The 144,179-nt window shown below is 35.5% G+C and overlaps 1 protein-coding gene across 7 annotated transcripts; it reads right to left on the bottom strand.

Moving 5' to 3' along the window:
• Positions 1–37,596: 37,596 nt before the first annotated feature.
• On the bottom strand, positions 37,597–120,964 carry THOC2 (THO complex subunit 2). Of its 7 annotated transcripts, none has more exons than XM_051968612.1 (40): positions 120,786–120,964; positions 110,637–110,695; positions 108,369–108,460; positions 106,016–106,067; positions 99,618–99,688; positions 98,434–98,555; positions 97,784–97,917; positions 95,756–95,922; positions 94,758–94,850; positions 93,267–93,422; positions 91,967–92,139; positions 90,838–91,033; positions 87,672–87,713; positions 83,134–83,264; positions 80,430–80,531; positions 78,635–78,719; positions 77,280–77,373; positions 74,422–74,502; positions 73,823–73,919; positions 69,990–70,107; positions 64,414–64,593; positions 63,484–63,648; positions 62,816–63,091; positions 62,079–62,220; positions 61,738–61,895; positions 60,886–61,014; positions 59,769–59,900; positions 59,498–59,682; positions 58,773–58,957; positions 58,399–58,501; positions 57,165–57,598; positions 56,952–57,010; positions 55,403–55,555; positions 43,857–43,994; positions 43,461–43,533; positions 43,224–43,378; positions 41,012–41,786; positions 40,634–40,677; positions 39,629–40,100; positions 37,597–38,433 (listed from the first exon to the last, which is right to left on the bottom strand). In XM_051968612.1, the coding sequence occupies exons 1-37, from the start codon at positions 120,947–120,949 to the stop codon at positions 41,691–41,693; spliced, it is 4,992 nt and encodes a 1,663-aa protein (XP_051824572.1). In that variant the 5' UTR covers positions 120,950–120,964; the 3' UTR covers positions 37,597–38,433; positions 39,629–40,100; positions 40,634–40,677; positions 41,012–41,690. The 7 variants fall into 7 exon arrangements, with proteins under 7 accessions (XP_051824572.1, XP_051824574.1, XP_051824573.1 ...); XM_051968614.1 differs by having other exon boundaries at positions 39,629–39,771; XM_051968613.1 differs by lacking the exon at positions 40,634–40,677 and having other exon boundaries at positions 39,629–39,771.
• Between the last annotated feature and the right edge of the window lie 23,215 nt (positions 120,965–144,179).

Genomic DNA, 144,179 nt, shown 5'->3' with positions numbered 1-144,179 from the left:
AAGAACCCAAATGGGCAACAAAATCCAACCTCAGCACCCTTCCCTCCCTGTTCATGATCACAGCACTCATTTCCTTAATACTTAAGGTTTTCAAAATACCTTGCTTACCTTGTAAACTACTAGAAGATGCAGGGAAGAGAACAGGTAATGTGAGAATTTGTTTTGTTTGAATAAAATAGATGCGTTACAAGGTTTGCTTTTATTTTCGTTCCATGGAAAAGTAAGAGGGTTAAGAGGTGAAAATGCCAAAAAAAGAAAGAAGATAATAACATTTTTATAATAATAATAAATTAAAATAATAATTATTATCCATAATAACAAAATAATAAATAAATAAAAGATAATAATAAAATAATAAACATTTTTAAATGTGCACCAGAACAGGCTTGTTGTGCTTCAGTCTAAAAAGTGGCCATCTTCAGCAGTGTGGGTGTGGGAACCAAAAGTGTTGAGGACCATGGAGAAGGAATAGGACTATTTTTCATTTCCTTCTAGATCAAATATTTCTTCATCTTTTACATAAAGTACTGCAAAATCCTAGACCATTAGACATATCCAAAATTTTTTTAGGTCAGTCTTTTAAAATTTTTCCAAGGTTTTGAATTTTTGATGCAATGGTCCCTTGTAATAATGTGATATCAAAAAACCAATCTCATATTTTAATAAAATTCACATACAGAGGTGTGAACAGCAGCTTTGTTGTGAATTAATCTTGTTAAATTCTACTTGCGGCTATGTAAAATCTATTTGTCATGTGCAATTTAATCTTTAAAAAAAAGCATAATAAATAAGATAAAATAAGTGGCACTAGAGAGAACAGAAAGAAGGCCAGAAAGAATCACAGACCAGCAGGACAGCTTTGAAGCTGCAGATTTAATTTATTATATGTTTAAATATTATATTATATAATATTTAATTTATTATATGTATAAGCAAGCTCTACGTGAGAGACTTGCAGTTTCATTTACAATCCTCTTCTTCCATTTTACAATGTATGTAGAAGTGCTCATTTTAATTGGCTTTTGTTAGAAGAAGGAGGAGGAGGAGGAGGAGGAGGAGGAGGAGGAGGAAAAGAAGAAGAAGAAAAGAAGAAGAAGAAGAAGAAGAAGAAGAAGAAGAAGAAGAAGAAGAAGAAGAAGAAGAAGAGGAAGAGGAAGAAGAAAAAAAGATCATAACAATCCCGATCATAATATAAGATAAATCTTAAAACCTAGCACAGACTTTTAAGAACAGAGTCAAGAGCTGGGCAGGGTGGCACTCACTTGAAATCCCTGCAGCTCAGAAAACTAAGGGTGGTGGATCGCTGGAGCTCAGAAACTACAGAACGGCTAAATCTCCTCAGGTGTCTGCACTAAGCTCATGGGCATGGTGAGCCTCCCCTCCTCTAGAAGTGAAAGGCCACCATGCTGCCCAAGGAGGGTAGAATTGCCCCGGAGTCAAAACCAGCAAAGGTGACAACTTCTGCTCTGATCAGAGTGGAATCGGGCCCATAAGTAGCCTCTGCACCTCCAGCCTAGGTGAGATGGAAAAATTCCATCTTTTTTTTTTGAGTGTTAGAAAAGGTAAAGTTAAAGATAAGAGATAGGATGTTGCAGGGAAGGATTGTTGGAAAATTTTAAGCTCTATTTGAGGAAAGAGGAAGTTCAAAGACAGCTGGAACGGCAGCTTAGGGGCCCAATAACACTAATACTAACACTAATAAATGTCAAAGCTGCAATTCAAACCCGGGTTTCATAACTCCGAGAGTCGATTTTTCCCCCTGTTCAAACTATCTTCCCCCGACAGCTACCTCTCTAGCTTAGGACATGTATTGACAATGTCTCAAACCTGGGTTGTTCTAATGGTGTGAATATGTTGGACGTTGGTTCCTAAGGGGTGTGAATCAATTTCATTATTATTATCGCATATACGTCTCACATTTCTCAGGCTAGGAGAATCTGTTCAATTTCACCTTCTTAGCCCAAATGTCAAATAAAGCTATCCAGCGTTTTCATGGTCTTGGATGAGTTTTGGGTGATAGCATCAATTGCCTCCTCAAACTTTGTATATGTTTGGTCTGAACTAGTAACAACAGTAACTCTCAATTATAGTCTATGTGAAGCCTAATGACCATGGAGCAGTGTAACAGTAAGTAGAGATTCATTCTTGGAATCAAGAAGATCTGACTTTGAGTCCTACTTCTGAGGCATCTTAGCTGTATGATCCTAGGCAAGACACTTAAACTCTCAGCACTTCAAGCAACTATTTAAAACTATAAGTTACAGAACAGGTGTGGAAGGAAGGAAGGAAGGAAGAGAGGAAAGGGAGGGAAGGAGGGAGGGAAGGAAAGAAGGGAGGGAGGGAGGGAAGAGAGAAGCAAGGAAGGAAGGAAGGAGAGAGGGAGGGAAGACATTATTAAGCACCTACTATGTGCTAGGCACTTTGCTATGTGTTAGGGATATGAATACAAAAATCACAAGCCACTGCCCTTAAGGTGCTTTAAGCACTTGCCCTAGTCAAGTTGGAGAACAGAGTAAAAGAACATCATCAAATTTGGGTGCAGCTAAAATTAGAACTATGGATCACACTGATCAGATAACCAACTAACCCAGAGCACAAGTTTCAAAGCCCCACTGGGGCCTGGTCTTTGAAGTTTGAGTGAATAGTGCAGCAGCATGAAAAACAACCTGGAAAACTACTGAAGTGAAAGAGCATGGTCAGAATCCCTCATTTTACAGATGAGGAAACCAAGACTTAGAAAAGTGAAAGAACTCGCCCATAGTCATATAGCTATTATCAGAAGTGGGACTGGAAGTCTTTCTGACTTCAAGTTTAGCACTAGTGGAAATGTCAATGGGAAACCATCCAGTATATTCATCACATAGTTCTCTATAATCTCAAATGTAGGATCATTCTATACGGGGAATGGCATAGTGTTCTCCCCCATGTAGGTAATCAACTCAGGATAAAAACCATTTTGTGAGCTCTCTTTGCTGCTCTTTGAGATACCACAACCAAATCTGATTTTCATCTTGCTCTCACAGCCATTCCTGGAAAAAGTTACTAATCCTGAATTATCTGAAGAAATTTGGCCTTAGGTTCTCGGAGTAAGATTCAATTTCCAGGACTTTCCTGTAACGTGTTCAAACCAAGATCACCTGTTTCCCTTTGCCCATATCTAGAAAGCTATAAGGTTTACAAAGCATTTTGCTCCCAATCTCCTTTCGAGGTGGGGTGTACGAGAGTTACCGCTGTCATTTTGTGAGTAAGGTAACTGAGGTTCAGTGCAGGGAAGTAACTGCCCAAAGTCACAAAGCTAGTATTAGAAGCTGCAATTTGAACTCAGGCCTCTTGACTCCATGTTTAACATTCTTGCCACACTGATACAGGAGGCATTCATTTCAATTCCATAAGGATTTATCAGATATCAAATTTGTCCCAGACATTAATGTTGGAACTGGGGCTGCAAAGACAAAAACAAAAGGGTCCTGTCTTCAAAGAACTTATAGTTTGCTTGGGTGGAACAAAACAAAATAAAAAGAAGGAGGAGGGAGGGAGGGAGAGAGAGAGACACACAGACAGACAGACAGAGAAAGAGAGACAGAGACAGAGAGAGAGAGAGAGACAGAGAGACAGAGAGACAGAGAGAGAGAGACAGAGACAGAGACAGAGACAGAAACTGACAGCTGGAAGGGAATCAGGAAAACACATATAGAAGGTAGCTCCTAAGCTGTGCTTTGAAGGAAGCTTAGGATGTGAGTGACCACGACAGTTTCTTGGCTTCTGTCCAGTGGATTGTGAAAAACAAATTCTCTTAAGGGCCCTTCTTCTTGCCGAATCTGCACTGTGTAGCCTGAGATCTGCTATCAGGCTGCCAGTGAAACATCTGGGGCCTGAGCAAGGGGTCAGTACATCTAAACTGGCAGTGAGTGTGGAGCATCTGACCTCTGAGGCACAACTACACAGAAAGACGAATATGGGTGAAGGAAAAAGGCTCCTTTTCTTCTCAAGGTGGATAGTGAAGACCCTATCCTAGGACCAGAGGAAATGGGCTAGAGGAACCATTTCCTTTTTTTTTCCACGGCAGGGACAGGTGTCTGTACCTCATTTCCAGCACTTCTAAACCACCTGGCACAGAGCTATTCTATTCTTTTTCATTTGTGTCTAACTCATCGTGACTCCTTTGGGGGGATTTTCTTGGCAATGATACTGGAGTGCTCTGCCATTTCCTTCTCCAGCTTATTTTGCCGATGAGGAACTGAGGCAAACTGGGTGAAGGGACTGGCCAGGGTCACATGGCCAGTGAGTGTCCGAGGCCAGATCTGAACCCAGGGGGATGGCGCCTCCTGACTCCAGGCCGGGCACTGGATCCGCTTCATCACTCAGCTGCCCTGCGGCACGTAGTTAAGGGCTTGTTGACTTCCACCAGAAAACCCAACGCGTCTTATCCCCACACACAAACATGCACGTGTCCTGCCCGATCTTGGACTAGCCCACCCAGGTGACCAAGTTGCCCCCCCGCACGTGGGACGAGGCAGGCGGGGTCCGGACAGCGCAAGGAGACTCCGTGTGGGCCCGAGCCCCCAGCACGCCCAGTTTGGCAAACCGCGGGCAGAGGCGTGTGCAAAACGCGGTCCTGCCGAGTGCGCAGGCGCCGAGCTCGTGGGTTCGCGTAGTCCTCGCGCCGCGGCGGCCGTTCTCCCGCCCTCCCGCTGCAGGGAGTCCTCGTGCCTCTGCAGCTCGTGGGACTTGAGCTTGCCCATTGTGGCGGCCGTTCCTGGGAAGTGCCAATTGCTTGTCAAAATACGTTTTGTGTGGGCTTAATGTGTGCCTCGCGCTGCAGATTTAAAATTGGACCGTTAAAGAACTGTCCCGGACCCCATTGAACTGACCAGAGAAGCAGCCAGTGTCCCGGGGGCAGGGGGGCGGGGAAGGAGCAGCTCCACAGCCCTCCCGCAGGATGGAAGGCGAAGGAAACTAAGACGCGGGGGATTGGACAGGATGGAGGACCCAGAGCCCAGAGCTGGAGTCTAGGCCAGACCTAGGGGGACAGCCGGGGCCGCTGAATTCTAGGGTGCAAGCAGAGCAGGAAACGGCAAGGGGCCGGATTCTGAAGAACTGCTCGTGGCAACAGAGGGCTTTTCGTTTTTTCCTGGAGGTAACAAGAGTTTCCCTGCTGGAGAATGGGTTGAAGAAGAAATGGAGTGGTATATGTGGTGATGTGGACTGTGTGTGTGCTGGTATAGCCAAGAGTTCATCGTTTCCTATATCGATCTGCTTTATTTCCTTTCCGACTCATCTCCATCTTATCTTTTCATCTCACCCCCTCTCCCATCTCTGTATTCTTCTTCCTTTCTCTCTCTCCTGCTCCTCCTTCTCCATCTCCATTTCTCCCTCCTCCACGACTTCATATCTGCCACTAAACATATAGCAAACCTGAGCCCATTGACAGATAACTTGCAGTGCTAGAAAAAGGGCGGCACCTTTTGCCCTCGACCATTAATGGTCAAGGTCTAGCCTCTATGCAAAGAGCCACTTCGGGGCTTCTATTTATATATTTCTAGGGTGTGAAACAGCAAGCAGGAGGCTCACTGAAGGCTCCTCCTGAGCACGGTTACATTAACTTTTGGGAACTCTATACAAATGCCAGCAGAAGGAGCACTGGATTTTTCAGAGTACCAACTTCAAATATTGGTTCTGCTACTAACTAGCTATATAATTTTAGGGAAGCTATTTCCCTTCCCTGGCCTTATTTTTTATTTATTTTTTTTTTTGCTCTGTAAAATGCACCTCCTCGAAGTTTTTAGAAAATCATTCTGCAAACCTTAAAATATTATCAAAACGAGAGTCATTATTACTTTATTAACCTCGTGGTACAGTCTATGGCTTTTTCCCCCTTGAAAGAGATGAAAAATCCCTTTCAAAAGCCCTTACTTATATGATTTATCACCACAAATAAATATTTAATTCCTCAATAGGCTCAATTCACAGGCCCCATTTCACCTCCTCTCCTCCTAATTATAAAGAGAAGTAAATCTTCCTTGCTAAAGGATTACATTTCTAAGGTCACCCTTGAAGTCTTAAGTCAAAAGCATTCTCCCTTCAGCTCTTTCATGGGTAAAAGGTACCCATTTCTTCAGAACCTCAAGGAGGTGACACAGCCAATATTTCTTAAACTCACAGTTCTGTTATTATGGAACCAACTCAAATCTTGTCTTCATCTTTCTAGCATAATGAAAGATGCCATTTTGAATCACCTTTAAAAAAAAAAAAAAAAAAAAAAGGCTTTTTGGAGTAGCTAGGTGGTGCAGTAGGGTGGAGCACCAGCCCTGAGGTCAGGAGGACCTGAGTTCAAATGTGATCCTCAGACACTTAATACTTCCTAGCTGTGTGACCCTGGGCAAGTCACAACCCCAATTGCCCCGGGGGAGGGGGGGGAAGGCTTTTGGATACTGACATAATGAATAGAAAATTTATCTCTTAAGTCATGCATATAGGTTATATGGTCCTGGACAAGTCATAATCTCTCAGTGCCCCAATTCAATTCAATAAACATTTATTAAGCACTTACTATAATGCCAGAAAAACTGGAATCTTCATTGACAAATCTCACCAAAGAAACAAAAGAGAGAATAGATGGGAAATGTAAATATAGAAGAGTGGAGGACAATCTAGAAAAAGAGAAGTAAAAGAAAAAAAGCAAAAACCATAACATTAAAAGAAAATATGTTCTGTATACAAACAAAAAACACTTCTTTTACAGTTGCTTAGTAAATATTTATTAAGCACCTTGGTATGCCAAACGCAGTGCTAAGTGCTTAGGATATAAATACAAATGAAAATGATTTCTGTCCTCAAGAAGTTCCCAATCCAATGAGTGTACTTTTCTTTTCTTTTTTTTTTTAAATAGCTTTTTATTTACCAATTATATGTATGGGTAATTTTACAGCACTGACAACTGCCAAACCTTTTGTTCCAATATTTCCTCTCCTTCCCCCCACCCCCTCCCCCAGATGGCAGGATGACCAGTAGATGTTAAATATATTAAAGTATAAATTAGATACACAATAAGTATACATGACCAAACCATTATTTTGCTGTACAAAAAGAATCGGACTCTGAAACACTGTACAATTAGCCTGTGAAGGAAATCCAAAATGCAGGCAGGCAAAAATAGAGGGATTGGGAATTCAATGTAATGGTTCTTAGTCGTCTCCCAGAGTTCTTTCTCTGGGTGTAGCTGGTTCAGTTCATTACTGCTCCATTGGAACTGTTTTGGTTCATCAATGAGTGTCCTTTTTTCAAGTTCTCTTTATCTCTGTAGCATTGCTCTGTCCCAGCTCCCAAATGCACTGACAGGTCTAGTCCCCAGAACTTGTTGGTCACCTCTTCACTCAGATTCTAAATGTAATGCTGAGGGGTTGGAAGTGGTGTTTCTTTTTTTATTTTATTAAATTGTAATAATATTTTATTTTTCAATTACATGTAAAAACATTCATTTTTACAAGATTTGAGTTTCCATTTTTTTCTTCCTCCCTCCCCAATACAGCTAGTAATAGGCTATAAGGTTATATATGTTTTTATATATTTATATGATCATTTTTTAACATATTTTCATATTAGTCATGTTGAAAACACACTTTTCTTGAAGACAGACTGCACAGAGATAACCTATTTTGTCTCCCAGAAGAAGAAACATATATAATAAATTCCACACATTATTTTCAAAACTATCCTGCTTGTCAGCATTTCCTCCTGAACTCCATTCTGTTCTTTTTTATGCAATGTAGAAATGTTTTCATGACCTTTTGGGAGACATCACTTGCTAACCTTCTGCCTCCCTAAACTGTCCCCCTAATGAAAAGACAAAATTAAAAAAAAAAAAGAAACATAATCAAGTCAAATGAATTCAAATAGTAGCTATGTTCAAAAATGCATGTCTCTTTCTGCATTCTGAATCCCTCAACTTCCCATCAAGATATGGGTAACATGTTTTATCATAGGTCCTCTGGAGCCATGGTTGGTTGTTCCTTGCCTTGACGAGAGTGCTCAAATCTTTCAAAGATGTTTTTACTTCTGATGATGTCCTCGCATAAATGGTTCTCCTGGTTCTTCTCACTTTCCTCTGCATTGGTTCATTCTACCCAGAATTCTCCAAAAGCATGTCTCTTATCATTTCCTATAAGATAATAATATTCCATTACATTTGTAACAAGGACCAGCATATACACAGAATGCATCAATGTGCTAAGCTAAATTCCCCTCATGGACCCCTAAGAGTCCTGTTTCCGGGAGAGTTACGATTATGTAATAGAAGTATCATGGAGAAATGTTGAAACATGTGTAGACATTTAATAACCACCTGGTTCAGAAAAGCCTTTTTGCTTGGCTGGGCAGACAGAGCAAGAAAAGCCATAAAAAGAGCATGAGTAATAGAACCTTGGCCATTTTGTTCTTGCTTTGACTTCTACAGATATAGTAACCGGTGAGAAACAGTACTATGAATGGAAAGGCTTTAGGCTCTCCCCATCCAGGCAAGCATGTGACCAGAAAATATAAGTCTAGTTCTTTGCTTGACTCTGTTTGTTCTTTTTCACATTAGGTAAAGGGATTGGAAACTTCAACCTTGTGAGTTTTAAAAGATCAATAGAATTGTGTCTGGGTATCCAGTGTAGACTTTTCAGCCAACTCAGCATCTGTGCCCCCAAAAGCAAGAATGACCTTTAGGACCCAATCCAGTGGGAAGTAAGATGAGGATGCATCTGGCAGTTATACCACATTGACATGTTAACTTGCTGGAAATAATATTATATAGAAACTGTGCCATGAATGAGACCATTCTCCCCAAAGGAAATTCTTTGGGTGCAAGGTCTGGACCTTGTGTGCATTATTATGTGCATTTCTAAACTGAAAATGAGCAGTTTTAGACATTTTATACCAGTTTTTAATATCTTTGAGGTTAGGTGACTTTCAGTGATCCTCTGAGTTCTCATTTCAAGGAAATCTTTTAAGAACTGAACCAATTGAGTTCCCAGTTCCTTGAAATTCCCCGCTGCTGCCACCCCAAAGAATAGAAAGAAAGTTTGAATAGGAATGAAGTAGAATTCCTTTTTCCCAGATGGGCTCACTCTTGGTGGAATGTGGAATGGTTTTGTTTCACTGCCTTTATACCCCACAAGAAGCTTGTCAGATTCCCAGGACCTGAGCTTTGTGAATTCTGGGACAGTTGGCTCAGCAACTCAGCACATGGTGTTAATCAGGCCAAGGTCATAATATTCTCAATCCCAGTGTGAGCCAGTTAGCTTGGCTCTGCTCCATGGTCACAGATTGTATCCCAAACCCCACCCATAGGCTGTATCACAGATGCACATAGAACAACCTCCCCCCCCATCCTGATCATGATTTGTAATCTTGGTTCTGCTCACAGGCTGACCCCCCCCCCCCCAATGGTCATAAGCTGTATCTTTGACCCAACACAGAAAGTGCCCTCCCTTTCCTATGATAATCACAAACTGTATACTTGACCTCCCCCACAGACTATTCCCCCCAAAAAAACCCTAATATTTTTTCACTTAATAATATTTTAGTTTTTCAATTACATATAAAGACAGTTTTCAACACTCACTTTTGAAGGATTTTGAATTCCAAAACTTTTTTCTCCCTATCTTCCTTCCCTCCCTCCTCCCCAAGACAGCAAGTAATCTGATACAGGTTATATATGTGCAATCATTTTTAACATAATTCCATATTAGTCATGTTGGGAAAGAAAAATCGGAACAAAAGGGAAAAACCACAAGGGGAAAAATGGTCACAACGGTATGCTTCAATCTGTATTTAGTCTCCATAATTCTTTCTCTGGATGTGGATGGCATTTTCCTTCCCATGTCTATTGGAATTATCTAGGATCACTGTATCGCTGAGAAGAGCTAAATCTGTCATATGTGATCATCACACAATCTTGCTGTTGCCACGTACAGTGTTCTCCAGGTTCTGCTCACTTCACTCAGCATCAGTTCATGTAAGTCTTTGCAGGTTTTTCCAAAATCAGCTTACTTATGATTTCTTACAGAACAATAATATTCTATAATATTCATATACCATAATTTATTCAGCCTTTCTCCAACTGATGGGCATCCACTCATTTTCCAGTTTCTAGCCACTACAAAGAGGGCTTCCACAAACATTTTTGCACATGTGGTTCCCTTTCCCTCCTTTAAGATCTCTTTGGGGATACAGGTCCAGTAGACACTGCTAGATCAAAGAGTAAGCACAGTTTGATTCCCTTTGGGCAGAGTTCCAAACTGTTCTTCAGAATTAGGTCCAATCTTTATAAGCAAAAAAAGGCCAAAAAAGGTCATCATTAATGTCAAAATGAATAGAACTCTCAAGTGGAATGCCCAAGGGATCAAGGCTTGGCTCTGTAAAACTTACAATGACTTGGATGAAAGCAAAGATGGCACTGACAATTTTCAGATTTGCAGATAACCGCATTCAAAAATATTACAATATTCTGGAATAATGGCTTGAAAATAATCACATAATATTGAGTAGAGATGTGTCAAGTCTTACACTTGAGTCAAAAATCTTTTCTAAAGATGAAGAGGGCATGATTAGAAAGCACTTTATCTGAAAAAGATCAGAGGGCTTAGAAGTACAACATGGAAGCCAAAAAAACTGATACAAATATAAGCATCAATCAAATCACCCTAGCCCACATATAGTTAATGATGATATACTATACATCCTGATATCTAAACCAGGTGACTTCTAATTGAATCAAATCAATCAGTCATCTCAACTAAATCTGAAAAACCCTTGGCCAATTTAGATATCTTTGAAAGATGGATTGAAATGACTTTGTATAATCTGTGTTCTGATTGGTTGATGTCCTTTGCATCATCTATAAAGCAACCTAATTCAAAGGCTTCTGACATCTGGCTGCTTAGAGGTCAAAGCCTTCAGTCAAACCCTTGAGAATATATCATTTCAGTGGGAGGGACTTATTTTCCTTTGATCTCAACCAACTTCTCAAATTTCCGAAGACCAAAGACTTTTTCACTGGCATCTGAGCTGTGACCCTGGGACAGAAGCAGTTGGTGGGAAAGTCTGTTTGGGAGGTAAGGAGAGATTGCATGTAATAAGGCAAGGAAATAGCCATGGTAAGGAGATGCAGATTAAAGGATCTGCAAGAAACCAGGCAGAAAGCTGTGCTATAACACAGAAATCCTTTCTCTTCCTTCTCTGACTACCACTTCCTCACCATACTGAGGAAGGTCCTCCTTGTTCCTACCCTCTTGGTTTTTCCCCTCATCACTACCAGATTGACCCCCCCCCAACTGCAGTTAATTATGGAGGTATTGAGTTCCCAAGGATGTCTCCTTTTGTGGGTGAAGAGTTGGCTTGCTCTGGCAGAAAGCAGCATTCCTTGGTTACTAGGGTGCCAGTGAGATCATCAATGAGGTAGTTAGATTGAAGGAATTGAAGTTAAAGTGCTGTCATTTCTCCTAAAGAGCTAACGAATCATATTTAGAAAGTGACATAGACGCCAGTCTCCTCTCTAAGATCTGAACCCTCTTCCCAAGAACCCCAGTGTCAATCCAAGGAGATCCTGAACTTCAAAAATATTTATTTCAGTATGATTGTACACACTGGTAACCATTTTTGTCTAAATGGAGTTCTGGATTACCATCGATTATGACTTAAAACCTTAGATTTAAGATAGAAAGGACTTCCAAAACTTTCATTCTCTAGATGAGAAAATAAGTTTAGTGATGAATGACAGGAAAGTCTTTTTCAAATAAAATCTTTTATCTTGATAGATGGAGGGAATTGGACTTGGGTGGGTTTTTTCTAATTTAAAATTTGTCATCCTACTTTCATATTGCTTTCCTGGTGGCCTAGAACGGCAAACAGGATGTGCCGACCTCAGGTTCATCCCACCTCCTTATCCTGCGTCATGGGCTTTAGCTTCATTGAATCCCTTTCTGCCCTAATTTCCTAACATGTTCCTGTAGGGCAAATCCTAATCTGCTCAAAATCCTTCGCGTCCCCCCCCACACCTCCCCCCCCCCCCCCGGCCACTACAGGTATTGGCAAGATCAATAAACAAATAAAGATATTGGCAAAAGTAATAAAGGTATTGGCAAACTTGGCTCTCATTTTACCTGCTCTGATGAATTTTGCATTATTTATTCATGATTAATTTATGTTTCCAAATGTAACATCAATAAAAAAATATTCCCTAATGGCAACATCTTGAGATCTCCATAAAAAGAGCCTGAGTAGCTCCACGTTAAAGTTTGACCACACATGCTCCCTAAACTTGAGCTAATTTTCCCCTGAAACTACACACACATGCACACGCGTGCGCGCGCACACACACACACACACACACACAAGAATATGGCACAGACTTCTGAGGGGATATTTTGTATGAGTTGTTCTAATTATACCCCATCAATAAATATTCTTCTCATATTAATTATGTTTAGCTGACTAATTGATACCAACTCATAATCATGGGAGGAATTCTTTGGGACTTTGTGAGGTATAAAATTTAAAACTCACCTTATAATCCCTTAAGGCTATTCCTAGACTCTGAAAATTCAGCCCATTAGACTTGTGCTCTCTGTAGTAGTTTGAATACTTGGCAGTTTAGCTTGAGAAAGGACCTCAATATCCTGCCAGGTGATCTTCACGATCTTAAGACATTCAAGTGGAAGAGATTCAGTTTCGTGGCATGGCGTTGGTAGATTGCCCAGGTTTCACAGGCAGACAACAGTGAGATCAGCACCACGGCTCCCTAGACCTTCAGTTTGGTAGGCAGTCTAATAACTCCTCTTTCCCACAATTTCCTTTGGAACCTCCCTAACACTGAGTTAACTCTGGCATTGCATGCATCAATCTCATTATCAGTATGCACATTCTAGAAAGTACACTGCCAAGGTAAGCGAACTTTATCCACGGCATTCAAAACTTCATTTGCTGAATGGTTCTACATATGGATGATGTGGTTCTGGCTGGTAGAAAACCTGTTTTCTTGGTGTTCATTGTTAGGCCAAAATTAGCACAAGCAGCAGAGAATTGATTTATATTTTGATTTGCAAAGAACTTCAAATATGTTATCTCATTTTATCCTCACAACAATCCTGTGAAGACTGGCTGAGATGACATGAAAAGATAATGTTAAATGTTAAAGGGGATGTGGAAAAACTGGGACACTAATGGATTGTTGGTGGAGCTGTGAGGTGACCCAACCATTGTGGAGGGTAATCTGGAACTATGACCAAAGGGCTTTGACCCAGCAGTGCCATTAATGGGTCTGTGTCCCAAGGAAATCATAAAGGAGGAGAAAGGACCCCCCCCCCACCCTGTGTGCAAAAATGTTTATAGCGCCTCTTTTTGTGGTGGCAAGAAACTGGAAAAAGAGTGGAAGCCCATCAATTGGAGAATGAATAAGTTGTGGTATAGGAAGGTAATGGACTATTATTGTTCTATAAAAATGATGAACAAGCTTATTTACAGATTTAAAGATTTACATGAACTGATGCTGAGCGAAACAAGCAGAACCAGGAATACATTGTCCACAGTAACAGCAAGAATGTGTGATGATCTACTATGATAGAATTGACTCTTCTCAGTGGTTCATGGTCTAAAGCAATCCCAGTAGATTTTGGACAGAAAATTCCATCTGCTTCCAGAAAAAAAACTAGGGAGACTGAATGTAAATTAACACATCCTATGGTCACTTCTTTTTTCTGTTTTTTTTTTTTCTCTCCCATGTTTCCACCTTTTGCTCTGATTTTTCTCTCCCAACACAATTCATAAAACAATGTGTATTAAAGATAAATAAGCTAATTCAACATGTAAAGGACTGCTTGCCATCTGGGGGAGGGGGGGAGGGAGGGAGGGGAAAAATCGGTACAGAAGTGAATGCAAGGGATAATGCTATAAAAATTACCCTGGCATGAGTTCTATCAATAAATAGTTATTAAAAAAAAGATAAATAAGCTAAAAAAAAAAACAATCCTGTGAAGTAGGTGCTATTATTGTCCCCATTTTACCAAAAAGGAAACTGAGGCAAAGAGAGTAAGTTACTTAGACATCTAGTAAGAGTCTGAGGGGCGATTCAAATTCCCAACTCTTGGTCTAGAACTCTACCCACTATACAAACCTGCTGCCTCAAACTGGCCTAATTGAACAAGCCTTATTTGGGGGAGCACTAAAGAACTAGTCTGGCTAAGAAGCATGGAATAGGGAAGATTGAGAACTGATGGAGAAGGGGGGAGAGAAGAGCCCAAGTTTAATAGAAAGAGAGCATTGTGGGCATTTCCAAACCAAGTAATCCTATTACCAATTTCCTTGTCCCAGATCTCTATACAGGACCTTCTATGACTAAATAGAGGGGTTTTTTTTCTTTCAGAACAACAGTGACATTCTGTGGCCAGTGGAAGCTGAGCACATATCAGAAGGAACAATTGTCTTTATGCACAAGGTTAACACATAGAGAGAGATGGCTCTCCCAGTTACATTTTCTAGACACATCCCTCCCAGACATGAATACAGCAGCTCTTACCCTCAACTCTAGGACCATCATATCGTCCCAGGTTTGCAGCTCCAAGAAAACAGTATGGAAGGGAAAAGGCTTAGAAAATCATTTCTTTGTCAATCAAGTCATCTTGTTTATTTACAAGATTAACAATAAAGCTATTTGAATTTAACTAATTCTTTAAAAAAAAGTTTTATTTATATCTTGGGCTTTCACATCACAGCCATATATAGTCTTGTCCTCAAGGAATTCAGTCTCCTAAGGAGATGCAATACCCACAAATAAGTAGATAGGGAATTGGATTTGCAGTCAAAAAGACCTGGATTCAAATTCTGCCTCAAATATTTATTAGCTGTGTAATTTGGGCAAGATACTCCTCCTCTCATTGCCTTGGTTTTCTCATCTGTAAAATGAGACAATGGGAGTAAACGGCCTCTGAGGGCCCCTTCCAGCTCTAGATCAATGACTCTATGTGTAACTTTAGACAAGTTGATTCATCTATATGAGCCCAGGTCCCCATTTTATAAAATTACATTTAAGCTAGATGATCTCTGTAGTCTCAGCTCATAGGGAGCCACTGAAATTTATTGAATAGAGAGGCTACATGGTCAGATCTTCACTTTAGGAAAACCAATTTGGCGGCAGCCACTGAAGGTGAAAAGGATCAGAGCAAAGAGAAAAGGAAAGAAATGCAAAGAGCATAAATCGGGGCAATGACTGTGGGATTAGGGAGTAGGGGATATATAGGAGAGAGATTGTAAAGGTAAGAGTAACAAGATCTGGCAACAGATTGGACATGGGAGTGGGGATGAATGAGGACTTGAGAATGATACCGAATTTGTGAGTAGGGATGAGCAACGAGATGGTAGTGCTCTTTACAGCATCAGGGAAGTTCAGAAGAGGCTTTGGCAAGAAGGAGAGTTGATGACTTTTGTTTTGGTCACATTGAATTTGGAATCTAGTTCAAAAACCTCCAATCGGCAGAGTTAGATGATATAGATTGGTGCTCATGGGAAAAACTAAGCCTGGCTATCTAGATAGAGGACTCATCTACACGGAGGTAATCATTGAACCCATGAGGGCCAATGAGATCACCAAGAAAAGTAGGGAAGAAGGTAGAGCCCAAGACAGAGCCCTAGACTACACCTGGAATCCTGGAAAAATGAACACATCAAGAGACAAAAAGAGGTGCCAAGGATATGGATTATATTTCTGTCTTCTTCCCTGGTTCTTTTCTGTAAAATTCTAGGTCTCTACTGCTTGATAGCTATTATAGAGATAGAGATATGTAGATGGCATGTGTATATATGTATTCCCACTTCTCTTTAAGTTTTGTTAGTTAAGCTTTGAAGTTAAATTTTAACTTAGTTAAGCTTCAAAGTTAAGTTTTGAAGATTAGATTTCTAAGACTGCTGATAAATATGTTGTTTTTTAAAAGTCATTTCAGTCATGTCTGTGATCCCATCTGAGGTTTTCTTTTTTTTTAATAACTTTTTATTGATAGAACGCATGCCAGGGTAATTTTTTACAGCATTATCCCTTGCATTCACTTCTGTTCCGATTTTTCCCCTCCCTCCCTCCACCCCCTCCCCCAGATGGCAAGCAGTCCTTTACATGTTGAATAGGTTACAGTATATCCTAGATACAATATATGTGTGCAGAACCGAACAGTTCTCTTGTTGCACAGGGAGAATTGAATTCAGAAAATATAAATAACCCGGGAAGAAAAACAAAAATGCAAGCAGTTTATATTCATTTCCCAGTGTTCTTTCTCTGGGTGTAGCTGCTTCTGTACATCTTTGATCAATTAAGGCTCTCTTTATCGAAGAGATCCACTTCCACCAGAATACATCCTCAAACAGTATCGTTGTTGAGGTATATAATAATCTCCTGGTTCTGCTTATTTCACTCAGCATCAGTTCATGTAAGTCTCACCAGTCCTCTCTGTATTCATCCTGCTGGTCATTCCTTACAGAACAATGATATTCCATAACATTCATATACCACAATTTACCCAGCCATTTTCCAATTGATGGGCATCCATTCATTTTCCAGCTTCTAGCCACTACAAACAGGGCTGCCACAAACATTTTGGCACATACGGGTCCCTTCCCCTTCTTTAGTATCTCTTTGGGGTATAAGCCCAGTAGTAGCACTGCTGGATCAAAGGGTATGCACAGTTTGATAACTTTTTGAGCATAGTTCCAAATTGCTCTCCAGAATGGCTGGATGTGTTCACAATTCCCCCAACAATGTATCAGTGTCCCTGTTTTCCCACATCCCCTCCAACATTCCCCATTATCTTTCCCTGTCATTCTAGCCAATCTGACAGGTATGTAGTGGTATCTCAGAGTTGTCTTAATTTGCATTTCTCTGATTAATAATGATTTGGAGCATATTTTCATATGTCTATAAATAGTTTCAATTTCTTCGTCTGAGAATTGTCTGTTCATATCTTTTGACCATTTATCAATTGGAGAATGGTTTGATTTCTTATAGATTAGAGTCAATTCTCTATATATTTTGGAAATGAGGCCTTTGTCAGAACCTTTGATTGTAAAAATGTTTTCCCAGTTTATTGTTTCCCTTCTAATCTTGTCTGCACTTGTTTTGTTTGTACAAAAACTTTTCAATTTGATATAATCAAAATTTTCTATTTTGTGGTCAATAGTGATCTCTAGTTCTTCTTTGGTCATAAATTCCTCCCTCTTCCACAGGTCTGAGAGGTAAACTATCCTATGCTCTTCCAATTTATTTATAATCTCATTCTTTATGCCTAGGTCATGAACCCATTTTGACCTTATCTTGGTGTACGGTGTTAAGTGTGGGTCATCTGAGGTTTTCTTGACAAAGATATTAGAGGTGATTTGCCATTTTCTTCTCCACTTCATTTTATACATGAGGAACCTGAGGCAAACAGGATCAAGTGACTTGCCCAGGGTCACACAGATAGTAAATGTCTGAGGCCAGATTTGAACTAGGAAAGATGAGTCTCCCTGTTTCCAGGTCTAGCACTCTATCCACTGAGCCACCTAGCTGTCCCAGTAAATATATTAAGAGCTTATATTATCCTCCTCCAAGTATATATATGTCACTATATTATTTTAATCCAGGATCTGGAAATCTAAATTCCATTTTTGGATGTTCCCTTTTTAGCCTACTGTTGACTTCCCAATTCTACTCTAGTCCATTGCAGCCATTTCCTTTGGTCAATGGCAACAATAAAAACATTATCTGTGCCCCTGAAGCTCTCAGTTTCCTGCTTAAGACTTTGGGGCTATTTTGTGATGCTTTCTATAATCCTTGGAACAGGAACATTTGTGCCTACTTGAATCATTCAAAGAGGGTCATAGTTATCTGCTTTTACAAATCTCAGTTTCTTCTTTCTTAAAAATGCACCAAAGAGGCAGCTAGTTGGTACAGTGGATAGAGCACCAGCCCTGAATGTGACCCTGGGCGAGTCACTTAACCCCAATTGCCTCACCAAAAAATACACACACACACACACACACACACACACACACACACACACACATACATATATAATATATATAATATAATATAAATATATATTTATAATATATAAATAAAAATATATATATAATTTTAAAATGCCCCAAAGAGAACATTATTAATTATTATTATTATTATCAGGCTGACCAATAGTTCCTCACGCAATGGAAACCATTGAAATTCAGTATCATTCCAGAGAGGACAAGCAGTTTTTTCTTCCTCAGAGGGTTTAGCTCCCTCCCCCTCAGAGTCCAAGTTGCCATAAGAAGTTAGTGACAGAGCCCAAGACCAAAATGCTACTTTCCTGGCTCCAATTCTATATAAGGCCAGCCCCAATAAGAAGAATAAACAAGAATTACATTTCAAGATTCCTAAACATGGACCATACTGTAGCCTGACATGGGTTTCATTGTGTAGATAAGCTAGAAACAAAATGGAAACACATTTCATTTATCCAGTAATTTGATTTTCTAAATAGGTACTCTGCATTTTCATCTTATTAAACCATTTTTCTCCTCGATTGGGGTTGCTATAATTCTCTATGTGCCCCAGCATTATTACAATCCTGTCAAAATGGAAATATTTGCAGAAAGCCTGCAAGGGCCTTATCAAATAGAGCAAAAGTGATTAAGGAGAACAGAGGAAAAAAATAGAAGTTATATAGACTATTAAATAAAACCACTGAAGAGAAATCTAACTGTTGGTTTGAATCGCCAAAGCAGGATCTATGATTGGCTAGCTCATTCATTCAATTATCAACTCCCTCTATGATTAAATCATTTTAACCATTGCTCAAAATGGGGACTAACGCAACAAGGGGAGTCATATTCCCATGCGCCCAACATAATGCAATTGTGTACTTAATGCTGTTCATCTAATCGGTATATTTCTGCCCCACTATGATATCTTTATTTAAACTCATTGATGTCACAGATTGAAGGCACAAAAACTCATTTCCATAATTTTCAATAGCATATTATTATGGTTGTCAAAATGAAACCCAATTCATTGCATTTTTCAGAACTTTACAATAATACCAAACATTTACTTCCCAAACATTCAAATCCCTTCATCTCCCTGCCTTGCACTACCCCTCATTAAAATGAAAGGAATGGCCCCCAAGGTCTCTTCTGGCTCTAGATCACCCTTGGGTGAAATCCAGCAAGTCACTTCCCCTCAGTGAACCTCAGTTTCCTCCTCTGTAAAATGAGAGGGTAGTATTTGATGGCCTTTGAACTTCCTTTCAACTCTAAGTCTATAATTCTATAATTTCTGGAAACTTAACACTTGCAGAAGTGGGGAAACTGGAAAATATTTTGAACCTCTCCCATTTTAAAAATAAAAAAAAAGTTATCCACAAAACTGACTTATGTCAATTCTGACAATTAAGAAACTTTCTCCATGTCCTTCAGAGATGCAGAGAAACTTGGAGACGAAAGACCTGAAAACCTGAACAGGAAGTTCCCCTATGATATCACTGACAATCTTCATCCTGCTTCTGTTTGAAGACCTAAAGGTAAATGGAACTCATTACCCTACTAGGAAGATCATTCCACTTTAGGTCAGTTTTGAATGTAAGAGGCTCTTCTGTATTTTATATGTAGATGAAAACTCCTGCTCTGAGACCATTCTCATTCCAGACTACCTGAAAATAGGACTATGGACTTGGAATCAGAAAGACCTGATTTCAAATCCTACCTCAGACACTAGCTGTATGACCCTGGTCAAGTCACTTAATAAACCTGTGCCTCAATTTCTTCATCTTTAAAATGGGTATCATAATACTATCTACTTCACAGGGAGGATCAGATGAAATAATACATGTGAAATGCTTTGCAAATCTGAAAATGGAAAAAAAAAAGTGTTAGCTATTTATATTAAAAATAGGAGCACAGATATGCTCCTAATTTGAATGAATTAGTTATCTGAAAATCTTTGTCTACAGCAGAGAGCTTTTGGAGGTGATTGCTCACTTTTCAAAAAGACATTCCATTAAATATCAGTCTACATGTCCAGTTCCAGTCTATCTCCTGAAATCTAGACCCACATGTTAAACTGCCTATTGGAAATTTAAAATTGGATGCCCTTTATCAACATGGCGAAAAGAGAGCTCATTATCTTTCCCCAAGCCTTTCCTTTTTCCTAACCTCTAAATTTTTCTGGAGGGTCTCATCCTTCTTCCAGTCACTCAGGTTTAAATCTCATCCTCAAGTCTTTCTGCCACCACCCCCATAATCAGTGAGTTGCCAAGCCATGCTGAAATTTCTAGCACCTGTCTCCTTGTCTCCATCATATTTTGGGACCTTATTTCCTCTCATGTAGACTATCACAACAGCTTCTTAACTTAAATCTTTGCTTCCAGTCTATCTGTCCCCATATTGCCACCAAAATGACATCCCTAAAGCAAGGGTCTAACCATGACACTGCCCAGTTAAAATAGTCCCTGTAGCATAAAGGACAAATAGAAACTTCTCCATCTGGCTTTTAAAGCCCACACAATCCGGCCCTAGAAACCTTGATGAGTTTATTTCACATTTCTCCCTTCTATCCACTCTATGTTATAGCCAAACCCAGCCTACTTGCTACTCTTTAAACATGCATTGAGTCTCCTGCTTCTGTGTTACTTTTACACTGGCTGTACCCCATATCAGAGCCACTAGGTGGCACTACAATGGACAGAACACTGGGCTTGGAATCAGAAAGACTCATCTTCCTGAGTTTTACATCTGGCCTCAGATCATTACTAACTCTATGACCCTGGCCAAATCACTTCACCCTGGTTGCCTCAATTTCCTCATCTGTAAAATGAGCTGGAGAAAGAAATGGCAAATCACTTCAACCAAGAAAAATCCCCCAAAAGAGGTCATAAAAAGTTAAATATGACTGAAATGACTGAACAACAACAAAACACCCCATCTGTCTTTCCTCCCCTCTACCTTTACCTTTACTTTTACCTCTACTCTGGCTTCCTTCAGTGGTCAGCTCATGTTATACTTTCTCTAGGAAATCTCCTTTCCTGATTCTTCTAGTTGCTAGTAGTCTCTCTTTCCTCAAATTATCATACATATGTTTTCTTTCCATGTTTCACTCCCTTCTACTCCCCCATCAGTAAAATGAAAACTCCATGAGAACGGGGATAGTTTCTTTTCTGTGTTCACATTCCTTCCTAGCATGTTAACCCTCTGTTGGATTGGATTAGATCAGCAAGCATTTTAAGGAAGGCCCCATTTATCAGAATTCTTTTTTGGCACAAATGGGGTTGGGGGAGGATGGGATGCCTGAAGTGTGAGCTGAAGATGTACAAAGCTGTGGTAAAATCCCAAGTTGTCACATGGACCGTTGTAATGTTCTTTTTGGTTTTCTGGAGGTCTCGGAACCAGCCTTCCGTTTCACTTGAATAATCACCACGAGAATAGCCAGGTGTTAAAGTCCAAATCCTTTATTATCTTCTTCACAGTCTAGTTTCCTTGCCTGGGGCCCAGCTAGCTTTCTTGAGAGCCTTTCAGATTGGGCTCAGTCTCAGTGTGGGTAGTGCAAGAGGCCAGCCACCACGGTGCTGTGAGATGAAGTGAATTAATCTAGCTCTGAGTCTGAGGGCTTGTGCTTCAGCCTTCAGCCACCACGAAGGTAGATGATGGAATGAATCTGTCTCTGAGTCTCAGCTGGCTGTTATATACTCTATTATAATTACATTGTAGGTGTGAATCTTGTAAACTATATTAAGTAGTAAGTATATGTACTTAACTAGAGAACTATTTTAATCACCATGCTAAACTAGATAACCATTGTCTTATTAATTCCACTGAGTTAGCACCTTGTAAGAATCTTTGTTTCAAGTATAAGAGTTCTGGCCCATAACAGATCATCTTCCTCTTGGAACCAAATGCCAACAGAATGTGTTAAGTTCTGAGGAGACAAAGACAAAAAAACAGTTCTTGACCTCAAGGGGAAGTTTTACTTTTTATTTTTTTTTTATTTTATCAAGGAAGCCTAAGTAAAATATGAGTAAATGCAAGTTAATTTGGGGATGAGGATATTAGAAGAGATCTAAAGGCCTCATATAGGAGGTAGAATTTGAGCAGATCATTGAAGATAGTCAAAGAGATGGAAACGAGAAAGGATTACAATATAAATATGGCATCCAGCCTGTGCAAAGGTTTGGAGATGGGAGATGGAATGTCATGAGTGAGGAAAAGAAAGAAAACCAGTTATTTGGCTCTTCTATAGTGCACATGAAAGGGAGTAATATATCACGACCCTGGAAAAGAATATTGACACCAGATCCTGAAGGGTTTTAAGTGCCCAAAATAGGAATTTGTATTTGAACCTAGAGATAATAGGAAACCATTAGTTTATTAAGTAGGGGAATGACGTAGACCTGTGCTTTAGGAATATCAACAAAGGATATGGAACTGAAGCAAGTCTACTTGAGAATCAAAAAATTTCAAACTAAAAGACATCCCAAAGTTCATATAGTCCAACCGACCACTAAATAAGAATCTTCTCTATCACTTCCCTAGCACCTACTTTCCATCTTGCTATAGAGGACATCACCATCCTCCCAGTCTTTCAGGCTCACAACCTAGGAGTCGTCCTGAGTTCCTCACTATCTATGACCCCCCATATTTAATCTGTTGCCGAAGCCTGTTGATTTTACCTTTACAATATCTCAGATATGCTTCCCACACTTCTTACACTGATCTCACTTGAGTGCAGGCCCTTATCACCTCGTACCTGGACAATTATAATATCCTGCTGTGGGATCAACTTACCTCAAGTCTCTCCCCACTCTAATCCATTTTCCATTCAACCATCAAAGTGATTTTCCTAAAGTACAGGTCTGACCACGTCAGTCCCCTACTCAATAAACTCCAGTGGCTCCCTATTGCCTCCAAGAGCAAATACAAAATGTTCTATTTGGCATTCAAAGCCCTTCCTAACCCGCACCCTCCTACTTTTCCAGTTTTCTTCTACCTCAATCCTACACACACACACACACACACACACACACATACACACACACACACACACTTTTTGATGCCTTGGCACTGGCCTCTTTATCATTCCTTGCATAAGACACTCTGTCTTGGCTCCAGGCATTATTTACTTGGGCTGTTCCCCTACGTTTGGAATGCTCTACCTCCTCCATTCTCCCTCTTGACTTCTCTGGCTACTTTTAAGTACCAACTAAAATCCCATCATTTACTGGAAGCCTTTCCCAATCTCTCTTGATTCTAGGGCCTTGTATCTGTTAATTATTTCCTTTTTTATCCTATACGTTGTTTGCTCTGTACATATTTGTTTGCATGTCATCTCCCCCTTTAGAATGTAGGCTGTTTGGAAAGAGTCAACAGGTGACAATGGAAAGGAGAATAATTTTTGAGTCAAGGGATGTGTTCAGATCTCATCCTTGTTGATTACTACCTACATGACCTCCCTGGGCCTCAGTGTCCTTATCTGTAAAGTGAGGAAAATGAATTAGGATGCCTCAAAGGTCCCTTCGAGATCTAAAGCTATGATCCCCTGAAGGGGAACGAACCCACCATCCATCAGGACTTCCCATTTCACTAATTTTTAAGAAGGATTTTTAAGTTTTGTTTTCTCGCTTGCAGTTCTAGACAAGTGTGTGCTCGATGAAGCTGGAAACTTAGGACTCTTATGAGGCTTCTAAATTATCTGTTGACTTCAATTATCCCAGTCATTACTGGCCCCTGTTTTCACCACTAAATTAGCACTGGGTGTCATCAGGAAGCCTTGAAACTGGTGAGAGACTATTACCGTTGGATCTTGTAGACTGTTAATTACACTGGGCAAGTGATGCTGTGTCAGGCAAGTGGTAAAAACAATGCAGTTAGATACGTCTCTACAGCTAACCGCCCTTCTCACTGCCTCAGAGAGAAGACAAAGGATGCAAGCAAATCAAAATAAACCAATAGGGAATACAAACATTTCAGTAGCAGACAGCTCTTGACCAAGTCCCACTCCTTATCTATGGCCATCTTTAACAGTATGAAGGTCTACCTATGGCCCTGTTTGCAAGATGATTCAGATAGAATCAGGGTCTTTTAGAGGAACCCCCATTAAACTGGGAATTATGTCCTGAAGGGAAGTAGGTTTGGGAAGGTGGGATAGACCTAGATCCAACAGCAACAAGGAATATCAAGAAGTAAAGAAAGTAATTATGGGAAACTGGGAGCCAGATAACAGAATTAAAATGAGGGAGATGAGTGACGGGGGACCAGAGACAAGGAATCTCATACCCAAGCTTTAACAACAAATCTGACATCAAGGTTCAGGAAGCGGGCTCCATAATTCTAGTGGAAGCCAATTTGGATTCTCAAGAGTCTTCTCTGTTGTGGGCTCACCCTCCAAAACCTCTGGAATTTACCTAGTGATGCTGGAGCCTGAACTGATAGACCTGGAAGGAGGAAGTAGCTACTATAAATCGGGGAAAAAAGGAAACTGGAGTTCCAGAAAAGTTGGCTAAGCAAGACAGGGCTTAACAGATAATTTAGTCATCAGACAAGAGTTCCAGGATCACCCAAAGTCCAGATTCTAAGTCAGACACAAGCCCCTTAGAAGCCTCTAAAATGAGTTTTGATTCTAGAGATAGCAATCTTTATTCTCTGTCTAGTTTTATATTATATATAAAAAAAAATTTATATTATTTTATGTATATATCATATGTATATATATATATATATATATATATATATATGGGCCTGGCCTACAGATCTGAGATCTGTAAACAAATTATTTCTATAACATGAAGAGAACCTAGATCATGCTCTTGAGGATGAAGTAAGCCTGCCATTGCTTCCCTAGCCTGAACGGTTAGAGAGAGACTGGATCCATAGGCTGCCCCTTTTCCTGCATAATCCTCCTTGGAAAGCTCCAGAGTAACAGAAGGCAACATTCGGTGTCTAACTCATTAGAGAAGATAGCAATAGCTAAGGATTGAGACTACAGGCCAGGACGTCTGAGATTACCGAGGGTGCGGAACTAACAATTCATCCCCACAGGAGTGTTGGGACCAGGCTAACATTTAATATTCTATGGATGAGGGGAAAGGAAGTTATACAGTCAGACACCTATCGATGGAGTATATATGATACATATTTTGCACACAACCTCAACGTGTGATAATATGCTTTGCATATAGTTTATCGTTTGCAACCTTACTGATTTATGAATTATGTTTCTACCTCTGGCCTATGTGCCTGATCTACCACATGCAATTCTAATTGGAAATTTATCTACTATGTATCCAGGTAATTGCCTGTAATGACACTATTTGTAATTTAATTGATGTATACAAACAGATGTAACTCTGTGCCTGCTGGGATTTGAGGGAACAGAAAGTGTTTCCTAAGAAGAAAATGTAATGAGGGAGTTGTAATGCCAATAATGGATGGTTCCCATCTGACCTTATTTGCCCGTTTAAAAAAAAAAAAAAAGAGGCAACGAGTTAGTACTCATTAAAGCAAACCCTAGGATTTCAAAATCCCACAAGAATTATTCCAGGATTCAAGAATTGTGTCAGAAACTGTGGATTTGGGAAGGAGTGACCAAAATTACCTGATGGGGATCCAGATGGAAAGGGAGCCGAGTACAACATTTGGGAAAACTTTAGGTGTTTCAGGACTGCCGGGGCTGGACAGCGAAGCCAAAGCAGTGTAGTGTCATGTGACCTGGTCTATTGTGTAGGAAAGCTAAAGCTGCAGGCCAAATCCATCATGTTTGGGCTCCAAAGACCATAGAGGACAAGCTTTGAAAAGTCAGGGTCCGGAGGCAAGATGAATGTAACTCTAAAGAGTTTCAGAGATCTCTGTTTCAATAATAAATCCCAGTTTTGATCACCAGTTGCAGGAATGGTCTTCAGGGAACCAGTTCTTTCCCCACTGAAGCTGGTCACTTTCCACCAGTGAAACAATAATTTTCCCTCCCTTGAGGTGCTGGGGATTATGTTATAATCCTATTTGTGTAGGGCTAGATTGACCCGATCATCTCCTCCTTGTTCAATGACTTTACTGTTCTGTCTTAATGAAATACATTGCTAGTTGATTTGTATCATTTGCCAGGTTTGTGAGTAGAGTTTTGTACTGAGGAGCTAGAGTTAATGATTTGCAGAATCGATTGCCCCATACTGATCCTGAAAAAACAGCAAGGGATTCCAGAGTAAGGGGTGGTATGTTTTGTCGAATAGAATACTGAACTTGGACTTGTGAGGACCTGGGTCAAATCCTACCTTGTACTAGATGTGGCAAGTCACTTAACTTCTTGTGCCTCATTTTTTTTACATCTGTAAAATGAGAAGGTTGAACTTTATGGGATCCTCCAACAGCTCTCTTAGCTCTTAAACTTTAATCCTATAATCCACTGTTTCTAAAGGGACTTTTATTATATGTGTCGGTAGAGGGAAAGAAAAAATTTTTAGGAAAAACATTTTGTGAAGAAAGGGGAAAAACCTGCCATAGCTTACCTTTCCTATATCCCTTGGCTCCAAATGCCACCATCTTGAACTCACAAAGGATAAATAAATAAGAAACAGCCCACAATCATCTCAGGAGAAAGACTTCAAATTGCTGCTGAAACCAGGATGGAAGAAATAGCAGTCTTTCTTTAGAGTACCCATTCAGCACTTGGAGGGTTTGCTTATCCCGAAAATATAAATCAGATGTCAACTGAAATGGACATCTAGATACAGCCCAATTTGGATACACGTCCTCTGAAGCACTGAGCAAATTGAATTTTGGTCCGCTGGATTCTATTTAAAATGCACTAAGACAGAGTATGATTTAAACATAAAAGAAAAAGGGCGCTTTCACCTTATAAACTCTGCTTTTTTCCAGATGCAATAGGTACATGGAATATCTACACTCCTCAGTTTGAAAAGAGAAAAATGGAACCATGATTGGACCCCTAGGCAGAGGCAGAGTTCCATTAGTCATGTTCAGAAAGGAGGGCTGGAGATCTGGCTTCTGTCGCATCTCTAATGACTCTCCATCTCCAAACTTCCAGCTCTAAGAAGAGTGAAAGAACAGCGTGAAACATTCGGACTCCTATAAACAAAGCTTTTCCTCTTGAGCATGGAATGATAAGACTCTCTGCCTCAAGTCAGACAAAGCACCTAGATAAGCACGAATACGCAGAGAAGTTTTCCAGGCAAGTGGGCATGTATGATTACTATGAAAAGAAAATGTATGAGGCTCATAAGAACATAACTTTAGAGCTGGAAGGGCCTTTAGTGGTTATTATAAGGAAGACCTAGATTTGAATACCACCTCTGATCCTAGCTATGTGAGCCTGGAAAAGTCATTCTCCAGGACTCAGTTTCCTCATCTGCAAAATGAAGCTATTGACCTCAGTGAGATCCCTTCTATCCAAATCTATGCTCCTATGATCTAATCCAGCCCCTTTTTCACATTTGCAGAGCTAAGACTTAGTATATGTATAAAGCTACATAGAAAGAGACAGATACTTAGATTAAGGTAGATAAATCCACAGGTAAACGTATAAATAGATAGCTAAGATATACAGGTAGGTAGAAGAAGGTAAGTAGGTAGATAAAAAGAGATAATTTATTAAGAGCTATTTGCAGGGCAGCTAAGTAGCACTGTAGTGACTATTAGTTCAAATTAGATTTCAGACACTAGCCATGTGACCCTGGGAAAGTCACTTAACCCAGATAGTCTTAAAAAAAAAAGCTATCTTCCAGGCACTGGGCTAAGCATTAGAATACAAAAACGAACAAGCAAACATGATGGTTATTGACTTTAGTGAATTGGCAGTCCAATCAGTGAAAATGGCACATAAAAGGAACATGGATACTTGGGAGATGGTCAGGTAGTAAGATGTATGCCTGGATCAAGACAAGATAAAGCAAAAGCTTACCAAGAAAAGGGTGGTTGCAAGGGAGGAGTCCAAGGCTCCTGTGGAGAGGAGGTGATGATGGCCCAAGAGGAAAAGGCATAGCGTAGGGATGTTTGAGAAACTGGGAACGATAAGAAAATGGTCAATAGAAATTAATAGATCATAGAGAAGAATCTTTAGGGAAAGATAAGATTTTTTAAAATTATTAGAGAGAGAACAGTGTTGTGATAAGGTACAGCAAAAAAAGGTCAGTTTGGTTGGACACAGGTTTATATGGAGAAGAGTAATAGATAATTCTGGAAAAGTAAAATAGGACTAAGTTGGGAAGGGCTTTAAATGCCAAGTGTAAGATTTGATATTTGATTCTGGAAGTAAAAAAGAGCCACTGGAGTTTACTGAACCAGGTAAGTGATGCAGTCAGGCCTGAACTTTAGGAAAAATCACTTTGGTACCTGAAGAGAGGATGAATTGGTGTGAGAAGAGATGTCGGGCATAGGGAGCAAAGAGGAAGTTATTTTCACAGTCCCGCCAACAAGTGATGAGAACCTGAAGTCGGGGTAGTGGCTGTGTGAGTGGAGGGAAAGGGGGAGATGAGATGAGAAATGTCATGAAGGTAGAAATGCTAAGAGTTGAAAATTGATTGGAAATGTGGTTTGAGAGGTGAGAATAAGGTACCAAGGATGATGCTGAGATTGCTAAAAATGAGTCAGCGCTTTTCACAAAAATAAGGAAGTTCCGAAGTAGGGTAGGCTTGAGAGGGAAGCTGAGTTCTCTTTTGGTAAATTTGAGGTGCCTTTGGGACCTTTAATTTTAAAAATACAATAGGCAACTGGTGATGACTGATGGGAGCTCAGGGAAGATTAGAGAGAAAAGACAAAGACACTTAAACTTTTCAGAACTCAGTTTCATCACTAGTAAAATGAAGGGGTTCCTTTACATAGATCCTTTACATAGATATGACTGTATTTGCTTTCCCTACCCATTCCCCAACCCTCATTTCAAACTGCCATCCTCTAGATAACTTTAGCCAAGTCCCTTCACTCTTCTCTTCCTCCTCTAAAAAACATACAACAAAGCCAGCACCCTAAGATCAGGCCCTCATCTCCTCTTGCATGGTCATGGGATATAATTAATCATATTAGTCTAATTAGTCATCCTATCTAAAGTCTCTCCAAGGAATGAAAGTTTCTTAGCTTGCCAATTCACCGGTCTATGCATGTACTCTAAATCAGACGAGAAAAAATCTAAGCTTATATTTGAGTCTCCTCTTAGAGCAGTATCTCTCCTTTGTCTTGTCCCTTTCTCTGTAGTCTTCACTCTGACATTCTTAATTGCCATGTCTACATGTGTCTGAGTAAATACACAATTAGCAGCAATTAGTATCTACTTTCTAGACCCAATCAAATAGCTTTGGTTTGATATGTTGCATCTAAAAATATTTCACCAATTTTTAAAGAATTAAACATTTAAACCATGTTTCCAGGAGGTTATGAGAGATAAGATATATTAAAGAACTGTAATAATGGAAGCTTCATTTTAAGTGGAAGAGACTGTATTGGTGAGATTTCCATTAAAATGTAATATATATGTGTGTGTATGTATATATGTGTGTATGTATATGTGTGTGTATGTATATGTGTGTGTGTGTATATATATATAAAATATGTGATATATAGATTTGATCATTTAATAGTATTTAATGTAGTTATAGATGTGTTTATATTGACATATTTAATAATTCAATCACAATGTTTATATGTACACATATGATAATGTGGTTAATAATTTGATCATACAAGGTATAGTTATATGTGCACATATTTATAAGTTTATTATAAGTTATATTATATTATAAGTTAATAATACAGAAAGTGGTATATGTAGACATGCATATACAACATTTAATAATCCGATCACACACAATATATTTATGTGTATATGCTAATACACTTAATTTTATAACACATGATATACTATTATCAAACATGCATGGTGTAGTTAATAACATATATAGATGTGGAGTAATTTAATGATGCAATATCTACATATTTAGTTATTTTTATATGTATTTAATATATGGCTAAGTAGAACTTTTAGATGAATGGACTCAATTTCTAGGTGATGTGAATAAGCTAATGGATTTTCTGATCTTTACAATGGTGACTGTTGCCACTTTTTCCCCACTTCTTTGGTCATCACCATCTGTCGCTAATATAGGCCCTGGTCCTTATAGTCAATTAGATGTATAATTGGATCATCTATACAGAACAATATTTTTTTTCCTATAACTTGCCTACCACAGAGAGAAATTCAAAGGATTCCTTGTTATCTCCACTGGATCTAAGTTTAAGGTAATCCATCAAGCAACCATTTACTATGCATGTGCCAGGCACTGTGCTAAATGCTGAAGATACAAATACAAAGAAGAAAATGATCCCTATTTAGATGTTTACCTTGTAATCAGGAAAACATTTCATTTCTAGTTCCAAATCTTTGTTCCTATATTCCTGGGCATAGATTTAAGTATATGCAGAATAAATATAAAGAGAACGCATACAAATAATACTCACAATTAAACACAAGGTAGTTTGGGAGGCAGGAAACAAAGCATCTTTCATGAGGTGTGTCTTAAAGGAGTCTAAAAACAGAGGAGGGAAGACATTCCAGGCATATGGGACAGCTAGCACTGATGCAAGTGTAATCTCTGTCTCAAAGTCCATTGGGATGGGACTCTCTCTCCTTATTGGTGGAGGTGGAGAGTTCCAGGCTTCTTCAGTCTTCTTGGGAGACTCTTCAAATGGCCACCCTCTTCAGGACACCTCAAGCTTCAGGTCCTTTTAGAGAATCGAGTCACTGGGGAATTTCTGGCCTCCAGCTTTAAGAGGGAATTTGGACAATGCTAACCCCACTTCAGGATGCTGAAGGAAGAGACTCTGGGAAGACCTAAGAGGATCTGGTGGTCATGTTTCTATTCTCAGCTCACTACTATAAAGACTCCAGGGAGTTTCTCCTTGGGTAAGACCAAGGACAATCTCTCTTGGTTGAGCTGAGTTATCATGTTCCAACAGGAGATCTTTTTGATTCTGTGTAGTCTAATATATTTTCCTATGTATACCTTCCCTCTCATTTGTTTTACTATGATGTAGACAAATGAGTTTCTTTGCTATTCAGTATATTCATTGGGGAACTAGTATTTGGTGGGAAAGGGGTTAACTCTTGAATATGGAACTTGGGCTCTGCTCCCCCAAGTAACGATAAAACATCAGAACTTAGACTGAACACTGTCCTATCCCCTAGACTAATAATATTTAAGGAAGCAGATCTAATTCTATCCCAGAACACTTTCTCCTTTGGAGAAGGAAGGGAGAGAGTCTAGAGATATCTATTCTGTTTCCCTTCAAGACACATGATATCTCTCGCCACACATGAGCTAGGGGTATCCTTACACATAGAAATAAAAGGTGAAATGTCATATACAAAGAACAGTGGAACATCAGTTTGGCTGCCATAGTGTGAGAGGGGGAGTCATGTCCTTTGAGGCTGGAAAGATAGTTTGAGGCAAGGTTGTGTTAAAACTTTAAAAGGTAGTTTATATTTTAACCTAAGAAGCAGTAAAAAACAAAACAAAACAACAACAACAAAAAAAAACAACACTGGAATTGGTCAAATAGGAGAGTTCCAAAATCAGATCTGTACTTAAGGAAAATCACTGGCGGTGATGTGTAGGATAGACTGGAGGGAGAGACACTGAAGCAGAACTGAAGCTTTGCAATAATTCAGGCTGGAGGTGATAAAGGCCTGAAGTAAGCTGATAGCTATATAAGTAGAGAGAGCAGGTTGGATGTAAAGGATTTTGTAGATGTAGAAATGACAAAATGTGACAATTGATCAGATATTTGAGATCGAGGGAAAAGAGGAGTTAAGATTAATGTCAAGTTTGTAAAATAGGAAGAATGAGAGACTTGTGAGCGTTTCAAATGAAGGAAAATAAAACAAGTCATTTGGGGACATATTGAGCTTATTCCATGTGGAATGTGCCATAGACAATTGGTGATGCTATACTGGAACTCAGAAGAATGAGGGAGGCTGGATGTATAGATCTATGGAATCATCTGCATGGAGATGATCTTAGTAACTTGATAAGATTACCAAAAGAGATAGTAAAGAGCAGGATTTCTTAACCTAGGACATAAGGACCTCTAATGGGTCTGTGAATAAATTTCAAGAGATCAGTGAACTTGAATGGAAAAAAAAATTACATCTTTATTCTCACTAAATGCTAAGCAAAATTTAGTATTTCCTTCAGTTATGAATCTTAAACATCATTGAGGACATAGCCTTCACCAGACTGCCAATGGGGCCCATGATGAGGGAGAAAGGAGGGATAGGGCAGGGAGAGAAAAGGGCATATGACAGAAATTCTGGAGAAGACACAAAGTTAAGAGACATAATATGGATAAGGAGCCAGCAAAGTTAGTATTAAATACCTGCTATGTGCCAGGTATTGTGCTAAGGTATGTCAATACAAAGAAAGACAGTCCCTGATCTCAAGGAGCTCACAGTCCAATAAGGGAGACAACATGCAAACAACTATGTACAAACAAGCTGTTGTTGTTTTGTCATGTTTGATTCTTCATGAACTCATTTGGGGTTTTCTGGAAGGGTTTTCCATTTCTTTCTCCAGCTCATTTTACAGAGAAGAAAACTGAAGTAAACAGAGTTAAGTGACTTGCCCAGGCCAGGAAATATCTGAGGCCACATTTGAACTCAGGTCTTCCTGACTCCAGTCCCAGTGCTCTATTCACTGTGCCTCCTAAATGCCAAAACTATATACAGGATACACTGGAGATAATCAACAAAGAGAAAGCAGTAACATTAAGAGGAATTGGGAAAGGATTTTTTATAGAAAATGGAATTTTCTCTGGGTTTTAGAGAAAGCCAGGAAGAAATTGGAAGTTGAATGGCTGCTCATTAGTTGGGGAACAGCTGGATAAGTTATGGTATATGAAGGTAATGGAATATTACTGTTATGTAAGAAATGAGCAGAAGAAATAGAGTAGCCAATCAGTGAAATAGCTTAAGTTCATAGGACAAAATAGTCAATGACTATATAGCAATCTAGTTTGGGAAACCCAAACTTCCTCTTTTGATCTGATTTTTCTTGTGCAACATGACAAATATGGGAATATATTTAGAAGAATTGAATATGTTTCACCTATATTGGATTGTTTGTTGTCTTGGGAAGGGGAGAGAAAATTTGGCACACGAGGTTTTGCAGAAACAATAAGAATTGGCAACAAATTGAATGTGAGGGCGAGTGAATTGAAGATAACACTGAGATAATGAGCCCAGGAAATTGGGAACACAATGGTGCTCTTAATAGAAATGGGAAAGGTAGGAAGAAGGGGAGGCTATGGGGAAAGATAAATGTTTTAGATTATGTTAAGATTTCTATAAGACATTTGAAGATGCAAGACTGGAGGTCAGGGGAGAGGTTAGGGCTGGGTAAATAGATCTGAGAATCATATGCATGAAAATGATCATTGAACTCATGGGAGCTGGTGAGTTCTCCAAGTGAAATAGTATATAGAATGTAAACAGAAAAGGATCAGAATAGACTTTTAGGGACAAATATTTAGAAGGTGATAAGATAAAGTTCCAGCAAAGGAAACTGAAAAGAAAAAGACTTGTAAGAGGTAAGCCAGAGGAGGTAAGCCAAAAACCCACAGAGAAGAGAGTAATCAACAGTGTCAAAGGATACAGAGGGTTTGAGGAGAAGGAATGAGGAAAAAACTATTAGATTTGGTATTTAAGAAATCACTGGTAACACTGAAGAGAGTAGTTTCAATTGAATGAGATCAGAAGCCACGATGGAGAGTTAAGAAGTGAAAGAAAAAGAGTTCCTAGGAATTTTCAGCAAAGGTGACAGTGGTCAGATAAGTAGGAGGAAAAGCAGGAAAGAATAGTATCATAAAAACCCAGGTGGTCAAACAAGGAAATAGTTAAAGGATTGAAAAGAGATTGTTGGATTTAACAATTAACAGAGCTTTGGTAATTTGGACTAATCTTTTTTGTATTGTACTACATGTTTCTTATTTCTTATATATCATTCAGGGAGAAGCTAGCTATGTAAGTCCAGGCTACTAGGCTTAGAGAGATATGAAACTACATAGAGCATTACAGGAAGAAATCTTAAAAGGGAAAGTTGGTTCTCCATCTAATGAGAAAAAATTATTCAGTACTCTGGCATATGTTTACACTTATTTCTTGGGTTATTTTGATGGTAATGATAGCCCATTGATATTTTTTCATAATGGGAGAGTCTTGTCCATATATTCCCAGGGGAGGGGTTTCCACCTAACACAATAGGGGCCTTTTCTTGTCACTGTGTGGACACCATGGAGCAGTGGGCTGTTCCTATGTTGGTTATTCCTTGTCTTAGTCACATGATAAGCCCACCATCTTTTCTGGCCAAACATCTATGATGATGGCATTTCCCTTGTGCCATACTAGGTTATTTAATACTTCATTAAAATGAGTTGATTCTACGTAATTGATACTTTAGGGACTTGTTCATTCTCCAGAAAAAGGACAATGTTTTTGCTTAATTTAGTGCCTAGGACATCCTGGGGCTTCCTATTAAGAGTTCCAGATACTGCACTAAGTTTCAAAAATCAAAGCATCAATAATAAAATAAGACTTGACTTATGATTTATCATTGGTGGAGGAAATTTTCAAATGAGGAACCTCCCTTTCAGGTAACTGAACTGACCAGAACAAGTAGTATTCCAAATCTTTCTCCAGAACCAATGTGGCAGGTATGAGAAAAGTGCTGGATGAAATAACTGGAGACGTAGTGTTGACAGAGAGGAACTGTGCACCACTAAGGACTAATGATGGAAAAAAAGTGTGAGAAAGAGGTTCAGGAAAAATGTGAAGGTTTGGGGGTTATTGGGGGAGGATTGTTTTGTTTCTTACTATGGAATGAGAATTTGAGGACACAGTGGAAGGTTGGATTGGGCCATGGATGGAGTTGGGTTGAGAAATGGGAGTGAAAACACATGTGGACATAGCAAGGGACAGTTTTTTCCTAATATCAAATTATTTTTACAGAAATAGTCAAACAAGAAATGTCTTAATGAAAACAGTGGGTGGCAAATGGAAAGAGAAGCTGTTTCCAAGGAGTGTTGCAGAAAAAGTTGGGTCCCGCCTGGGTCTATCTTTTCACCTTGACAGCCTAGAGAGCAGGGCAAGTCATGGAGGTAGGGGTGCGAGGTTAAGTAGCAATTCCTCTGACAGGCATATATGTTGTTAGCAGACAGGTCTGCTCTTCTCTTCCAGGGAGTCTAGTGCAATAGGGGAGAGGGCAAGGGAGTTAGTTGGGGAGATGTAAAGGAAGCAGAATTCAAACGCGTAGAGAGCCACAACTTTGGAGAAGTATACTTGAAACAAGGACATTTACAGGGGGTTAACTCAATAGAATCGATGAGATGATGGTTCTCTTGTACACATATATACTTAGTGCTTAGCATGGTGATATAATGGTTCCCTAGTTCACACATACATAGTGTGCCGTGATGATGTAATCATACCGAGCTATTTAAGGGCTGAGAAGGACTGGAAATGAGACATTCCATTTTTGACCATCCTCCTGGTGGCTCTCCTGCCTCCTGCACTCCTTAATTCCAGAAAGCTAGCCCAAACATTACACAAATCCTCTCCTACCCTAACATTACACAATTAATGTTGGACAGCATGTGGTCCAACTCGAGTTCCTTAAAAGGGTCAGCCAGACTAAAAGACTGTCTCCCCTTTCTTTGTATGTCAGCTGTGATCCTTTCTATTATTGTTTTCAACTTCATCTTTCTCTGTGGCTTATTGAGGTGATCCTTTATCCCTGAAGATTCTACCATACCCCATATACCCCATCTTTTCTCAACTATTAAGGAAACGTTCTTCAATACTTAGCCCTCCCTCAACTCAAATTCTCTCCACAGATTACTTTTGAAAGAAGAGAAGCAGACTTCTCTCATTTTTTCACTGTGTATCTTTATTTTTCAGATGTGTTTTTTACATGCAACAAGCTGTTGGGTTTTGTTTTCCTACCTATTCTGCCACTTTCAATTTTACTAGATTATTTAACCTAGTTACATTTAAGATTATTGCTGAGTTTGTGCTTTTCTCTATTTCATATTGATCTGTATCAATACAAAGTCATCACTTCCTTGAAATACATAAGTAGATAGGTAAGAAGTTTAAAAAATTCCTCCTTCCCCTGCTGAGAACTATGGTTCAAAATCTTTCCTCCCCTTAGCATAAAAAACATACTTTTGTAGTAGCCTTTCCAAGATATTTTAATTGACTTCATTCTCCTTTCATCTTTCCAAAGAACTTAGCATAGTGCTGGGCACACAATAGGTGCTTAACAGATAATATTCTAAGAATGAGATAAGAAGACAGATGGATCATTAACTACTTATTTTCTTACAATAATATGAAGTAGTTCTAAATGTGAAGTCTCCATTCTGTATACCACTTCATGATCACATTTTTTAGCTCTCCAACCAAATGCCAGTCTCTCTGTGTACTGTTTCTATTGTTTTGTTACTGGTGGGTGCCTTCTGTTACACTTCACTTAAAAACATCAATTAATAAAGTACTATTTGCAGAGTGAAACCTGGTTTAGCACTTAGCACAGTTCCCTCTTTTCCTACCGCCATTACCACCCTAAGTGCTGGCCATCTGCAAGGACCCATATATTCAATCCAGGAGGCGAGATGCAATTCTGGAAGGCACAGCCTTTGCTCAGAGAAGATAAATGGTCACAATAGACACATTTACCTCAATCCCTCAACTCAAGCATTCTCAATTTATTCTCAGTTCTCCCATACCCTATAATAGTGAAGGAATTACCAACTGATCAAAAAATTGGTGGGCAAAAGAATTTGGTAACCACTGGTAAATTTAAAGAATGAAGAGATGTATATTATCACTTGTCCAGCATAGCAATCATTCTGGCAGAAAAAACTAGTAATAATGGAGTACAAGCCAAACTCAAGATTAAGACATTTGATTGTCAGACCCAAAGATGTTACTGAAATTACTTCTCAGACTACTTATTTATGATTTTGAAAGTCACCATTACTGAGTTTTATATTGGAATTGAAATCACTTTTGTTTATGCCGTATGAATAGAAAAAGACTTCATTATACCTTTCCTATAAAATATTCTTTTCTTCACTTATTTTTTTCCAAGTTATAGTAACTTTAAATAGCCTTTAAAGCTCTCTCAAGATTTAGAATACTTTTTTCATCTTAGTAACACAACTAATCTTAATATTTCATGACTTTCTTGTACTTACTACTTCATGTAACTTTGCTCTACTTATGTCAAAAGGTTTCAATATAAATAAATCTCTGATTCGAAGAAATACACAAACATACCACCTATCTAACAGATTAACAAATTTTCAAATTACTCCGATTTCCTGGGTCAATCATATTTAAAAGAGGACCTTGCAGCAATCAAGACAAAAAAAAACCACTTTCTACTGAAGTGAGAGGATGGGAGAATAGTTGAAGAAAAATGTATACACGTATAAATGTATGTTTCTGAATGAATGGATATCCCTGACCCACCTTTAACTGAGAAAGCAACAATACACACAAAGATTTACAACTCATTGAGAAAAACTATTGTTTATTTAGAAAAAAAGGTTACACTGGTAGAATTCAGTAGATTAAAAAAAAATTTAATGCCATTATGAAACTTTTCAGACTAGTTAAGTGATTAAAAAGTTCATGTAGTGGAAGAACTGAATGAAGCTTAATTAATTTTGGTTTTCTGAGGAATTATTTTTCCCAATTTATCTAAAAACATTATGGACAAAGAAAAAGGGCATGGGGCAAATGACAACTTAACTACTTTTCCTTCTAATTAAACAAGTCTTAATGTTGTACACATAATAAACATAATAAAATGCCTAAGGACTGCATGGAACAGTGCTACCAACTTGTTTTTTAGTTACTGATATTAAAACCAGGCCAAATAATAATAAATCTTAAAAAACGGAGTTTTCAATGAGGTAAACTTCAAAACTAACGGTTAAACAGCTGTTTATTTTGTTTCCAATAATAAAAAGAATGCACTGAAAATTGACAGAACAACTAAACCCAGGCAGTATTTAGACAATCTAAACTGAAATTCTAGTACACATGTAACCTCCTCATTTGCTCCATGGCAACTGTTTGTTTGCAGCACATTGTGCTAAAAAAAAAAATAGGGAATAAGTAACACTTTCAGCCACATACTGAAAATAAATGTGTAAGAACCTAAGCAACAAGTTAAAATACAGAAATGCACAACTCAACAACTTTTAGTTTTTTCAGCATGGGGAAAATAAAGCAGAAAACTGAATAATTTAAGGAGATGTAGATGGGTCCTCTTTGTTCACAAATTTCTGTGCCATCTACTTAGGAAAAGACATTTCTGGTCAAAGATGACAATCTTTCCATTTCACCTGAAAGAAACAAAGAAATGACACTGATAAGATGGATTATGGGAAAGATGGTAATCATATTCTTGACCAAAAAAAAATTTTTTTATTTCAGTGTTAAAAGCCATTAGTCATTTATAATGCTGAGGTATGTCATAAAAACATGAAATAATAGTGTAAAAGAATTATAATAAAACCTAGAATATTTTCAGATAAAACATTCCAAAGAGTCAATAAATTTGCCAAAAACAGAGAACAAACCCAATAAAATAAGAACTCAACTCTACGTGATTAACAAATGTCTAAAATAGGACCCCAAGAACAAAGCAGACAAAAACATGGTGTCATCATTTTACTACTTTTTTCCAAAAAGAGATGAGAAAACAGACAGCCATCAGACACAAGTTTGAATACCAAGGAAATAAGTATGGAAGGGGAAAAGAAAATTTGACTTTTCCCAAGTTTTAATAGTGCTTCAAGTAAGTACAATCTCACAATTATAAAAACTGGTTTAGAAAAAAGTCCATTAACTCAATTATACTCGTTTTTAACTTCAGTTCAACATAAAATGCAAAAGTTTGTTAAAAAACCTGAATTTAAATATTTCATTTACATAAAAGCAATAATTCCTATTTGTGCATTTTGCACATCTAGTTCATTTCCATATTTGTACTTCATTTTAGACACAAATAAGGCACATAATAGGCAGCAAATAAATCCTTGATCATGTGACAAGACAGGAAAAGAATGAAATTTTCATGTTCAAGGAGCTTACAAATGAAAACCTTGACCAAAGCTTTACGAGTGATGGATGAGGGGACAGTAGACAGAACAAAGCAAGAGAGTTTTTTATTTGGTAAACAAAGATGTAGAAAGAAAAATCAAAGTGTAGAAGATTTAAGGAGAAAGACAAGAGGTTTCATCTTAATGTTAAGTATAACAAAGTGGGTGCTGCCAAGATCTAAAACGATCAAGAAAGGTCAGGACATTGGGATAAAAGTAACATCTTACACATGGATACAAAAAAAAAAAAAAAAAAAAAAAAAAAATCAACTTCACAAGCCTAACACCAGGGGAGGCATGGTTAAAAAGCAGATATTCTAAAGGGGTGCAAGTTCAATTTAAGTAAGCAGTATGACGCAGAAGCTTAAAAAAGCCATTTTGATCTTGGGTTACATTAAGAATATGAGCATTAAAAATTTTTCTGCCCATGTCAGACCTTATCTAGAGTACTGTGTTCAGTTCTGGGTACCATGGTCTACAGACACTGATAAAATAGTGTCCAAGGGAGGGCAACCAGGATAGGTGATGGATCTTGAGTCTATGTCATGAGAATCGGTTGAAACGACGAGGATCTTTAGCCTGGAGAAGGAAACATGTTAACTGTCTTCAAATATATGTAGAGCTATTATTTGGCGAATGTATTAGACTCGTTAGAATCAGGAGCACTAGATGAAGTTACAAAGTAGTAAATTAAAATCTGTTATTAGAACAAACTTCATAACAAGCAGAGCTGTCCAAAAGCGAAATTGCCTGCGGAGGTGGTAGGTTCCCCTTCCTTCCTTTTCAAGCCGAGGCTGGAGGACCACATGAGGTATTATTTTCTTTTGTTTATGTTTTGAACTAGTTGGCCAGTGAGGTCTCTTTCAACTCTCAGATTCTGTGATAATTCTGAGAGGTAAGTGAATCCCCTGGATAGATACACAAGACTAGAAATTAGAGAAATTAGTTTGGGAGGTGACTATAAGTAGATGGTAGTCCAAAGTCACAAAGAAATGAGTTTTTCTATATCTACTCTTTGAAAGAAGAGAAAGAATATATTCTCATTTACATGGTGACAGACAAAAGACAAACTTCCCAAAGACCTCTTAGGACAGGCCAATTCCTCTTGAGTAAAGATGAAATAAAAGGATGGCATCAGTGCCCGAGAAAACTCAACAGGATGAAAAAACAATTTCCCAAATAAATCATCTACTTAATTTTGAAGTGCTTAATAACAAATATTTAACTTTTACTTCTAATTACGCTTCTACTACATGTAAAGGTTCTGTATTCAGTTTTGAGGAAGGTTACAAAGAGTTAAGATATAGTCCCTGTCCCTACCCTTACCCCTACCCCTTACCCTTACCCTTACCCCTACCCCTACCCCTACCCTTAAAGAATTTAAGGTCTAGTAGGAGAGGTAAAATTATGCTCACAAAAATAAAAAAATTAAATGTTAGACCTGTGTTAGGAGTGACAATCCACAAGAAGTCGTAGGAACTATCCCTTCAGACAAAGAAAACCAAGCTTTAATATAGTGCACAGATCCAGAGATGGTAAAAAAAAAAAAAAAACCAAGAACAGATGAAGTTAGACTTTTTGGTACACATCTTAGTATTTAAAAATCTTTTTTTTTTAAACTAAGGAATAGAGCGAAGACCCTAAAGCCCTGAAACAACTCTGAAACAACTATATTAAATCTTATTTCACATTTATACTCAAAAGAAGCAGTAGTACTTAAATAACAATTTCACATAGTCCTATTTTTCAAGACAAAAAACCTTGACTGAAATATCACTTTATCTTTCTATTTTGAAAGGGAAAGGACAGAAACTCTCACCTTGATCGAAAGTCTTCATTATCTGTGCTTGTCTGAAGACTTATGAGTAGATTTTTAATTAAGGAAAACAAGTTTGGAAAAAAGTGACCTGTCTCTCCACCAACAAACACATCTGACCCTCCTCAGAGTCCTGCAACCTGTTCCACTGTGCCTGAATTATAGAAATTTTCTCTTCAATTGCCCCTACCACCCAGGTTTTTCCTCCTCTTCCCTTTCTTCCCAAAGCAGCTAGATGGCACAGTGGATAGAATGCTGGACTTGATGTCAAAGAGACCCAAATTCAAATCCTGCCTTCAAAACACTAGCCATGAGGACCCTGAACAAGTCACAGTCTCTCCTAGCCTTCCAGGGTTGTCAGGAGAATCAAATGAGATAACAAGTACTTTGAAAACCTTAACATGCTACATAATGCCAACTATTATCATCCAAGTGGTAGTGACAATATTGTCCTGAAACAGTGCACACCCTCAATGAATCTCCACTTCTCTTGACTCCACAGAACAGACTCCAGAGGCCCCCAAACTTCACAGCTTTTATTATGCCCCAAGCATCCAAGCTGATATGCTTGTAAACATGGTTGGAAAGAGGAGATATTTTTTTATTGGTAGCAATCAGTGAATCAATTTCTGAAAAATTGTAACAACATTCGTGTCTTTCTGTACATCAAGTGAGCACATCTTTAAACACATACAGGATATTGCTTCTTTTCCTCCTTTCCTCCTGTACTGTCCCGTTTCTCTTTTTTCTCTGTTTTTTCCTTATCATGTCGAGAGTCCTATAAGGAGTGTTAGAATTAAGTTACGGTAAAGGACAAAGATGGAAGTCATCCCATACGCCACATTGATATTAGTCACATAATATTTTCTTTCAAAGCTACTCAAAAGCTCTGCCACTTTAAGGCTTAATTTTAATTAATAAACTTTCACCTAAAGCTTAGCATAAAACTGCTAAGTAGAACAATAATGCAAAAAAAAAAATTTGAAAATTTGCAAAAAAAAAAATTTTTTTTCACCGACCTATTTTTATGAGGTGAGATTTACTAATATAATCTCAGTGAGGTAGGAAGCATGACCTAGAGTCTGGCTTTTTAAACTGGTTCATGACCCCATATGGGATCACAAAATTATGATTTATTATCAGTAAAAGTTTTATTTGTATACCTATTTTACATACACATATACCCATAGTCATGTAAAAATGTGTCCAGCAAAAAGGGAGAGCAAGTGGAAAAAATTTAAGAAGACCTGCCCTAGAGCAATGAGGATAAATTCAAACAGAAATGGGAAGCACTAAATTAGACACAAGGACGCCTGCAAGCTGACTTAATTTTAAAATGTAATACTATCTATGTTTTATTGTATTTTTATTTATCTTGTTAAGTATTTCCCAATTAACAATTTTATCTGATTTGGGCTGTATTTAGTAGAGTAATGGCAGGTCACATATTTGATATCTCTGATACAGAGGTCAGAAATTTAGGCCAGTACTCAGTCACGAAGAAGTTTAAAACCTCACCTCTGATGATTAAACTGAACGACCCTAGACAAGTCAATTAACTTCTGTGTGCCTTGGGCAACTCCCTGAGAATTATTTTCTAATCTATAGATTTATAGACAAAATCAAAGGTTGTTCACAAACCACAAATCCCTTTCCATAAACAGTAGACATAATTACATGTCTCTGTTTAAGAAAATGCTATCCCCTCTCTATTGAATTTTAAAATGTATTATACGCTTTACTGTAAATAAACATCTCTAACATAAATATTGTTAGAGTTTAAAAAAATTATTAATTATTGAAGACAGTCTAGCTCCATATAAGGGATATAATAAAAGTAACATATTCTGGAGAAGATACTAAAAATGTAAAGTATACCATATGATGAAAGAACTACAAGGAAAGGTTAAAACTGAGTGGACACCCCCAAAAAAAACAAAAACAAAAACAAAAACAAAAACAAACAAACAAAAACAAAACAAACAAACAAAAACTCTAAAATTACCTCCTTACAGACTAACTTTCCTAACAATCTGAGACAGAATAATGGTTAAATTAATCCAAAAAAATCTAATGCTGCTTCCTTTGACACTCCACATTTTTAAAAGATAATTAAAAAGGAGTATTTGAGTAGCAATTTTTTTTTAAATTCCCTAAAATCATTCTGAGACTTATTTTTAACCTTGAAATTTATTGTGGGGGGTTTTAAATTTACCTTTTTACTACCAGAAGAGCTTTTCTCCATTTTGTCCATTTTAATGGCATCGCTGCCTTTTTCTTTGCCTGAAGATTTAGATTTGTTTTTGTCCTTCTCATTTGAACGAGGAGAATCTGATGGACTTTCACTTTTACTATGTTTTGAAGCACCAGCTAAAATTGCAAAGAACATGATGAAAGCCCTTTTCTATTCAGTCTGGGGATGTTTACAAATGAATTTGAAAAATCTACCTACTTGTTCCATTTTCCTCTTTACGCCTCTTGGTGGAGGAGTCCTGGGGTGCTTCACGGTCATTGTTTGAATGCTCCTAAAGCAAAGATGAATTATGGGGTAAGCATATGATCTTGTTACAAGCTATCAATAATAACTAGCACTCTATAACAATTCTAATATTTTCACTTACTTGGAATTGGCTTTTTAAATTATTAAAGCCAATATCAAGTCACTAGGCTGAAGTTCCTTATTATAAAAGATCATAAGTTCTGAAGTGTATTTTAACAAAATACAATGGATATTCCACTAATTTTTAGAAAAAAGTAAATAATGACCTATGAGGTAAAGCAATTTTTAAAGCTCTAATTAAATGTATGTCTTTCATTTTCAAAATAGGTTTTAAAAAAGGTCACTAACCCTTTTTCGATCTTTCCTGTCCTTGTCCTCTTTCTTCTCTCTCTCTCTGGATCTTTCCCTTAACTTGTCCAAATCTTTCTTTTCCATTTCTCTCTCCTTACTCTTGGACAGTACTGGAGTAGTGTGATTAATGTAGTGCTGTGAAATTGAAGAAATATTGCTAAAGATTAGAGGTTTCCAGTATTTTGGAGGGGGAAAAAAGGGTTTTTTTAATGGAAGCTGAATTTAGAGCCAAAAATAAATTAGCCAGGTCTCTAAATTACATAAGAGTAACTAAAGAGAACCTTGGCATAAAATACCAAAAAGCCTTCAATTCTTGATATTTGATAAATCTTCATGTAAACTAATTATTTGATCTACATATATTACAAACTAAAGATAGTCATTAACAAATTATCTCCCCAAAAATTGTGTGGCAGTTTTACTAACAAGATAACCATATACTGACTTAGGCAAGACCCAACTCAAGACACCAACTTTTAAAAGTAACAGGAAAATACTGACTGAATTTTCCTAAACATGCTACGTTAGTGTAAAGAACAGTATCATTCACTGACAATGATCAAAATTTTTTAAAGAAAATAAGTGAAAACTAAACTGTCTCCTCTATGAAATGCCCTTGCAAAAATAAATAAATGAATGAATGAATGAATGAATAAATAAATAAATTTGAGAAATTAAAAAACTCAGAACTTTTGGCCTCTACTATACAAAGCTGTGAGATCTCCGGAATAAACATGACAACAACAAATGGCTATTATTGTGGCTCGAAGAAACCCAGAAAAAAGTTCAGTATGGAGAAACAATTCAAATACTGAAAATGGTAATTCACTGTTTCCTCTTGCCTCTCTCTCTCTCCCCCAAATGTACTAGGGAAAAACAAAAACAAACAAAAAAAGTAAAAAGCAAACAAGAAAGATAATCAAAATGCCTCCTATAGATTTATATCTGAAATCTATACAAATAAATAGGACCTGACGCTATCCATTTTTGTTATAATTTAGTGATGTACTTTTAAAAATTACTGGGAGACATTCAAATGACAGCCTATTATTTTTATCTAAAAACCATCATTTTAAAAATTCAAAGATTCATTAAATGGTATAGTTCAAAAAAATGTATTTGCCTTTCTAACCCTTGAAAAGTAGTAATCTCTGCTCTGCTGTAACACTTCTAGTAATACAGGATTCACTACCTCTAGAAACAGGCCACTCCATTTTGTAGAGTTCTATTATAACGTCTTCTTTATACTGAGCAGCAAAAAAAAAAAACCGCCTGCTTAGATAAAACTTCAATCCACTGGTACAAATTCAACTCAAAAGCTATCTGGAATTATCCAAAATCAATCTGGTCTTGTCTATATAACACCACTTAAAACATTTAGAAACATATATTATGCTATCTTCAAGTCTTTTCTCTATTATGAATAACTTTAGTTCTTTCAAGCCTTTTTAACATAGTGGGTTTTGGACCTCTTCTTCTACATTCATTCCAGATTTTCAATGCCCTTCTTGAAATGTAGTGCCCAGAACTGGAAAAGATACTCTAGATGTGATCTAATAAAGGCTAAGTACATCTCTTATTCCAGGGATTATAATTTAATACACCCTAAAATCACATATGACTTTTGTCAGTCACCAGTTGTGAGCCTGTACTTAAACAAACACCCCTGTCATTTTTAACACAAATGGTTAAACCGATCTTCCCCCAATCCTGTTCTTGTGAAGAGATTTTTAACCCAAGTACAAAACTTTACAATGCTTAATATTCAATTTCACTCAGATTTAACCCATTGTTGTTCCAACCCATTAAAATTTTTATGGATTCTGATTTTGTTATATATTCTAATTAGTTTCCTTATTAAGCTTTGAAATATCATGTAAAAACTTGAGAAATATATCATCTGTGGCTTTTTTTAAACAAGTTTTGTAGATTCCTGTTTTTTCTTCTAACTTCATTTACACTTAATCACATACCCATGCCCACGCACACACACACTGCCATCACCAAATTAACCCTCTATAATAAAAGGAAATAGTTAAGCAAATCTGACCGACAAAGAGACTGTTGTGGAGTAATATATGCAACATAACACAGTAATTCATTTTATCATCTGTTTTCCAGAAGCAAGATAGAACAGTTACTGCAATTAAACGAAGTTCAGCAGCCTTTTTTTTTTACATTGTTTTTGTTTATTCAACTTATTAAAAATTATATAAAAATGCTATACAGAAAGGATGGAAATCCATGACTTAGCACTAGAGGCCTCTTACAGACTGGTATCACTGTAATGTTACAAATAAATCCAGCTGACATTTCTCCATTTCCACATGGCTTGCTGATATTAAACTGCATATATCTTTTGACCCAGCAATTACTCACCTAGGTATATACCCCAAAGAGATCAAAGAAAGGAGGAAAGGATCCATATGTACAAAACCTTTTATAGCAGCTTTTTGTAGTGGCAAAAATTGGAAACTGAGGGGCTGCCCATCAATTAAGGAATGGATGAACAAAGTATGATATGTGAATGTTACAGAACACTATTGTATAATAAGAAATGACAAAGAGGATGATTTCAGAAAATTCTGGGAAGACTTCTATTAACAGATACAAATTAAAATAAATGGAAAAAGAACAAAATTGTAAAGACAAGCAATTTTTGAAAGACCTAAAAACTCTAATCAATACAATAAATCACAATTTCAAAGGACTCATGATGAAGTAACCTGTCTACCTCAGAGTTCAGATTTAAGCATATGTTGTTCTATTTCTTTCTTGAGTGGAGAGGTACAACATGACTAATGCAGGAAATTATGTTTCGTGTGTGTGTGTGTGTGCATGTGCACAGTGAGTTTTGTTTTTCTTACTTTCTCAATGGATGGAGGAGAGGAAAGGAAGAAGAGAAATAAAACTGAATTTTAAAGGAAAAAAATATTTGCTGAAATTCAGATGAATTATTAAAATTGAACTAGATGTCTACTAACAAAGACCTTATGAAATTCTACTATTCTAATCTATAGCATTCCCTAAACCAATGGTTCTCAAAACTCTTTTTCTCAGTATCTTTACAGTATTAACAATTATTGAGAATATGTCCAATGAGTTTTTGTTTATATGGGTTACATAATAAATATTTATCATAAATAGAAAAAAAAAAAAAAAAGGATTTCAGAGACCCTCCAGGATTCACTACACCACACTTTGAGAACCACTGCCCTAAACTAATTCTAATACTCTTATCCAAATTAGAAATTAAGAAATTTTTAGCCAATATAGCAATTCAACCAACTAATCAAAACTGCAGGTAATCCAAAAGATAATGGAATAACATGGTAGAAGCAAAATATTAGGTTCAGTCCTAAACTTTCTTTTCTTCCTCTATACCAAGTGTTAAAAAAAAAAAAAAAAAATGAACAGTGAAGAGGGAGAACCTACATCTTTATTTTCACAAATGTCTTAACTATATACAGGGGTCACCGGACTGCCAAATACAACCTGATGCAAAAAAATGTTAAGGACCCTGTTCTAACTTTTCTCCATCCCTTTTGATAACCTCTTCAGTTCCCATGGGCTTAGCTAGATATATTCAGATGATTCTCAAATGTACATATCCATCCAGCTCCAGTCTTTCTTATCAAATATCTACTGGATATTTCAAACTGACACCTGACACTGAATTTATCGCCTTTCCCCCAAACCAAGGTTATCTTTTTCCAAATCTCCACACTTCTGTCAAAGATAGCACCATCTTTTTAGTATCTTGGGTTTATGGCATTATGCTGGACTCTCACTCTCCTTCATACCCCCCACATATCTATCCAAATCCTGTCCTTTATATCTTTCACATTGATTATCACACTCAAACAACTACCACTTTAGTTCAAACCTCACTTTGATTACTGTACTTGTTTTCCCTGCCTAAAGGGTCTCACCCATCTAGTCCATGACATACTGCTGTCCAGTTTTCCTTAATCACAATTCTGACCACATGAGCCTCCCTAACTCAGACTTCAGTCACTGCTTCTAAAATAAACTCATCTTGATTAGCTTGTGAAGGTTAAGACAATCAATCTCAGCCCTAATCTATCTTTCCAATCTCGCTGGATATTATTCTTCCTCATATACTCTTAAGATCCAGCCAAAATGTTTTTTCCCTGTCCCTTACACATATTACATCTCTCATTTCTGTGACTTTGCTATAATTCTCCATAAACTACTCCCTCCATACCTCTGCCTCATACAATACCCATCTTCTATCAAGATTCAGCTCAAGGTTCAACTTCTACAAGTCTTTCTGGTTTCCAAATGCCAAAAGTCCTCCCTCCCAAACTACCTTGTATTAGCTATTTTATGTGTACGTGGCTTATGTATATTGAGTAACTTGATATTTATACTGCATACATATTTGTTTCTTTAGAATTAGAACTGTCATTAGAATGTCAGTTTAATGAAGGAATTAACAGATATTCAATAAATACTTGTTGGTAATTATAAGCAAAGAGTGAGTAGAAAGGGGGGGGGGCAGTTAATGTATTATAAGGAAAAATGAACCTGGCTGCTGCAATAATACCCAGAAAATATTAAAGTCAGTCCATGATCTTTTATTAAGTTTACTATGTTTATTACTCTGGCAATCACTCTATCCATAATGTAAATTCCTTGGGGAAGAAGGATTGTTATACTTTCAAATCCCTACCACAGTGCTTTGTACATAATAGACTTCTTCATTACAAAATTATTTTCCATTAAACAGTGAGCTTCTTGTGAGTAAGTACTGTTTTTTGTCTTTATATCCCAAGCACTAAGAACTTAGTGACCATTAATAAATTCCTATTATTCATAATGAAACATGCTATCTATATTCAGATAGAGAACTAATAGAAACACTAGAGGAAAGAGGAGAACATGGCTAATATGGGAATTTGTTTTGCTTCACTATATCTATATTGAGAGAGAAAGAGAGAGATTGAGATTGAAAAGTTTATAGCTTTCTCAGTTTGTTTTTCTTGCCCTTACAATGGATGGGGGAGAGGGAAAGGAAGAGACAATTTGGAACTGAAAAATAAAACTGAATTATAAAAGAAAATTAATAAATGCCTATTGACTTGATTTTAATCAAATATCATATGAAAACATGCCTTAAATGATAAATAACAGAAATACATATAAAAACAATTATTAGGCTTTACCTCACACCTATAGAAGTGGATAAATGACAAAGACAGTCAATACTGAAGGAACTATTTACATTCTTGGTAGAGCTGTGAAAAAGTCCAATCTTTCTAGCAAACAATTTAGAACTTTGGCAAAAAAAAAAAAACAAAAAAACATTCCTGAGATGCTTTTATCCAGTAATCCCACTAGAACAAAGATACCTGGGGATGAGGGGATAGAGGAAAGTGTTAAAGCTGGGAAACAGATTCGGGGGGTAAGAAAGCCAGTCTATACAGACACACACACAATAACACATTTTGAAGCCACAGAAAATCTAGAAATAGAATGGGTATGCCTGTCCTAGGCCAGGCTTCACTCAGGCCTAGACACAGTCAGACATAGTTGTATCTGAAATTTACAGGACCCCATTTGAGGATTTATGACAAAGATATTGGAATGGTTTGCCATTTCCTTCTCCAGCTACTTTTACAGATGAGAAACTGAGTCAAACAGGGCAAAAGTGATTTGCCCAGGGTCATATAGGCAAAATTTGAACTCGAAAAGATGAGTCCTTCCTGACTCCAAGCCCAGAACTCTACCCACTGTGCCAGTAGTTTAGGTTTATTGCTGGAACCAAGTAATACACTTGGAAATCACTCAACAAAGTTAAAAAAAAAAATTTACATAGAGCAATAAGATATTCAAAGAAAAATAGGCATTGAAGACATCCTGAATTGTTTCCCATATTACTTAAGTTGCAAACCTACCAGCTGACTATTAAGAGTGCCCTGGAGCTTCTTGGCACTGTCTTGTATCCAAAGATCAGTGAATGGTATCAAACTCAAATAGAAACAGAAGCTACTAAACCATATATAAAGATCCTTTCAAGCTGCATATTGGATTAGTTTTCAAATGTTATGTTATCTATGTTTCACTATTTTTCATCTATTTCACAATTACATTTCAATCTGGTTCAGGCCACACGAGAGTATTTCAGCCACATTTTCAGCCATATTTGAAATCTCTGCTCAGGACAATGAGGTTATGGTAACTTCAATGGTCTGAGCTTTTAGCTTGTTGAGCCAATGAAGTCCTGAGGAAAGTCTCAATGTCTTTTAAAGAAAAACTAGACTAACTTTCAGAAGAGGGAAGGGCTGGAATATGTTCCTACCACAAGGTCCATCAATTAAGGAAATGTCTCAATAAATCATAGTATGTGAAGAGAATCAAATACGCAATGGCAATTACAAGAAATTCAGAGAAATAAACAAACTAGTGAAATAAGCACTACAATAAATACAATAACTCCAACATAAAAATACCATACTAAAAAGTGAATTAATTGTAATGACTCATAAATCAGTCCTAAAGCGATGATAAAATATACCTATTCACTCCTCTTCTCAATAAAGAGGTGAGGGATCAGAAATAAACAAACATATATATATATATATATATATAATATATATATATATATATATATATATATATATATATATATATACACACACACACACATACATACATACATACATACACACACACATATGAGTTTACTATGTATCAGTTTACTTTGATTACCTGTTTTTCTTTGTTACAAGATATTGTTACAAGAAGGACAGTGAGTATCAATTACTTTTTTTTTTCCTTCAGGAAAAGGAAGCAGTGGGTTACAATTTATATTGTTAAAGAGCATACCTACATCAATGAACTGAGATCTGCATGAAGACGCTTTTTCACATATTAGAACCAAAAAGAATCTTTACCTAATAGTTGACTCCAATGACACATAAGTAATGACAAAATACATTAAGTAAACTCAAACTTTTGAAACATTGTGCCAAAATAATGAACTTTCATTTTTAAAAATTGTTTACCAAAACAGATGAAAATACTAAGGATAAAGAAAATGGAAAACAAAAAATGGTATAAAAAAAGTTATGAAACTACTTATTAGCATTTTCCTGGGGTGAACATTATCATCTGCAGAATTAGATATAAAGTAATAAGAATGAATGAAACCTGCATTTATTAAATGCTTGACAAATATCTCATTTACTCTTCACCACAATCCTGTGAATTAGGTGCTATTATTTATTTTACAGATAGAGAAACAAAGACAAACAGAGGTTGAGTGACTTGCCCACAGTACCACACCTAATAGGTGTCTCAAGCCAGATTTGAATTGAGGTCACTCTAATTCCAGGCCCAGCACTCTTTATCAACTCTTCCACCTAACTAATATAAATATATAACAATGTAATCTAAGTGATCTTTTTAAAATTAAAAACAAATGGCTGACACTTTCAAAACTCAACAAAAATGACAGCTGAATTTCAAAGTAAAGAAACCTCCTACCTTTCCAATCATGCCTCATGAAATTAAGGCTTGAATTTTTCATTCTTAAAATAATGGTTCAAGTAGTCTAGTCACTGTTACCAACAAACACTATACAGAATTCCAAATTTACAATCATGCCTCCCCAGAGAAATTTTCCCATATAAAAATATGGGAAATGTGGAAGGATGGGGAGATGGGGGTACCCTTCAATAAAAATAAATAAATAAATGAATGAATGAATGAATGAATGAATAAACAAACAAGTAAGTAAGCCCAGCTTGGCACAGTCAAGATCAAAGTATAATCATGTTGGATGGATCACTCTCTACCTCCCCTTCCCCCATTAAAAAAAAAAAAAAAAAAAAACACGATTTTCTTTCTCTAGGCCTAAGGATGAAGGATGCAAACTGAACTCATCTTAAATGCTTAGATTTGGATTTGATTGTGGCTTCCAATTTTAGGAAGACTGGCACAATTAAAAACAGAATTAATCCTTTAGCTATTGATTAATGCCTCCCTGAATTTCAAGTTGATTCATTTGCCAAGCATATATTTAGATACTCCTGGCATCAAGTATCACCACTGGAATTAAGATATAAATGCCATGATCAGTACTGTAATCTGTTTGTATAAATGAGAATGTAAGTGTTGTATAAATGGGAAAATAGGAAGAAAAAAGTGATTCAATCAAGCAAAAAATTATTTAAAACCTATATGTGTGCAACTGTACTCATAATCATGAAACTGAGACTAAGCTACATTTTTGTAGTCCCCTTTGCCCCCCAAAATTGAACCATATCATTATTTCATATGATGGTTTATAAATGAAAATATTAGACAACTCTAAAGATGAATTGATTGGAGGAAATGTTTACACACACACACAGAGTCAATCCTCCATATTTATTCATTTTCTAAATTAGTAACCATAAAACCAATAACCATCACATTTTCATGGTCATCCTCAGAAATGCACAGAAGAACAAAAGAGAATCTGAGTCTTTCCCCAGTACAAATGTTTTCAGCTGAGGTCGAACAACAATTTGCCTTCTTGTTTCAGCACTCATTCTATAAACAAGTGTCTTTTTCATGGTCTGCACTTTTGGATTTTTCACATTTTTGTGTTTTTCTGTTGGCGATTTCACAATTTAAACTGGCTTCCAAGCACAGTACTGTCAAATGTTCCTAAGCACAAAGTCTGTAATATGTCTTACATAAAAAATGCACAAGTTAGATAAGCTTCATAATGCATAATGCTGTTGGCCATGAGTTCAATGTTTTAAAAAAAAAATCAACAATCCGGCATATCCAGAAAAAGGGAGAAATTAACCAATCCTATCTGGTACTAATCCTGAGGCCTATCTGGAAAGTGTTAAAGTAAATTAGACTTGCAGGAAACTATTTCTCCTAAGAGCAACAATTCAGAATTCACCAATCCAGCTTTCATAACAACTTCATAGAGTTTAACTACCAGTGAATGACGAGAAGTAACTGCAGAGAAAGCAAAGTAAAACTGAAAAGATCAAAAACTAGAATGGGAGCAGAATTTTACAAAGATTCATTAGGTAGCACCGAAAAGGGACAAGGAAAAAGACGTTGAAAAAAGTCTGAAATCCAGAAGTTAAACCCACCCAATAGGACTTAAGTCACCTATTTTGGGGATTACTAAAACTGTATTAAAGTATTTTTTAAAAGCATTTGTTAAGTAACAGAATTCTTTAAAACTTATAAAAATATTATAATATGCATTAAAACATCTTTAAAATTATAGGTGAGACTAAATTCTTAGAAGTTCTGAAAAGCACAAAAAGTTTAGGCACAGTTCTGAAATTCACATGGCGAAGCATTGATTCTATCTAGATAACGATTACTTATTTCTTCAAGTGAATATGAGACGCTTCCACAATATTCTAGATAAAAACTTATGAGCTAAAAAGAAGAGGGAAAAGAGGGTTTAAGGAAAGAGAAAGGAAGAAGAAAAAGGAACTAGATAAATAAGGATAAAAAACAAAACTATTACTTCTTCAGAGAATCACAGAATTTTTACAGGAAAGCATGCTAAAAAAATGAATCAATCTAATTCCAGTGCTATCCACTCCTCTTTTCAAACCAATTTGCAGATAAAAATATTTAAATTCAAGAGAGCTTAAGCAATTTGCTCAACAGTTAAAAAACTTCTGAAAAGACCAGTTCTAAGACATTATTCTACCCAAATTAAAAAAAAAAATTTGATATATATATATATATATATATATATATATACACACACACATATATATATGTACATGTGTATATATACTCATCTCTCTCATTTATATACATATCTGTGTGTGTGTGCACACACGCACGCGCATTTAGGATTAGAGTTGGAGTTGGTTGTACCATTAACTTAGCTATATGACATAACAAGTATCTGTCTCTGTTTCTTCATTTGACAATAGTACTTGACCTACCTACTTCAACAAGGGCACAGTGAAGATGAAATGAGATTAATATAGGTGAAATTTCTTTGACAACAGTATAAAGCAGTACACAAATGTGATATTATCATAAGTCTCTCAGTCTTTTAGTAAAAAACAATCGAATGATTAATTTCATTACTTGAGAAGCAAAGTTCGCTCTTAAAGTCACGAGTGTCATCTCTTAAACCTTCCTGAGAAAGTATCCAAAAGAACATATTGACATATATAATCTGAGACACAAACCTATTTTTACTTAATCTCACAAACAACTTTTAAAATATCCACAAGATTATTCCAGTAATGATAAAAAAAAAATTTTTTTTCTGAATTGACATAACATTTATACTTCTCTGAAAATGCATTAAATTCTCTCAAAGAGTCTTCCAAGGATAAGAAATTTCTCTTGAATGTCATACCACATTCTTAGAACATCATTTCATGATATAACCACACTAATTTAAAATCCTTGAAGATCCACATGCTTTATCTACCCAATATCAGCACAGTCATTTATTTTATTTTAGTTACAAATCCAGAAACAGCTAGTGTTAGGTTAAATGTCGACAACTGGCCTTCTTTCCAAAGAGCAATAGAAAGCCTTTCCTAATGGTCCACTAATAAGAGAAAACACCCTTATTAGACCTTAAGCTAAACATTTATGCATGAAAAAAGTTTACCAAACTATAGTACTAAAACATACCCTGGAATAAAATGTGTAAAAATCAAATCACAATTGTGATACCAAGGAGTTAATAGTGGTATTTAAATACCTCTGGACTAAGTCATTTCTGGAAAAATGCTTTTAATAATTAAATCTCTTGACCTTCTCATATTGCTATTAAGAAAAATAAAAGACTATCAACCATATGTATATAAAGTGAGAAGATTGGTTGTTTTCCTGCAAGTGTTTGGTTCTTTGGAATGCCTATGTTTTAAGAGCCAGTCAGAACACTACCAATTTGAAGTGTGCCAATCCAAACATGTCTGTCTCCAAAATCAAGTAAGAATGCTGAATGGCTTATTTGCAAAATATCAACACATTTTGTTAAAGCTTATTAAATTAAATTAAAATTTATATTACTATAGTATATTACAATATATTAAAACTTAATCCAATTTTATATCAATGGGTTTATTTTCACACCAATCCTCACATAGGCAATAATGTATAACTTAAGACATTAGTAGTCCAAGTATTTAATTACCTCTGTTTGCCTTAGGTGCTGAGAAAACTATCTCACAGGCTTGTTGTGAGAATCAAATGGCATAATATTTGCAAAGAGCTTAGCATAGTGCCTAGCACATATCAAATACTTAATAAATGCTGATTCTTTCCCCTTCCCTCTCAAGTAGGGAAAGGAGATATCTATTAAATACAGAAATAAAGAACTCTCCGGTATACTCAAGACATCTAGCCAGCATCTTGGGCAGAATCTTTATGAAGAACTTAAAAGAAAAACATAAAAAAGAACTGCAACAAGAAGGTATGGACAGACTACAATATACAATCAGTAGAGATGGTACCCAACTTTTTAACTGGTACCCAACATTAATTGCTAAGAGTTAGATGATTTAAAAGACTCAAACCTTTGTGGAAGACTCCTTGAGCTCGCTGAGGTTGTCCTGTAGAAAATGAATGGAGATGACAGGTGAGCTGGAATAGTTCTCAGAATCCCGAGAAACTTGGAAGTATGGTTGTAACCTTGAAACAAACCAGCTACTCCTTTTCTGGGAATAAATCTAGTGATGTTATCACGTGAATATCAATATGAAAACAAAAAAGAAAAAAACAAAAACAAAAAAAAAAAAACAAAAACAAAAACAAAAACAAAAACAAAAAAAAAAAAACAGAAAAAAAAACTATGTGAGATATCAAAAGATAAAATTTTTCATGCCCAATTTGACAAGTGAAAATTCCTCCCACTTTCTCCCAATAATTTAATAATATATGCCAATCTTTTTTCCTACCCCCACTTAAAATATAAGCACATTTAGAGGCTTAAGGGGGTGGGGAAAATATTACATCAACTTTTTTCCACTACAAGTTTAAAAAACAACGGAGGTTACTGTGGAAGAAGTCTTATTCCACATGTCTTTTTAAAATCCACTTAAAAGGTAACAATATTTAGTATTCATAATTTTTTTTCATCCTATCAAGAATACTTAGCAGTTTATGCTTGGGGGATATAAAAAAATAATCACGCCTTTTTCCAAAGTTCATAAAAAAAGTGAACCTTACGCCTCCCACAGAAAAAAAAAAAAAAAATAGTAATCACGGTATTCCACCACAGTGCTCTTGATGAAGAATTAGTAACTTACAGTTTTAAAGGTTCAACGTACTGCAAATTCAAAGATTCCATGAACTTAGATGATTTAGAATTAAAATTAAACATGGAGCAAGGAATGGCTACCCTGAGTCTTCAAGAAGGCTACACCCACGATTTTGTGCTGCAGTTGAATGCCTGAGGTTTCTCTTTGCTGGGTGGTAGGACTGGATGTCACATCTGCTTTTATCGTAACGCTGGGTTCAACACGTTGGGAACCCAATGGGTATAAACAAACCTCCAAGGGAAGACACAACAGAAGCTGCATGCTCACTGAATATATACAACTACAGGAGAACTGATCACCAAGGAGACTTTAAAATGGAACTCCTTTCAAGATTCCTTCTTAGAAAGGCACACATCGGTATGATGCTCATCAAGAAGCCTGATGAATTCAGAGGTATCTTGTTTATCCCGTATCATCCAGGAAGTCTTCGGTACTATATATTCTTCAATATGAATGCCGAAAAAAATAGGCTCCATTCTGTTGCCAAGACTCATTTGCTTGTAGCTACCATTGCACTCCAAAAAAAAAAAAAGGACTGCTTAAAACAATAAGGCACTTCTGGGTAAAATTTCTCTTGCATTTTGCAAACACTATTTACAAATTTAGTGCTAGGTCCTTGAAGTTTTAGTAAGAAAAATATGCAACAGAAAAAAGTCCACCAATACAGACAAGGAATGCATTGTGTAATGCAATACAAAACCTCCAGTGGCTCCAGTGAAGGCACAAGACTTGAAGGAAGTCGGGACACTGGTATTCCAAACAGGTGAGCCTAACATGGACGCTGCCTTCCTCAGGCTATACTAACCTTTACTGTTGAGGAATGTGATGGAGAAGAGTGGCTATCAAGTTTGCGGCGTTTTTGTTCTATTAGAAAGAAAGAACAGCCAAAAGAAATCAGTTAGAAAAAAAGACTATTTCTATTTAATACTTTTTCCAATTATATTTTAAGAATGAATTTGTTTATAGAAAGAATCTAGTAACATGACAGGATATAAATAATATATAAATTTGAACTTACCCCTTTCAGACTCTGATGTTTCTGATCGGGGAACAGGTGACTTCAAGGACCCAGCAACTGGTATCTTTTCTCCTCCTTTAACATTTTCCTTGGATTTCGTTTCCTTCGCTACATCTCTCTCTCTGGATGGTTCCTTGTCTCTATCCTTTTCTACACTTGACTTTGATTCAGTGTTGGTAACAACTGTCTTGAATTTTTCATCTTTAGACGATTTTTCATCCTTCTTGAATTTTTCCTTCTCCTTGTCAGACTTGGGTGTTTTTTCCTTGATCTCTTTAGATTTGTCATCTTTATTTGCCCGTTCTTCCTTTGGTTTTTCTTTGCCATCTTTACCAAGTGCCTTGGCCTCTGGAGTGGCAGCTGGAGTCTTTTCTTTTTTTTCTCTGTCTTTTTCTTTCCCGCTTTTCTCTTTTTCACTTTCTTTAGTAACTTTGCTTCAGAGAGATTAAAATATAAGGGTTAAAAATTAATTTTGACAATTAAAAAGGAAATATCTATTTGTAACCTTACAATTCAAGGAACATGAAAAACTTCAGGTGGCTCATTCACTGCCCCACCCCTCTCCTCTTTCCATCTAATTTCTAATTCATGTAAAGTACAAGATTTGAACCAGACCTTGATGACTCCAAGGCAAACCTGCTATCCTTTAGGTCACACTGTCTCATCTATCTACATAATCTAAATAAACCAAGGAAGTAACAAATTAAAATGGATAAAAATTAATAAAGTGAATCTGATAAAACTAGACCTAGAAGGCCACATAATCGGACCCTTCTAATTTTACAGAGGATGATGCTGAGGCCCAGGGTACTTAAGCTATATCCCTAAGATCATATAAGTAAGTAGGCATTAAAGAAAAGCAATGAAATCAGGTCCTCTGACTTCAAAACCACTGTTCGTTCCTTCCACTGTCATACCTCATCAAAAATAGGCTGAAGGAATTCATAAATTACAAGTTTACAACAGAGGTTATTAAGTGGAAGCTATGCTTGATGTATGCACATCACTCCACAATTCTCCACAAACCATGAGGGAAAAAAAAATACCATAGATCTGACAATGGGATAATCACTATGCCCAAGCAAAAGCTGTACACTATATTCCAAAGCAAAATATAGAAACATATTTTGTTATGTTAAATAACAGTTTTATGATTAACCCTTTCATCAATAATCCATATTGACCAAATACAAATTCAGGAATTAATATCACAGAACATAATTAGAGCTAGTACCTATTAGAAGCACTGTTTCCATTACTTGTAGTCGCTTTAGGTGTTGTACTGGCAGCTTTACTAGCAATTTTCACAGCACCCTGAGACTTCTCCTTTACTTTATCTGAAATAAGAAAAAAATAAGACTTTATATAAAAAGCCCCTATGCTTCTGGGAAGCAGCATTAAGCAACATTTTTCCAGTAAAAAGGCTACGAGTAATGGCTATGAAGCAGCAACAGCCTAACATTCTCAGGATACTTAGACACTCTCTGCTTCAAAGTTGTCACAAAACACCACCCCAAATGCACCAGGATTTAAGTCAATATTACTTTCTTGAACCAAAATTTTAACCTAATTTGGGGTTACTTAAAATTTTCTATGGAAATGGCGTACCAGTCTCCTCAGTAGTGCTTTCTTCCAATTTAGCTGCATTTATTGTGAGTGATGTAGATAGGCCAACACCACCGGGCCCATTTTGTACAGTGGCAGCAACAGCATTCCTTGGGGGAGGATCTTTGTGGTGGAATTCATTTTCAGGTATCATGTATGGCTTTCTACTTTTCAACTGCCCAGAATAGCTGAAATTCGCACAAAGTGTTAAATACACAAACAAAAATCAAGGTATAAAAAAATTGGGTCTCATTCTGTAAAATAACAAAAAATAAGCTACATTTCACCTTTCAAAATATATAAAAATTTCCTCTCTCCCCACCCTTAATCTCAAAATTGCGGAAAGCCTTTAGATACAAACTTAAACAAGTCTCCCTTCACCTGGAATTTCAAAAAAATCTCAAAACAAAATAAAATTCAATCTAAAAATGTGGCTTTTCTTTCACTATTAGATTAAAACACTGCTACTTCACCTTGTGATACAGCTAGGTCCTTCCCTTTAAGCCCCCAAAACCAAGACATATGACTTTGAAAATGTCACTCTATCCAGTATAAACCAGAAGCTGATAACTGCAAGTGACAATTCTCACCAGCCTGTGGGGACATGATCTCATAATTTCCCGAAGTAAGTCAGAAGATAAAACTTCACCACTGTAAAACATTTCAAAGTCTTCAGCATCCTTCCGTTATCTAATTTCATAAAACACTTTATAATAAGATTATGTTACCCCATAGCCAATGCATATAAGTCAGGTCTCTTCTCTTTCTCTTCTTGACAGATTTTATGGACTCTTCGTTCCAAAGCCTGGCCCAGGTTCAAAACTTTAGGATACCATGGAAGTATTTTGGTCAGTACAATGAGAATGTTCCTGATATGAGTATATTCACCCGTTTCAAGGCAATGCACTGATGCCTACAACAGATTTTGAGAACTATTACCAATTTCAATCAATACTAAGAAAAAATAAGTCTTTGAAAAATCATAACTTTGGTTTTTACCTTTGTTAGTTTATAATGCCACTTGTGTACAACATGTCGAAAATTCTCATAGTCTAACTGATCAGCTTTGTTTCCACCGTCAAATCCAGTTGCCCGTAAAATAGTAAGGAAACCTGGATAGTTACCACATTCCTAAGGAGAGAGTCAATACATATCAACAAACATTTATTAAGCACCAAGGACATAAGTCTAGGCAAAATGCAAGGCACTAGAGATACTAGATGTGCCCTCAAGGAACTTAAGATATAGTGAGGGGAAACAGCATGAGATTTATATAAGGATTTATAAAACAGATTTTAAAAAGATCATTTTGAGGGAAAAGCACAGGGGATGGGGGTGGGGAGAGAGGGGTGTGTGTGTGTGTGTGTGTGTGTGTGTGTGTGTGTCTCTATGTGGAGGATGGATTACAACAAGGTGCAGAAAAAGTCAAAATCTACTGGAACAGTACTAAATTAGGGTGATAAGCCATATGAGTGAAGAGAAATGGACAACTGATCAATATCATGGACATAGAAATGACAAGATTTGATAACTGGATGGCTGCATGAGATACGAGGAGGTAAACATAGCATATGCAAAGTTGTAAACCTCGGTGACTTAAGTGGATATCCCTCTTGAAATGGGATAGGTTTTGGGGGAAAGAGATAAATTCTGTTTAGGGCATAGTGAGCTAGAGGTACCTAAAGGATATCCAGTTAAAAATAACCCAATAAGCGGGAAATAAAATTCCTTTTCCAATTCATTATTTAACTATACTCAAAAGGAAAAATAAATGTTTAAATACTAGATGGTATTCAAATAAAGGCTCAGTGATTTTACTCAATGATAGAATTACTGATTAGGAAGGTACTGCATCTAATCTCTGTGCACTCCACCATACAAAAACCTAATGGGTATTTTAGTATTTGGTGACTTGCCACTGACCACAGATAATAATCAAAATAAGTATGACTCTTTTCCCAGTAAAGGAGCTATGTTTCTCAGCACCTCAAGTTTAACTAAGATGAAACATTAATCTTAACCTTTATTTTCAAAACTGAACTAACATTAACAGTTTTAACTTAACTTTTAAAGCTTTTACTTTAATTATAGGTAAAGTTTAAGATAAAATTCATACCTTTTCATATATTGTTCTATCACTGTGCCACCTAGTCACAGTTTCTAACATGCAGCAGAGAAATCTTCCATAGCGACTACCTTCATTTTCAGTACAGCTTGCTACTGTGTAAATTATGTCAGAGAAAACCTACAACAAATAATTAAAATATGAAACACAAAACATGAAAAGCAGAATTTCTTCTCCTAAAAGCTTTTATTCAACATAATTTTTCTTTGTTACATCTTTTGAAATAAAAATTTTCCCCATTATATAATACACTAAAACACTAATTAGCTCAATTTAAATCTAAAATATTTCCACATTTGTATTCTCACACCTCTATTCAAGTCTTAAGCCTCATTACAGTATGTGGTGACCCTGTGCTCTTGAAGACAATGCCTACAAAGTGCAAGTTCTCATGTCCTTCATGGCTCAAAAAGTCTTCAAAAGTATAGGCCTAGACTAGTGTTGTTCTCATCGGCATGTTGAAAGGGAATGAACTTTTCAGCAATATCAATTCCCAAATACCATCTGCTAAAGGGTTTTCACTACTCAACAACAATGTGAAGTTACTGACCCCAATGAAATTGCAGGTGCCTGAAAAGTATTAAAGGACATATTCTGACTCAATCAGATACACAGGAAAAAAAAGAGAAAATAAGCATTTGTATAGTGCCTTATATGTGCCAGGCACTGTGCTAAGCATCCACCACAACTTAAAAAAAAAATTAATAATAATAATAATAATAACAGTTTCACATTTTTGTGGAATATCTGCTTAAAAGTTATGCTAGGTAAACTTTTTTTTTAATTCATAAATACTTTTTACAGACTTGTGTTAAACCCACAACTGTAAGATAAAGAACTTACTCGGTCATAACACAAAAGTGTGGAAAAATTAAGTGTTTTCTGCTGATGTACCAATTCTACAAAACGAGCACAGTAAACCGCATCAATTGCTGAAAAAATGCAGCGAGGAAATATACACAGTTGCAGAAATTTTGTGATAGTTTCATTTTTTGTAGATTCTAAAAAGAATAAAAAAAAATAAAGGATGAATTATGCCTTTTGAATCAAAGAACATTACACACACACACACACAAATATAGTTGTACAACAAAAAAGCAAAATTTATGAAAACAGCTCTAAAATCAGAAAGGCTTTCTTTTAAGTTTAACAGTAGGGAGAATGAATTAGTTGCATTAACTTACTTGCTAAAAGCCAGTTGTCTTTTTCCAATTTTAATCTCTGCAGAACTCTCTGGACATGTTCTATCTGTTTCTTCTCTTCTTCAAGAAGTTTGTCCTGAAGGGCAGTACACCGTTCCTTCTCCTTTTTCTTTTTATTTGGAGGCTAAGAGAGAATTAAAAAAAAAAAAAAAACAAAAAACTTGCTATTTTTTCTGATTATATACAATTTACCCCCATTCTTAATTTTCTCAAAAAAGTAAGATTACTAAAATTAGTGATGCTTTTTTTTGGTTCTGATTTTTCTCTTCCAACATGATTCATAAAGAAATACGTTAGGGCAGTGGAGAGAACACCAGCCCTGAAGTCAGGAGGACTTGAGTTCAAAAATGGCCTCAGACACTAAACACTTTCTAGCTGTGTAACTCTAAGCAAGTCACTTAACTTCAATTGCCTCAGCCAAAAGAAGAGAAAAAAGAAAAAAAAGAAAGAAAGAAAGAAATATATTAAAAAAAAAAAAAAAAAGAATGTACATGTTTAACAAAAAAAGACAAAAACAAAAAATTGTTTCTACATCTAACTGGGGGAAATAAAAAAATTTTAAATAATAAAACAAAAATGTAACTGGAGAAAAATAAAAAATATTACTTTATGAAGCGAAAAAGGCTTTTTTTTCCCCTAAAGCTACTAAGTTATATACCAGTATTTATAAGTTAACATTATGAAGGTATTAGAGTTAAGCTAGTAGAATAAAAACATACCATTTCCTGATTATCATCAACTGCTTTCATCTGGATTTTCAGTTTGTTGACTTCTCTTTCATAGCTATTCCGTGGAACTGCAAGGTCATACATTGTCAATGACCAAAATGTGGCATAGAATTGGGGGCTGATGTCATCCCACACTTTTGGCAAATGCAAAGAGACCACTGCCTCATGGACTGGAGCCATCACTAACTCACACGATGTGATATATTTATGAACTTTATGTTGCTGCTTACTTCCCTTCTCAGCTTTTTTAAGCTCATCATACTTTGACTGGGAATGAAAAATAAAAATCAAATGGTTACTACACAGATAATTTCTTTCTTAGTATGTGGATTCATCCACAGGTTCTAAGATCATTGACCACTAATTTCAAAACTAGCATTCTACATAAGTTTGGCTACATAAGTCTGTATAATCTACAGATTTCAAAATTGTAACTGTCCTGGGCTATGGTGAAATACTAATTCATTTAAATTCAGAAGAATCTATTCACACAAGATTTTCTTTCTAGGTAATTCAAACCCCTAAGGTAGAAAATGGAAAGCAAAACTAGAAAATAGAAGCAAAACTTTTCAAAAATCAACATCACTGACAATTTTTGCTGTCTTTAACACACACATGACTCTAAAAAACTTTGAAATTTTTTTTTAATATTTACTCACTGATATATGGTGTGCATACATAGGCCTAGAAAGGAAAAATGCTGCATCATGAGGTGTATGGAACTCATTGCAAAGCACATCAATTGAAGGCACTCTCTTTATATAATCCTCTGTGCTTAGATTAGATGCTAAAAATCCACCAAACTGTACCAGGGTATCATGACACTAAATTAAAAAAAAAAAAAAAAAAAGAACAAAAATAATCACATAGATGCACTATTCCTTCAAAATAACTATTTCCCAAGAAAACTTATAAAATGACCTTTTAAATCGGTTACTTCATTGTATCAAAAGTTAAATTTAAAATCATGAAATGTTAGAGCTAGAAGGCACATTAAAGATCACCTATTCAAATACTATTAGTGTGATAAAAATTTGCCAGGCCAAAGAGGTCGTCTTATCCAAAGTCACAGTTCCAGCGTGGTTTAGCGTCAGAAAATTAGCTTATCTAGATCACAACACAAACATCTCATCTTTCAGAAAAATTTCTTTCAGTATAGCTTCCTAATCTCCTGGATTATAGAATGTGCTTTCTAAATACAGTTGTTCCTTCAACCTTAATATGCAATCTGATAATCTAGATTTAGTAAGAAAACAACCACCCACAATTATATCTGTGTCTGGGATTCAAAATAATTAAAGAAAGGCAAGTCTGATCATGAAAAAGATTACAATTTACCGACATTAGTTCTAAAATTTCTATCGAGTTGAAAAACCAGCAGACACATCAACATGTAATAAATCGACTCTACTACAAAAATTCTACCCCTCATTCAGCTGGTATGGTACCAAATCCTTAAATATACCATAGAAAGACATGCATTACACACAATAAGTATTTTATGTTTGAGAATAAATGAGCATAAAACAATCTTAACAATGTGCTCCACATCAAGCATTTACTAAAGTATACAAACCCCATTTACTTACCTGGTCATATAATTTTCCCACAAGCTTTAAGTGTTTCTCTCCTCCTTCCTGAAAGATTACACCATTTCTCTGCTGAGCCATAAGTAAGCATAGAGGAAGGGCAAGATCATGGTCCAACAACGCATCCTTTAACCTCTGAGAGGATTTTTTAGTGTTTCTGATCTGTCCAAAATAGCCACCCTGCATGCCCCCCCCAAAAAAAATAAAATTACTAAGTTTCTACACACACACACACACACACACACACACACACACACACACACAAAAGCACAAGTTCCAGACATGTGACTTCTTCAGGATAAAGAAACCCCAGTGAGGAAATTTGCTCTACCAAAGTAGATCAGCAACTATTCTGAAATTGTAATGTTAGAAAGTTTCCCTGGAGGCATTAAGAAATTAAGTGACTCATGCAGGGTTACAAAGTCAAAATGTGTCAGAAAGAGGACATGAAGCTAAATCTTCTCACCTCTAAGGTCAGCTCTCTCTACTATATCAAGTTAGATTATATTAGCCACCTACTTTGACAAAGATACACCAGATAATCATATGCCTTAAGTAAAATTATAAAGCCACAATTTCAAGATTCCCTGCTTCTCTTCCTCTAAGAGATGAGATGTCTCCCCCTCCCCCAATATAGAATACTATCAACTACACTCAATTAAAATATTGGCAATTCAGTATTTTTATATTGCTGACTCTTCCTTCCTCTTTACTCTCTGCTATTCTTGTAATGGTAGATAGGGCTTTTCAATGACTATTAGAAGAACTAGCTCAAAGTTGAAAACTACATGACAAACAAAACTATAAAATAAAAGAAATTTGTAGCTAATTGGAAAGTTGGTAGAAAGGTTGGGAGGATTTCCTTTCACACAGCCAAAACCAACCACAAAGATTTCATTGGACAGCTGGCGATCTTGTCTCAAAGTATCCATGAAGAACATGACATAAGCAATGGAGTAAGTATAGCTTATGTACCAAAATCTAAGGAAAAGTGTAAAATAGAAGAATTTTATTAAAAGTTTGACAAGATTCTCCAAACCAAAGCAACTTGCACTTTGATACGCAATGACTTTCGGGGGTGGGGGAAGGAACGCTCCAAGATTGACATACTTGACATTCCCTCAAATATCCTAAATTCCTCTAGTCCCTTTCAAGCTTCTCAACTACCAGGACTTAATCTTCTATTCCATCTCAGCTAGAAATAGGGCTGGTCACAATCTTGGTTTTGCTATATGAAATAAGCGTTTTACATCCATATTGAAGAACGCTAAAATTCCATGATTAAATGATGATCTTCTTTCCATCTCTATCCTTTACTCCTCTCCTAAATTTATTCTTTATCCTCACCATAACCTCCAATTCCTCTACTCCTTAATATTTTCCCTAACATCATCTCAGATCTGACTACACTGTCCTTGCAGTCCTCTTACCCTTATCTCCTATATCTAATAGCATTGCTATAAAGCTTTAAATTTGGCAAAACATTTTAAATTTATCATTTGATCTCATCCCTCTATCACATCACACTAAATCTTCTTTAATTCTAGTCACTGATGAAAAGATGGCCCTTTCCCCTCAGTAAAGATAATCTCGAACCCATCCCATCTCTTCCAGTATCTTACCTAACATCATCCCCTATTTCTAATCTTCAATCTCCTTCCCCTCTCTACTGACTTTCTTGCTGCCTCCAAGAACACCCAAATTTTCCAGGCCATAATCAATTCCTTTCTCTGACTCTACTTCCTCTCCTCTCACACTCTTCTAAATCCTCCGCAATACAGCTTGCAAACTCATCATCCGAGCTGAAACTGCCATCTACAAAACTACCAATGAACTCTTAATCTTAAATCTAATGACCTCTTTTCAGTCCTTATCTTTCTTGTCAGCTTTGCAGCACTTGTAATTGCTCACCACCCTTTCCTCCTGAACACTCTCTTCTTGGGGTTTCCATATTGCTATTTTTCTATTTTCCTTCTGCCTACCTTGTGGCCACTATTTCTGGATCTTCTTCCATAGGATGCCTACTAATGGTGAATATATCCCAATGCTCCAACCTTAACCTTTTCTTTTCTCTCTCAAATGACAGCCTCCATCAGGTATCATGGGGCTCCATATTTCTACTACAATAAATCTCAGATCTATACATCCAGTGCTTATGTCCTTCGTGAATTCCAATTCTAAATCACCACCTGCCTTCTGAACATTTCAAATAGGATATCCCATAGATACCTCAAGTTCACTAGTATTACTCCCAAATGCACCCTTCTTTTTAATTTCCTTACTTCCCTATTAAGGATAGCATCTTTCCAGTCCTTCAGGTTCACATCCTATTAATTACCCTTGTCCCTTTCCTCTTCCTCCTCCACCTACAATTAGTTACCAAGCTTTACTGATTTTGCTTTTATTATTATTAAAAAATGATGATTCTAATTACCCCTCTCATATACATCTCTGTCTACTCACATGACCACCAACACATTTCAGGCCCTCCTCACCTCTAATTATGTAACTAAATGGTCTTCCTGAGTCAAATCTCTTCCCTTTCCCACACATTCTCACAAAGTTTGCCAAAGTGGTATTTCTAAAAGCAACAATCCTACTATACTAATTCATGCTTTAAAATCTCCAGTGGCTTCCTATCGCCAAATACAAACATTTGGCATTTAAAAGCCTTCACAATCCAGCTCTAGACTAACTTCCCAGGACAGTTACATGTTATTCCTATTGCACACTCTGGCCTATTTTGCTGGTGTATGAATTTTTGTGTAAAAATAGTTCGTCTTCTAGATCTCTAACTTTGCAAAGGCTATCTCCATTCACGAAATGCTCTCTTCCTTCCTAATCTCTATCTCTTAGAACACCTAGTTCCTTTTCAAGCTCAACTCAAGTGCCACCTCCCACAAAAGATCTTTCCTGATTCCATGTCCCCAACTGCTAGTGTCCCCCAAAATTACTTGACATATTTTGCATTTACTTGTAAGTGTATATGTTGTTTGCCTCCTGATAGAAATGTAAGATCTTTGAGGATAACTATCTTTTGTTTTTTGTCTGAGAACTCCAGTAAGCAGCACAATGCCTGGAACTTCATAGACACTTAATATTTATTTGTTGATTGAACATGATCAAAAAAAAAAAAAAAATGAAATTTACTGTGTTTTAGATATAGCAAATGACTGAGTAGTGATGTGAGTCATATAAGAAGTAACTGTGTACAGTCACAACAATTAAAGCAAAAGTCAAAATTAACATCAAAACCAGAACAAAGGATAAAGATGACACAACAATGAGAACAAATACATCAGCTTCAAGATGACCTACACAAGCTGTAGATGCCCAAAAAATGGAAATTTGAAATAGGCAAAAGATATTGACCTTAATTATCATCATTTCTTGAAGAAGTTTAAAAGATACAATGCAGTTGCCACAATGAGGCTAAATGATCTCAGAAAATGATCTTAGTCAGCAAACACTATCTTCTCGCCAAGTAGAGAGACATGTCAACATGAGGAAGCACCCATTCAGATTAAAAATTTACCTGGAATATACTATGGAAGATGATGGTGAAAGATTAAGAGCAATAGCACTCACAAAATGGCAAAAAGCAGTGGAGGCAAAAATTCAATCCACAGAAAGCTTGATGGAAGACCGAACTAAACTACATCGATCTCAAGAGCATCCTCAGATGCAACTGGGAGGAGGACAAAAAAGAGAAAATAGAATGTTTTGCTAAGCTTTCTGCAACAATCTGTGTTCATCATCATTGACAGAGGAACCATCACATATGGACCCTAACATCTCAGTACTGGATAGATGTGCTAAGATGAAATGGCAAAGAGGAAGTAGAAAAAAGTGGCTTAACCGGGCCAAGTCTATATCCTAAAAATTTATGCTGGTCAGCAAAATCATAATCCTGAGAGCATTGTAGGATCATTTTACAAGAAAACAGAGGGGAAGAGACCAAAAGAAGAAAAAATGATGAATTTTCTAGTACTGCTTAAAAATGAAAATCAAAAGAATAATAACTATTAACACAAATGTCAATTGTCTCCCCTTTGTAAAAGAAAATAATCTAAACCTACACATCAAAGAGTATTCTTGATGAAAATAAGAAAAGTTAACACGCAGGCTTTCAAAAACAGTTTGCAATAGTACATATCTTTAATAGCCATACAACTAACTGAAAGGTACAGAGACTTTATAAAAGATCTGGCCACGCTAATTTTTAGATTATTAAAAAGTATTTGATTTAGTAGAAGAAAACATAATCCTAAAAGTTTTTCTCCAATGAGGAGTTGCCCATGTACGTTAAGATCACACAAAGTGCTTTGATAAATGCAACCAGAAAACTGTCCAATGACCCTCTAACCAAATGATCTGTTGTCAAAACAGGGCATAAAACAAGGATATGCCAAAGGTGTTTGCCACAGTCCTGGAGGATATCCTACATAAGATCCCAACAGAAGAGAGATTGGATATGATATCCTCCATAAGTTCCTGTGTGCAAATAAACATTGTTTGTTAACATGAAGCCCTAGAACATCGTAGGACTTTATCAATAAGATCAAGTTACTCAAGAGATAGGCCTGATAATTTATTGAGGAAAAACTAAATGGATAAAAAAGGCCTATTGTTCAGACAATGACATGTAGTTAGATGGCCAGTTCAATGAATACATTAAGTAATCCTAGCCCACCTCCCCCACCCAACTACCCTATGTGTATGTGTGTAGATATAGATAGATAGATATACATATATGTATTCACATGCAGACATGGACATACATATAACTGAGACATACACTGCAGATGAACAATGAGTTGGATTCAAAATTGAATAGGAAGAAAAGAGCGAGTTTTACTACATTTAGAAAATTGTGCGGTGCTTTTCAACAATGCTAAGCACACTAAGACTCATCTCTTTTTTTAACCCAACTTTCTCCTGGCAATACTGATAGAATTGGTTATAGATTTGTGGATCACCACAATCTCCAAAAATCAAAGTATGAGTCACCTTACATGATGCAGATGACCCAAAGTAAAATGGATGGATGCATGGAGGATTTGAGCTAATTGCAGCATAACTTAAAGAGAAGGGACAAAAGAGTTCATCAAGAAAATGTATTAGCATAAAAAGAGATATGTCAGTTAGGTGGCGAAACTGAAGGATGAACAAACAACAGGATTGTACTGGTACTAATGAAAAGTGTTTTGGGAGGATGATGGTGGTGATGTTTTCAGAAGACCTAGAGGAAGCCTCCAGCACAGCAATTAGATTACCTGTGCAGGACCTATGGAAAAAAAGACAACACTTGCAAAGGAGTCACGATCTGTGCTCATCCTGGGAGTATCCATATCTATGAGATAATAAATTTAGTGGTTGAAGTAATACATTAAAGAAGTATAATGCAGAAACCACAGAGTACTTTCTGAAAATAAAACATAACTTTAAAATATGAACAAACCTAATTAATGCTACCTTTTAGAATCTGGTATTTAATGCATTCAAAAATTTAACAATTAACTTATGTTATAAGAGTAAAAGAACTACATTGACCTTACACAACTGAGCATACTCACCTCAGCTTTAAGTTGTTCCCCACCGGTCATGGCCTCTAATTGTTCCATTGTTATTTCTTCAGTAATTTCAATTCCTGCCATTTTTTGTACTACCTCTTTCAAAATAAGTAGGTCAAAGCTATTCAAAAGGAAAATAAGAAATATGCTGATGACAGAAACTTAAAATACAGAAGCAGCAGTACATTTTAATTTTGTAATAACATGATTCAAATAAAACATACATTTTATTGTAAAAAGAAAAGGGAACTAGATCTGGGATTCCTCTGACATACGAAAACCCTTTTTTCACAATGTTGATTTGCACTCATTCAATAATTATTTTAGCGAACTGTACCTAAAATATTAACAGGTTAAAAAGTCTATTCCAAGGTCAGAGACAGGATTTGAACCCTGGTCTTCCTAACTCAAGAATCCAACTCTCTATTCACAACAATGAACTTCCTCTTCATTATATGTGTATTTATGAAAATACTACTAGAAATATGTTGTTAAATATGTATTTTTTTAAAACTTATGTTAATAGTAGTAACATTTTAAAAATCAAAATTTAAGAAGGATAAAAAACATTACTTCAAAACAATAAAATTCTAAGTATTTAAAGAACATACACAGTAAATGCAACATATAAAAATCTCAAACTAAGTCCCTAAAATTCCCATGATGGCATTTAAACAATGCTCACAGATGGCTTCCTAAAGCAATGAGTCAATGTTCAAGCCAAAGGGAAAAAAAAATTAGAAACAAAATTATATTCCAAATCTTTTCTCCCCAATGCTAACACATACATATCTTAATTCTGAAATATTGACTTTAAGGAATGTCCTTTCAAGCACAGATTTAACCTTAGAAATAAAATTTTATAGCTTCTAAGACCAGCCTTTGTATATAAGGATGATGACAGTCTTTTCAGAAGTGGGATGGATGAGAAATCTTACATAAAGGACACTAGCAAGTTAAGTTATGGGCCCAATTTTTCAAGTTTATTAAAAAGTATTTGTACAATAGTGAAAAATTGCTTTTCTTTTAATGATTTTGTAATTTTAAAAAAAGGTCTATTTGAGAAAAAAGTAAACATTCAAAGAAATTAGTATATGCCAAAAACCAAAGAGAAACTTAGCAATTAAATGCCTAATCAAATACTTATCAAGTACCTATTAGTACCAAGCAGCATGCTAGATACTAAAGATACAGACAGAAAGAATCAATGACATTTTTATTACCCATCTATTAATTTGTAGGGAAAGCATATATTCTATAGGCAAAAGCCCAGAATATTCTGTGGATCAAATGATTCAGAAAACAATAAAAGGGAAAAAGTATAATAGGAAAAGCTAGGAATAATCAAGAAAACAGCATAATTGTAATTATTTTAGGGGCCTATATAACTAAGTTTTCTAATTTTTTCTTTAAAATATAAGCATCTATCAATTAAAAAGTTCATCTGGAAAACTAGCATCAGATGGCATTATGGAATGTAAATATTACTTTCTTGACTGTGGCACAAGTAATTGGTAAGTATATTAAAAAAAATACAAATTTCAAAATATAAGCCATCTATTCTCTAAAATTAAAATTCTCAAGTTTAAAACCATTTCACTAAAAAGGTATGAGCACCTCCTCCTCCAAAATATAAATGTTACCAATTACAAATGAGTAATGTTTAAAAGATTAGAGTACTCTCATACTTGGTGGTATTTGGGAATAATAACTAAAAGTACATTATTATAACCTCTATCAGGTTGTTTGATGTCTTGAGGAGAGAGGGAGAAACAATTTGAAACACAAAATCTTAAGGAAATGATTGTTGCAAAACTAAAGTTTTTTGAAAAATAAAACACTATTAAGAAAAAAATAAAGTACACTGTGATCTATCATAACAGTATATGTATAAACTATAACAAAATTACTCTTAAAGTACTCTAAAACTTAGCAGTTAATAAGCTTATTTTACTAATGTATAAATAATATCTTATAGAAAAATATCTATAACCTCACAGCCATCAGATTGGACAAATTGACAAAAGCTGGAGGAACTATTGGTGGAATTGCAAACTAGAACAGCTAATCTGGAAAACAGTTTGGAACTAGGTTTCAAAAGTAAACGATGCATACTCTATGCCTATACACCAAAAATGTCAAAGAAAGATGAAATGGAATCATATGCACAAAAATAATTATCGCACCTCTTTGTGAGATGGGGGGGGATGAAAACTGAGGTGATACTCATCAATTAGACAATGGCTGAAGAGATTATGGCATATGTATGTGATGGAATATTACTGTGCTATAAGAAATAATGAAGGGGATGATTTCAGAGAAGTATATGAAGAATTCTAAAAGTAATGCACAGTAATGTGAGCAGAACCAGGAGAACAATATATACGACAGCAATATTGCAAAGATGGGCAACTCTGAAAGACTTAAAAACTATAAACAATACAATAATCAACTCTGGGCTTCCAAAGCACTCAAATATGCAACCCCGCCTCCTGAGAGAGAGTATTCAGAGTACAAAGAGACTTTATTTATTTTTTTTTTTCGGGGGGGGGGGGGGGGGAGGAGAAACATGATCAATGAGGAAATTTGTTTTATTCAACCATACACATTTTGAACAGATTTTTTTTCCTTGCTTTAATGGGGGATTGGAGAGATCTGAAAACTATAAAATTTAATTTGAAAAAATATGCATTGCTTCATCAGCAAAGTTGAAAGGAACACGTCAGAAGCCATCTAGTCCAGCGCTCAATTTAAAATGGATGAAATTAAGGCAAAGCAAGGATAAAGAATTTAGTTATAGTTTCACAAAGCATCATAGACAGAGTTGGCAGAGACTTAAGAGACTTCATTTTATAAAAACAAACAGGACTAGAATGAGGAAGTGATTGACCCAATGTCACAAAAGTCGTAAGTAAAAGGACTAGGATTCAAAGCCAGATCCTCAAGATTCTAAATGTTATATTGTTTCCACTAAATCACACTATCTTCATTGAGTGTTCACTAATTACAAGATATATTTTAGTGGAATATTATTTGTTTACATTTTTCTACATATATTATCAACACAAAAGCACAGAACCTAAACTTGAATATGAAAGGGCACAAAACATACATTTCACACCAAACTAAAATTTATGACATAATTAAATTTACTTATTATTCTACATTGTGAGCTTTTTTTTTAAAATACCAAAGACATTTCCAGTATCATTCCTACTTCCAAAAAAGCTCTTCTCATCAAAAATAAAAACAGTTAAATAGTACTCTACCAGGCACCAGATTAGATTTTTCCCTAAAAGGTAAAGAAAGTGTCCTGGAGACTTAATTTTGGTCCAAAAGAAAGGTTCGAACCTTCAATAAATCCCTGTCTACTCAAGTCTAAAACCTAAAATTTGAGGAGTCACTTCACTGTCTAGCATACTACAATTAAATGTGAAAGGCAATGGGAACCATATCAAATTGAATCAATATCCATCCTGAATATACTTAGCATACCATTATAAATTTCTTTTGCTAAATGTCAGATGGTCTGTGAGAGTCTCATTTTGTTCCAATCATAAGCCTGAATCCATTAGCCCAATATAATTAAAACCAATAAACACAGCTACCACCTCTAATTTGACACCTACATTCTCCCATTTCTCTACGAAGAGAAAGAAGATATATCCCGTCATTGGTCCTCTGGACCCAATATTAATCACGCATTTAATGCAAGACCAGCTGCCTTTTAGTATTATTTTTATTTATTGTTTTCCTAACTCTTTTATTTAAAGTTACTCATTATAACAGAGCTCTAAACAGCTTTAAAAGGAATGATCAAAAAAATTTATACATACCTTTTTCCAGCTTTTAATTGATTTGCCACATACTGAAGAAGACCAGCAAGTTCAATTGGATATTTACGAAAAACTGCACCACAAAAACTAGCTAAGCCTAGGTATGAATTGACATGAAATGTAATTAAAAGGAGTTCATGATATAGCATATTACTGTCTCCAATTAAATTTATCCCCCAAAAAAATTGTTGCTGATTTTATCATTTTTATATTATAATGTATATATATATATATATATATATATAATTATTAATAACAATTTATTAGAATATTTTATAATTGATAATTATTCACCTCCAGTCAGTAGTTTGAAAACTTAAACCATAAAAAATAATAATACATCTTTATTAAGTACCTACTGTGTCATAGGCAATATAAAGGCACTTTAAAAACGTTACCTCATTTGAGGTTGAGGAAAACAGTTGAGGAAACCTAGGAAAACAGAAGTTAAATAACTTGCCCAGGGTTGCACAGGAAACATCTGATGCTGAATTTGAACTCAGATGTTCCTGATATCCAGGGCCAGAGCTCTAATCCATTGTGCCATGGAGGTAGGCACTCATTTGTATATTAAAATAGGTAAGACAAACAATACTCACTTTGAAGCCAGCTTGAGATAGTTGTATCATCATGTTTCATTCTTTCTTTCTCCGGATTAGCCAAAGCTTCAATGATGCAATCTCGCAGTGCATTAAGGTCAATGTCAGAACCTTTATTAATTTCTCTTTAGGAAAACCTAACATACTCTTATTTTTTTTTAAATTCTAGAAAATATTTTGTTTTCTTCTTCCTATGAAATAAAACCCCATCTAAGCATAGGATGGAATAATGAAGGGAAACCATTTCTCTATAAACTCCCAAAAAGGAAAATGGTATAGTAGAAACAAAGCTGATACCTGGAAGTCAAGAAATCTGTATTCAAATCTTTTTCTCTGACACTGTGTGACTGTAGGCAGATTATTTCACCTTTTTGCACCATCAAAAATATCAGTTCAAAAAGTGATAATGACATACTTACACAAAACATAAGTAGTTTTGAAGAAAGCCCTTCTTAATTTTAAAGCTATAATAGTTGACATCTGTATAACATTACTGTTACAGAAATTTGAAGCAAAAAGGAGAAAAACAATCATTAATGCATGATATAGTTTACGTAGAAAATCCTAGTCAATCAAAAGATACTTAAGACAACTACTAGTTGAAAGCGAAAGAAAAAAAAAAAAAAAAAAAACCAGAAAATCTTGTCTATAACTGTGTGTGTGTGTATGTGTATAAAAAGTAATAAAATTCAAAAGACAATAGTAGAAAAGGAAATGCCATTCAAAACAACTACAAACTACATAAAATACCTGGGGATATCTACAAAACCATACAAAAAACACAAATGGATTCAAATGCAAAGTGCTCCATAAAGAAATAAAAACAAATACCTTGCCGGCTATTTAACGGTCATGGCTGAGCTGTGTTAAAATAATAAAAATGACAATTCAACCTAAGTTGCTTCAGTTTTAATGCTATAACCAATAGGATACTTTGCAGGAGAAAAAAAACTACTAGGAAAAATGGACAGTTAGTCTAACAGAAATCAGGTTTGGAACAACAATTCAGATCATATACCAAGATGATTAACATATGAATAAATTATTATATTTAAAGGTTATATCATAAACAAAGGGAGCAAGATAAAGATTAAATTAAATTAAACTAAATTTTGACCAAATACAACTTACATTTCTACACAAATAACATCAGTTAAAAATACAAGAAAAAAGTCTTTGTAATAAATTTCTGTGATAAAGCAAAATAAGAATTAGAAGATTAAATTAAATTAAATTTTGACCAAATATAACTTACATTTCTATACAAATAAAATCAGTTAAAAACACAAGAAAAAAGTCTTTGTAACAAATTTCTTTCATAAAGGTCCATTATCAAGCTTTAAAAAGATATAATAAAAATTTCTAAAAAATAAGTCATTCTAAGATGATAGGAAAAGACAATGACAAATGTTTGAGGGAATGCAGGAACACTGACATACTAATACATTGTTGGTGGAGTTGTGAACTGATCCCAATTATTCTGGAGAAAAATTTGAAACTATGCCCAAAGGGTTATCAAACTGTGCCTAATTTTTGATCCAGCAGTGTTTCTACTGGGCCTGTAACCCAGAGATCATAAAAAAGGGAAAAGAAGACACATGTGCAAAAATTTTTGTGGTGGCAAGAAACTGGAGCGTGAGTGGATGCCCATCAGTTGGAGAATGGCTGAGTAAGTTATGGTATATATATAAGAAACAATCAGCAGGATGGTTTCAGAAAGGCCTGAAGAGACATGAACTGATGCCAAGTGAAGTGAGTAAAACCAAGAGAACAATGTACACAAGATTATATGCTGTTCAACTGCGATGGACTTGGCTCTTTTCAACAATGAGGCAATTTCAAGGCAATTCCATTACACATGCGATGGAAAGAGCTATGCGCATCCAAAAAGAGGACTGTGGAAACTGAATATGGATCACAACATAGTACTTACCTTTTTTTTTCTCATTTTTTTGATCTCACTTTTCATGCAGCACGATGAATGTGGCAATATGATTAGATGAATTGCATATGTTTAACAAATGTTGGATTGCTTGCTGTTTAGAGGAGGAGATGGGGAAAGAGGGAGAAAAATTTGTAACATTTTGCAAGGGTGAGTGTTGAAAACTATTTTTGCATGTAATTTAAAAAGTTATTATTTAAAAAAAAAAATAAAAGCCATTCCCCAACTGATAAATAATCAAAAGATAAGGAAGGTAAAGGACTAAACATGCAGAATGAGACACATATTTCTGGACGTAGCCAAAATAGAAATTTTGTTTTGCTTGACAACACCTATTGGGATGTTTTTAGTTTGGGGAGAGAAGGGGGAGGGTGTGAGAGATAAATAAAATAAACTGAAAAGATTTTGTTCTTATTTTTATTTTTAGAAAAAACACATTATTTTTACCTACCTGAAGTGCCAGTTTTAATTTTAAATAGAACACTACTTTAATGCCAGTAATAACAGTTTATAATAATAATTAATATTTACATAGTACTTAGTATGTGCCAAGCACCATGCAAAGTGCTTTATAAATACTATCATTGGTCCTCACCACCATCTTGTGAGGAAGGGTGTTGTTATTTTTAAAGATGAAAAAATAAGCAAACAGAATAAGTTGCCCATGGTCACACAGTGTCTGAGACCACATTTGAACTCAGATCTTCCTAATTCCTGGCCCAAGACTCTATCCACAGTACCACCTACCTGCCCAACAAGAAAAAATTATCACTTAACAAAGGCTAACCAAAGACTTTCTTTAAACATGTTAGTTTTTCCCATGTATATATCTAAAACCACTTATTTAGATAAACTACATTTCACATATTGTTTTTGTATTTCTCAGATCGCCACATTACTTTATGAAAGAGGATACAGGCCAACACGTCATAGTTCAATGAAGTGAGGTACTTCAATGAATCAACTACTGGTGTTATTAAATTATCATACTTTTGTATTTGTGATAAAATCTGGAAAAAAAAAAGAATAGATGCAACTTAGAATTTAGAATGCCGTAAGACATGGTTAATTAATTACTAAGCTATACCAGTGGATCAGTGATTAAATAGTTATGAAATTAACACTTTTTTTTAAAAGAGCCTGTCAAAGTTTAGAATTCTATCTTAGCTGATTTTATACCAAACTGAATCTGCAGCATCTGCTTAGGATATTTTTTGGTAAGTCATTAAAAACCTGGTTTTTAATTAAAAAATGAATTTTAAAGCTGGAAATAAAAAAACCTATCTTGTACCATCTACCTTCAATGAGCTATGAGGAAAAAGCTACTTTGTAACCTTAAACTATTACAGAAAGAGTTATTTGCAAGATTTTAGTATGAATAAGTAAAATGGTAGCATCTCATGTGAAACATTATAAAAGAATTGGTGCTACATTTGGATTCACAGTGCTAGCACATAGTAGACATATGATAAATCCTTTTTTCACTGATTAATCCAACTTACAAAAATTTTCAAAATTATTTTCAATAATGCCATTATAAAAACAAAATAATCAAAAATTTTATATTTATAGTAGTACTAGTACATATTACTAAAGAATTTGCTCAATTATATTCCTATACAATGTAATAAAAATGAAACTATTATACCTAATCTCATCACAAATATTTCTGATAAAGCTACAATCTTAATTTATACAATAATGATAATATTGTATGTAAATATAAAAATGTTGAAAGACTGAGTCTGAGTTATGCAATAACTAATTATAATTTCAAAGGATTCATTATAAAAATGCTATCCCTCTACAAATAAGAGAGTTGGTAGACTTGGAGTAAAATCTGATGCAAATTTTGTTTTTTTTTTCCTTTTGGAGTAATTTCTTTTGTTTGATGACATGTTTGATGATGTGATACCTTCTTAATGAGGGAGAGGGAAGTAGAAGGGAAAAACATTGGAAATGAAAATAAAACTGAAATTTTAAAAGTTACTATTTAAATTAACCAATAATAACAATATGTACAAAGGGTACAAAGCACTTTTATATTATCTCTTTTGATACCATAATGATGACCTATAGGGAAGAAGAGGAATTAAGGAATCTCTAAGATTATACCAAATCTTAAATATCATCTAAGGTATTTATTTAAGATGAAGATATCTATTTAAATTTATCTAAGATTTTTTTTTAATTAGATATAAAAATGCAAAAAATGCAAATTCAAAAATTCTTTTGAATTATTTTTACACTAATTTGCAGCTTAATACATACATAATCAAACAAAATGGTTGGATTGCTGTGACTCAATTTCCCAATTTGTCTTCCAGAAGGCTTCACGTTTTCCTTTGTCAATCGCCTGATGAAGGAGGAAAAAAATAGAAGGGACCATTTTAAACTAAAGTATCTCTCCCACTATAAAATTCAATACATACAACTTTTACCAAAACAGATAAAATAACTACATGCAAATGACCACCCTGAATTGTTTTGTTAACAGCATTCATAAAATGAACTGTCTTAAGTATAATCCAAAAAGATATTTAAGATGTCAGATATACTTTTGAAATTAAGAGAAAATCAAACACTTTGTTGCTGATTCATTTTTCAGTCATGTCCGACTCTTTTTGATCCCATCTGAGGGTTTTTTGTTTTTTGTTTTGGTAAAGAAACCAGAGTGGTTTACCATTTCCTTCTCCAGCTCATTTTACAGATGAAGAAACTGAGGCAAACAGTTATGTATTGTTAAAAAAAATTAAGTGACTTGCCCAGGGTCACAGAGACAGTAACTCAGGTCTTTTTCCTGACTCCAGACCTGCTGTATTTACTATGCCATCTAACTGTCCCCCAAAAACCTTTTAAAATTTTAAATAAGATGAAAAACCTCTTGAAAATTTTAGATCCTTGCCGAGAAAAATTTTTAAATTTTCACTAAACCTTTCAACTAGTTAAATAAAAAAATCTTCAAAATAAATAAAAGCAGACAAAAGACTCAGCAATCCCATACATGAGTTCTTTCAGTCTCCAATAATAGTTTACTAGACCAGGTAACAAACTCATTTTAAGCAACTTTAAATGCTCTTACTATCTCAGTTATCTTTGTACTCTCTATAATTTGTTTTGTTCTGTCCTTTCCAGGAAAAGTTCATTCATCTTGGCAGAGAAAACAGAAGCAAAATAAAAAGGGAGTAGTTCTGCCTCCTATAATCTATCATTCCATCCATGAAGAGGTTTTAGTAGTCCCACCTCCTACAAGAAATCTTTCCCAATCTTTTTAATGCTAGTCTCTTCCCTGAGATTCTCCAATTCATCCTATCTGTAACTGTACATTGAAGTTTCCATATTGTCTTTCCCATTAGACCATGAGATGCTTTTCTCAATATCCTTTTTGCTTAGCACAGTACCTGGCACTTAGTAGGTGCTTAATAAATGCTGGACTTATTTTTCCCAATATACCTTTTTTTTAAAAAAATTTTTTTTTTTTGTTTTGGCTGAGGCAATTGGGGTTAAGTGACTTGCCCAGGGTCACACAGATAGGGAGTGTTAAGTGTCTAAGACCAGATATGAACTCAAGTTCTCCTGACTTAAGGGCTGATACACTATCCATTGCATCACCTAGCTGTCCCCAATATACCTTTAAAAAAATAAAATCTTTGCTGACCTTAGCATACTAACTTCAACTCACTTACCTTTCTTTCCTGAAGTCAGTCTTACATTCATTACCATGCAACATCTTTGCAACTATCCTCTTAGTTGAACTTGGATTTCATACCCTGCATATCTTTTTAAAAATTAACATCAGCTAAAGGAGGATCTTGTGAATCCATATTAGTTTCTCATTTTTCCTGCTCAATAAAACTATATTAGCTGTGTATAGAGACCTGACAATATAATGCAGTATGTTCAAAAGAATTTTTGTTAGATGTACAAGCCTTTCTGAATGTAAAGTCTATACAGATAGCTAATAAAGAGCCTATGTAATTAAAAATCATGGACTTACCAACATTTACACTTACACTTAAACTACCTAAATTTACTATGATTCAACAAATAAGAATAAAAAACTTACTTCATTATATATTTGGCTCTGTCTATCGTTTGAGCTTTAACTTTTACCAAAAGCGGGTGACTGTTATAAGTTTCATTCTTCCACTGACCATACAGGCGATACCTTAAAGAAGAGATCAGGGAAAAAGAAATGTTATAAGCTTATATCCAATGCATGACAAATTTCTGATAAAATGTCAAACACATCCCAAAACAATCTAAGCAGGTTTAAGTTTCAATAAACTTAGAAATATAAATACTACAAACTCACCAAAAAATCATTTGAAAGTTTATTTAAATTCATTTTGTATTTATTTCTGTGAATTTTGAATAATGAATTTTAATAATGACAAGATGGCACACTGTAGATATGCAATGCATATGGGACAGTTTCTAGATGACATTTTCTCAAACCAGGTTATCAGTAGTAGCGGTCCTATTGTTTGAGCATTTGGTCAACTAATATATCTCCACTAGTTTATTTGTTTTTTTTAATCACATCAAAAATGCATCAAAATCTTGCTCTTTAAATGATCTTAAGGCTAGGATTACAAAAGCAATTTATTCAATCACTGAGCTACAGTTGATTTTTTCCCCCAAAGTTCTAAAATCATACACATCAACAAATAATATAAAACACTGGTTATGTTGAATTTTATAGACATATCATTTTTTATAAATTTTCATTTTGTAAGTTTGAAGCAATTGTAATAATAGTAAGTTATTAAAACTTTAATCTGCACTAAGACTTCTGGGACACTGTAAGAGAAACTGATTCAAATTATTGAGAATAAAACAAACTATCAACAGATAAATAGTCAAAAGATATCAAAAGACATTTCTGAAACAAACAAAATCATGCTATCACCAGCCATATGAAAAAATAAAATTAATAATTAGAGAAATGGAAAATTAAAGGAAATCACCAGATTGGAAAAGATGGGGGGGGGGGGGGGAAGGGAAATTACAAATATTGGAGGGGCTACAAGAAAATTGCATCAAAGTGAACAATTCTTGAAAATAATTTGGAACTAAGAACAAAAATAATTTAATTGTGCTACCCTTTAACCAAGTACTATTACTACTAGACTTATAGTCTAAAGAGATGTGCAGCATGATAAATGTGGAAATATGTTTAGAAGAATTGCCCATGTTTAATCTATATTCAATTACCTGCTGGGAGGATTGGGGGGAATGAAAGGAGAAAAATTTGGAACACAAGGTTTTGCAAGGATGAAATGTTAAAAACTGTTTGTATGTATTTTTAAAATAAAAAGGTATTATTTAAAAAAAAATTTAAAGAAATCAGAGAAGAAAAAGTTTTATATGAACAAAATAGCTTTTAACAGTGGCAAAGTATAAACTATAGGAATATCCATCAATTGGAAATGGTAGAAAAAATTATGGCATATGAATGTAAATGAAATACTACTGTAGGATAAAAAAAAGACTTGCATGAACTGATGCAGTTAAGTGGAATCAGAGAATCATTTATATATTAACACCATAGTAAAAATGAGACTTAAGAATTCAGATCAATGTAATCATGATTTCATAAGTCCAATGATATTCACCCTCCTCAAAAAAAAAATAATGACCTAAATGTGCAGACCAATAAAATTTCTGGACATGGCCAATGTGGGGATTTGTAGTGTTCTCTTCTTTTTCTATAATATGATGGTTCTCTGTGAGCAGGTTTCTTGGGGAGGTTTTCTGGAGGCAGCCTTAGTTTCAGTTCAAAGTAATAATCACTTCAAATACAGCCAGGAGTTAAAATCCAATCTTTTATTGTCTCTTCCAAAATAGCCTGGTTAGTTTTCTTAGAAGCCTATCTCCTTCCTTGGTTCCAAGAGCTCTTGCAGTTTGTCTGCCAACTTCAGCCTCCAGCTCTCTCTGAATCTTGGTTCTCCTCCTCTGAATCCTTTGTTCTGCCCTACTGCAGTCTCTAGCTTGTCAATCTCCCGAACTCACTGACTTCTGGCTTTCAATCTTTTTCAACTGACTTCTCCTGACTTGAGCTCAGCTCTTTTTATGCTCTTTTAGAGGTATAAACTCAAAGGTTGACTCCTCCTCTGAGAGTGGGATTATAGGAGATGTGAATTCACAAAGTTACAAAGTTAACTTTGTGTATCTCCTGTACTTGTGAACTCCAATGTGTAAACTCTTAAAGGTTTAAACATTGTTTCTATCAGCTCCAATGACTTAACACTTTGTAAGGATTCTAACAGAGATTTGTTTTGTTTCCAACCTTTGTTAGAAAGATTTTGTTTAACAGAACCAGGAATACATTGTACACAACAGAAGCAAGAATGTGCGATAAACAACAATGAAAGACTTGATTCTTCTCAATGGTTTAGTGATCCAAAGGCTATCCAATAGACCCAATGGATAGAAAATGCCATCTACATCCAAAAAAAGAACTATGGAGATTGAATGCAAATCAACACATGCTATGTTTCACTTCTTTTTTCTGTCTTTTTATTTCTCCCATCGTTTTTCCCTTTTGCTGATTTTTCTCTCCTAACATGATTCATAAAGTAATGTGTATTAAAAATAAACTTACTAGGGAAAAAAAAAAGTTTTGTTTTTCTTCTTTCATTTTTAATGGGTAATGAGTGAGAGGGAGAGAAAAATAAATCCTTGTTAACTAAATTATTTTAAATAAAGCTATATGCATAGAAATTGATGTGGTTCAAATTCCAAAAAACAAAAACACCAATGCTTACCTATATTGATAAGGAAATGACTTAAACATTCCCCATAGTTCTTCAGACATACAAGCATTGCAATCCATCAAGGAAAGAGAAGGAAGTAGCACCTGGTCAGTAATAGTCAGCAAGCAACTAAGCAAAGTTTCCTACCAAAAAAAGGGGAAAAAGAGTCATGATATCAGCCGATGCTTTTTCCCCAAAACTATTCTATAGATCAAAAACACTTATGATAAGTGATAAGATGATAAGATCTGTATAACAAGCTCTATCTAGTCACATCTCCAAATGCCTATTAGTTCAAACTGGGTATCTCCTAGGAATTTCAAATTAAATCTAAAATAGAGCTGATCTTTTACCCAAAACCATCTCTCTCTCTCTCTCTCTTAACTTTCCCATCTCCACCTAGAACACTATCATTCTAGCTGTCATTTATCTTTAAAACCTCAATGTCACTCTCAATTTCTCTCTCCTTCAAGAGTTGCCAAATATTATTGTAGAATTTCCATTACTTGTCTCACACACCATCAGTCCCATTCTCTCTAGTCACAGCCACCACCCTAGTTCAGACCTTTGTCATTGTCTTTTCCCAGTTCCTAAACCTCCTCAAATCCCATTACTATTCTTCTCCATCTCAGTCACAAACACCGGAATGGCTATATCAAAAATCTCAGTCAAAAGGGTTCCACTTCAACAATTAAAAAAGTGGCTTTCCTCGACCTAAATATAGCCTTTTTTGCCATCTCTCTTCCTATTCCTTACCCCTCCTAAACCTACTCTTTTCCATCTTTTCCATGATTACCAATTGCTTCAGTCCTCAGTTCTTTTTTCAGTTCATTGTCTTTTGATGTCACTTTCTTGCAAAACCACTCTTAAATCTTTAAGAAGGTCAATTCCAAAGTCCTTTAATCTCAAATCCCTTACCCATTTCTATTGTCAATCGTGTTTTGCCATCCCCCAATTCCTGGATTACTGACCATCTGCCATCATTTCTGTTCGTTTTCAAGTGCTGCTGAACAAAGTTGGAAGAATTCATGAAACCATGACTGATCTACAACAAATTTTTTACACAATTTCAACTAGGTCCTCATAACACAGCAATCCTATTACTCCTCCCTAATTCATTCCCTATTTCATTCACTAAAGAAGGCTTTCCTCCTAACCTTCTCTTTTCTTTTTCCTTTCTCCCCTTTTCCCCAACTCTCAGCTGAAGATTTCCTTATTTTATTGAGGAATTTAAAGCCATTTACAATAATCTCCCTCATCTTCTATCCTCATCTCAAAAATCATTGACATCCCCCCATTTATCCTTCTGTTCCAACTTGAGATAAAGACATGGTACTTCTCTTTGCCAAGGCCAACCTTTTTATATATGCTCTTGGCTCTGTCCCCTCATCTCCAGCAGACAACAATCATCCCCTCTTATCAGTTTTCAATCTTTCCTTTTTCTTCTCAGTTATCCACAAATATAACCCAAATCGCCACCACTCTTTAAAAAAAAAAATTTTAGTAAATGCTACCATCCCATCAAGCTCTCTCCTATTTTTAATTATCCCTATGTAAATGAACCCCCCCAGATCCACATATCCAATCTGCCAAGTTTGAGTCCTGCATCACCAACTGCTTATTATAGATATCCTACAGTCAAATCTAATTCAACTTATCCCAAATAGAACTTGTTATCTCTACTCTAAATTCCAATCCTTTTTTGAATTTTTTTGTCATTATTTAGGTATAATTATTACTCTTCAAGACAGCTAAACAGTACAGTCCCTAGGCTTGGAGTCATGAAGCTGTACAACCTCAACTCTCCATCCCTTCTCTCACTCTAACCATTTAACAAAAGTCGTCTCTACAATCACACTTTTCAAATCTGCCACCTTCTCTCTAGTTGCACAACCAACACCTTGTTCAGGTTCATACCTCTTATCAGTAATATTGCAAAGGCTTTCTAATTAAAAGGCCTCCTTTTCTAAGGACATAACTGTCAAAGTGATATTCTTTAAACACAGATCTGACTATGTCAATTTCTTATGCAATAAACTCTGATAGCTCCCTATTACATATACTCTCCTCTGTGGCTTTTAAAACAATTCACAACTTATCTCTAACCTCTCTTTCCAGGCCATAAGTTAATGTATTCCATTTATATATTGCTTTCTTCTTCCCCCACTCTAAGATCAAGCTAACCTGATTTTTTCTCTGCTCTTCAAACAAAGCACTCTATATCTGTCTTATCTCTGCTAAATGTCCTCTACATCTGAAATACATTTCCTCTTCCCTTATTCTTATATTGTTTCCTTGAAGACTGAACTAAAACACCACCTTCTACAAGAAGTCTATCCTAATATCCCAGCTACTACTGTCTTCCCTCCCAAAATTGTCCTGTATTACATACATTCTGACATAAGTATATACATAAATTCTTTGAGGATTTCATTTTTACCTATGCATCACAAGTGCCTAGCATATAGTCAATGTTATTTGGCTTAATATAAAAACATTCACATCTAAGAGAATAAGGTAGAATATAAAATATTGCAAATTATGCTTTGCTGCAAAATGAATAAAAGAAAAAATCCAACTCAAAGTCAAGAAATTCAAAATACATATAATCAATCTACTTCTGAAAAAAGTTAATAAAAAGATTTTTTTAAAATCACATGACTATAGAGAAATAACCAACAATGACATTTCTTTACCTACTCAGGATTTAAGTATTTAAATGCAGTTAAGACCAAAAACATTGATTTGATTTAAAGTTTGACCAATCTAAAATGATTACTAAAGAAACCATGTATTAAGTTGAATTATTCATTATCTCTACTAGTCTTCCAAAGGTTAAGTACAACTAAGGGAAAAAAATAAAATAAAATACATTTTTTAAATTTTTTAAAATCTTGATGGCTGGCAGTATGCATTTTGCTTCATATTCCAGACTATCTCCATGTAAGAAAAGCCAACTTTCATTTTATTATACTGTCTTATTTCAATTTAAGCGAACTGGTTTAAACAAAAAAAAAGTTAAAAAGAAATTCATCTACTACAAAATGATTCTTTGCTTCAAAAAAGACATCCTTACAAACTGCTCAAAATGTGTTTAAACAGTAACAAAAAAAACTTTACAGGAGAAAGCTTAAGGACAAAATAGAAGTTAATAATCAACTTTCACATTGAAAGGGCAAGGGACAAGTGATGCCAGTCTTAGAAATACTTAAATTGGGACAGCTAGGTGGCGCAGTGGATAAAGCACCAGCCCTGAAGTCAGGAGGACCTGAGTTCAAATTTGACATCAGACACGAAACACTTCCTAGCTGTGTGACTCAGATCAAGTCACTTAACACCAATTGCCTCAGAGGGAAAAAAAAGAAATCCTTAAATTCCTAGCTGTGTGACTCTGATCAAGTCACTTAACACCAATTGCCTCAGAGGGAAAAAAAAGAAATCCTTAAATAATCTAAGTCTCACAAAGAAATATGAACAGAATCCTAGAAAAGTGATCCTTTTTAGTAATTCCTGCCCAGATTTTCCCACAGTGATAAAGTAAAGGAGTAAGGAACCAGGAGAATAGGACATTGTACTACTATGAATGAGTTAGTTAAATTCCTGATACAGGCAACTAGGTAGCATAGAGTGCCAGGTCTGGAGTCAGATTCATTTTCCTGACTTGATATCTGGTTTTAGACACTTACTATGTGTCACTTAACCTTGTTTGCCTCAGTTTCCTAATCTGTAAAATGAGATGGAAAAGAAAATGATAAATTATAGCTAGTGTCTTGGCCAAGAAAATCTCTATTGGGGAGTTGAACTGAAAAATGACTGAACAATGGAAAAACATAATCTTTCTTGGAAATTAGATTTTTAAGTTACAAAATGTTTTGGTAATAAAGAGTTTATTTTCATACGTAAATATAAAGACTTCGTTTTCTACTCGTCTCCTGCTTGGAGATATGGGCAAGACAAGTTATGACTACCAAAGCTACAAAAGTGCCACCTAGGGATGATTTACTGAAATTTCAGACTTCTCATTCTTGGATGCCCAAAAAGTTAAGACCAAAAAAAAAAAAAAATCATTTGTCTTACAAATAAAAATCTGTCACCAATGAATTTTAAATTATCTCATCCAGATCTCTTCAGAAATGATTTACATAGAAATTAGGGAAATTATAACTCTCAAATTTGCTAAGTGATAATACAACCTTCATCATTAACCCTTTGTCAAGTTGGCTCTCTTTCTTTTTTTTTTAGAGCATTCCAACATCTCCTTCTCTTAACCATTCAATTCACTGATCATTTTTCTCCATTCTCCCACTTAACTTAGACAAAGTATGATTTTTTTTTAACAAAAGAAATGACATTGTATAACTCTGCCCTTCTCAACCTCACAGAATATGAGGATGTTAATCTTTAAAAAACTCAGTTTGTAGGCTATTCCAAAAATATTTGATAAGTAGTTGAAATTAGAATATTATAAAGCACTTTGCTACGTCTGGCTCACAATAAAAATTTTCTCTAGTCAAAAATGTTAGATGTCATTAGTTTTCCTACACTCTTACCATTCTCTCTTTTTCTTCTGGTTTGTTTCCATCAACCTGAAACTAAAAACACACACAAAAAAGTTAAAACTAAGTGTAAATTATTTTCTATCAACTATGCTATAAGTTCTTCCTTTAAATAGTATATTAAGTTAGCTAACACCCTGAAATATACTTCCTTCCATCTTTTTTCAATTAGAATTTTTTTCAATTAGAAATTCCTAAATCAGAAATAATAACAACATCATTAACAACTCCCAGGAAGCAATGAAATTAGGCTAGATGTTTCATCTTTTTACTTATTTGCCTCATCTATGGATTCTTAAGTTAATATTCTACTTCAAATACCCCATTTAAAAAGTAAAAACATTTCAAACTTCACATTTCTAAACTTTAGATTTATTAAAACTATTTTAATCAAAATTTAAGGGCAAGTTTTAGCTAGCACAATAATTCAATGCCATAATATCCTAAGTTGATTTTAATGTTATTTTCCTCCAAAAAAAAAAAATGAAAGGAAAAAGGAGGGAGCAAGTATGATAATCACATTAACATTGAATGACAGAAACCAAATATAAGGAAACTGTACCACTAACTATAAGAATCCTAAAAGGGGAAAAAATGGATGGAAAAAAACTAGAAAGAAACTAAGTGTCCACTGAAAAAAAATGGCTAAACAAAACTGTGGCCTATGCCATTGTATTATAAGAAAATGTAAACATCAAAGAAACACAGTAAGATGTATGACCTGACTCAGCAAGAAAACTGAACCAATAGGGAAAAAAAAAAATACACTACTACTATAATAATGTAAATGAAGAAAGGCAGCCTAATTCAGACTAAAAAGCAATAACTAACACTTATTTGAGAGAACTGATCATGCAAACACTATACTACAACTTGGCATCATGCTATACGTGCCAAAAGCTTAAAAAACTCTTCCTAGAGAAGGGGTAACTAAGTATGCTTCAACGGCCTAGAAATTCAGCAAATTTAAACCCTATTGAAACTTGGGAAAAATGGATATTTCTTAGAGCAGAGGTGCTTTTCTTCCTTTCCTCCCCTATTTCTCCCCCCCATCCCATTATTCTGGACTACCTGGTAAAGCCTACTGAATGTAAAAATGCATGGGATTACAAAGAAAACAAATTATACCAAAATGTATTACTATATTTTAAAAAATAAAAAAACTTACTATTTAACGATTATGAGATCAGATAAGGGAATTTCAGAGTCCATGGGAGGAAATATGGACAGAAGACAGTAGGAATGGGAAAGAAAAAATTTTACATCTTGTCTGTGGGAACAGGCACAGTAGAAATAGTGAATAGCTTTAGAATCATACCTTGAGGGAAGGGGAGGGGATATTTGATTTAGGCAAATGGGAACAAGGGATCAGGGTAAAGTTTTTATTTTATACACTATAGACTAAACCAGCAATAGTGGTCTCAGGACTCCTTTACACTTTGAAGATGCCCTCTCTTCAAACAGTTTTTGCTTATATTACCTTTACCTATTTATATTGATTATCTTTACCTATTTAGAATATTTACCTATTAGAAATTAAAACATCTTAGTATGATGATGAAAATAATTTGATCTTTCAAACTCCCTGAAAGGAGGTTAAAAACCCCCAAACCCCATTTTGATGAGAACACTACTCTAAATCTTAACTCCTAAATGTACAAAACTAACAACATACAAATTTCTTGGTTTAAAACAAGACCAAGTCAAGCCCAGAGCATTTTGGCCAAGAAAATAATGACAAATGATCATGTATTTTGACCAACTTAAACTGAAGTTTTCTGAAGTTAGGATATGTAGTTAATTTCTAAATTCTGGCATTAATATTAGATGTTCTAAGAGTGGGTAGGAACTGTTTAGGCATTCACCTTTCATAGAACAAAATTGTATTTACAATGCTATTTCTGTGATACATATTTTAAGGAATGATGACAAGCCAAAGAAAAAGTAGAATTTGGAGCTTTCCCATCACACTAAAAAAAAAACATGAATTACACTTCTAAGAACTAAGGGATTACTACAGAAAGTTTACGAGTACCTTTCATTTCCAGAATGAGTCCAGGCTAGCCATGCTTTCCTCTCCCAGATGTGTTTCTGACTCTAAAGACTTAAAACAATCAGCTGCCTTCACACCCTGGAACTTCCCTCCAAGATCAGGGTTCTGTCAACCCTAGAATACTCCTCCTCCATTACACCATCCCTTTCTCCTATTGGTGAACTCTTTTCAGGGTCACCATTCTAAAGACAGGCACAGGCCAACCATTCTTCATTTACTCCTCGCTGTATTTCTGACTCTCTTAGGAATTTATCAGCATGCCACAGTACAGGTACTATCTTCTCCCCCCCCCTACCCTCCTTTCATCTTCCTTGTTGAATAAAATGAATCACCTATCACTATTTAGGGAATATAGTTATGGGTTTATCAAGCTAATTTATAATAAGGTTTATTGGATCACATTTTAAAGCATGGGACATTTTTCAGATCTGGTTCTAATTATTGAAATTAAAGATTCTATAAGCAAAGAAGGATGATGACTAAAAATGTCTAAGCAAATGAAAGGATGATTAAAAAAACAGAAGGAAGTTTAAGATGAAAGGGAGATTTCAAGGGAATCAAGGAGTTCATTGTTGGATACTTTAAGAGTATAAATAAAAATATCTAATAGGCAGTTAGCAACGTGGAGCTTTGGAGGTCAGACTAATTTATCTGTATAGAGGTAGTTTACAAAATCAAAAAAGGAATCACTAAGGGATAGAAAAATCTAAAGTCAGTTATAACAGAGCCTAAGGATGGGTAAAAACTTAAGGAAAAAGCGTAACTGAAGTTCACAGAAGAACAGAGTACATTATTATAAAAGCTAAGAAGTGAAAAAGATTAGAAAATATCAAGTCAAGTAGTTAACCATGTCAAATGGATCATAGGTTATAGAAGATAAAGATTTGAGAAAAACAGTGCAATTGTTGACTGATATCACTATCACCAAGGGCCTTTAAAAGAATAATTTCATTATAGTGGTGGGGATACAAGTTATATTGCAAAGAAATGATAGTTTGTTTTTTTGGTTGTGTTTTTTTTTTTTTTTTTAAGATATTTCCACATACAATCTAAGAACAGAAATTACCACAAAAGAAATGGTTTTCTTAGAAAAGAATGATTACTAACCTCTTTCATAAAAGCTTTCCCCAAGCGTACCACTTTTGCAAATAAAATGGGATCGTGAGAAAGGTGAGGGCCAAGATGACAGAGCATATTGAATACTTCTTTTCTCATATCTTCAAAACTCTCTGCCTGTTTTGGCGCTCGCTGGTTTTGTGACAGAGCAACAGTTGATCCTTTAGCACCTTTAGGTACTCCAACTCTATAAAAAGCAAAGAAATAAAACAATTTTTATGCCATAGATGGTAACTACACCACTTTAAAATTTCAATTTAATGCTTGTTTTACATCATTAAGTTACTCTATATTTTCTATGTTATACATTTATATAAAATGCATTGTCATTTTTTAAGACTAATAAACCAAAGATCTATGTACAGTGAAAAAACATGACAAATCCCCCCAAAAAATAAATAAATAAATAAATGGATAGAGAAGGGATAGGCATCAATGGCACAGAAAACTGAAACAGAAAGGGTTAATCAATGTTAACCCTTTTCAATCCAGATGCTTTCTATACTAATTATTGAAGAAATACAAAGAAAGGGGTTCAAATTTCACATTTAACTTGTGACAGAACCCTAAGTCCAGAATGTTTTCCTCTTCAGCAGTTGAACTTCTTATGGGATCCCAAAGCTGAAGTTGCTAATACAAATTCTGAGGCTATTGCCAAAGATGACACTGCTGCTGCTCCTAAGCAGTCCCACAGAATTGGAGTACTCCTGAGCTGATCAAAATAACTGGGAAAAGGTAGAGGTTGAGATGGCAATGATGAAAACAGCAGCTTGCATATCATGGAGTTCAAGCAGAGCTGCTTAACAGGAGACTGAGGGAGATGACACCAGACTCATTGAGGAGAAAAAAGGAAGAGAAACAAGTTTTCATAACTCCTCAAAGATCTAAGATCCAGACATCCCTATGACTTAAATTTCTTGACATATATGTGTGCTAATCCCAGTTTAGATGGGAAGAGAAAAAACATTTGAACATAATAATTGTTTTTAATCAAGATTATACACGATGCATTTTTCACTTAATCATTAGTTAACATAAAATACAAATCTGACAAAACATAAATAACATCTTTAACCATTGCAAAGGACTTCAATGATTAATAAGTCACAAAACAACATACCTTCGGTAAAGGGGGTCAACAGTTACATGAATAAGCTGGCAAAGAGCAATGGCTATCGGCCTGTGAGAAGAAGCATAGAATGGGGGCATCTGATCCATAATGTTTTGTGCATGTTGCCAATCACTAATCTTTAACAGAGCTTCCAATAAGCCAAGTTTCTGGTTGTCAGGTGGCTACAAAACAAACACACAAAACAAAAAATTTAAATACTTTCTCTATTAAAATTACTAACCATTTTCATGCATGGAACATAAGCTAGCTTTTTTAAAAAGAGAAACTGTAATTGATTTAGAAACATTAAAAACAAAAATAACTTTTTAAAAAACATTTTCACAAAAGTATCATTAAGTTTTTTGGCTATTTTAAAAATGGCAAAAATGGTACCAGGTAATTAATATTTAACAATAATAATTAATAATGAGGTGATTATGTTGATGCTAAAGCCTTCGATTAATCTATAATTAAAATATTTTCTTGATTAAATAATTTAGCCCACAAAATATGATCTGTACAGTTCCTCAAAAAGGAAAATATATTAAACAGCCAATCACAATATTCAGGGAAATAATGTTCCTATGAAATGAATCGGTAACCTAAATATATTTTTGGTTAAAAACCTAATTTGCATATTTTCCTGCCTTAAGAACATGATTTTTTTTAGATAATTGAGGATTCTGCATTATCTCCAGGTCAACATTGTGAAATTTATTACCATTGTACTTCATTAAAGAAAGCTGGTCCTATCCAGCCCAATGCTGAAGTTTTGCTGTTTTCTTAAATAAATCTCCAATATCAGGATTTGCATTGTAATTTGCCCCAATCTTAATAAAGAGATCGCCAAAAAACAATTCTGGTTAGTTTGATTACATTTAAATGGAGATTTTACCATATGACAATTCTCTTTATTATCTGTGGAAGATATAAAACATTTATCATCTGATTTTAAAATAACTTGTAGATTTGAATTAAACTAATTTAGCACCATTTATCTTAGTATACATCTGTCATAAAAACCTCTAAAAACCCTTGAGTTTCATTTAAAGGGTCCTTGAAAAATACTACTTTGTAAACTTTCTTATAGAAAAAAAAAATGATCAGCCTTTTTTTTGGAAAGCTGCCCAACAGATTTAAAAGATAGTCAATTTTCAAAGTTAGCAAAATATCCCCCAAAACATAGGGTTTAATTGGCAGCAAGAATGCTTATGAAATTATAAGCCCATAAATTGATTCCATTCATGAGAATTCTTCTTGGTTTAGAAATAAAGTGCAGTGTTCAATTCTACTAGTATATTTTAAGTACCTTATCTGTTTTCTCCTCCTCTTTTTCCTTTTCTTTGTCTCTCTCGTCCATCTTTTCAGAGGACAAGACAACCATGGTAAGTTTTCTAACAATTTGCTTGGCTTCCACAATTTCTTGTTTGTGCTCATCAAGAATGGTATTATCCACTGGAAGAAGCTATACAAATAAGAGTTAAAATTATGTAAAAGGGATAATCCCAACTACCTGCCCATTTCATCAAAAAGCCAGAAATGAATTCTCAAGAGCTTTGAAAAATTTCTCCAAAAGTTCAAGAGGCAGCATAGTACTGTATTAAGAATGCTGGTCTTGGAATCAGGAGAGAATCGGGTTCAAACCCTACCTCCAACCCTTACTAGCTATGTAACCCTGGGCAAGTCACTTGCTCTCTCTAAGTATCAGTTTCCTTATCTATAAAATGAAGATAGAGTGAGGAAGTGTAAAGAGACAGAGTAAAGAGCACTGGATTCATAATCATTACATGTGAGAGCTCAAAAAGTGATTTCCTAGGCATGACACCATAATCATGTAAACCCCTCTAATTTCCTCTTTTATAAAATGAGAAAGGTTGAGTAGATGACTTCTAAGGAAGCTAATAGCTTTAAATCTATGACTGTAGGACTTCATGAACACATGATGCATTCAAAATTAGAAGCCCCACCTATACTGATGCCCACAGTTTTCTATTTCCCTGCTAATAGGTTTTCTTACTGATTCTCCTTTATTGCTCCTAAAGGATTATAGTGACTTATTTTGAACTAATTTAAAAGAATTTAGTAATTCTGAGTTTTAAATGGCTTATCCGTCAGTTTAAAAGATTCTAAAATAAGCTTTTGTCTTGAACATTAAGAACCTGAAAAAGTGGAAGAATCGGTTTATTAGTGACAGAGACAGCAAAGTTGAGAGGTGAAGGCTACTTGGAGGCAGTGAATATTAGTTTTATTCTAGACATGCTGAGTTTTAAGTGAGAGGACACTTTATCATAATCTAAAGCCCAAGAAAATTTACTCAGAAATCCCAGTGTGCCAAGTTAAGTTCCTAAACCATGGGCCTCCCAAAGCAACCACCCCCTAGTTTAAATCACAGATTTAGCATTTACATTCACAGAGGATATAATGATGCAGCTCCCATTCCAAATGAGTGCCTAAAAATATTATCATAGTGAAAAGGGAAAAAATATTCCCAAGTGACAAAAAAGGAGTCTTGGTCTAGAATATTCCCAAGTGACAAAAAAGGAGCCTTGGTCTAAGGACAATCTATGGGGTTCTAGCTTAAATGTACTGTATTACTGAGTTCAGTCATCACTGCACACACTCAAACTTTTAACTTGTAAACACAAGTAATTTATGAGGACTAACAGGTCAAATGCAAACAAGTACTGTGCTTCTCTCCCTTCCCCCTCAACAACTGAGTCAGTGCTACATGAGTCCTTTCTACTTCCCAACTGCATAAGGGGCTGACAATACTCTTTTCTCTTGGGTCTAAATAACTTACATGAACATAAAGATCGTCTAAATCAATAAGATCATACTGCAGAAGTATTGCTGCTACTCTATATAAAGATGCTGGCGTCTCTCCATTTGGTTCCTAAGAAAAAAATAAGGAATGCCATTTAACAAAAGAACCACTAAAAAGCAAATAAATTGCACTCTTTAGTCTACCTGTAGTATCTATAGATCTAATAGAAATGAGAAGCTAAAGAAGTCTAAATTAAAAACTACAAAACTTCAAGTACTATATCAAGTCAGCTACTAATAGTACTGCTATGACTCAATAAGAATAAACTAGATCAAAAAGATCTAGTTCAAGGGTAGATTAAGGAACTAGCATTTTTAATGGAGATATTAATACAAATATAGATTTAAATGGTAAAATTCCAATAAAAATTTAAAATAATGCTGAAGTTCTATTGGAGAACATAATCAAGGGCATCAGGATATTACAGCACTATAATCTTCCTATCTCCATATCCAAAAAAGTCCTGGGGCCTATCTTACTCTAAAATATTTATATCTTTTGTCTCTTGAGAAGATCAGGGAAGAGAGTAGATTCCCCTGATAGCTACTCTTCTTTGGCCTATCTCCCCTCTCTCCAAAGAATTGTTTTTGTATCTTGTTGTTCCCTTCCTATACTCCCAATCCTTTCTCAGAAATCTCTACCTTCTCTCATTAGGGATACTGGTGGAAAAGGGTGGAAAGAGAGAGGAACAAATGAATCTGCACTTCTTTTGCCTTCTAGGAGGCCCCAAGGAAAGAATGACTTTTACTAAAGTGAAATAATCAGCAGTCCACTGGGTCCTTCATCTGCAAATTAAAGGTTTTCAGTAGGCCAAAAGAATAAAACCAACAGTTTGATAAAGTAAGACTTATTATATTAAAACAATGTCAATTCAATGCCATTGATAAAGAGAAAATTTAAATCAAAGATTAACCACATATATAAATAAGTGATATTTTAAGATATAGATATATAGATATATATATAAATAATACCTGATAAAACTTGAATTTGAATCCTAGAATATGACACAGCGTTTGAGGCTCACACATACACATATAGGATTCTATTAAAGGTACAAAAAACTCATCATATTCTGGTCTGCATTCATAAACTTCTAAAATGACATCCAGGACTCTGTTCGGGTCCAGATTAAAGCATCCTATAATAAATATAATAAAGTCAACAATTCAAAATTAAATGAGTATTATTTCTTGTAAAGCAGTGACTTTCAGAAACAACTTAAAACATACAGAATAATAGACAGAAAGTGAGGATGGAGTGCTGCTCTATACTAATTCTCAAAGGAAGGCTAAAAATAAAATTTATCTTGAAAAGTTACTTTGAAAAGTCATCTAAATGCCACTCCTTCAGTTGTTAGAAAAGTCAATTCTGTACCACAATACAAGAAAATTGGGGTTTCAAAATTAACATTATCCTTATTTTGTTATAACATTACAATCTCATTGTTAATTGTGAGTTTTCTTTAACAAAGTAGAATGGTTCTCTAAAAATATCTACTTCTTAAATGACTAAAGGGAAAAAATTCTCAGATAAGTCCCCACCAATAAGTCAAAAGCAGAGACATACAGGTAATACAGAATAGTTCATACAGAAATAAGCCCTCTACACTTCCTTTATCCTTCTTCTGTGAAATATCAGGTTAAATTTCTGAAAACAGCATGAGTAAATTACTAGTTCAAAATCAGACAATGTAAAAGTAGTCAGTTAATTTTTCAGAAGTAGAAAGTAGCCTCCTTTGAGATAAATATAAAGATACACACACAACTGTGTAAAAAAAGCAGATTAACAAGAATAAAACAAGTTATACTTCTTAAATGCTTTAAGAATTATGATAGATTACTATCTCTAATACAGTTTATACTTGAAATACAAATGTATATTCAAAATATGAATGTAATTTTCCTCTATTAATACTATTAACTCTTCCGAAATTGCTTTATCTATGCTATTAATTATCCTTTCATTTCCAGAAGAACGCAAGATCAAGTGTTTTGGCATAAGAGCTGTACACATTTTTTCATCTGAATGAAATTATATAATTTCCACAAGAAATAAAGGTTTAGAATTAAATCCAGTAACTCAAGATCAATAACTAACATACAAGGTGACAAAGAAACCAAAAGAGAGGTTTAGAAAATTTTTAAACTTTAAGCCATTTCTTATAGATGGGAAACCCAGTTACTTAGCAAGTATCCATATGCTTGTTTTCCTGAAAAAGCTTATCTATTGGCAACTGTTAAGAGTACATAGTGCATCTAAGTCTGAGAAATGCTCTTTGCCCTGCCCAAGTATCAGTTTATGTAAATATAAGACCTTTTGTGTGCCATATTAGAGAGCTTCCATAATATCTAACCTCGTCTATTGCTAATAGAGAAGACAGTGAGTGAGGTTATCAATACCAGAGACAATATGATCACTTAAGAAAAACAAGCCTTATCACTGTAATATCTATTAACATTAGACTGATGAACCATTAGGAGGCAAGGAATTAGTTAAAGCAAAAAAGCAAAAATAGTAACAAAGGGTAAAATTAAATTCTTAACAGAACAGAACCAAGCAATGGTATTTTATGCAAGTGTGTGATTAAAACAAAATGGCTACCCTTCAAAGTTGAAAGAAAAGACAGCAAATTCATTTCATATAGTCTCTCCTTTGAGCCTCATAATAATCCTGTAAGGTATTATTATATATTAAGGCATTAAAATAATTACAAGTTATTATCCTCATTTTATACATCAAAAACACTAAGGCTCAGAGAAATTAAGAACTTGTCTGGTCACAGTTATGTTTCGGAGAATGAAAAAGAACCTGAACCCAGGTTCAGAACCAACTACTAAACCAGACTCCTTTCTAATAGTAAAGGTTTAAAAAAAAAAAAAAAAAAGAAAGAAAGAAAGAAAGAAAGAAATACACTTATGGCCTGTTTTCTATGAATAATCATTGACAATTTTTTAAAAAAGTTTTCAGAATGTATATATAAAATGTTACATATGTCTTACCTATTAAAGATTTGATATTTTCTAAGATTAAGTCACTAGTCATACTTCCAGACAAATCCTGTCCCAATTCTGCAATCAGTTTTGCATAACCTTCGTTCTCTTCTCTTAAGAGATTGAATTTTTGCTGCTTATAACTGAAAGTAGATAAAACATAGTTAAGTAAATAAAACCAAGTTAAGCAAATATTTGTATGTCCATAATGTATTTTTGCTTGTTGGATTATGGCATCTCAAAAAGTTGTAGCACTTAGGTAAGAGTTAGCATTGGGTAAGATTTTCATAAAGAAGGGATTAAAAAAAATAAAAGACTGGTTTTTCAAGAAAGATATTAACTTTTCTTATATAATGATGAAAGCATATTGAAATTCAAAATATAACAGAAGGTAGAGGACAGGAAAAAATATCTTTCTTTTGTAATTTAGGAAATCACCTTACAGTTACAAATATGAAAAATGATATAATGACTTTAATTCAGTGATTAGATTGTTTTATATGATCAGAGGAAAAATTTAATCACTGAGCTAACTTCTGAGCTACTTTATTTTTTTTTAAATGCCACATACCCTGGTCTTTTAAAAAAAACAGCATACACAAATTAGGAACTAAAAACATCACTTAATATAATATACAACATGACATGCATATACTTACAAAAGTTTCGTCTTGATTTTAACTGATTTTTGATTGAATTGTTGAGACTGCTTAATAAGCCCTAAAGATTCCAATGTTTCTGGATCCAAACGCTCCTTTAAGATTGTGTCTGAAACTAAATACTACATATAAAACAAGTGTGGTTAAAAAAAAAATCCTATTTTTTTCTAAATTTTCAAGTTTATATTTTTATTCTATATTATATCAAGGCGCTGTTTAAACTCTAGAAAGTAAATATCAAATGCCATATGTACATAGTTTATCATGAAATATAATTTTGACTTTTAAGCAATTTAACTCCAATGACAAAAAAAAAAAAAAAGCGATCTAGTGTGTATGAACTCTCTATGGTGGAGATATATTATGGTTTTCTAAAAAATAAAGGAAAATTTTGCCATATACAGTCTATAAATTGTAAGTAGTAAGGGTGAAATTCTAGCTAAAATGAAATCCATTTTAACTAAACATTCTAATAAGTTTTTAAGTCAAAATCTGTTATAACATGGAGGGCACATTTCTAGTTTCCAGTATTGGAATGTCACCTTTGTATTCAACTGTATGAACAAACAATACAAAACTAAGTAATGCCTATTGCAAAACAATTTTCAATTTTTGTATTAAATCATTTCTGTTACTTTCTCCTCTCATTCAATGGAGCTAAAAAAAACTGTTTTTCTACAAATTTCAAATCTATTTTCATCAAGTCACTTTCCTCATAAATGCTAAGAAAAGTATACATATTGAAAATAATAAAAGATTTTAATAATATCATTTAATGATTTTTGTAAAACAGATGTCCAAATATGTCCAAAGAAATTTTCCAAAATTATCTCCTTACATAGTTTAACTAAAACTTCTTGTTTTAATACAACCTAGAAACCAGGTGGTTTGAAAATACATATATACCTAAAAATGCTAAAAACATGTTATACATTATTCAACTTATTGGCTACAAGTATGCAGGTGGATATATCTTCATCACCATTCATGGGTGTTACTAAAAGTACAAACAAAAAGAACCTTGTTATAAAGCAGTCTCACTTATGAGTATTTTAAGGAAATGATAAAACAGGGCTATAATAGTGTTTAATAAACTCAATTCTCCAATTTGTGACTGGAAATTTTAGCATCAAGCATACAATAAAGTTCAGCAAAGGAAAAAAAATTCTAAAGGACACACTTACCAAACAGGATAACACCAGCTGTGTAAAATGGTCTCTCTTGCTTTTTTCTTCTAAACAACTTGTCTCAATATCTATGACAAATAACAAAGATTAAGAAAATGAATTGTCTTGTAGTTTTTTTTACTGCAACCTTCTAGCTTCTCCAAACAAGGTTACTTACTTCATTTAGAATTATTACTAAAACAACCTGTTGTTCTGCCCTTCACATGTGAAATGGTTATGTACTTTGAGTTTTTTCTCCTAATGGTGGTGATGGATCCATACTCTCTCACAAAGCTCCCTTAAGAACAATGGAAATTAAAAAAAAAAAAAAGTACAATCTGTGTCCCTGAAAGAGTGAAAATTTTTCTTTTAAGTTAAAAACAGGGGGAGGAAGGGGGCACTAACAACTAGAGCTATCTAACAATAAAATGAAAATAATGAAGCTCTCCATCACTGAAGTGCTGAAGCAGAGGCATATATCACATAGAAGATTTCTGCATTGAATAAAGGAATAGATTAAATGACATCTAAAATCACTTCCAATTCTATTATTCTAAATGGTACAGCTACAGATCAATAAATTACTTCAGTTAACTTAAGATTCTAAACAATTAAGCTATTCAGCAAAAAAAAAAAAAAAAAAGGAAAACAACACTTCAAATATTCACTATCATCTATTTGACTTGATTGTTCTCGGAAATGATGCAAACTGAAATCTTTCCATTCTTATACATATACTCTTGTTTACATCATCCATTTGACAAAGTGATATACTTTAAAAGCAGCTTTGAAATTTCCTGAAGGGTAATCCAGCTCACTCTCCTCTAGTTAATTCTGGACCTCACTCTCCTCTAGTTAATTCTGGACCTAACTCATTGTCTATTTACATTGTCCCACATACAAATACGGACAAAGCCCTAGGGGTTGCCAATTCAATGTGGTTGTCAGAGTCTGGGCAAGAGACATTCTTCATCCACTTGGCTTTTCCTATATACATAATTAGCCCAAACTCTTGTTAGTTTTGGACATAGTAAGAAGAGACTCACATTCGAAGACTTGATATAACAATCTTTGGTTAATATAAAGACATTTGTAGAATTTCACCTTTTGTAGGAAATCTATCAACTTAGACCCAGTATTCAATCTTTTCTATTATAGTGGGAAATACAATCACCTCACTTTGTACTTCAATATATGATCAGCAAGCCATGAATCAGTTTTCTGTGTGATATATTTCAAAGTCTTGAATGATTATCAGATGGGTAACACCTTATTAGTGGCATTGTGCTCTACCAAATAACAAAGTGGTATTCTTTCTACATCCTTCTCAATTTGTAAGATGTACAGATGTAGGCCATCTTCAATTATAAGACAGTTCCCTAATATCCTCATCAAGGATGCCTCCCTACATGGGCTGATTATACTAATAAATTTTAATTAGTACTAAATCAGTACTAAAATGCTAATAAAAACTTCTGTATATAGATAGAAAAGTAGGTATAAATATAGTAGTCAATGTTTTCAATTAACTTTTTTCTTCTTAATTAATAAGGGCCCCCTCCTTTAGATACTTTATGACTTGGAATACTTGAAATATGACTTGAAAGTGTGTTGCCACTCCACTCCTGCCAGTTCTTCAATGTACACCTACTCCAATCAAGCTAATTTTCCCATTTTTGTATCTTTGTAAGTACCTCTGAGACTGTGATATTAAGAGACCAAATGTGATAGCTACAATGCTTGGCGTGTCTCGGCCAAACTTTCTTTTAAGGGGTTTTGCTTTATAAGGTAATACTGTTCATAATCTTTCAATGTTGTTCCCCCCAAGATTTTACAGATGAATACATAATATACATCTCCTATATTCTAAACTAGTATTATATTTGCCTGCTATCTGTTTGGCAAGTCAAGTGTTTGCTGACTAAAGTCATTTTTGGTCTCATGGAAATATGTAATTGTATAATAATTGACATTATTATAAGCAGTGTCAATGTCTTTTCTTCAATCCTTTATCCACTTCTCATTAACTTGTTTGAATATGTCAGGATTGAGACTAGTTTCAAAAACATGCTCAAATCTTTTTCTCATTAGTCTTTCTTCTAATTGTTTATCATTTCTGACTTCTGCCCTAACAAGACATCAATCTGTCTATAGACAACAGATTCAGTAACGACTGTCACAAGTTGCTTCCTTTCTTCAATAAGAGACTGGATAACCACTTATATAACGTGTTTTAGTGGAGATCCCCTTTCACATATGAGCTCTACCAGGTGATGGTAAGGCCCCTTCCAATTCTCAAGTTCTATGATTGTCAAAATATAATACAACTCATGTTCTGTGATGCTACTGGGTGTTAATCATGTCTGTCATTTACCAATTCTTTTCTTTTAAAAAAAGTATTCATGGAGGAAAAATGTAAGGTTTCTGTATAGTGTACAAGTTGACCTCTTTCATTACTTATTCCTAATTCATGTTTTCTAATTTACTTCTCACTATTCTTATCCATTCCTAAATTTGAACTGAAATCACTGAGTACCAAAATGTGTTTTCTTAACTTGGAGGGAGTTATATCTTTCTTTATAGAACTTCTTCAAAGAATTCAATGCAGAGCTGAGTGCAAAAACTATGACTATTTTCATGGTATTTCTTTTGCTAATATTTACTATAACTTCTATAATACAAGTTACTCAGATAGCCCATGAAATGATTTTGTTGCCTTTGGGCACAAAATAAAAAAATCAATCCCACAAATTCTATTCCTACTATCTCCAAGGAGTATCTGAAAGCCATTGACTTTCTTCTAGATCCACAGCACAAGGATTATTCATCTGGAATTTTTTTTAGAAAAAAATGCTGATGACTATTTCAATAATTGGTTTCCTTTAAAATCCTATGCAGTTTATTTCATCCATTTAAAAACTTAATTCTGAGGAGTCCAAATGGACACAAATAAGATTAAGAACTCTTGATTCACAGCAAGAGTATCAAGATTGATATTCAATCCACTAATTCACTCTAAACAAGGACATCAGATTTAGAATACCAGCCACCATGTTTTATATAGACTGCCTAAAATTAGTATTCTCAGTTCCCTTTTCTACCATTCTGCTACCACGAGTGCACAACTGAAAAAGGGCCACACAAGACTGAAGGCCATTTCACAGAGTTTTGCTTAGTGAATTATAATAGCCAATGAATTAATTAGCAAGCAGACAAACTATTAATAAGGAACCTCTCCATACTTAGTTTGGCTGATCATCAAAAAGGAAGACTCAGCCCATTGTCATGAGCATAGGCTGAAGCTTAGCTAGTATGGTAGGACCCTCCAGAACATATGGCATAACCTTCAAGGAGCCAGGATGATATCCACACCCCAATGCTTCAAAAATTATATAGTATTTTCAAAACTCTAATAATGTATTAAATATCTAGTAGCTCGCATAGTCATAAAAAATTTTTCTAATGTCAGAAAATTGAGAATTCTACAAGATTCTCAAAAGCACTCAATTTTTTTTAATCTTCCTTTTTAAATAATGCATTTAACACAATAAAAATAGTTCCAACTTTTTGGTATCAAGATGGTATCAAGAAATTCAACCATTCACCTAAGGAATTACCAGGATTGACAGATGCATGCACTAATGTTCACAACAAATCGTCAAATGAAAAGTAAGGGAATTTCAAAGTACCAACAGTTGAGTTACAGGCAGTCTCTTCACATAGGTTTCAGAAAATCTATTGCTCTCCAAAGACTTCTAATCATCACCATAGCCTTTCTAGGCAGTTGGCTTCTTTCAACCTTTAAGTGTCACAGTTTTCTCATTACTTACTATATTATGGTACCTCCCAGTCCTCTATCCCCCAAAGCTTACCTCTTTCATCCCCTTAAATCTCTAGGGAATCAAAGCCTTTCCTTTCTGGGACTCAGGTCCATCTTCTTTGGCTTCACTGCAAAATCTTTCTTGTGGCAGTCACCTTTCATCCCCTATTTAACCTGTGTTCTTGGACCTCACAAGAAATCTTTGATGAACCTTATCATTTTACCTCTTAGCTAATCTTCCTTAGCACAGAGAGGTCTGTTATAGAAGTCCTTCTTGACATTTCCCCGTTTTTAATTCTTAAAAGTTTTGTTTAAAGGGAGTAGGAAACCCATTACCCCAATCTCTCCCCATCTGAAGTCTTTTTTCACCCATTATTATACAATATCCATTTCAGTACACCTACCTGTTTTACTCCCCAGTATCTAATGAGTACATGGATTTCTTTTTACCTGGTAAGACCCAGGGGGAAAAAAACTTCCATAGCTATCCCATTTATCTTCCTGAAAAACTGAATTGTGAGGGCTATGAATTGGGTAATTTTCCCCAAAAAGAACACCAAATATAAATTTGTAAAAATGTATCTACTGAAAAATAATTATTTACAGGTATAAATCATTAGAATTTTACAGGTATTTTACATTTTATATATATATATATATATATATATATATATATATATACACACATACACATATACATACATATATGTGTGTGTGTATATATATATATATATATATATATATATAAATAAAATAAAGAACTCTTATCAAATTATTCAAGTATAAAAACTTTCATTTCTTCCTGTCAGTGATTTCTAACACAATAAGACAACTAAAGTATCATAGTCCAAACATTATAATTATCAGTAAACTAAAACTTTTTTAAAAGTTACTATATTAGGTCTATAATTTCTAAAAGTCCATGATAAACTAGCATCAATTTTAAAATTTTTATTTGCTTTATGTTAAACCTCTCCCAAATAATTTAAGGAGGTACAAAAGAAATCAAAATAAGCTATACAACAGGCTCAAGACAAGCAGCCAGAAGTTGATGTGTGTATAGGTATATATATAGCATAGACACACACATCAACTTCAAAACTAAAGCAGTCTTTTCAAATGACCTATTTTTGTTTTAGAGAAGAAGTTATTAAAGAGGAAGAAGTACATTTATGGAAAATAAAAATTTTAGACCTTATCATAAATTCAGAGAGGTATATTAACCTGACAACAAAAGAGGGGACAATATCTGAACTACTGTAAATTATCTAGCTACTACTTCCATCGGATATTTTTTTTTTAAATTGGAAAGTCTCTCAAATTAAACTTCTTTTACACAAAACCTCATTCACAACCCTGAAGCATTCTGATATGCTTATTACAATTCTATTTCTTTCTTTCTTTCTTTTTTTTTGCCAGCTTGAAAGAGATATTTTCAAGGGGTATTCATTTCTTGAGGCCAAAACATACACTTCCCATGAGACAAAAGTATCCTAAACCGAAGTGTGAATGAACAAGTTTAACAAAGAGCCAAAGTAGTCATTCAAAATTTGACATATAAACATTATTTAAAAATAAATGTTTAAAAGTGGTGCAATGTTTTCTTTGAAAAGTTAAAAATAAGTAAAAATGCAATTTAGCTTCTAATAACCATTACTAGGTAATTATGTACTCAATTTTAGTCCCAGATATAAGATTTTTTTTGAGCATAAATAAATTTATCAGTTCATTTTAAAAAAGGATAAGAAAAGGGTTAGATTCTCTACCTACTTTAGTACATGATCACCAAAGCAAAAGAAGTACTCTTTTTTTTCCCTCTTCTTTATCTGGTATAAGTTCATCTTGGACAAGTAAAAAAACTGGCTATTTATAAATCTGCTTTATTCACTGGCTTAAAAAGTCTCTTAACTAAGGGCAGTTAGATGGTGCAGTGGATAAAAAGCACTAGTCCTGGAGTGAGGAGGGCCCAAGTTTAAACCCAGCCTCAGATATTTAACATTTTTAGACTTTTAGTTAGCTGTGGGACCCTGGCCAAATCACTTAACCCCAACTGCCACAATGCCATATATATATAAAGTATATGTAATATATAATATGTTAATATATAATATATATAAAAGAAGTTGATGTGTGTATAGGTATATATATAGCATACACACATACATCAACTTCAAAACTAAAGCAGTCTTTTCAAATGACCTATTTTTGTTTTAGAGAAGAAGTTATTAAAGAGGAAGAAGTACATTTATGGAAAATAAGAATTTTAGACCTTATCATAAATTCAGAGAGGTATATTAACCTGACAACAAAAGAGGGGACAATATCTGAACTACTGTAAATTATCTAGCTACTACTTCCATCGGATAGCCTGAAGTCAACTTTAAATTGCTTGGAATGTCTTACCTATCAAAAAAGAGCAAATAAATCCAAAATGCCTCAATTTCCACTGTACTTCACTCATAACACTCAAAATTCCAAGAAAAAGCAGTTAACTATCTAGATACATAGAATCATTGTACAATCTTTTGTTTGGGGAGGGGAGGATTTTATGAGCTTACCAAATGGCTCTTTTCATAGTTGAAGAACTGATACCTACCTAAGATGCAGAATACATCAGCTAGGATGGAAGGCATATCCTCACGATAGTCCTAAATTTTGAAGATATAATTATCATGGCATTAGAACACCACCCTTAAGTGAATTTTTATAAATTACTGTTGAAAGGTCTAGGTACCACTATATCGATGTGCACTTAAATTCCATCAATTGAATTTCCTATATCCATAAAATTAAAAAGATCAGAAATTACAGAAATCATAGATGAGAGCATGGGAATCATAAAATAATTTGGCAGAATGTATAACAGAACAAAAATATAACTTTCAAACAGCATCCTAAATTAGAAATCACTTGTATTAAAGGTACCTCACCATCTAGCTAAAACAAAATGGTAATGAACTATTGATAAAACATTTCTTATATAAATTCATGTAAAATTCATGTTTAAGCTATAACACAAACTTATGTAAAAATTAGTGTATCACTCACATTTTATCAAATATTTTTAAAAATACCAAAAACTCCTAACATGCAGTTATTGTCCTATATAACCTTTACTCTTTCAAGATACATACTGCATATTTATGTACACCAGATCCCATCATCTTATGCCATTACTAATTATCTCTTATGTCTTTCACTTTTGGAGAAATTCTGTACTTGTTTTGTTTTGTTTTTTTCCCCATTTCCAGTACCATACTTTAGGAACATTATAGTATTTTCCTATGGAGAGTCTCATTTTTCACCTCCATTCTATCACCCTCTTTTCCATTAGTAACCATCATAGTAGAAGAGCAGCAATTAGTACTTGCTAATACTATATCAACCTTTATTGAACTATTTGCAAAGGCCTAATAGAAATCAGCATGACTCTTAAAAAAAAAAATCAAGCTGCTAAAATAAACTAAATCAAATGTATTTGTATAATTAAAATATAAAACAGGTCATGTTGTAGTGTGTATGTATGCCGTGACAAAAAAGGAACAAGTACAAAAAGCAATCCTGGCCAGCATTAAGAATAAAATACAAAGTGATTTCCACCAAAACTCCCAACCCTCCCAAAAAGTCCATACTCCTCACTATCAAAATAGTTTATTTGGATGGTAAGTTAAAAAAAAAAAATCTTCTACTCCTATAAACACGCCCCATCCCCAGAGGAAAAAACAAACATATAATACTAAAAAATGCAATCCAATTTTCGGGTTGAAAAAAAAAAATTGCCAATTACTTTGATGCTAAGCTTCAAAAGAGTCATCATTTTAGTTTTAATTCCACTGCTTTACCTGAACACCAAAAAACAAGAATCAAGTCTTTAAAATATTACACATTAGCTGTAAGTAGTGCCCAGAAGAATGAGTAGAATGTTACAAGAATGAGTATAATGTTACAAAGTAGTACAATAGTACAGTTCACATTGTGTGAGTATATACAGAAAAGTATAGGCCTTCCCATTTCCCCAGATACATTTTATTCCAATCCAAAAAAATCAAGACAAAAGGACTGAGGAGCAGCTGAAGACTTGCCCCTATCTCTGCCAACCAATAAAGCACTTTAAAAAAGAGCTGGCTTGAAGCAGCACTGAAAAAAAATTTGCACAGGGACAAAGAGCCCCCAATTACCAGGAAACATCAAGAGAGGTAGTTTTCAACTTGTTCTAAGGATTTTATTCAAGTCTAATTCATTTCACTCCCTAACAGCAAGAACTGACCACATGTAAGCAAACTTCTAAAAATGTATGTACTAGCTTAGTCTCTGTAGCCTTACCATTTATTTAGAAGTCAGTTTCCCAGATAAAATACCAAATTAATCAGAAACATTCTCTAATCTGAAACACACCTTAATACTAATAAAGAAAATGAAAATAGAGTACATCAATTCCTTTAATAAAGGGAAATAAATTTTAACAACTGGTTTCTACCAGATTAATATTATTTACAACCAGTGGAGACTAGCAGGCCAAAGATTTCAAGAACAAAGCAATGCATCATTTTATAAGCAGAGTCTAAAATATAGTTGCTTGGTTTTAGTCATTAAAATTTCAACCTACAAGTATTATTTAACTGGTTAGATTTTTAACTATGGTAATGTTTGATGTTTTCACCTTCAGCAAGCTTCACCCTGGCTCAATATAATATACTACTTTTCTTTTACCTCCTCCTCAAATATGTTTTGTTTTGCTTCAACAAGGGAATATTTGAGTTCTATATAATCAAAGTTACTTTGTGTTATTAACATCTTTCAAATAACACACAGGTAAGATAAAATTTAATAAATCTGAAGAACCTCTATTTCAAAAGATAACCACATATCAAAGTTGTTCCCTCTCTTACTTCAGAGATAAGGCAAATATAACATCAAATATATATATATGTATATATATATATACTTACAATTATATCATTAAGAACATTTGATGCTTGATCATGCTTTAGATTTCCTCTTATGACATGATATGATAGTTCATAGATAACTTGCTGCAGATCTATTGAACAAAACATACATCATAAATGCATTATTACTATGCTTCTTTGGGAACATTTGACTATCTTTCAGATTCTTTTAGTTACTACTGTAAAAATATCAATACTGAGACAATAACTCCTTTTTTTTTTTAAAGTACTGAATCTAAAAGAAATTTTTAAAGTGCATTAACTACCAGTTCATTAAAATCTTGTTGAAAAGCAACACAACTGTCAATAAAAAGTTATTTAAAAAAAAACATAGCTATTAAAATAATCTAATTGTAAATAAAAGTTAAATAGGAATAAAAATAAATTTTAATATTTGAATTAAAAAAAAAAAGCAACACAAAAAACCCTGGCTTTCTCATGCATCTATTTACTTTCTGTCTAGTTCTTTCTCCAAACCTTTATCATTTCTATTTCCCTTCACTAGTGCCTAAAACTGTTATAAAATGCAAATAGCAAGGATAGTGTTTAAAATATATATGTTCAAGAAAATTCTGTATTAGCTACAACTGGGCTCATTCCCCCTTCCCTTCCGACTTCACTGTCCCAACCTTTCTAGCAAAGAGGATAGACAGTAACAAAAGGCAAGGGGGAACCCCCGCCTTCCTCTGAGATGTATTAGGATTTTGCTCTTCTCACTTACTATTGGTAAAAAGAATTTAAGTTTTTCTATTCCTTCACTAGCATATTGCTTTCCCTTGTGGTTTAGAGTTGGTATGGAAGAACAGTTTTATGAATGTTTTCCCTTTTATTTCTTTTCTCCCATGAAAGGGAGTTGAAATATACTCTGCTATGTAGTAGAGTATTTGGGGTTCTGTTTTCAATCTGGTAGGGAGTCAATGGAAGTGAAGCTTATAATGTAAAGACAATAAGGAATTAGTAAAATTTGAATTAACTATGGGTAAGATGCACAAATAACCATCATGAAAGAAACATCTCTGCCCATAAAAAGAGAAAAAATAAATAAAAATCATAACTTAACAGAAAGTCTCAAAACGTTTTCAGTGTGTACTAGAACCAAAAGAATTCTAGTTTTAAATAAATTGAATCATTTAGTTGGTCATGACAACTGTCCAGGTAAAAAGTGATAAGGGCCAATTGCAGTGTGAGTTGAGAGAAGGGGATGAATGAGGAAAATTCAAGGATGATTCAAATGTTAATACCAATGTGTACTTTATCCCATCATCTTTATAAACTATCTAGTTCTCACTATATATTGTTAATAGAAATACAAATTGTAATTATTTAATAACTTCTACTTCTATAAAAAACTAGTCTTAAAAATCAAGAAAATGTAAGATTCAAGGTTCTACATAAGGAATACTACAGGAAATGCTTCTAACTCCCTAAAAATCTAGCAAGTTTTTTTTTTTCCCTCTCCCTAAAACTGAATGAGTAGTTCAAAGCTTCAAAATATCATTTCTTAAAAAGTTGGAGTAAAAATGGCATTTGGCAAGTAAGCATCTCAAAACAGGGAATAACTTTTAAAACAAATTAACACAGGAAAAAAAATTAATCATTTACTGCTTTGAAAACATGTATTTTAATCGAAACTCCAAAAAAAATTTCAAGTCATAATTGTAAACATTTCCTTTGCTTTTATAGATTACCATAATTGATTTAACAAATCCCCAGATATCATGTAAACAAAATTTTTTTAGCAATTTAAAAAACAACTTCAATTTCTGAGTTTTCTTAGACAAAAAGGTTATTCTTTCTGAAACGGTTTAATTATGTTCTACTTCTTATTGATCATTTAAAATACAGTAATTGCTAGCTGAATTAGAATATGACAACCTAGGTATATATAATCCCATTAGGAAAAACTTTCCAATGCCATAGGACTGATTTAAAATATAACCCAAATTATATTACCAATGTATGTAATAATGCACCAACCACATCCTATGATGTAACTAGAAGTAGAATATAAGTAAAATCTAAAAGTTATCTTCAACAAAAGAAACATGGTGAAATTGTTACTCTAATTTATGTTGTTTTCTTATTCTCAAAAAGCATCAAAAATATGAACGTTTAAAAGAGTCAGAACAGGTAAAAATTGAGACTAGAATAGCCATCCTGTATCTAATAAGTCATCTTTCCATTTCTGCTTTTTACCATTTCAAAACAATGAATTGAGACTATCATACATATCAAATTTTTAATTCAAACTAGTTTTAAAACACTTACCTCTGAAAATCAAGTGTTCACGGGTTTTATTTTCACAGAGGGCTCGGCATAGCTGCACACTAAAATAAGATAAAAATATTACATTTATTAACTTGATTAGACGACACATTAAATATGCCTGGATATATCTCAAGTTACCTGCTTTTTTCAATGTGTTCCAAATATCATACAAACATGGACACATACAGTGACACCAGGAATGGATACAAAACTATATGCAAATACTAACATTTGCACTTATATTAATCCCTGTTCATTAGAATATTTAATGGGTGAGCAAGTTTTACTACTTTTTTTTAAAGAGAGAAATCCAAAAACTAAGATGACTACCTAATGCTATACAAATACTAAATGAATGACTTTCAATTCCAGAGGACTTTCACATAGCAAGATACTAATCTGACTAATAAAATTTAGTTATATTTTGTGTTATAAAAATATCAGATTTTGTTAAAATCGCAGCACTTAATTATTATTTGTATAATCTAGCCTGTACATATTCCAAACATATGTACATGTATATTATATACTGATTATTCATGTTTGTTTTTGTTAAAAAGACTTCTCAGAACTGCTACCAAAAATTATAATGAATACGTAGACATTTCAAAATATATATGGGGAAGACTTGTATTAAGTGATTCAGGATGAAAAAAGGAGAACTAAAGAATATAAGTAATTGTGACTTTTTAATCTGAGTTATAAAGCACATACCTATGCTTTTTTAAATTGAAAATTATGTAAAAAGTTGTATTATCATCCAGAGAATTCTTATATTCTTATTTAAATTGTTTTTTGTCTATAGCCAATATTATTTCACACTAATTCTTTCATGGACCAAATAACCAAAGAAGTGGCAGACAGCTTGAAGAAAAAACTCTAAATCTTTGATTGTATGAACCTAAAATATTGATTCCTATAAATTCTGATCTGCATTAGATATCTTTCTCTTAAGGCTAATCCCACTTTATCTAATCTAGTTTATATTCTGTGATTATTCAACAGAGACCATAAATTAAAATACATTTTGATCCAAAAGGAAACTTGGGTCATCTAAAATCCTTGAAATAGTACCAATAAATACTATGTGTTGTATGCACAAAGACATTCAAATGATGTGTACCCTGCTTTGCACTCTTAACATTTCGGTGAATGATAAACATGGGGCCACAATGGGCCATGCAGGCCTGCACTATAGATCCAACTTTTGACAAAGATTTGAATCAATAACAAAAAGCTGTATTATGAGACATTAATACTTCCCAATTAACTTTATTTCATGACAATTTTAATTTACCACTACACCTTTGTTAAACAAGAGATCATAGAATTTGAAAGTTGACAGGGATGTTTGGTGACCATATATTATGACCCATATGAAAACTGTTGGCCCCTACCCTGGAAGCCATCATTATTCCTTAAACTATACCCACTTTTCAGCCCTTCATCAGAACTGTCATAACTGTTCTCCCTAAAGTACAAATGAAACCTTTCTACAGTTTCTACTTGCCTCGCACAGATAAAAGATTTGAAAATTCAAAATTTATCTTCAAATATTTCCAAACATTCCAGTTTCCAACTTTCATTCTCCTTTCTTTAACCCTCCATACCCAAGTCAGGAATCCTTCCAGTTAATCCTTCCAATTTTCTAACCCCATGACCTACAAAAATATCAGAATACCAATATCACTTATACTTTGAAATTCATAGACTCAATCAGAGAATCACAGAGTTGAAAGGGATCTTAAGACATCATCCAGTCCAACTCCAGAGGAAGAAGCTATAACCTTTAATTATCCCAGAATTATTTAAGATTGTGAAATAAATGTTTCATGTCAAATAAGACAAAGCATTTCAAACAGAAGGCATAAGTATGTTTGGGGTTTTTTTTTGTTTGTTTGTTTGCTTTTTTTGGAAAGGGGTGGGGGGGAGCCCAGAGGACTTAGTCCCAATAGCCCTATAACACATAAAGCGCTCTAAAAGAAAATCTGCTTTAGCTATTTTGGACTACTTAGGAAAACTAGATAAGAGAAAATAGAATATCCTAGGTGGATTCCCTCAGTCTCCATCTCCTTAACCATACTACCACTCTTTGTCTTTAAAGACTAAAGTTAATAAGATCCAAAAAGGTTTTTCTGAGATGAGTTGTTTAAACATCTTTGCAGGCAGAAAGCAAGGAAGTACAAAGAAAAACTAAAAAAGTTACAAGACTGGAAATGACTAATAAAGCAGACCTAGGGGGAAAAAAAAAAAAAACCACAGGAAGAAATGTGACAAAGAATATAAATGAAAGGGTTATTAGTCCTCAAAGAGAAAGGCTACTTCTTCCTCTTTGATAGGAAAAAAAAAAGCCTAGGAACCAAGAAAAACACACTGTTCTCTTTTCTCCAAGTTCTTCCAAGTACAACAAAATATAAAAGCATACTTATCATTTTAAGCTTTCAACTTACATGTGCATTTTTCTTTCTTTTTTTTAAACAGGAATTACAGTATTATGTAGGAATGATATAATTCCACATTTTAAAATTAAACTCCCTAAATAGGATAATGCTTTGCATCTGTCCTTTCAATAAAATATTAAATTACACAAAAGTGTACTTGATAAAGAGCCAGACTTGGAGTCAAGAAGACCTAGGTATAAGTGGTTATACAACCACCCACTGGTTGTAAGGGCTAGCCAAAAACATTTAACATTTCATTTAAGATAAAATGATCAATTATAGACAAGTTGCCAGTCTTGGGAGGAATAGAAGATTTATACCAAAATAAATCTCTTTAAAGCATTATTTAAATTTGTCATATCAGAATTTTTTTCCTTAGCCCATTCCTTAGTCACAAGTGAAGATTTAATCTAGGGGAGAAGGTTCCTTCCAAAAAAGAAGACTAAGGTAAACAACAAAAACAGACCAGTAAAATTTTTTAAATTAAGTACTCTCTTCTCCAGTATAAAAATTTCCAGTTTAGTGAAGAAACCACTTCAATGTTTTTTTGGGGGGAAAAAAACTCAAGAAAAAGTTTTAGGTGAATCCTAATCTAAATAACAGCTTTCCCAAAAAATAATTAAGCTTTACCCACCCCAACTGATTATTTCTTGAACTGATTCATTTATTGGCCAGTCATGATTCAGAACCAAAATAAAGCCTTAAGATTACCTAGTTCAAAAAATGCATGAAGAGACATGTTTGTTTTTCTTTTCTGTTTTTAAAGGTAGAAAGAGTGTAGGTGGGGTTAAAAATATTAATGTTCCTGCCCCTCAAAAAAGAGGACCATTGTAAAAATGTACCTAAATGCTCAGAAGAGAAGATGGGAAAGAATTATTTTGATTTTCAATAGTATTTTCCCAATACATGTAAAGACAATTTTCAACATTCATTTTTGTAAAACTTTGTGTTTCAAATTTTTCTCCCTTCCTCTCTTACCTTCCCCAAGATAGCAAGCAATCTGTTACAGGTTAAATATGTCCAGTTCTTTTAAACGCATTTTCACATTTGTCATGTGGTACAAGGAAAATCGGACCAAAGGGAGAAAAAACATGAGAAAGAAAAAAGAAACTAACAAAAAGTGAAACCATTATGCTTAAATCCATTTTCAGTCTCCATAGTTGTCTTTATAGATGCAGATGGCATTAGAATGGCTTTAGTTTTAAAGTAACATGGAAAATTAATATTTTTTAAGTAAGCAGTATGAAAGATTCACTATTTTATTTGCAATCCTCTTACATTCTGCTGTAAATACTGAAATGTGGGGGGAGGGGGGAGAAGGAGGTTGGTGTTTAAGTTCATAATTTTCTAAAAAGAATGGGGGAAAAAGTTCTAGTCCAATTATCTTACAGGTAAGGAAAAGACTACACAGGGTTAAGAGATTTGCCCAAAGTCCAACACTTATTAAGATAGAAGATTTAAATAGCTCCTCTGACTCCTCAGCTTCTCAAGGGCAGGTGCTACTAAGGGAGAAAACAAAGCAATATGACTGTCTTTTTGGAGCTAGTTCATATCTGACTAAAAACTAATCCAAAAGTTTCAAAATATTTCTGAGCAAAGTTGCATCACCAAAATAAATGTATTGTCACACAAGGTGACTATTCTGAAATAAGGTGACTCTTAGATGTAAAATTCTGCAATGACTCTTAAAAAAAAATTATTTTAGTCTGGAGGGGCAGATTGTCTAAGTGACCCTCAGCAAGTCATACAGCTTCACAGATCCTCCAGGAAATTCTAAGAGCAGTAGGAGTTTCCTTATCTACTTTCCCCACAGCAATGAAATCACAGTCCTAGGCTAAAAAACAAACTAAAAAATACCCAGACACTTGTTTTGAAATACACTGAGATTTATATAGATACCATTTGCAAATAAAGCTCATAAGATGAAAACCTTTCTCTCAAGGGGTTTCTTGTATAAGAAAATCCTTAATCCCTTAACTCCCACTAGAACAAGAATCCCCTATTAGAGTTTTACTATCACAAGGAAGCTCAGCTGCTATATCACCCAAATCCTGTACTCAGAAGCAGATACTTTAAAATTATATTAATCAAGATACAGCAATAGAAGCCAGATTCCAAAACCAAACTGCTAAAAACCTGCATGTTTCATGCAATATGAAAAGATCTATAATTAGTAGAACTCCAAGGATAATTCTATAATACTAAGGGGTAAATTATTGTTAATAACAGGGACAGATACCAATACATTCATTAAGCATTTCATTAATGCCCTGTTTTTAAATACTTCTTAGAAAAAACTCACAAAATCTCTTAATTTCCTCTCATTAAAAGGAATGCACAGGATCACTTGAATTAGTTCATAGCAAAGAACCAGAACCTGAATAATATACAGAAAGACTACAATAAAGTAAATACACTAAAATGCCATTAGAAACCAGATTAAATGCACTGATCAAATACAATTCCAATGGATCAAAAAAACATTTCCTTCCTCTAGGAAGGAAAGTGATAACAGGTGGGAAGTGTTATATAGGCTGTCAGCAAGATGGTTGGTTTTGCTACATTTTATTTTAATAGGGTGGGAAATAGGGTGGGAGGAAGGGAAAAGAGGAAAAAAGAGAAGAGAGCAAGAACTATGTCCAAAAAGTTATTACTAAACCATGCACCTAGCAATAATAGTATTAGGAATCCTATTCCAAAAATGTAGGAGGGAAAAGGTCTAATAAGCACAAAATATTTCTAGCAAATTTTTCTGCAATATCAAAGAACAGGAAACTAAGGGGTTGTCAATCAAATTGGTAAATAAGCAAATTATAGAGTATATGCGCACACAATGGAACACTATTGTGTTATAAGAAATGACCAGAGTCCCAGAGAAACCTGGGAACCTATATCAAATGATAGTCAAATGAGCAAAATTAGCAGAACAATGTTCACTTCTGCAATGTTATAAGTTTATGATTTCCAATCAATAAATGATCCACCATGATTCCTGAGTGCACATGATAAAGAAATAAACATCACCCCCGACAGAGGTGATGGACTAATATGCAAAAGGGGACATTCAATAAATATACTGAATGTGGGTATGTTGTTTGACCATGCTTATTTTTTGCAGGGGTTTTTGGGGGGAGGGGAGGGTTGGAGTCTGGGGAGGAATAGTTGAAAAAAAAAATGCTTAGCAACTGAAAAAAATTATAATTTCTTTTAAAAGAAAGGTAGAAAAGTCAATTAGCTAGGACACAAGAACACATAGCTTGCTCCTCTAAGTAACCCTGATAATTACCTAACAGTACCATATCAACTTATAAAAAGCTCTATTTCACAGAAGTAAAACAAAAATATGGGCCATACAAACTCAATATATTTGGAAAACATGAACATCTCCAGTGAAGCTATTTTGCAATATGTTTCTAGGACGAAACATGACAAAAATGAAATTCTTACAACTTAAAACTTAATGTGAAAATAAACAAGATACCCTTAATACTTTCAAATAGGTAAACAATATGAGAAACACAAAATGAATTAACAATCAACCAGCATTTATGAAGAACTGACTGTATCAGGCACTATGCTAGGTGCTGAGCATACAAAGACAATGTCTGTCCTCAAAGATGTTACATTCTAAAGAGACAACATATAAAATGCCTAACAATAAAAGGCATCAAGTCAAAGCTAACCTGCTAAATCCAGTAGAACAATTTCATCTAGAGCAAAGGCCTTGCCATTTTTATTCTCCAACACCTAGCACAATGCTTGGCACACAGTAGGTGCTTTATAAATGCTTGCTGAATTGAATTAGTTTGATCAAAAGAGAAAATACATTTGAGATATAATTCTAAACATTTGCTAATATTGAGAATGATAGTGATAAGCATTTGTCTTTACACATTATTTCATTCTCAAACTTTTTATCTTCCCACACACTACAATGTAATCATTAATCTGTGAAGGTCTAGATTTGCAGAAAAGGGATTAAAAAAAAAAAATTTAAGACATCATCAGTCCTGCCCAAGAAAAAAAGGGAAAAATCGCTTTGCAAAATAAACAAAAAGTTAGGCTGTACACACACAAAAAAAATTCATTTTATATTGTAAGACTACTTTATGAAATATTTACATTTTTAATATTTTATCATAGTTTACAAAACATGTTTTGTAGTCAATTCTTATTTACATAATAGAACCCAGCTGTAAGTTATTACAATGATTTGAATATAATGCAAAAAAAAAAAAAAGTCTTCCAGAAATTTGCTAACTTCACACAGTTAAATGCTGATAACTGTGAATTTTCAAAACAACTATTGCAAAGGTTTCATTCTGGAAAACAATTAAAAATGAATTAAAGAACTGAAAATCAGAAAAGTAATCAAAAAACTGGCTTTTTATTAGTTCTAACCTACACAGAGCTTTTCACCCCAAAAAAAGGTAGTTCTGACTTTCATTGTCCTTAACCTTGAACATTTTCTGTTAAGTAGACAAAGTGTCCCAATAGTAGGAAAGCTAAGCAATCTATAAAATTTATATGAGTCCCTGCCTGTATAAAAGAACTGCTTTTACATTATTAACAATAAAGACTTACCAAGACAGTAGTCAACATGCTGTAGAGGCCCTTTTAAAAATTACAAATTGTATGTATATATATGAATGTGTATACATGTACACACTTATTTTCATAAAGTATCAAATATCTTGGCACTTAGCCATCACTCATTCTCCAAACTTCATTATGCCCTGGCTCTACCTTTCATTCCCTCTCTCTCTCCTTCCCATTTTCCCCTTCCTCCTCTCCCTCCCACCCTTTATTTGCCTTATTTACTCACTCTTATTTTACTGTCTATTTGTTGTTTCCCCCATTAGAACGTTAAGGTCCTAGAGGACACAGGCAATCTTTCTCTTTGCCTACTTGTTGACTTGACAACTATGCAAAGTACCAGTGTAAAGAATTAGAAGACGGTTATAAGAACTAAAAATAGACAATGTTCTCTAGTAAAATCACCTAACAATCAACTCACAAACTATCACTTTAAAATATTTCTATGTTCAGCACTGTAAAGATTTGGCAAGGAGGCAAAAAAGTAGTATAAAAGGTACTTGGCCTCTCAGAGCTTATCTTGATGGAGAAGACAGAACTGGTAAACAGGCAATTAAATCACATAAAATAAGGTAAATGATCACTATAAAGTCCTTTCTCTGAACTCCTTGTGCAGTGTAATGTAGTAGAGCCCTCAAAGATTTTATGAAGGAGTTAAATCTCCCATTGGGCTCTATAAATATGTTTAGAAACTATGATTTTAGGACCATCTAACAACCAAAGCTCAGAATATTCAGAGTGATTACAAAGCTGGCAAAAAAAAAAAAAAAAAAAAAAACAACCCTCTTCCTCTAGCAATGTTTAATATTGCCACCTCGTTTTAAATTTTCAACTTAAATCTGTGTCATTTACAATACAAAGTCCTCAGTATTAAACGTCTACTGCTTAGAGAATGGTTCTAAATACCCTGCTGCTAAAGTGGATTTACAATGATCATCCTTTAGATTCCATTAAAGAATGAAATATTTAAAGTCAGTGACAAGTTATATGCCCTATTTTTTCAACTTAAGGTTCTTCAACATTTTCTAAGAGCAGAGAATGAATGTCATTCTCTTCACGTTTTCCAAATTTTAGACCATAAGTTTTTCCAATAACCAAAAAACTACTTTTAAATGGAATGTGAACGTGGAACATAGGCTGATATTACACTAGAAGTATTTTATGATTTTAAAAAAACTATTGTCCATTGGCATCAATTAAAGGCACCTGACAAACCTAACCCATTAACATCTGCCATATTAGAGCAGGCTAAAACTATCGGCAGTCAACATAGTGAACAAAATGAGATCAGAAGGTATGGCACATAGGAAATTCCATCGAGGGTGAGCAACTATGAAGCCAAGAAGACAGCTCTGTAAAATTGTCACATGTTAATTTCGCCACCCCCCCATCTCCCCCCTTCCCCCCGCCCCGTCTTCGATCGCGAGCGCGCCTGTACACATACTACACACCACACACACACAACACACACACACACACACACACACACACACACGTTGGCCTTGAACGTCCCACTCCAAACTATGGGCCAAGAAGAAAAAGTGCCCTCAGAAAGGCGCACTCCATGACAGGGTGCCAGAGCGGCCAAGATTCGAGAAAGTTGGCATGAAGGAACCCTGGCCGTGAACGTTAGCAGAAAAGGAGACCAGTGAGAAGCCGCCGCGGGCGCTCACTCACTACTCAGGCGGGAAAGCAAATCGCTCCGGGGCACAAGAAAAGAGCTAGGGAATCCCAGGGGTAGAGGGCGGAAAGGAAACCCCGCGCAGGAGGGGCACTTCCAGTGAAGGAGAAAGGATAAAAGAGAAAGGAATGAGAGTGAAAGGGGAAGAGAGACGAGAATGAAAGGGGGAGAGAGATAGGATAGTAGGGATCAGCAGGTTTTAGAAGGGGGGGTTGGGGGGGGGGACCCGGAGATGGGACAGAGAGAGCAACCAGAGGGAAAACGGGAAAGAACCGCGAGGAAGCAGGGGGGAGGTGGGGGAGGGGGGTCGCTGGAAACTGGGAACGAGGAGCAAACGCCATGGGGGGCGAGGGGGGGGCCGCCGTTAGGGAGTGGCAGAAGAGCCCGCGGGAAAAACGGTGGGGGGAGGGTCTAAGAGCAAAAAGGAACGTGGTGGGAAGGCGTGGGGGTGTGGGGAGAGAATCAAAATTAAGAGAAATTCAGTGGGAGGGGGCGGCGGGGAAGAGCAGGAAAAACTCCGCAGGGGGCGGCAGAAACTGGAGAAACTCCGCGAGGGGGGGCGGGAGGGAAAAGAGCAGGGAATATTCGGCTGGAGGAGAATAAGAACAGGAAAACTAGGTGGGGGGGAGACAGAACCATTAGAAAATCGGCAAGGGGGGGGACAGAAGCATTAGAAAATCGGCAAGGGGGAGCAGAAGCATTAGAAAATCGGCAAAAGGGGGCAGAAGCATTAGAAAATCAGTGAAGGTGGGGGCAGAAGTATTAAAAAATTCAGCGGGGGGGCATAAGTATTAGAAAATAGGCAGGGGGGGCAAAAGCACTAAACATTAGAAAATCGGCGGGGAGGGACATTAGCATTAGAAAATCAGCAGGGGGGGACAGAAGCATTAGAAAATCCGCAGGGGGGAGACGAGAAGCAAAGGAAACTCAGTGGGGGTCCCGGAGGGGTGGAGGAAACGGAGCGAAGGGGAAAAGGGAGGCGCCTGGAAGAGAAACGGGGAGCAAAACGGTAGCTTGGGAGAAACCAAAATCGGAATGGGAATCGTAATGAAAGTAGGGAGTGGTAAAAGTGGGGTCGAGGAGCGGGAGCGCGGGACAAGAAGGGAGAGCCGGGCCCTCAACCAGAGGGAGCGCTCCGAACTCGACGCGGAAACAGAGCGGGAAACGCCAGGCCGTGTTTGACAGACTGGAAAATCGGAGGGGAGCGGGTTCCCCTCCAGAGTCGGGGCGGAGGCCCAGGGATTTGCCCAGGGACCGAGGCCTCTGGACTTAGAAAGTCCTCACAAATTCTCCTCGGCCGCCGTCTAGGGGAGAAGGGGAAGGGTGGGGGAGGGAAAGAATGCCGCCCCCCAACCGGCTCATCAAAACCGAAAAACTCGCGAGGCACAACGCCGCGCCCCGTCGATCCCTCCCGGGTACCCGCTTACTCACAATTCGAGCTTGCCCACTTTGTCCCAGTTTTTTATCCACTCGTTGGGAACCACCGAAGTCGGTCCGCTCGTCGTCGCCGCCGCCATCTTCCTCTCTCGAGGAGCTGGAGCCCGGATGTATAGTGAGGGAGAGAGGGTCAAAGGGGAGCGCCGCCCACAAGGCATGCTGGGAGCCGCAACGCTCGTTCACCACCTTCTCCGCCTACCAGAGCTCGGGAGCTGGCCCCACCCCCGCCCACAACCGCACCTCCCCGCGAAAGCGAGCACGCGCGAGCGCGGCCACGAGCCCCACGCTCTCGAATTCTGCTCGGCGAGGGTGCGCGATCCGCGCTCACGGCAGGCTGGATAAAAAGGGAGCGGGAACAAGGAAAGCTGCTGTGGCTCCCACGCCCGCCTGTCCGCCTATCCCGCCTCCTTCCGTTTCTACGAACCTTAAGGGAGCTTGTGGTGGGGATCGAGCCTCGAACTGCGTCTTCCACGTGTGCATCTGTGTACTGTGGGGGGCGTTCATAGCACCGTTCCGGTCTTCCCCGAACCATGCCTCAATTTCCCTCTTTTAACGCAAGCCTCCTGGACCCGGGTTTTCCCGCCCCTCTAACCGAGCTGCTCAGGATAGTGTAGCCAAAAAATCATGGAAATGGTCCAGGCAAAAATGTCTCTTTAAAAAAAAAAAAAAAAAAAAAAAAATCATTCTATTAGCAGTATGGTCCTGGAGAGAAACATGAAAGAACTCAAAGTCCCAGAATTTAAACTTAATTTAAAATCACAGCATGTTAGAACTGTCCAGAACCTTATCAACAAGGAAACCCTTGTGGAGATTTTAATTTCAGCCCTGGCTGTTGACTCTTTATGATCTGGCATCCAAATACCCTAAGTCCTTTTCTCTGTATTTTAATCTTCCTCCTTTAGAGTTCTAACATTCTGTAGTCCTAAGACTTTTCCCTTCTCTTGGCCTCGATGTCCCTTCTTTTCCAAGCTGTTGACTCTCTTGTATACCTCTGGTTTCTTTTCTCATTTTTTTCTTCTACCTTATTTGCCTTTTAAAATCCTTTATGAGCACTTCCAAGAAGCTTCTTTGGGCTTGAGACCAGTTCATATCACTCTTGGAGGAAAATTAGGCAATCTACAAAATTTATATGAGCTCTGTATAAATGAACTGATTTCTCTCCATTGTAGCAGGGTTAGGATGAACGGTCTCTAAAACCTCTATGCACTCTGACATCTTTTGCTCTTAAATCCCTTCCCTGCTCTATATCTCAGTTGCTTCCTTTGTAATGGGAGATAATAAGACTACCTGGTCTCTAAGAGCACTAGAGAATTCAGACACGTTATGGTCTTCGTTCCTTCCGTTCGCTATGAAATCTCCTTTTCCTCCTTAATAACAAACTAATGGGACTCTAACGCCCCTGGTAGCTCTGACAGCGTGATGCTGAGTCCTTTCCCATCCAAGTGTCTGTTTCCCTTTATGAAATATAACAGGTCTTGTACAATACAGTTGTTCAGAATGCCATTCACCATGTGAACTTTGTTACCTACCTTAACATTCTGAGAAGCTTAGAAGGGGTAAGTTTTTAAAGAAAATTCTACAGGGATAAACTTGTCGAACTCATCATTTTGAGAGGCCCATAGGAAAGAAGAGATTTAAAATCACAACATGTCAGGACTCCAGAGCCTTGCCAACAATATAGTTCATGAGTTATTAATCTGGGGCGCAACATCATCTGCTTGCCTTACAGATGTTTATATTTCTGGATATAGTCTTTACCCCGCCCCCTACAGAATGGGGAAAATAAGCTTGTGTATAGGCACAAAGGAAGGAGCACAGTAGATAGGAAAAGATTGCAAATTAGAGAAAGTGGGAATGATATCTAGAGCAGTTTGTTGGAAATGACTGGACTGGATGGGATGAGACTGAGGGTCCATGAAGAGGGGTTAGTTTTGGCAAGGAGAAAGTCACCTCTTCATCTAAAATAGAAAGTAAGGAGGGAAGGTGTCTGAATGATATTAAATAAGGAAAAGAGGAAACTTACAAAAAATCATCTGCTTGCCTCAGTGATATATCTATTGAGTCAAAGGAGATAAATTGTGAAGTACAGGTTCAAAAGAAGGTTTTATATGTCTAAATATATCTTTATTCTTTGACCTGGCCAACCATAGAACTTTATAGTTTATAAAATACTTAAACATACACTCTCCCATCACTAAATTGTAGAGAAATTTTTGAAAAGCTATATATGACAGCTTCTGTTCTCAAAAATTTTAGCATGTAGTTGAAGAAACAAGACTGGCAGATAAAAATCAGAGAACAACATAAACCAAAATATAATTGAGAAAATTTTTGATATTATCTAGGTCTCTTAATTTTTTTTTGATTTATTTATTTATTTATTTGCTGAGGCAATTGGGGTTAAGTGACTTGCCCAGGGTCACACAGCTAGGGTCTCTTTAAGCAAGTTATCAGCTATTTTTGTTTGTTTTTGTTTTAGAAATGAAATATTTTAGAGACACATATTGACAGAAGAGACAAAATTCAAAGAAAATAAAATTTCTCTAACATACAAAATGTGCTTACTGGCAAACAAGATTTAGCTAGAGAAAAAGTAGGATCTTTTTTTTTTTTTCAGTTTCAAATTTTCTCCCTCCCCTACTCACTGAGAAGTCAAGAAATACTATGCCCATTATATATATGAAGTTATGCAAAACATTTCCACATTATCTGTTACCAAAAAAAAAAAAAAAAAAAGAAAAATAGAGTAGAAAATATGCTTCAATCTTCCCTCAGAGTCCATCAGTTTTTGAACACAACCAGAGCTGTGATTTCATTCACATGGAACTCCTGAGTAAGAAAGCTCACTCTACCAATTCAGGTAGGTATTTTCTCTGCAAGTTAAACAATAACCAGGAATGTTGGAAACTATCTTTAAATGGATCTGGAAAAAATAAAAAATCATTTAAAAAATTTTTTAAAGAATATCAAGTGCTTATGAGTAAGCCAAGCTAATATCTTAAAAAATGACAATTCTACCAAAAAAAAAGTCACCTAGACTATTAAGGGACCTATCCAGGGTCATACAACCAGTATATGTCAGAGGCCATATTTGGGCTGTCATCATTAAGCTGAAACTTCAGTCTCCAAAGTTACCAATGATCTCTTGATTGCTAAATCACATGGCCTTTTTTCAGTTCTCATGCTTGTTGACTTCTTTCTACAGCTTCTAAAAGTGTCAGTCACCCCCTGGATACTCATTACTCTTATCTGATTCTCGTCCTACCAGTCTGACTGTTCCTTCTGTTTCTTTTTCTGTATCTTCATCAAGGTCAAGCCTACTAAATGTATATGTTCACACAGATAGAGTTCAGTTCTTGGTCCAAGAAAGTCCTTGGAGTCTCTTCTCCATTTATACTATTTTACTTGATGATCTTCCATTGATTCAATTATCTTCTTTATGGACATGATGTTCAGCTTTATTTATTCAGCCCAAACCTTTTTTCTGACCTCTAGTTTGGCATCTCCAAGTGCCTATTGAACATCTTAAACTGGATGTCCTGTAGATATCTCAAATTCAACATGTTTAAAACTTAACTCATTGTCTTTCCCCAACACCCATCCCTTTTCCAAATTTCCCTAAAAAAATTTTTTTACAAGTTTTACAAACAAATTTACATTCAAGAATACCACCATCCTTCCAATAAATTTTGGATAGAAAAACATCATCTGTATCCAGAAAGAGAACTATGGAGACTGAATGTAAATCAACACATGCTATGTTCACTTTTTTCTGTTTTTTTTTTCTTTTCTCATGGTTTTTCCCTTTTGTTCTGATTTTTCTCTCCCAGCATGATTCATAAAGAAATGTGTATTTAAAAAGTTAATATACATATTAACCAGAAAAAATAAACCAGGTAATTAAATGGGAAAAAGAGTACCACCATCCTCCTAATCACCCAGGTTCAAAACCTATGTGTGTCATCCTCTACCCTTGACTTTCTCTCATCCCCTCCATCCAATCAGTTGCCAAGTCCTGTAATTTCCACTTAGACAAAATAGATAGATATATATATGTATACATATACATATATATATATATATATATATATAGAGAGAGAGAGAGAGAGAGAGAGAGAGAGAGAGAGAGAGAGAAACAGATAGATATACAGAGAGACAAAGAGAGGGAGACACAGAGGGAGGAGAGACAGAGACAGAGAGACACAAAGAGAGAGACAGACACAGAAACAAAGGAGGAAGGGAGGGAGAGAAGGGGAGGGAGAGACAAAGAGAGAGATGCATACACACAAGCCCCCTTCTGTCCTCTGCCACCACTCTGATGTAAATCTCACATCTGGTCTATTATACAACAGTCTCCTGATTGTTTTCCCTCCCTTAAGTCTTTCCTCATTTCAATCCATCCTCCACTCAGGTATAAAATTGACCTTCTTAAAGTAAAGATCTAACCATGTCACTCCTCTATTTAATAAACTCCAGTGGCTCCCTATCACCTTCAAGATCAAATAGAAAATCGGTGTGACTTTTAAAGCCCTTCCTAACTTGGCTCCTTCCTACCTTTCCAGTGTTTTAATACTTTTTTTCCCCTCTATATACTCTATGATCCAGCGACATGGGCTGCCTTACTATTATAAGGAATAATCTTACTTTCTACCTTTTCACTGGCTGTCCCCCATGCCTGAAATGGTTTCCCTCCTCCACAGTGCCTCTTGGCTTCCCTGACTTCAAGTGGAAGACTTCAAGTCTCAGCTAAAGTCTCATCTTCTATAAAATACCATTCCCAAGTCCTCTTAATTCTAGTGCCTACCTTGGAGATTATTTCAGATTTCTCCTGTGTATATCTCATTTACACACAGTAGTTTACATGGTGCCTGCCCCATTATACTTCAAGTCCCTAGAGGACAGAGACTGTTTTTCTGCTTTCTTTGTTCCCAGCACTTAGCACAGTGCCTGGCCATATATTGTTGTTGTTGTTGCTATTGTTTGTCCTTCATTCTTAAAGAGGACCATGACATTAGGGAGGTAATACCGTGACATACAAGCGAGTTGAATAGAAGTGAAGGAAGGCTGGGCAAAGTCACCTGTCTCACTTTCCCCTCCAGACCAATTGGGTCCAGTGGCCAAGTATAGATCAGGATGATTGAAGATGGCTCTGGATGCAGTAGGAGGCTAAGGTCTTCGGCAGGTCTCAGTTTGACTGAGGCATTGAATGACTGACTGACACAGATCTTCCAAGGCCAGCTGTCTGTCCACTATGTCATACTGCCTCCCTTCCCCAAACCTTTTATATTTAATATTTTCTTTTTTTTAAGCTTTCTTTTCAGCATGTTAATCACCATAAGAATAGCCAGGTGTTAAAGTCCAAAAGTCCTTATTGTCTCCTTTGCCTGGTGCTCAGCCAGCTTTCTCTTGGCCTTCAGAAGGGACTTGATTTCAGTGGAGAAAATGCAGGAGGACAGGCTAGCCACAACGATGCTGATGAAGATGGAATTGAATGTCTCTCTCCTTGACTCGGAAAACTTGGGCTCCAGTCCAATTGTCTTTCCTGGCTCTGTCTCAGAGCTTCTCAGTCCCCCAAGACAGCCACCAGGAGCCTGACTAAAGGTAGAATAAATCTCATCCAGTCCTTGATGGCTGTTATATGCTCTCTTATAATTACATTATCATAAGTGTGAATCTTGTGGAACTATATTAAATACTAAGTACATGTACTGAACTAGAGTACTATTAAGCACCATGCTAAACTAGATTACCATTGTCTTTATCAATTCCACTGACTTAACACCTTGTAAGAATCCTTGTTTCAGAGTTCAGAGTTCTGATCCATTCACTGTAAACATTTTTGTGATGACCCCAGAAATAATATAAGATAGTATGTGCCTCATCCAGTTGCTACAAAGTTTTGATTTCTGCCTTCCCTTTCCAAACTGTTGATTCTGTCTTGCATGCCCCTTATTTTCTTTTCTTAATTTTCTTCTATCTCCCTTATTTGCCTTTTAAAATCCTTTATGAGCATTTCCAAGAAGCTTCTTTGGCCTGAGACTAATTCACATCACTCTTTAAGGGTTCCCATGTGAACATTTTGTCTTCATCTGAGTTTGTGTTTTGTCTGCCTTGTCACCATAGTAGCTTTGTGTGGTCAAGATTCTTTTCTGTTTCTTGTTCATTTTCTTTCCTTTTCTTTTTTCTCTTCTTTTGTGCCTTTTATGGTCGAACTCCAGCTCCTGGGGTACAGGGGGCGCTGTTCCAAGCTTCTTATACTACTCTGAACCTTGGCTTTGAGAAGAGGGACCCCTTGTGTTTGGTGTCTTGCTCACAGCAAGAGGTAGCCCTATATGCTCTCTCCAGGAAACAGCTTGGTTCCCAGAACTGGCAATTTGCCTTCTGAGCTGGAACTGAAGGCTGCCCTACTTGTCAGGTCTGCTACTGAGCCAGGACCAAAGGCTTCAGTTGCTGATCTGCTGTAATTAAGACCCTCTCATTGGCTTAACTGGACACTGTCTGAGCTAGGCTGAACATCCCGTTCATCCCAGTGAGACTGACCTTTCTTGAAATCCTTCCAATGTGTCTTAAGCTAAAGAGTGGTTTCATTCCATCAAACCCTGTTCAGAGGCTTGGTTTCTTTGGTTTTTGAGGGAAACTGGGAGAGCACAAACAACTTCCTAGCTTCATTTCGTCATCAGATTAGTCCTCACTTTCCCCACAAACTTCCCCATGGACCACATTTATCTCTCTTTTGACTTCCACAGCACTTACTTCCTGCATATCAAAATAATCATAAACATATTGACAATAATAAATTTACAGTGTTGTTTTTAATAGCTGTCACTATGCTGCATAGTCAAAGAATGAAACTTTTTATTTAATTAAAGCTTTTTATTTTCAAAACAAATGCATGTATAATTTTCAACATTCACCCCATGAGCTTGGAAATTCCATAATTATCATGCTCCACAAGAAAAATCAGATCAAAAATGGAAAAAAAAGGAAAAAGAAAACAAAATGCAACAATAACAAAAAGAGTGAAAATACTATATTGTGATCCACACTCAGTCTCCACAGTCCTCTCTCTGGGTGCAGATGGCTCTCTATCACAAGTCTATTGGAACTGGTCTGAATCACATCATTATTGAAAAGATCTGTGTCCATCATAATTTGATATAATTTTGTTGTTGCCATGTACAATCCAGATTAAACTTAAAAGTATATCCAACATTCATTTTCTTTTAGAGAGTTGCCATCATCTGATGTATATACAAATGTCTTATTGTCAACTGTCATACTTGAAGGATTCCTTACTTTAGGCTAATCAAACAATATCTTTCAGCTTCATCTATAGTATCCACTCTTGTCAGTGGCTTATTACATCTTATAAATAATAAATAATAAATAATAATATTGATCAGAGAAATGCAAATTAAGACAACTCTGAGATACCACTACACACCTGTCAGATTGGCTAAGATGACAGGAAAAAATAATGATGAATATTGGAGGAGATACGGGAAAACTGGGACACTAATGCATTGTTGGTGGAGCTGTGAACGAATCCAACCATTCTGGAGAGCAATCTGGAATTATGCCCAAAAAATTATCAAATTGTGCATACCCTTTGATCCAGCAGTGTTTCTATTGGGCTTATACCCCAAAGAGATACTAAAGAAGGGAAAGGGACCTGTATGTGCCAAAATGTTTGTGGCAGCCCTGTTTGTAGTGGCTAGAAACTGGAAAATGAATGGATGCCCATCAATTGGAGAATGGCTGGGTAAATTGTGGTATATGAATGTTATGGAATATTATTGTTCTGTAAGGAATGACCAGCAGGATGAATACAGAGAGGACTGGCGAGACTTACATGAACTGATGCTAAGTGAAATGAGCAGAACCAGGAGATCATTATATACTTCGACAACGATATTGTATGAGGACATATTTTGATGGAAGTGGATTTCTTTGACAAAGAAACCTGAGTTTCAATTGATAAACGATGGACAAAAGCAGCTACACCCAAAGAAAGAACACTGGGAAACGAATGTGAACTATCTGCATTTTTGTTTTTCTTCCCGGTTATTTATACCTTCTGAATCCAATTCTCCTATGCAACAAGAGAACTGTTCGGTTCTGCAAACATATATTGTATCTAGGATATACTGCAACATATCCAACATATAAAGGACTGCTTGCCATCTAGGGGAGGGGGTGGAGGGAGGGAGGGAAAAAAAAATCGGAACAGAAACGAGTGTCAATATAAAGTAATTATTAAATAAAAATTTAAAAAAATAATAATAAATAATAATGGCAATATCTAATAAATAATAGCAATGGTATAATGATTAAAGATCACTATCAAGTATGGAGTTCTTGTCCTGCCTCTAACACATGATCACAGAAAATTAACCTCTAAGTGATTCAGGCAACTATGTAAAACTGTAAATTAGAGACAGGTTGCTAATCTGAGTAAACAGAAGTTTCATACCACAAGTTCCTGATACCAAGAAGATCACGGGTTCAAGCTAAAAATAATGAGTTGACCTTTTAAAGTTCACAAAGCATTTTATATTCATGATCTCATAGAAGTTCTCTATCCTGTTAGGTAGGTACTTCTTTCCATTTTATAGTTGAATAAACTGAGATTCGAGTTAAGGAACTAACTTGCCTATGATTTCAGAGATACTAAAAATCAAAGGCAGTATTTGGATCCAGACATAGCATACCATGGACTACACCATATTCCCTCACAACATAGGTGTGTGTGTGTGTGTGTGTGTGTGTGTGTGTGTGTGTGTATGTATGTATATATATGAAAAGACATTCATACTCTTAATTGGGAGGTTTACTTTATTTTCTAATATCATTTTTTGAAGTATTATACTTTTCTTATCCTCCCAAGACTCCAGAACTATATTATAAACATATAAATTGAGATAAGTTATTGGCTAGCAAAAATTAAGCGCAAATTATACATTTATTTTTGGGGCATGGTCAATTTGGGAATTTGTTTTACTCAGATATATATGTGTATGTGTATACAATGTGTTATTATGTCTTTTTCTGTTTTTTCTCCAATGGGGAGCAGGTAGAAGGGAGAAAAAATACATTTTCGTTGTTAAAAAATTAAGTAGTAACTTACTTAAGAAGTAAGCTGTAGAAGCAAGATAGACTAAAAGTGCTTACCAAAAATCATGTTGATTGGGAAGTTTTACAAAATAAGTTTCTTTAAAACTGAAGACCATTGTACATAATGACTACAATAACTTAAATAGTGGAAATAGTACAAGACATCTGAATTCATTAAATACTATTACCAGTCTTGATTCCTGAGGACAATATGTTTTTCTCCTCTCTTTAGTAAAGGGGGATAGCTATAGTTATGGAATGTTTCATATACCAGATGTGCCTACTGAGTAAATTAGTTTTGTCTGTTTCTCTTTTAAAAGGCTGGAATTCCTAAGTTGATGTTCTTGGACTTTTTCTTTTTTTTTTTTTTTTTTTTTGGTGGAAACTGGACTTGCCTAGGGCTTGAATATCTGAGTCTGGATTTGAACTCAGTTCCTCTTGACTCCAGAGTTGGTGCTCTATCTACTATACAACAACCTGCCTCTGACTTTAAAAAATTTTTCTTGAATAAATATATGTCAGTGTAATTGACTTCCTTGGTCTCTGTGTGTTTTATTTTATGTAATTAGTAATATGATTCTAAGAACAGCTCCCTAGGCTTCCCCAGGCTTACAAGGGGTTCTAGGACCCCAAAAAGTTAAGAAACCCTGGGATTGAGAAAAGGCTGGGAAGAGGGAAAAGTTATCAGAAAGTAACTGGGTTATTAAAAGCCCAAAAGACATCAATAAAGCTTTTGTTACTATTGTTATTGAAGATTCTTCCATGTTTGATTTTAGGCACTCTGTTTCTCACTAATCTTTCCAAGAGGTTCCTTAGGTGCAACAAATCCTAAAGGCTAAGAAATCCAATGCAAAAAATTTAATTTAAAGAAAATTCACATGAAATAATTAAATATCTCATAAAATTGAGTATCAGTTGGGGGGGGGGTGTATGTGTGTTTTTAATGGGAATAGGGTGATTATAGAAATTATAGAGTCCTACAATTACCATGAGATGGTGGGAAGTAGACAAGAAGAATGCAAACAAAGAAATAGAGGAAAAATTGCTTTCTGTTTTATCATAACAATAGGTTCATGCTTTGTTTGGTTATTTTGAGAGGAAATTGAGGTCAAGTAACTTGCACAGAGTCACACAGCTAGTAAGTGTTAAATGTCTGAGCCTAGATTTGAAGTTGGGTCCTCTTGATTCCAGGGTGGATATGCTATTCACTGCATCAACCAGCAGCTCCATAATAGCTATCTTTTAAAAAATATATATGGATATAGAGAGTCTGCCCAGACCTGAATCTACTTTATATATTTCCTTAAGTAGATTTCCTTAGATTTTTTTCTTTGTTAAAAATGAATGGTTTAAATCAGTTCCAATTGATCTGTAATAAAGAGAGTCAGCTACACTCAGAGAGAGAACTATGGTAAATGAGTGTGGGCCACAACATAACATTTCTGTTACTGTTGCTTACATTTTTGTTTTTTCTTCTTAGGTTACTTTTACCTTCTTTCTAAATCTGATCTTTCTTGTGCAACAAGATAACTATATAACCATGTATACATATATTGGATTTAACATATATTTTAAGGTATTTAACATGATGGGACTGTCTGCCATCCAAGGGAGGGGGTAGAGGAATGTAGGGGACAAGTTGAAACAGAAGTTTTTGCAAAGGTCAGTGTTGAAAAATTACCCATGCATATGTTTTGTGTATAAAAAGCTATAATAAAAAATGAATGGTTTCGGAACAATCTTCTTCCTTTGTATATTTATTGATTTGTTTTTGTTGACAGTGTTTACAAAAATTAATTAAGGAAAAGGAGAGTTAGATGCTGGAACTAGCAAGTTGGAAAGAGGCCCACACAGACAGGAGATTCAAACTAGATTTCCAGGATGAGGCACTTACAAATCTATCAGGTCTCAGGATTAGTAGCAATGACCTGCTAACAGGGAAGTTCCTGAATCAAGCTTATCTGGATCTAGTGGAGGGATTCTTGGACTGATTATAATTAGCTCCTCCATGAAAAATAATCTGAGCCAGCTCAGTTCTCCTACATGAAGAACAGATCCATACAAAACTTTTCTAACTGATAAGTTTATAAAAACCACCCAGAAAGTAAATTTTGGGGCTCCCATAAAATCCCCAGAATTAGGATCTTTGGATCATAAATCTAGAGCTAGAAGGGACCTCACAGATCATTTAGTCCACCCCTTTCATTTTGCATTTACTGAGGCTCAGGGAATAGAAGTGACTTGCCTAAGTCACACAGAAAGTTAGTAGCAGAACCACAAATAAAATCCAGATCCTCTAAGTCCAAAGTTAGTGATTGAAATTACACAAGATGAAAAGATGGGGATGTGTTTTAATCTATATAATCAGTGAAGAGCAGATAACATTAAGGACAACACAGATCCATTGAAGTACATAGATCTATGATATTGAGCTAGAGTATTACTAATAATAATAACACTAAAATGGCCACTGATATTGCACCTTACCATTTGCAGAATGCATTTCTTCCATTATTTCATTTGAACCTCACCAAACAATCCTGCGAGGTGGTACCACAGGCATTGTTATCCTCATCATGAGGCTGGCCGACAGCAAATTAAATCTTAGACTTTTGAGTTTTCAAAGGCAATTTTTGCCTCTAATGGACTCCTGAAAACAGCCCAAAATGGTGGTGGAAAATTCAAAGGAGTCATTCCATTAATTAAAGGCAGATACAATCAAGAAAATGCCCATTTGGACTTTTGCCTCTGAGAATCATGTACTTAGGTGTGACTTCTATATTGCCTATAATCATATCCACTTCTCAAACTGGGATGAGTCTGCTCCCAGATTTTCAGAGTGTTGCTCAGGAAAAAAGAAGTCAGGTTTCTGTGTACAACACTCTGCCAGAGCCCTCCCTCAGAAAGTCAAAGCAAATTCCTGCTCTTTTATGTAAACTTTTTTTTTCCAAATTAAATGTAGGGCACGGGTGTGTGTTCATGTAAGATGTTTATTTAAACATCTACATAGAGACAAGAAGTGGAAGGGTAAGTATTAATAGTTTTCTCTGGAATCTTGCTCATTCTTCTCCAAAGGAGACTGATTCCTGTCTTGAAACAAACTGGAAAAAGGCCATGAGACTAGCTATTCTGTTCTCCAAACCTCTGGGAAAGGACTGGCTACTAGCCTCAACTCTACTCCCTAAAGACTGCTGGCCCAGAGATACAGTAGGTTCTACACCAAAGCTGCTGGCTTCTCTTACTCACTATCACTTGAAGGAGGGAAGTACTGAAAACATCTGCCTAAGAGTTCTCTCTGACAACAGGAGAACATCACTTTAATGCTAGCAAATACTTACATTTTATGTAGCATTTGTAGTGTGTTTTTTGAAAATATATCAGTTAATAAAATAATATCAAAGATATCACAGAAAAGCTTTATTGATGTGTAAAGCATTTTTTCCTCAAAATGATCCTGGAGATAGACAAGGAAGGTACTATCATCCCATTTTCGGATGATAGAACTAAGGTTCTAAGAGTGTAACTTGTTACTTAGTAGAGGAAACAAAGGGACTCATTTTCTTGGCAGAGGGGTGGTAGATTAACTAGAGAAGCAGATAGAACTATGTATTTTCTATTCTTTTAAGGGGAAGGAGAGGGAATCATACATTTTCAGATATCACCGAAATCTTCAATTGTTTTACTTAACCATGCTTATTTGTTAAATCCCATTCCTGAAACACAGGGTCTAGTCTAGGTGATTTGTTCAGGTTTTAAGTTTTCATCTCTAAGTTTCCTGTATTTAATTGAGAAAGAGAATAGAGCTGTCAAAAACTGGCCTAGCAATAGTTTGAGTACTGCTGAGCTAGATTAAGATGCAATTGGGACATAAAGAACGAGATTATAAATAAATTAGAGGAACATAGAATAGTTTATCTCTCAGACTTGTGGAGGAGAAAGAAATTTGTGACCAAAGATGAACTAGAGACCATTACCGATCACAAAATAGAAAATTTTGATTACATCAAATTAAAAAGCCTTTGTACAAACAAAACTAATGCAAACAAGATTAGAAGGGAAGCAACAAACTGGGAAAACATCTTCACAGTTAAAGGTTCTGATAAAGGCCTCATTTCTAAAATATATAGAGAACTGACTCAAATTTATAAGAAATCAAGCCATTCTCCAATTGATAAATGGTCAAAGGATATGAACAGACAATTTTCAGAGGATGAAATTGAAACTATTACCACTCATATGAAAGAGTGTTCCAAATCATTATTGATCAGAGAAATGCAAATTAAGACAACTCTGAGATACCACTACACACCTGTCAGATTGGCTAAGATGACAGGAAAAAATAATGATGAATGTTGGAGGGGATGCGGGAAAACTGGGACACTGATGCATTGTTGGTGGAGTTGTGAACGAATCCAACCATTCTGGAGAGCAATCTGGAATTATGCCCAAAAAATTATCAAATTGTGCATACCCTTTGATCCAGCAGTGTTTCTATTGGGCTTATATCCCAAAGAAATACTAAAGAAGGGAAAGGGACCTGTATGTGCCAAAATGTTTGTAGCAGCCCTGTTTGTAGTGGCTAGAAACTGGAAAATGAATGGATGCCCATCAATTGGAGAATGGCTGGGTAAATTGTGATATATGAATGTTATGGAATATTATTGTTCTGTAAGAAATGACCAGCAGGATGAATACAGAGAGGACTGGCGAGACTTACATGAACTGATGCTAAGTGAAATGAGCAGAACCAGGAGATCATTATACACTTCGACAACGATATTGTATGAGGACATATTTTGATGGAAGTGGATTTCTTTGACAAAGAGACCTGAGTTTCAATTGATAAATGACAGACAAAAGCGGCTACACCCAAAGAACGAACACTGGGAAACGAATGTGAACTATCTGCATTTTTGTTTTTCTTCCCGGGTTATTTATACCTTCTGAATCCAATTCTCCCTATGCAACAAGAGAACTGTACGGTTCTGCAAACATATATTTTATCTAGGATATACTGCAACATATCCAACATATAAAGGACTGCTTGCCATCTAGGGGAGGGGGTGGAGGGAGGGAGGGGAAAAAAAATCGGAAAAGAAACGAGTGCAAGGGATAATGTTGTCAATATAAAGTAATCATTAAATAAAAATTTTAAAAAATAAATAAAAAAAAAATAAAATAAAAAGATGCAATTGGGAAATATTTGACAAAATAAGCAAAAATATAATAGAATATAGGTAATATGAAAATGTGGTTTTTATAAGTCAGTCTGAAGCCTGCAGGGAATGTAATGTTCTTCTCTAAAATATAATCTCTGGGAGCAGGTTTCTTGGGGGGCTCTGGAAACAGCCTTAGTTATTAGTTCATTAATCACCCCAAATGCAGCCAGGAGTTAAAATCCAAATCCTTTATTGTGTCCTTCAAAGTCTTGTCTCTTTTCCTGGGGCCTGGTTAGCTTTAATAGAGGCCTATCTCTCTCCTTGGTTCCGAGAGCAAGAGCTCCTTTGCCTCTGCCAGGTTCAGCCTCCAGCCAGCACAAAGGTGGAAGATAGAATGAATCTGTCTCCTCCTCCCAGAGCTTCTAGTGGGCTTCTGTTCTAGTGGGCTTATCCTCTAGTGGGATTGTCCTTTTGGCCCTGAGAGTTCCTCCTTATATATGCTCTCTTAAAGGTGTGAATCTTGTGGAATTATAGTAAGTACTTAGTACATGCAAATTAGAGAATCATTATCTCATCAATTCTAGCACCTTGTAAGAATCCTAACAGGGACCTTTATGTTTGGTTTAGTGACCCCTATTTTATTTGAGTTTGGTACCACTGAAGTAGACAAAACAGGCAGACTAATACCTTCAATTCTGTCTTCAGGGTTGGAACTTAACCTCTGACCCTTCCTTCAATTGGTCTTGCCTTTCAGCATCTGTTCTCTGGTCCTGTGTGGGAGCAAGAGTCTGTGTGGCCTCTTAAATGGTTGCAATTAAGCAGATTATTTTCTTAGCAGGTCATAAAGGAAACTTGGAACATTCACAGAGAAGTTCTGAATTCCCAGCAGCCCTCCAGAAGATCTCTAACAGAGGAATCAAGGGGAAGACTTCAAGTTTCAGCTAAAGTTTCACTTTTTATAAAAAGCCATTTCCAATACCTCTTAATGCCTACTTTCTATATTATCTCTCATTCCTTCTGTGTATAACTTGTTTACACACAGCTGTTTGCATGGTGCCTTCCCCGTTATACTTCAAGTCCTTTGACAGCAGAGACAGTTGTTTTGACTGTTTTGGGATCCCCAACACTGAGCACAGAGTCTGGCCATAGATAGCAGGCTATTATTGCTTGTCTTTCATTCTCCAATAGGACCGTGGGATCAGGGAGGTGATGCCAGGACATTCAAATGAATTAGATTTCAATGAGGGAGGGTGGGGCAAAGTCACCAGCCTCACTTTCCCCTCCAGAGCTATCTGGGTTCAGTGGCCAGATAGAGATCAGAACAACTGGAGATGGCCCCAGATGAAATGGGAGACATTGATCTTTTTTAAGCTGAGGTCTTTAATGCGTCTCTTACTGAGACAATGTCCAATCGGTGATTAAGGATGGGTAAGAAGTGAGACGGAGAATGGCTTCTTTCACCTAGTCCAAAAATTTTATATATATATATATATATATATATATATATATATATATATATATACACACACACACACATACATATATATGTATGTATATCAATCTGGAAGGAGAGGACACTCAGGATTTGTGGACAAAACCAAAACAATTATTATTTACATTCACTCTGAGACACTCAGGGCCCAATGATCAAGTGGGGCTTGGTCTGGGACCAATAATTGGTAAATCAATGAAAGCCAGAGTGATTTGAGTTTAAGGCATTGCCCTAGCCTATGAACCCCAAAGATTTAAGAGGTCAAAATGTATACATTCCTTTGGGCAGAGCAGCCATAGCTAAAGGCGTTATACTTTGTGTGATCAGAGCAAAGGAAAGGAAAGGAGAAAGGAAAGGAGAAAGAGGAAAGGACTATTGACCAAAACCCAACTAAAGGGAACTTTTTTTATTAAAACTGTATTTACAAAACATATGCATGGGTAATTTTTCAACACTGATCCTTGTAAAACCTTCTGTTCCAAATTTTCCCCTTCTTCCCCCCACCCCCTCCCCTAGATGGCAGGTAGTCCCATACATGTTAAATATATTTCAATATATGTTAAATTCAATATATGTATACATAGTTATACAGTTATCTTGTTGCACAAGGAAAATCAGAACAAGAAGGAAGAAAAAACTGAGAAAGAAAACTTAATGCAAGCAAACAAAAACAGAAAGAGTGGGAATGCTATGTTGTGGTCCACAATCCTCTCTCTGGGTGTAAATGACTCTCTTCATCACTGAACAATTAGAACTGGTTTGAATCATCCATGAATATGGGCCAGAACTTTAAAACAGATATACATGGTATACATAAATCCATCAATATGGGAGGCATTATACATAATTTACATAAGCACATAGCAATATAACACAGGCTAGTAGTAATGTAACAAATAACATGAATCAACATGAAAATTTAAGTACTGAAATAGTCTCATCAACAATTTTTCATCTCAAGAAGTCCAATGATTCTTGCTAGTTTTTCAAGAACTGAAACAGTCTCATCTTGTCTTAGGAAATCCAATGATTCCTGAAGATTTTAAAAGTCCTTTTAACAGTCTCATTGTCAGAATTGATCATCGTATAGTTTTATTGTTGCCGTGTATAATTATCTTTTGGTTCTGCTCACTTCACTCAGCACCAGTTCATGTAAGTCTCTCCAGGCCTCTCTGAAATCATCCTGCTGATTGTTTCTCATAGAACAATAATATTCCATAACATTCATATACCATAATTTTTTCAGCCATTCCCTAATTGATGGGCATCCACTCAGTTTCCAGTTTCTTGCCTCTACAAAAAGGGCTGCCACAAACATTTTTGCATATGTGGGTCCCTTTCTAAAGGGAACATTTTAGTTAACTAGTATATTTTTCTTTCTTCTGTTCTTAGGGAAAAGAGGCAGAAAACCTAAAAATTAGGTCGATTAAAAAAAATTTCCAGAGGATACCTTGAGCATAGCTCACATTCAACTCCATTTCTTTCTACCTCTCTGGTTGTTGTTCATTAATATTCAGAATAATGACCCCTAAGGCATTTTTAGGTCCTCAATTAAGTGAAGTTTAAATTTTGTCCAGCATACTCTCCCTCCTCCATTAAAATTCTCATTTAAATGGTTAATGTAGCTGGAGTACAAGCTCTATCAGGTCCTATTAATTTGGAAAGGCTTCAAGTACCAGCCCAGTGTGTTTGCTGTCTAAGGACCAACGTGGCTAATTTTGGAGAAACCCATCACTAGACTGGCCTCAAGGGAATGAATCCTTTGGCCATAAAAGCAAAATCAATCCAGGAAACAATGGATGAGCTGCAATTTGTATCAGTGGAAGGAGTACCCATACTGACATCACAGATATTTGAAGTACTTCATTAAGGAGTATACCATCTTTACTAAGACAAAAAAAGCACTAATACATTTTAGATAAATTTGGGAGAAGAAAAGGTTGAAATAAAAACTTTTCTAGGTAACTTTCATAATTTGTATGGGCTGGAAGGGACTTTAGAGATTACAGGATCATGGTCCAAACTATCCATTCAGTCTTCTGTTCATTTTTGTTGTTTATTTTTCATTTAGTGATTATTTTCTTTCCTTCTCCCTTTCACTCCCCACCAAAAGAAAAATAAAAGCTTCCAAAAAATAAGGAACTTTATAACAACTATATATAGTCAAACTAAACAAATTCCAGAAAGAATTGGTCATGTCAAAAATGTCTTATTTTGCATCTTGAGTCCATTGCCTCTGTCAGAAGGTGGGTATTCTAGAATCATGATTGGTCATTGTGTTGATCAGAGTTCATAAGTCTTTACAAGTTCATTGTTTTTACAGTGTTGTTGTTGGGGTATATGGATATTCAAGAAGGACTAGCACGTCTGGTGTGAGGCCTTAGGAAGTCTTTTTCAGGGTTGCTCATTTACTTTTGGTAAACCTAGCACTCAACTCTCAGAGTATTTTTTTCTAATTACATGTAAAGACAATTTTCAACATTCATTTTTGTAAGATTTTCCATTCCACTAATAAAAAAAAAGGCAAATGAAGGCGGCCTAGCTGTGCCAGATCTAAAACTATATTATAAAGCAGAGATCACCAAAACCATTTGGTACTGGCTAAGAAATAGAGTAGCTGATCAGTGGAATAGGTTAGGTTCACAAAACAAAATAGCAATCTAGTGTTTGACAAACTCAAAGACCGAGGGAGCTTCTGGGATAAGAATTCACTATTTGATTTAAAAAAAAAAACTGCTGGGAAAACTGGAAATTACTATGGCAGAAACTAGGCATGGACCTACACTTAATACCGTACACCAAGATAAGGTTGTAATGTTCTTGTTTGGTTTTCTGGAGGTCTTGGGAGCAGCCTTTGTTTCAGGAGAGGAATCACCACAAGAATAGCCAGGTGTTAAAGTCCAAAAGTCTTTATTGTCTCCTTGCCTGGTGCTCAGCTAGCTTTCTTGTGGCCTTCAGAGGGGACTTGGTTTCAGTGGAGATAATGCGGGAGGACAGGCTAGCCACCACAAGGCTGAGGAAGATGGAAATAAATCTGTCTCTGCTTGGCTCTGAGAGCTTGAGCTTCCACCTCCAGTGGGCTTGTCTTCCCTGGCTCTGAATCTGGCTGAGGCTCCCAGCTTATATGCTCTCTTATAATTACATTATCATAGATGTGAATCTTATAGAACTATAAGTACTAAGTACATGTACTGAAGCAGAGAACTATTAAGCACCAAGCTAAACTAGATAACCATCGTCTTTATCAATTCCACTGACAACACCTTGTAAGAATCCTTGTTTCAGAGTTCTGGCCCATAACATAAGGTCAAAATGGATTCATGATCTAGGCATAAAGAATGAGATTATAAATAAATTGAAAGAACATAGGGCTGCCACAAACATTTTTGCATATGTGGGTCCCTTTCTAAAGGGAACATTTTTAATTAATTAGTATATTTTTCTCTCTTCTGTTCTTAGGGAAAAGAGGCAGATAACCTACAAATGAGATTGATTTTAAAAAAAAAATTTTTCCAGAGGATACCTTGAGCATAACTCACATTCAACTCCATTTCTTTCTACCTCTCTGGCTGTTGTTCATTAATATTCAGAATAATGACCCCCTAAGGCATTTTTAGGTCCTCAATTAAGTGAAGTTGTGTGTGGAGGCCTGTGGAGGAGGGAGGAATTTGTGACCAAATAAGAACTAGAGATCATTATTGATCACAAAATAATTTTGATTATATTAAGTTTAAAAGTTTTTGTACAAACAAAACTAATGTAGACAAGATAGAAGGGAAGCAAAAAACTGGGAAAATATTCTTATAGTCAAAGGTTCTGATAAAGACCTCATTTACAAAATATATAGAGAATTGACTCTAATTTATAAGAAACCAAGCCATTCACCAATTGATAAATGGTCAAAGGATATGAACAGACAATTTTCAGAGGATGAAATTGAAACTATTACCACTCATATGAAAGAGTGTTCCAAATCATTATTGATCAGAGAAATGCAAATTAAGACAACTCTGAGATACCACTACACACCTGTCAGATTGACCAGAATGACAGGAAAAGATAATGATGAATGTTGGAGGGGATGCGGGAAAACTGGGACACTGATGCATTGGTGGTAGAGTTGTGAACGCATCCAGCCATTCTGGAGAGCAATTTGGAACTATGCTCAAAAAGTTATCAAACTGTGCATACCCTTTGATCCAGCAGTGTTTCTACTGGGCTTATACCCCAAAGTATATTCTTTAGTATACTAAAGAAGGGAAAGGGACCTGTATGTGCCAAAATGTTTGTGGCAGCCCTGTTTATAGTTGCCAGAAGCTGGAAAATGAATGGATGCCCATCAACTGGAGAATGGTTGGGTAAATTGTGGTATATGAATGTTATGGAATATTATTGTTCTGTAAGGAATGACCAGCAGGATGATTTCAGAAAGGCCAGGAGAGACTTACAGGAAGCTGAGTGACACGAGCAGGACCAGGAGATCATTATACATGGCAACAACAATACTATATAATGATCAATTCTGATGGACGTGGCCCTCTTCAACAATAAGAGGATCCAAAGCAGTTCCAGTTGTTCAGTAATGAAGAGAATCAGCTACACCCAGAGAGAGAACTATGGGATATGAGTGTGGACCACAATATAGCACTTCCACTCTTTCTGTTATTGTTTGCTTGCATTTTTGTTTTCCTTCTCAGGTTTTTTTACCTTCTTTTTAGATCTGATCTTTCTTGAGCAGCAAGATAACTATATAAATATGTATACATGTATTGTATTTAACATATACTTTAACAGATTTAACACGTATGGGACTACCTGCCATCCAGGGGAAAGTGATGGGGGAAAGGAGGGAAAAAGTTGGAACAGAAGGTTTTGCAAAGGTCAGTGTTGAAAACCCACCCGTGCATGTTTTATAAATAAAAAGCTATCAAAATAAAACAAAAAGATTTTCCGTTCCAAATTTTTTTCTCTTTCCCTCCCTTATCTCCCTCTTCCCCAAGAAAACAAGCAATGCGATATAGGCTATAGACGTATAATCATTTCAAACGTATTTCCATATTAGTCATGCCATAAAAGAAAAACCAGAGCAAAAGGGGAAAAAAAACATGAGAAAGAAAAAGCCACAATAACAAAAAAGGTGAAAATAGGTTGCTTCAATTCACATTCAGTCTCCCCCTAGTCTCTCTCTGGATACAAATGATATTTTCATCCCAAGTCTGTTGGAATTGTCTCGGAACACCATATTGTTGAGAAAAGCTAAGTCTATCAGAGTTGAACATCACACAATCTTGCTCTTACTATAGTACTCACCTCTCCCCTATGACTCTAAGACTCTGTAGCATGTGCCAATGCCACACCTCAGAAGATGGAGGAAACCTGATGAGGTAATCCACAAACCTGTTGCTGAGTTAGTAGGGTGTTTGTTCCAAGTATGTGATGACTTTTCCTGGTGTAATGGGCATATGAAAACAACTTATTCCAACAGTCATGAAGGCAGCTGGAGAAAGTGCTTAAAGCTTGGTCAGACATCAAAGACACCAAGATCATCCACTGCATCCTGGCCATTGCCAGTCATCCTGACTTTTGTTTTCTTACTGGACCTCTATGACTGAAAGGGAGAGTGAGGCTGATGACTGGGCAATTTTGTCTCACTTGAATCCCTCACTCCATGTTGTCATTAGTCCTCTTCAAAATGAAGGACAAACAACATAAGTTGGTACAATAGCATTTCTTTCTATTCTAGTACCATAATTTGTTCAGTTACTCTCCAATTCATGAGCACTTCCTCAGTTTCTTTCCTTTTTTTTTCTTTTTTGCTGAGGCAATTGGGGTTAAGTAACTTGCCCACAGTCACACATCCAGGAAGTGTTAACTTGCCCAGGGTCACACATCCAGGAAGTGTTAACTTGCCCACAGTCACACATCCAGGAAGTGTTAACTTGCCCAGGGTCACACATCCAGGAAGTGTTAACTTGCCCAGGGTCACACATCCAGGAAGTGTTAACTTGCCCAGGGTCACACAGCCAGGAAGTGTTAACTTGCCCAGGGTCACACATCCAGGAAGTGTTAACTTGCCCAGGGTCACACAGCCAGGAAGTGTTAACTTGCCCAGGGTCACATAGCCAGGAAATGTTAAGTGCCTAAGGTTACATGTGAACTCAGGGCCTCCTGACTTCAGGGCTGGTGCTCTAGCCACTGCACCACCTAGCTGTCCCACTCAGTTTCTTTCTTTTAAAAAAAATTGCCTTTCAACTTCACACAAGAGAAGGCCAACATTTGACGTGTGTGTGTGAAATCATAGAGTACATACTTGCATATATCATTTTTTTCCTCTGGAAGTGGATGATGGTAAGAATGATGTGAACTCTAACCAAGGCCCCTCTATTTCCCATTGTCAATTTTATCCCACACTAACAGAGGCAATACATTCTGTATCACCTAGGTCTTTCACCCTGCATTGTTTAAACAGTTTCTTCCTCACTGACAAAATTGTGGGGGAGGGAAATGGAGAAGGAAGGCCATGTAGGCTGAGTTAATCAGGAATTAAAGAAGAATTAAGAAGAGAGAGAGAGAGAGAGAGAGAGAGAGAGAGGAGAGAGAGAGAGAGAGAGAGAGAGGGAGGTCATATTCCTGGGACCATTTTATCTTGTCAGAATAGCCAAGGCTTGACCAACCTGCCAAATCAGTAAGGACCTTACAGATAAAGAACTCTTCCTTTGGCTCCAGAAGGCTCCTCATTATCCTGTATTAGCATTATCCCATATTAGCATTATCCCTCTCCAGTGTACTCATTATGTACCCATTATGCAACTGCTGACTTGACAAGAATGCGTGTGCAAGTTTGTTCTCAACTAGGAACATCCCTAACTCCTCCCAAACTCTAGACCTTGACCCATTCCCTCTTAGCCTGACTTTTAAATGGTTCTTTCACTCACAGTTGTTAACTATGTTAACTAACATCGGTTAAATCACCTTGATTAGCCTATGCCCTTTAACTAGCTAAAGGGCTCCCTGTGGCTAAAAGAAGCCTCGGGGAGCTTTTCACATTCCCATAGAATCTGGTCAGGTAGTATCTTCCCTCAGAGGTAAGGACCTATATAATTGTAGTTGATTTAAATATTCCTGTTAAGTCAGAATAGCTTAGTCCTTCGCTGTTATTCTTCAAACAACATTGTTGTTATTGTGTGCAATGTTTTCTTGGTTCTGCTCCCTTTACTTTTCATTATTTCATGCAAATCTTTCCATGTTTTTCTAGAATCAGCCTGCTCATCATTGCTTACAGCATAACAATACTTGATCACAGTCGCATATCACAGCTTATTCAGTCATTCCCCAATTGATGGGAATCCCTTCGATTTCCACTTGTTTGCCACCACAAAAGAACTGTTTATAAATATTTTAGAGCATATAGATTCTTTTCCTTTTTCCCTGATCACCTTAGAAAACAGATCTAATAGTGGTATTGCTGGGTCAAAGAGTATACACAATTTCTATATATTCTTTTTTTTGTATGCACTCTGAGCATAATCTCCAAAATGGTCAGATCAGTTCACAACTCCACAAACAACATATTAGTGAACCAAATTTCTATATCCCCTCCAATATTTGTCATTTTTGCCTTTT

Source organism: Antechinus flavipes, chromosome X (genome assembly GCF_016432865.1).
Source record: "Antechinus flavipes isolate AdamAnt ecotype Samford, QLD, Australia chromosome X, AdamAnt_v2, whole genome shotgun sequence".
Taxonomy (NCBI): domain Eukaryota; kingdom Metazoa; phylum Chordata; class Mammalia; order Dasyuromorphia; family Dasyuridae; genus Antechinus; species Antechinus flavipes.
Note: the sequence above shows the minus strand (reverse complement) of the source record. Positions and strands in the feature narration are given on the sequence as shown.

Bases quoted from the DNA above. Each gene is read 5' to 3' on its own strand.
- THOC2 (XM_051968612.1), bottom strand. From the start codon at position 120,949: ATGCCTTGTGGGCGGCGCTCCCCTTTGACCCTCTCTCCCTCACTATAC. The intron at 97,918-98,433 runs GTAAGTATATGC...ATCTACTTTCAG, and splicing joins AAAATCAAGACGAAACTTTT to TTATAAGCAGCAAAAATTCA. The intron at 43,379-43,460 runs GTAGGTAGATTT...TTGCAATTTTAG, and splicing joins TAAAGAGGAAAATGGAACAA to CTGGTGCTTCAAAACATAGT.